Here is a 144,179-nt window from a genome sequence, read left to right on the forward strand (position 1 = left end):
AGATGACAACAACAACAACAACAAGATTCCATTTATAGAGCGCCTTTCACGTCAGGAGGACGTCCCAAGGCGCTGCACAGTTGGGTCATGACCCGAGCAGGGGGGAAATGGTCAGGGTGAGGGGAGGGAAGGGAGGGAGAGAGGAGGGGGAAATGGTCAGGGTGAGGGGAGGGAAGGGAGGGAGCGAGGAGGAGGAAGAGAGTCGAGAGGGGAGCTGAAGGCACGGTCAAAGAGAAAGGTTTTGAGACCGGCCTTGAAGGAGGAAAGGGAGGAAGCAAGGCGAAGGCACTGGGGGATGGAGTTCCAGAGCCTCGGGGCTGAGAGGCTGAAGGCCCGACCACCGATAGTAGGGCGGTTGGGGCGGGGGACGTGGAGCAGACCGGAGCCAGAGGAACGGAGGGTACGGGCAGGTAGGTAGGGGGATAGTAGGTTGGAGAGGTAGGAGGGAGCAAGGCCGTGAATGGCCTTGTAGGTGAGGATGAGGATCTTGAAATCAATCCTCTGGGGGATGGGGAGCCAGTGGAGGCGAGCGAGGGTGGGAGTGATGTGGTCCCGAAGCCTGGTGCGGGACAGTACACGAGCTGCAGAGTTCTGAATGACCTGCAGCTTGTGGAGGGAGGTGGCGGGAAGGCCGGCGAGGAGAGAGTTCCCATAGTCCAGCCTTGAGGTGACAAAGGCGTGAACCAGGGTTTCAGCAGCGTGAGGGGTGAGGTAGTGCCGTAATCTGGCGATATTCCGGAGGTGATGGAAGGCGGTGCCAGTTGTGGTGCGGATGTGAGGGAGAAAGGACAGCTCAGGGTCGAACAAAACGCCGAGGTTCCTGACTGGCTTTGAGAGGTGGAGAGTGCAGCCTTGGATGCTGATGGTGTCAGCGCCTGAGGTGCGGAGGCGCTGACGTGAGCCAATCAGGAGGGCCTCGGTTTTTTGCACGTTGAGCTGAAGAAAGTTGTCTCTCGTCCAGGACTCGATGTCGGACAGGCAGGCTGTCAGGACATCGGTGGTCGTGGAGTTGAGAGTAGAGGAGGAAAGGTAGAGTTGGGTGTCATCCGCATACATGTGGAAGTTAACCCCATGTTTGCGGATGATGTCACCAAGGGGGAGCATATAGAGGGTGAAGAGGAGGGGACCGAGGACAGAGCCCTGAGGGACACCACATGAGACAGTACGGGGGGTGGAGGAGAAGCCATTCGTTGAGACGAAGTGAAGACGGTGAGAAAGGTACGACCTAAACCATTCAAGGACAGTGCCTTGAAAGTTGAGGTGGGAGGACAAGCGGTGGAGTAGGATAGTGTGGTCGACCGTATCGAATGCTGCCGATAGGTCGAGGAGGACGAGGAGACAGAGGGAGCCCTGGTCACAGATGGTCAGGATGTCATTGGTGACCTTGACCAGGGCAGTTTCTGTGCTATGAGCAGCACGGAAACCTGACTGAAGGGGTTCAAAAAGAGAATGGGTGGAGAGGAAAGAGCGCAGTTGGGAGGCGACAACTCTTTCCAAGACCTTGGAGAGAAAGGGGAGGTTGGAGATGGGCCGGTAGCTTGATAGCTGCGACGCATCAAGGGAGGGTTTTTTCAGGGTGGGCGTGATGATGGCAGTTTTTAATGGAATGGGGACAGAGCCAGAGGAGAGGGACAGGTTTATGATGTCAGTGATGTGTGGGACAAGAAAATGGAGCTGGGAGATAAGGAGTGGAGTGGGGATGGGGTCAAGGGAGCAGGTGGTTGGTTTTAGGGATAGGATGAGTTCAGTGACAGAGGGTGGGGAAACGGGTACGAAGGTGTGTAGGGGAGGATGGGTAGGAGTCGGAGTGTGGGAGGGAAGGGGTGGGTGGTGGGTGGAAGTTGGAGGGGAAGTGACCGCGGAGCGGATTCCCTTGATCTTGGATTCAAGGAAATCCAGCATCTCCTCGCAGTGAAGGTTGGAGGAGATGACCTGCGCGGGGTGGCGGGGGGACGGAGGAGTCGGGATGTGGTGGAAAACAGTAGCCTGGGGTTGTTCTTCGCCTCCAGGATTATCCTGGAGTAGAAGGACGACTTGGCCGAGGCTAGAGTGGAGCGGTAAATTTTGAGGAGGTCCAGCCAGATTTGTCGGTGGACCGTTAAGCCGGATTTGACAAAGGTGCGCTCAGCAGCCCGCACCTGGCATTTCAGTGAGCGGAGGTGGGTGGTGTACCAGGGGGAGGAGCGGGAGTAGGAGACAGTGCGGGAAGTGATGGGGGCAAGAGTATTGAGTGTGGAGGAGAGGATATTGTGGAGGAGGGAGAGAGGAGAAGAGGGGTCGGTGAGGGTTGAAGGCCAGAGGGAGAGGAGTTCAGAGGACTCCAAGGCATCGGTTAGGGATTGTGGGGGTAACTTCTTCCAAGTTACCATGTCTGTTACCATGACACCATATCTGTGGATGATGTCATCAAGCGGGAGCATATAGATATTGAAGAGGAGGGAACCAAGGACAGAGCTCTGAGGAATACCACATGAGACGGTGCAGGAGCTAGACGAGAAACTGTTTGTGGAGATAAAGTGGAGACAATGTGAGAGGTAGGATCTGAACCATTCAAGGACAGAACCATGAAGGTTGAAGTGAGAGGAGAGGTGGTAGAGGAGGATAGATTGGTCAATGGTATCGAAGGCAGCAGAGAGGTCAAGGAGGACGAGAAGGCAGAGGGCGCCCTGGTCGCAAATGGACAAAATTTTGTTTGTCACTTTGACCAAAGCTGTTTCTGTGCTGTGGGCAGCATGGAATCCCAATTGGAGGGGATCATAAATGGAGTGGCAGGAGAAGAAAGGAGCAAAGCTTGTAAGCAACAACTCATTCCAAGACATTGGAAAGGAAAGGGAAGTTGGAGATGGGGCGGTAGTTTGAAAGCAGGGTTGGGACCAGGGAGGGATTTTAAGGATAGGAGTGATGACAGCCATTTTCAATTGGATGGGAATGGTGCCAGTAGATGGGGAGAGGTTTATGATATCTGTGAGTAGATGGGCAAGGAGGTGGAGTTTGGAGGTAAGGAGAGGGATAGGGATGGAATCAAGGACATAGTTGATCATTATCATGTAGGTTACGGTGGTGGTGAGAGAGGAGGGTAGATAGGTTTGCAGGTGTGGTGAGCAAGATGGGTAGGGGCCGGCGTGTGAGGGGGAGATGGGGAAGGGGTAGTGGTCAGAAGGGCAAAGGCAGCTGAGCGGATTCCCTTGACTTTGGTTTTGAGAAAGTCCAGCATCTCCTCACAGTTGGCGTTGGAGCAGAGGATGGGCAACGCATAAGAGGGTGGGCGGAGGAGCCAGTTTGTGATGGAGAAGAAGAGTCTGGGGTTTCCTTGGCCTCCAAGATTGTCTTGAAGTAGGAGGATGATTTAGAGGAGGCGAGTGATAGAGGTTAACGATAATATTAATAATCCTTACATTTGATATAGCACCTTTCAAAGAGAAGGATGTCTCAACATGCTTCACAGGATTTTACTATAAAGTATACCATATTTGTAGGCAAATGCAATAGGCAATTTGCATACACCAAGGTCTGTCAAACAGCCATGAATTGCTAGACTGATGATATCTGTGAGCAGGAGAGCGAGAAAGGAAATAGAAGGTGGGAGGGCAGGAGCCATGTAATGATGTGGTCACGGAAGTTTCATGTGGGGGATGAGGGAAGAGATATATGAGGAAGAGACAGAGTCAAACTTATAATAAATAATAATAATCCTTGAATTTGATATAGCGCCTTATCACGTCTTTGAGATGTCGCAAAGCACTTCATAGAATATATTGTAAAGTGAACTGACTGTATATTTTGTGGGCAAAATGGGGCAGCAAACAGTCATGGATTGAGTGACCAATTTTTTTCTAAGGAATTATTACCCCTGGAAAAGCGATCCACCAACCGGTTTCCTACTTACTGCTAGTTTAACAGAGATGTGTGGAATAAGGAAACTTGCCCAACGTTTTGCCCTGCCAGGAATCAAATCCAGGTCTCTCGCTTGCGAGGCGAGTGCTCCAATTACTGAGCTACAGGACTCCTTGTCGAAGGAAGGGTGAGTGGAAGTTGGGGAAAGTGGTGGTGTAGTTGGCAGTGAAGGTGATGGGGGTCAAGGTGGCAAAACAAAACCACTTAATTTTTTTGGCACAAAGAAATATATCACCTCACATTTCAAGTTGGAGGTGAGGATGGAGGGAGCATAAGAGGTTGTGTAGAGAAGGTGGGTGCGGGTGGAAAAGACAAGGTATCTCCAAGAGAAACCTGAATTAGAAGGCTGATTTAGCAGAGGCAAGGGTGGTTCATACATCACAATACAAAGTTACACTCGTAAAGCGCCTTTCGCATCGGGAGGGTGTCCCGAGGCGCTAAACAGTCAGGGATTAGGACCCGAGTGGGGGTGGGGATGGGATCAGTGAGGATGGAGGAAGGTAGGTGGGTGGTCGAAGGCATGGTTGAAAGGCGCTCAATAAATGGAATCTTTCACGTCGGGAGGACGTCCCAAGGCGCTGTACAGTTGGGTCAGGACCCGAGCAGGGGGGAAATGGTCAGGGTGAGGGGAGGGAAGGGAGGGAGCGAGGAGGGGGTAGAGAGTCGAGAGGGGAGCTGAAGGCACGGTCAAAGAGAAGCATTGTATTAATTTCAAATGCAAATATTATCATTCTGCATATGTCATATTTCTTTATATTGATTTGCATGAAAGATTCCCAGGGATACTGCTATGCAGCAGAACTGTTCACAAAGGGCACAAATATACACTGTACATGACAGTTGTTCTCAGATTCAAACAATACAGGAGTTGAACCTGTACGGAACCAAACTGTAATCATCTGTTAAGACAAGACAGATATGATATCATTCTGATCAACAACAACTTGCCATACAGTGCCATTCACATGGGATAGCATTTCGCAGCACTAGGTGTGCTCTGTAAGTATCAATCATTGAATCATTTTAAAACTTGGGAATATAGTAAACAGTGAGGAGGTTGGCAGCAGATTGCAGGAGGGCAGAGACAGGCTGGTGAAATGGGCAGACGCATGTCAGATTAGGTTTAATGCAGCGAAGTGTGAGATGATGCATTTTGGGAGGAAGAATGAAGAGAGCCAATAAGTGGTACAGTTTTAAAAGGAGTTCAGGAGCAGAGAGACCTGAGGATTCACATACACAGGTCTTCGAAGGTGGCAGGACACGTTGATAGAGCTGTTAAAAAAGCATATGTTTAGCATATCTTTAGTTATTAAAGCATATCTTTAGTTATGTGGAGAGACTAGAGAAGCTTGGATTATTCTCCTCAGAGCAGAGAAGGTTAAGGGGAGATTTAATAGAGTTACGAGGAGTTTTGATAGAGTAGCTAGGGAGAAACTGTTTCTACTGGCAGGTGGGTCAGTGTCACTCCCTGGCACCTCCCTACCTCTCCGACCTCCTCACTCCCCAATCCACCATCCGGCGGCTCTGGTCGACTGGCACTGGTCTCCTGCTCATCCCTCACACCCTCCGCCCCACCATTGGAGGTCTTGCTTTCAGCCTCTATGACCCAAAACTTGGAACACTCTCCCTCAATTCTTTCGCCTTGTCCCCTCTCTCCCCTCTTTCAAGTCCCGCCTGAAAATTTTCCTCTTCAACCGTGCCTATGGCTACCTCCACCCACACCATCCCCGGCTTGGAGTCAGGCTACACCACTGTTAAGGACTCTGAGACACTACCCTGTGTGGAGGGTGCTATGTAAGTGCAAGTTGTTGTTGTTGTAACCACTGGATATAGATTCAAGATAATTAGCAAAAGAACCAGAGGGGCGATGAGGAGGATTTTTTTTACACAGAGAGTTGTTATGGTCTGGAATTCAATGCCAGACAGGATGGTGGAAACAGATTGAATTACAACTTTGAAAATGGAATTGGATAGGTACTTGAAAAGAAAAAATGCAAGGATATGGGAAAAGAGCGGGGGAGTGTGGGTATATCTTCCAAGGAGCATACAGTCTCAAAGCGCTTCAAAGAATATACCGTAAAGTGAATTAACTGTATATTTTGTGTGTGAAATGTGGCAACCAATTGCGCACAGCACTATCCTACACACAGTTGTGGATTGATTGACTAAATTTTTTTTTAAATGTCCATGAATGAAACGAAGCAGGGTGATGCTTTTTTAAATTGAAAAGAAGACTATTATCAAAATGTAATCAAAAATCTCAGTAAAAATTATTATGTGTGTTACTTCAAATCCACTGATTCATTTGGCCTCAAATTCCATATGGACTTAATTTATAGGACCATTTAATTTTAAAATTTAAGATTGCACAGAATTGTTTAACATTCTTAAATACTGTGAATTTTATAGGCCGAAAGATGAATTCCAAAACAACTGAATTTTCCACAATTCTGCATAACATAATATTTCATGACAAAACAAGCTAATATAAGATGATATTTCAGGCATATTGTTGACTATTTATAAAATACAAATTCTGAACATTCAAATTCTATTACAATACTGGAAATTTATTGTGTAAATAAATGTTGATGAGTTAATATAACCTTTTCGATGTGATATCTGTCAAATGGGTTAGGAAGTGCCACCAACTTCCCCGCAATATTGCAAAATATTTAACATAATAATTCTTGCATTTGATATGGCTTCCTTCCTGTCTGGAGGGTGTCTCAAAAGGCTTCACAGGATTTATTGTAAAGTTTAGTGATTTTCCAACTCATTGCTGGGTAACCTCATTGGGATTGGGTAATGTTTAATCAGTGGAAAATGTTCAGAAACTACAAAAAGTGACATGTTGCCGGTTGCTTTTGGAGGGGGTGCTGAAATGTAGTGCAGGTGCAGACCTGGTCTACAGAACAGGTCTTTTCAGTAAATTCAGGAAATTGAGGTTCACAAAAGTTACAGTAAAACAAAGAGGAAGATCTCCCTGCTCAGTTTATGTGGGCAGCAAGAATCGAAATGTCTTATGTACGTCTCTTATTTTATGTAATAATAATCCTTGTATTTGATATAGCACCTTATCAAGTCTTCGAGGCATCTCATAATGTTCTGCCATAGCTTTGTCTAACAAAGCATTGTTATTTTTATTTGATTATAAATAATAAAACTTGCATTTGATTTAGCGCCTTATCATGTAATCAAGATGTTTCAAAGCTCTTCACAGGATAATACTGTAAATTGGATTGTCTGTGGATCTTATGGGTGAAATATACCTCATACTGTGCTTACGTGTAAATATTCAAATAAACAAGTGGTCAGAGTGGTTTCTGATAGTTAAATGCTAAAAAAAATTATCATAATAATAGTCATTGAAACGTTCCTTAGATTCTCCCTACCCCCAGATCAAGTTCTAACTGATTCTGTGAAGATCTTTGGAATGTCCTCCTGATGTGAAATAAAAGTAAAATTGTTGTCATTGTTATTATTTGAATGCTGGCATCTTAATAATCTAATGATAGGATCTCTTAAGCAATCATATACTTTTAAATTAACTTGTTAAATTGAATAAAAGTGTTCCACCATCCATTAATAACAATGACAATAGAATTTATAAAGAGCCTTTCACATAGGAAAAAGTATTCAAGTGCATTGCAACGATTGAGCAGAGCCTGAGCAGGGTGGAAGATGTGTGTGTGTTTGGGTAATGGGTGGTGGGGGGATCCAGGGAATGTGTAGGCAGGTAGGAGGGAGGATTGTAGAAGGGTTTTGAAAGCAGATAGGTGGAGGGATTATGGAGAGAGTTCAGAGAGTGGTACAAAGGTAATCTGCCAATGATGAGGCAGAGGGCACAGGGAACGAGAAGCAGACCTCAGTTATTGGGAGTGGTTGGGGGAGGAGGACCGCAGAAGATCACGAAGTCGGGGATGGAGGGTTATAATGGTGCCCATTGAAAGTAAGATTGTGGAATTGAATCCACTGTGAATAGAAAACCAATAGAGCTTGGCAAGGGTGGGAGTGATGAGTTTACAAAGCTTAGTATGGAAAAGATTATGGGCAGCATAGTTCCAGATAATCTGTAACTAGTTGGGAGTTGAGCTGGAAAGGTCAGTGAGATATTAAGTGAGATAAAGGCTTCAATTAGACATTTAGCATTATTGGGAGTGATGTCGGGATGTAGGTGGGCAATATTGTGGCAGAAAGTGAACTTGGTCAGGGTTTAAAGGAATAAGACATAAAGCTAATTTGTTTTTTCCTTGTTCACTGCTCTCTGCTGGGCATTCCTTATCCTTATAATTCTCTGTAAAAACATCCTTCAAATCTCTGTCTTTACTCCTTTGCTTTACAGTAAGTTTAAGAGACATGAGCAAGTCTCTTCAGCTATCTTTTTCCTTTCCTCACAGATTTACATAGAATGTACAGCACAGAAACAGGCTATTCGGTCCAGCTAGTCTCCACCCACTCCTTACTCCCTCCCATACATTTATATTCCTGTCTTTCTCCTGTGTAGATCTAGATTCCTCTTAAATTATCCACACTATCTGATTCAACCACCTCTTTGTGCAGATATTTCTACATTCTCACTATGCTATGGCTTATATGGGTTCCTCCTAAATTCTCTTTCACAAGATTCCAAGATTGGGCAGGATGAAGAAACTTCTTGGCATATCCAATCTCATTTCTCCAACATCCACCCTATCAACCCGCAACATTACATCAAACTGCTTTTTGAATGAGTCCATTGTCCTGGTCTCATCCTAAAGATAGTTATAAGATAATGAATTCTTAAATATGGTGACCTCAATTGCAAGAGTGATTAATAATAATGCAATTGCTGTAGAGTTTTATGTGTTTCATAGATAACGGCCATAATTGTGCAATATTAACTTATAATAATATAATAATAATATACCTTGCATTTGATGTAGCGCCTTATCACATTTTCAAGACGTCTGAAAGTGTTTCACAGAATATAGTATAAAGTGAATTGACCATATATTTTGTGGGCGAAACGCAACAGCCAATTGCACACACCAGAATCCCACAACAGTGACCAATTTTTTTTTGAAGGGATTATTTCCCCTGGAAAAACAATCTGCCAATCGACCAACAACCAGGTTCCTACTTACTGCTAGGTAAACCGAGGCGTGTGGAGTAAGGAAACTTGCTCAACATTTCGCCCTGCCCGGGAATCTAACACGGGTCCTCTTGCTTGCAAGTTGAGTGCTCTAATCACTGAACTACAGGACTCCAAAGTCAAATGCCGACAACAACAATATTACATTATATAGGAATTCCAGAGGGTGGGGGCAGAGTGGCTGAAGGCTCGCCCAGCAATGGTGGAGCAGACGAGGCGGGGGACGTAAAGGAGGCCAGAGCCCGCTGATCGGAGGGAGTCGGCAGGTTGGTAGAGGTTAGGAGGTCGCAGAGGTTGGGAGCAGCAAGGCTATGGAGGGCTTTAAAGGTGAGGACCAGGAGCTTGAACTGTATCCTCTGTGCGATGGGAAGCCAGTGGAGTCAGGCGAGACTGGAGCTGATAGGGTCATGGAGCCCGGTCCTGGAGAGGATTGGGCTGCAGAGTTATGTATGATCTGCAGCCTTTGGAGGGAGGAGTTGGGGAGACCAACAAGCAAGGAGTTTGCATTGTCGAGCCTTAATGTTATGAATGAGTGTGTGAGGGTCTCAGTGACCTGCAGTGTGAGATAATGGCAGAGCCGGGCGATGTTGTGGAGATGGGGGAAGGCAGATTGGGTCATGGCACAGATGTGGGGTAGAAAGGATAGTTGAGGGACAAACAAGACCCCAAGCTTCCAGACTGGCTTAATAAGGTGGAGTGTGCATCCATGGATGATGATGCTGTCAGTGTCTGAGGTGTGGAGGCGCTGACGGAAGCCAATCAGGAGAGCCTCGGTCTTGTTGACGTTCAGCTGTAGAAAGTTAGCTCTCATCCAGGACTTGATGGCTGACAGACATTCTGTTAGGACAGCAGTGGTCTTGGAGTCGAGGGTGGAAGCAGAGAGATAGAATTGGGTGTCATCTGTATCCATGTGGAACCTCATATCTGCGGAAGACGTCATCAAGAGGAGCACATAGATATTGAAGAGGAGGAGACCAAGGACAGAGTTCTGTGGAACGCTGCATAGGACGGTGCGGGGGCCAGAGTAGAAACTTGTGGAGATGAGGTGGAGGCGGTGTGAGAGATAAGATCTGAGCCATTCAAGGATAGAACCATTAAGGTTAAGGTGAGAGGAGAGGCGGTTGAGGAGGAGTATCAATGGTATCAAAGGCAGCAGAGAGGTCAAGGAAGATGAGGCGGCAGAGGGAGCCCTGATCAGAGATGAACAGAATGTTATCTGGCACTTTGACCGAAGCTGTTTCTGTGCTGTGGGCGGCACGGAAACTCGATTGGATGCATTCGTAAAGGGAGTGGTGGGAGAGAAAGGAGCAAACCTGGGAAACAATGACTTGTTCCAGGACCTTGGAAAGGAAAGGGACATTGGAGATGGGGTGCTACTTTGAGAGCAGGGATGGGTCCAAGGACATTTTTTTAAGGATAGGAGTGATGATGGCCATTTTTAAAGGGGTGGGAATGGGGCCAGTGGAAAGGAGAGGTTTATGATGTCTGTGAGTAAAGGAGAAAGGAGGTTGTACAACAATAACAACAACAAAATTACAGCAGGTCAGAGAGGTAGGAGAGGGCAAGGCCATGGATGGCCTTGAAAGTGAGAATGAGGATCTTGAATTTGATCCTCTGAGGGATGGGGAGCCAGTGGAGTCGGGCGAGGGTGGGAGTGATGGGATCACAGAGCCTGGTGTGTGAGAGTACATGAGCTGCAGAGCTTTGCATGATCTGCAGCTTGTGAAGAGAAGAATTGGGAAGGCCGACGAGGAGCGAATTTCCATAATCGAGCCTTGATGTGATGAATGCACGGGTGAGGGTTTTGGCAGCCTGAGGGGTGAGGCAGTGGCAGAGTCTGGCAATGTTGTGGAGGTGGTGGTAGGCAGTGCCGGCCATGGAGTGGGTGTGGGGGAGAAAGAAAAGTTCAGGGTCAAATAAGAACCCAGGTTCCTGACTGGCTTAGTGAGGTTGAGTGTGCAGCCCTGGATGCTGATGCTGCTAGCGCCCGAGGTGCAGAGGTGCTGGCGAGAGCCAATCAGGAGGGCCTCGGTCGTGCTGACATTCAGCTGAAGAAAGTTATCCCTCGTCCAGGACTTGATGTCAGACAGGCAGTCGGTCAGGACGCCAGTAGTCCTGGAGTTGAGGGTGGAGGCAGAGAGATAGAGTTGGATGTCATCTGCATACATGAAGAAATTTACCCCATATCTGCAGATGATGTCACCAAGGGGGAGCATGTAGAGGGTGAAGAGGAGGGGGCCGAGGACAGAGTCCTGAGGAACGCCGCACGAGACGGTGCGGGGACTGGAGGAGAAGCCATTAGCTGAGACGAAGTGGAGGTGGTGTGAAAGATAGGACCTGAACCAGTCAAGGACAGAGCCTTGGAGGTTGAGGTGGGAGGAGAGGCGGTGGAGGAGGATTGAATGGTCCACAGTGTCAAAAGCGGCGGAGAGGTTGAGGAGGACGAGGAGGCAGAGGGACCCCTGGTCACACGTGGTCAGGATGTTATTTGTGACCTTGACCAGAGTGGTTTCCGTGCTGAGGGGCAGCACGGAAACCTGATTGGAGGGGTTCATGGAGGGTTTATACCTTTTGTTGTATGGTTGTACAAAAAAGGAAGTACAACTTCCTTTTGTTGTACAACCATACAACAAAAGGTAGTCAATCAGGTTACGAGAGGAATGTAATGCAAATTCATCAAATCCATTTCCTCCTATTGTTTCTATCTCTTGGTTGTATCTTCATGAACCTGTGTTCTTTTCTGGGAGGATGTGTCCGTACCACTAGAGAAATATCCAGAATATACACTGGGCTGATTGATGTCTAGATCGTCCTCTTTATTCCCTTCAGGTTGAGTGGCGGCTGTGTTTCAAAGCGACTTGTCATCTTGCTTTGTGTCTGTAAGAACTGAGGTGATTTCTGATTGAGATACAATTGAGAGTTTGTCCCAGTGATCTTCGTGCAATTCCTTCTTATCCAGTGCTGCAAATATGGACTGTTGAGACAGCTCAGTCAACTACTCTCGTATGTGCAAAGGGAAACTGTAGGACGGATACATGATGCTTTTGATGGTCCTGTATGCATAAAATACAAAGGCAAAGCACCTTTTTTTTCTTGAGGGATTATAATCAGGCATGTGGAGTAAGGAAACTTGTCCGAAGTTTTGCCCTGCCGGGAATCAAACCCAGGTCCCTTGCTTGCAAGGCAAGTGCTCTAACCACTGAGCCAAAAGATCTCCCTGACTGGAGCTGCTGATCTGTTCTTCTCTGAGAAATTTGCCAAGACTTCTCTTGAATGAGTGAATGGTGTATCCATGGACAGCATCACTTGGGAACCTATTGTAGATAGCCAACACCCTCTGTATGAAAAAAATAGTCCTCATGCCCATTGCCATCCAACCAGAATTTATTTTCTCCGCTTTGAAGATGTAACCTGTAATTCTAGAACACATATTAACAATTTCATGACGTTGATTTCTTGCAGGATCTTGGAGACCTCTACGAGATCAACCCTGAACTTCTTCTGCTCCAGCTTGAATACAACTGTAGTGAGTCTTTGAGGGAAGAAATTCAGCCTGGTAACTTCTCCAGGACCTCACATCCCTCATCAAGTGTGGTGCCCGAGTGCTCACGGTGAGGATACACGAACTATGTATGGTACCAGAATAATCTCCCGTATGTAGTCTACTGTATGTGTTAGCTAAAGCCCCAATGAGCATTATAATCCCAGTTGGACAAGCGACAGGAAAGCTTGCCAGACACTGCTTCCAATGGCAAGCTACTTATTTTTAGTTGATTGAACTAGCAGTACGATAAAGCACACTCTGGAGTCCTCAAGCCTTGGCTCTTGCTGACTTGCACTTCAGAATTAAGTAAGAAGGAAGCAAATCCTCCACGGAGAGAGTGTGCATTCCATTCCAAACATGGGGATTTTCCTCTGTAAGGGAGATGCATGGCACTCCCAGTTTGGTTTGGATACTCTTAAGCATGATGATGGGTTTCCGCATGTGTCAGGCTGATGAAAACAAATGGCCTTTGGGATTTGCTCTGCACATTAATTTTGAGGCTTCAGAACGTAGAAGCTATAAAATAGCCATAACGTAGCAAGACATAATAATAGTTTATCCTTGCATTTGATATAGTGCCTTATCATATCATTGAAATGTCTCAAAGGCTTCACAGAATATACTGTAAAGTGAATTGACTGTATTTTGTGGGTGAAACTTCTATCGCATGTCACTTATCTGTCTGTAGAATAGCATGCATTGCCATTAATTGAGTCACTTAACTATTACACCAATCTATCCTATATTGGTCAGTTCTTTGTCCATTGGCTTTAAAGAAATGCTCATCTCCTTAGAAAGTTAGTGTGACTCACTCTAAGCAACAAAGGGACAAAGCTTGTGATATTTTTACATACTTTGTGCTAGTTTATGGCAGCACAAAATCACAAACTTTACCGTTGTCTGTTAATAGGACTATAAAATACCACTCTACTCCCGCTTTCACAGGTCTGAAGAATTCCTCCCCTAGATGGTTATATGGTTGAATCCTAATACTGAATAGTACTCAGGTTTATTGCATTAGGTGATAATTCACTTGCCAGCATGTAACAACAAAGTAACATCAAACTTCCGTTTCCTAATTTAATAATTATTCCTATTGTGTACTTTGTATTGTAGTTGGACACCAGGACCATGGGTGTGAGGATCATTGTGACTACGGCTTACTGCCTGTTGCTGACACTTTTGAATTCAGAGAGTGAGGCATACAATTACTGCTTGAACCTTTCAACATCAGCATTAACTGTAAGAGATTGTGTTTAATTTAAATGTATTATAATAGTAATAATCCTTTCATTTGATATAGCACCTTATCATGTGTTTGAGACGTCTCAAAGTTCGTCACGGGTTATAGAGTAAAGTGAATTGACTGTGTATTTTGTGGGCGAAATGCGGCAGCAGTTGCGCACAAACAATCGTGAATTGAGTGAACAAATTATTATTATTATTATTTATTTATTTACTTGTTTTGAAGGGATTATTATGCCTCACAAGAGCGATACCCAGATTCCTACTTACTGCTAGGGAATCAAATCCAGATCCTCTCGCTTGCGAGGCGAGTGCTCTGCAGGACTCCACATAATTTAACTATTGTGAGCTTTTCTGGCTAATAGCAATGAGGAAACATGCAAAATATAGAATAGGAACCCACATTCTGTTCACATCAAATTATACAGCAAAGACAGGACACCCATGGAAATGTACTTGGTAAAAGGAGAGGCCAAAGACATTTTTTATTCCAGATAGCTTCAAAATACCTACTGATGCAATGATATTCCTCACTTCGTTAGACTAATTGCAGCTCATTTTTCAGACAACATTTCTGAGCATTTATTTTCTGCAATGTCAGAGAGAAGTTTAACTTATTCATTATCCCAACTTAGTCGATATGAAATATTTTTATGTGATTCCTGAACAACTTGGCACAAATTCTTTGTAAAATTGATGTTGTTACATTGTAACTAGAGCAGCAACAAAATTATTGGAAAATAACAATGCTTTGTTATAAATCAGAACTTAATTTTAAATTTTTTGTCTACATAAGGAAAAACGGAACCATTATCTGATGCCTCGTTTGCAGATCTCCTGTTCACCTTCAGTGGATATTCAACAGTACAAGTACAAGTTAGGATTATATGGTAAGAAAATAAACTGGGCCTGCAAATTTATGTTCAGAAAGTAATCGGTTTCAGTCACTGATATCAATGTGTGATTGGAATGCAGTATGGTAAGCAGCTGCTACAGAAATTTCATACCACAGATGGTTGAATGGATGTAATTGTGTGAGGGCTGTGATCAGGAACCACTATTGAATGGGTAGGGGTGTGTGACAGGGCTGGGATCAGGAAGATGAGCTGAATAGCTCACCAAGAAGCTCACAAGGCATTCCTAGGTATTTGCTATCAGCCTAGAGAAGACTGAAACCTATACTTATCAGATGTCTAACAACCTACTACTGACTATCTGCTTTGTGAGGGGCAGGGAAAGTAGGGTAAGCAGAATTTCTTTGGGGCTTAGTTAGCGATAACGTAACATGCCTGGCATAAAATATTGGAATTGACTTGACCTTCTGTGATGCTGTTGGCAGGCTGTGCAAGGTCTGAAATATTTGAAGGCACTATTGGTGATAGAACAGTCAGTCTGATTTATCAGCAGGTCATGGAGGGACAGAACAGTCATGTATTTAATGTCGCTATATTATGAATCGGAAAATAAAACTGAGCTGCATATATTCCAGACAATTGGCACTTGTCAGTGATTGAGAGAAGTTGGACATCAATTTGCCACTCAAGTACTTGTAATAAGTTTGAAGGAAAGATGAATGTGTGGGTTATGAATTGTCTTCATATAATACTTATAAAATTGGCAATTCATTATTTTGCACACTTTACATTGCAGATACCATCGTTGTACATAAATTGTTTTATGCAGACATGAATCTGGAATCAATTGAAATTGATAGCATCGCTGCTTATTTAAACACAGCAATTTTTCCTGTTTTTATGACTATCGATGGACAACCAACTACATTGAATATCACAAATATTAACATCAGAAAAGGTAGGTTATATTTAGTGTCATTTAAAAGTTCTTTCAAATCTGTTTGGTAAAAATAATTTGCTGTGAAATAGTTAACATTTGTTTGATAATCGCTAAAAATCTACAGTTTGACCCAGTTATGTAACTGCTTGTGAAATTGTGAAAAAATCAGAAGGTCCCTAGTGATTGGATGCCAATTTATAGAGTAATATAAAGTTACATTACAGCATACACACCAACCATTTTCCCAGTCTGTACTGGTGTATAAGAATAAATAATAATAATCCTTGCATTTACTATAATGCCTTATCATGTCTTCGAGACGTCTCAAAGCTCTTCACAGAATATACTGTAAAGTGAATTAACTGTATACTTTGTGAGCAAAACACAGCAGCCAATTGCGTGCAACAGTGTCCCACAAACAGTCATGGATTGAGAGGCAATTTTTTTTAAGGAATTATTACCTACCCGAGAAAATCGATCCGCCAACCGACTAACAACCAAGTTCCTACTTAATTGCTAGGTGAATAGAGGTGTGGAGTAAGGAAACTTCATATGAGCCTTCACTCCCTGATAATTCGCTGTAATTCCTTCTTCCTCATGTATGCAAATTTCTCCTTCTGACTAGTTTGATAAAACACGGATGAGAAATCAGGATAAAATGCCTTAAAATGTGAGAACAAAGATAAGGCAATTTAACTGCATGCAGATGATTATAAGCCTATCCTGCTCAGCTCCCTCAAGTACCGCCTCGCCTCAACGGCTGACCCCCTTGGTTATTCCCTCCAACTCACAGAGGTTGTGCATGTCCTCTGCATTTTGTTCAACCCTTAATTCTCCTTCAAATCTTTCATTTGAACTCTAACTAAGTCTGCTTTCTTCCATCTCCACCATTATCTCCAACCCAATGAAGCTACAACACTGAAACATGCTTCTATCACCCTCAGACTTGACCCCTGTTCCAATGTCCTGCTTTGCTAACCTCCCCAGCTCCACCCTCCACATCCTCCAGATTAGGTAGAACTCTGCAGCACACATTTCCTCCCACACTCCATGATCCCATCACTCCCCATCCTGGGCTGAGTGCACTGGCTCCCTATTTCCCAATGGGTCAATTTCAAGATCCCAGTCCTTACCTTCAAGTACCTCTACAATCTTGAATCACCCAGCTCTGTGATGTCCTGTAACCCTACTCTCCCAGCCACTCTGTCCAGTCCAATTCTGGCTTGCTTCATGCCACTCCGCTTCAGCTCACCATCAGCAAGTGAGCTTTCAGACATTGGTCACCTCAATCCACGACTGCTGTGTGCAATTGGCTGCCGCGTTTTGCCCACAAATATACAGTCAATTCACTTTACAGTCGATTGCAGTCAGAGTAAAGCGCTGTGAGACGCCGTTCGGCGTGGAGGGCGCTATATAAATCCAAGTTGATGTTGTTGTTGTTATTCTGTGAAGCACTTTGAGACATCTAGAAGACATGAAAAGTGCTATATCAAGTGCAAGGATTATTATTATTATTATTCCCATAGCATCTGGAATGCTCATCAAACATCCCTCATCCTTATCCCCTTCCTTTCTGTTTTAAAAGCCTTTCAAAGGACCTATCTCCTTCCTATAGTTTTGGTCACTTCGATGCCCTGTCCCCCTCACATCATCCACTCTATCTTTGACATTTTGTTCCTTCATGAAACAGCAATAGAGCAATACAAGTTGGTGTTGGTGTATGATCGATATTATAATGTCATAAATTATTATTAATAATAATCCATGTATTTGGTATAGCGGCTTATCACATCGTTGAGATGGCTCAAAGCGCTTCACAGAATATACTGTAAAGTGAATTGACTGTATATTTTGTGGGTAAAATTGAATATAATAGAAATTGATACTTCTTTGACATTTATTTTTAAGTGTGATATTAAAACAAAATAAACGTGACATTAGAATCAACTCTCTTTTCAAGGATATTTCAGAATGTTTGTGTTCTAATGAAATGTCACGCTCACATTAATCTCTCTTTTTCGGATGTTGACTGACTCGCTCTGCATTAACAGCAATTTCTGTTTTTATTTCAAATTTCCAGCTTTCATATTGGGTGTTTTTTTTCTGTTCAGCTTTGATAACTGTTACTCTATTTGTTTAGAATGTAAATATGAAGGAAGTTCTGACGTGTCCTGTGACTGCTGGGAGGAGAGTGAAGCAAAATATTTTGGATCCCAACTGTCATCGTGTCAATGCTTCAAAAACAATTCTAAATCAAAAGTAGAATTCAGACCACGCGAGGTCACAACTCTCACAGTCAATGGTAATTTTCTTTATTCAGGGTGGGAGGGAGGTGGGGGTTGGGGGGGCAGTGAGGTCTGGGAACATATTCTGCAAACACAGGTATCAACATATCTGGGAGAGATCCCGTGAGGAAAATAAGGGAAGAAACATTGAGTAGTTAAATCATTTGAAGGAAGAACACAATATCTAGACTCATTTTTAAAAAATGTAACATCCAAGTTTTAAGAGTAGTCTGTTCGTATGCAAAGTTCATCTGACTGGTAGCAAGGTTGTCACCAGCCAGAAATAGTGCATAGTCTTGTGGAAAACAAAATTAGATTGTAATGTTAGTGTCATGCAATCATTTGTATTTTATCAAACCATCTGAGCTCTTGTGGTGGGCTTTTGCTCACCACAATACTACTCCATTTAGTTATTGCTGAATTTTAATAAACCCAGGTGATAGTAACCAGTAACCAAGATGTACTTTTCCTCAGCAATGCAAATTTTTCAAAAATGCAAATAATGCATGACAAGTTAGAAATGTAGCCCAAGTCTGAGTTAAAAGTGAACAAATCCATTCTGATCATGGTTAAATCTTAATATAACTTAAATATTTGCATTGAGAGGTTCCATGTTGTAATATCGACCACTTCATTGAAAACTTTACAAACTCATAATTACAAATTTTCTAATTCAAATTATTGTTATTAATGTGATGTTAATGCTCCTAAAGGACACATATCAGGAAATTGAAATTTCTCATAATGGGAAGCCACAGTTAATGAGAATCTGTTGACAACATGAAGGTGGGTGGTAGGAAAGGTTTTGAATCATTTAGTAAACGGGGAACAAACATTTTGACTGTCAGCATTCTCCTTTTCTCCCCAAATCTGTTCTTTGTGAATTGTTCTGTTTCTATTTTTTCAGTCACATTAGATCACCTTTGAACTTATTCCTTTACATCTAATTTCCCTTGATATTTTGAGTCCTTTCTTCATTGTGTCTTGGTCTCCATCGCCTACAAAATTACACAGTCACTACACTGTGCAGTGTATCATGTGAATCGCTTTGAGATAGATGTCTCAATAACATAATAAGACGCAATATCACATGCAAGGATCATTATCCCCCCCCCCAAATATACAGTGAATTCACTTTACAGTATATTCCGTGAAGCTCTTTGAGACGTCTCAAAGACGCGATAAGGTGCAATCTCAAATGCAAGGATTATTATTTTTATTTTTATTATTTCTTCTTTTTCATTTTGAGAGAGTCCAAATTTGCTAATTGATGCCTGTAACATTTTCAATGAGTCATACGCACCCTCCTGCAGCCAAGAAGAATCTCCTCCAGCCAAAAGTCCACCAATGCTGCTCGTCAGCTGACCACTCAAAACCTCAAGGCTGCGTGGCTCTGTGAGAACATGTTACAATTTTTCCTTTCCTCGAAGGGGAAGTACTAACTACAGACTACCTGAGATAGACTGAGGCGGTTGTTAGCAGAGACTCTGTAGAGTGGAGAGTAAACCTTTATCGCTCCACTTTCTCGCACTGCATCGCTAGTTAAAACTCCAAAAACAACATGTTACTAACTGCATTTTGTTTGAGTTGCCCTTTATTATTTTTTGTCCTAACAAAAGAAATTGATCTGCTGCCTATAGGCAACAAACTTTTAGCACTTCCCAGAAGTAGAGCTTGACTTAAGTTGTAACCTTGTTTGCTAAGAAAAACAGTCACTACACTTGCCAGTAATTACAGGTGAAGCACTTTGCAAAGCCAATTTATTGTTACGCTAACGGAATTTAAGATACAATCCTTAAAAGGATAAAAAATGCTTGCCATACGTGATATGATAACCGTTAACAGTGATAATTATCAATGTTGAGTTAAGCCGGTGTTCCCTGAACTAGCACTAAAGTCTTGGGATCTGCATCATAGTGGAGGATCAAAGACCTGCTCAATAGTTGCAGAAATTCACTTTTAACCAAAACCACTTGAATTAAGTCAGACGTGGTGTCCTCTCACAGTAGGTATCACTTAACGAACTCTAAGAGTAGAATGTCCCATGATTTATACTTATAATTTGTGATCATCATCATATTACACATCAGATTGTTCATTCCATTGTCTCTAAACCACTAGATCTGGTTTTCGATTGCACAACATTTACAGCAACAACTTTCATTTATATAGTAATCCTTCACATGCGCCAGCTCTCGGAGTGATTTAGTGACAGCTCATTGGATCTCAGCTTGGCTCAGCTGGCAACACTCTTGCTTCATAGTCAGAAGGTTGTGGATTCAAGCCCCACTCCCTCTGGGACTCGAGTCTTACATGGCTAACGCTCTACTTCTTGGGAGTGCTATATTGACAAGTGTTCATGTCTTTTGGATGAGGTATTAAACTGTCTGCCTGTTTCAGGCAGTCTTTAAAAATCCCATTACAACAATATTCCTCTAGATTGATTGTTATTCACTTTGTAACTTTTGGGGACCCCTGCTGACTTAAGTTATAGCCTTGTTTGCTAAGAAAAACAGTCACTACACTTGCCAGTAATTACAGGTGAAGCACTTTGAGGCCCCTTGATAAGACAATATAAAATTGAAAGTTTCTTCCTCCTTCCTCTATAAAATGCCTTTAACCTCTGGAACTCCCTGCCTCCATCCCTTCGCCTATTATCTATCTCCTCTCTATCTGACTTCAAATCCCACCTTAAAACCTATGTCCGACTGCATCTGCTTCTCCTTCCCCATTTTCTCTTGCTCCACACCCAATCCTGTCACTGTGAAGCGTTCTAAGATTTTATACTATGTGAAGGCTACATAAGTTGTTAACTGAATTCAATGTTTCAAAACATGAGTCGTCACAGTCAAGCTATATACCAGTTCCTAAATTTCCCTTACAGTTGCTTCAACAGGATCATTTAAACTCAATTTAAACTTCACTGATCAACTGAACGATAAATCATCAAAATCTTACAATGACCTGGCTAAGAGCCTGAGCAACGCGGTATGTATATCTCTACAGCACTTAGTTCTTAATGCTTTGAAAAGTAAGGATGTGAATGTTGTTGACAAACTACTCTATATTATATATATTTTTTAATTGATTTAAAAAGAGTAAAATGTTCACTTGGCCTATCAAGAATCTATTGACGTCAGTTGCACAACTAACTGAGCTACCTCAGAGTGGGGAAAGGGCAGGTGGGTGCAACTAAATGGATTGCTCTTTCAGAGAACCAGCAGAGACACGAAAGACTGACTGGCCAACTTACTTTAGTGTAAAATTCTATGCTCCTCTATGCACTGTATATCGACTCTGCAGGTGAACTACAATAATCAGACTTCACACATCTTTCTTTAAAGTACTTCAAGCCTCAGATACATTCTTGAGGGAACAACTTGTTGGTGAAATGAAATGGGTTAGCACTTTGCCCTATCACTTATTGAGGATATGTCTTCATACCCATCCCAGACTGCTAAAACTATAGGTCACCCTAACTTTTTCCTGTAACATACCTGAGTAAAATATTCCAGTTCCTATTCACTGTTGGTTAATGGCAGTACAGGGTTATACATGACTTATGTATCAATTGGTGGGATTCTGTGCTGCCCAAAAGTCAGAGCATTTGGAGAATTCAGGATATTTCAGAGCAAATCAATTTTTACCAATTAACTTCACCAGAAAAAAAGCTAATTTATGGTGAAAATTATTTGAAATTTTAAATTATGGTGAAAATTGGTAAAAAAAAATTAAAAAACACCCTGGCTTTAAAAGGTCCCTAAAAATAGCGAATCATTCATTCGAAAAGCCCACAGTGCGGTCTGTGGTGTAAGGAACGAAAATGATGCTGACGTACAGAGATACTCTTTTGAGATTGGGGCTGAGACACATTGTTAGGGGAGTTAAATATGCTATAGTTATATATAACCTAGAGTGCTGGGGGGAGGAGGCACCTAGGATAGAAGATTGTTCCATTTCTTATTCTTGTCTTGATGACGTGATAAGGCGCTATATCAAATGCAAGAATTATTATAATATATTTTATTTGGAAAGGGGTTTTATTTTTATTTACATCTTTCAGTCTCTGATACTTCAATTATCCTGAAGTTGATAGAGTTACCGATGAACTTCAGAAAAGCATTCAATTTGTACAAGAGTTGAGCAGCTGGCTTCAAATCAATGGGTTATGGGAATTGCCTAAAGTTTCAACATTTTGTCAATCCAGTTACACCCCTTTGATAGTATCATATTGAATACAATGAAACTATTGAAATTACAGATGAAATATGATCTTATCACTCCCCAACCTGAAATAGGTTTGGTTGCATTTGCGCACTTGGTAGGCACAGTATTAAATCTTCCTCTAATCTTTTTGTTTCACTTACTGTGAAATATTATAACAATAATAATAATCCTTGCATTTGATATAGTGCTTTTCACGTCTATTAGACGTCTCAAAGCGCTTCACAGAATATGCTTTAAAGTAAATTGACTGTATATTTGTGGGCGAAACACAGCAGCCAATTGCACACAGCGGTGTCCCACAAACAGTCGTGGATTGAAAATGACCAATTTATGATTGCTTTTTGTTTTTTGGAGGGATTATTATTAGGCGTGTGTAGTAAGGAAACTTGCCCAAGGTTTCGCCATGCCTGGAATTGAACCCAGGTGTCTCGCTTGCAAAGCGAGTGCTCTAACCACTGAGCTACAGGACTCCAAGTAGAGTTAGGGCGATAAGTAGAATTAGAGAGTCATACCAGTCCACTTTGGTGTTTATACTCCATACAAGCCCCCACTCCCCCCTCGCTCGCATACATAGCAAGTTTTAATAATAATAATAATCCTTGCATTTGATATAGCGCTTTTCACGTCGGGAGGACGTCCCAAAGCGCTTCACAGAACACACTGTAAAGTGAATTGACTGTATATTTGTGGGCGAACGCGGCAGCCAATTGCGCACAGCAATGTCCCACAAACAGTCGTAGATTGAAAATGACCAATTTATTATTGTTTTTGGTTTTGGAGGGATTATTATTAGGCATGTGGAGTAAGGAAACTTGCCCAAGGTTTCGCCCTGCCTGGAATTGAACTCAGGTCTCTCGCTTGCAAAGCGAGTGCTCTAACCACTGAGCTACAGGACTCCACATTTGTCTATTAAATTAACAGTTTTCTATTAAATACTGTACATTGAAGCGATTTACTTCATCCATGAATGCGACACAGACAGAATCCTGTGTGTACCAATGTCTACTTGACGATTTCAGAAAGAATAATATTGACTTGTCGAGTAACACAGGCCGTGAGACAGGCCATTTAATCACAGTGCATTCCATCGAGAGCATCAGAGAGAAAGAATTACACAGCGAGCATCTGACAAAAGCATCAGTCTGTGTGTGCGTGGGGGGGGGGAATGGGGGAAAGGAAGGGCAATGGTCCAGTCACCCAGCTTGGAGCAGAATCCTTCCTGACAAGACAACAGCTGAGGAGCCAGGGTAACCGGATACTGAGCTCTCCATTGGCTTTTTGTTTAATATTGACGAATTCACATGTGGATCTTTCATTGAGATAAGTGAACTCAGTGGGAGTAAGTAGTTGAAGGTTTATTCTTAGTAACTTTATTCTTGGCAACCAAACGTCTCTCAGACCTTCTCTTTTTTTTAAGAACTGCGCTCTTTCCTTTCCACCCATTCTCTTTTCGAACCACTTCAGTCAGGTTTCCGTGCTGCCCATAGCACAGAAACTGCCCTGGTCAAGGTCACCAATGATATCCTGACCATCTGTGACCAGGGCTCCCTCTGTCTCCTCGTCCTCCTCGACCTATCGGCAGCATTCGATACGGTCGACCACGCTATCCTACTCCACCGCTTGTCCTCCCACCTTAACCTTCAAGGCACTGTCCTTGAATGGTTTAGGTCGTACCTTTCTCACCGTCTTCATTTTGTCTCGACGAATGGCTTCTCCTCCACCCCCCGCGCTGTCTCATGTGGTGTCCCTCAGGGCTCTGTCCTTGGTCCCCTCCTCTTCACCCTCTATATGCTCCCCCTTGGTGACATCATCCGCAGACATGGAGTTAACTTCCACATGTATGCGGATGACACCCAACTCTACCTTTCCTCCTCTACTCTCAACTCCACGACCACCGATGTCCTGACAGCCTGCCTGTCCGACATCGAGTCCTGGACGAGAGACAACTTTCTTCAGCTCAACGTGCGAAAAACCGAGGCCCTCCTGATTGGCTCACGTCAGCGCCTCCGCACCTCAGGCGCTGACACCATCAGCATCCAAGGCTGCACTCTCCACCTCTCAAAGCCAGTCAGGAACCTCGGCGTTTTGTTCGACCCTGAGCTGTCCTTTCTCCCTCACATCCGCACCACAACTGGCACCGCCTTCCATCACCTCCGGAACATCGCCAGACTACGGCATTACCTCACCCCTCACGCTGCTGAAACCCTGGTTCACGCCTTTGTCACCTCAAGGCTGGACTATGGGAACTCTCTCCTCGCCGGCCTTCCCGCCACCTCCCTCCACAAGCTGCAGGTCATTCAGAACTCTGCAGCTCGTGTACTGTCCCGCACCAGGCTTCGGGACCACATCACTCCCACCCTCGCTCGCCTCCACTGGCTCCCCATCCCCCAGAGGATTGATTTCAAGATCCTCATCCTCACCTACAAGGCCATTCACGGCCTTGCTCCCTCCTACCTCTCCAACCTACTATCCCCCTACCTACCTGCCCGTACCCTCCGTTCCTCTGGCTCCGGTCTGCTCCACGTCCCCCGCCCCAACCGCCCTACCATCGGTGGTCGGGCCTTCAGCCTCTCAGCCCCCAGGCTCTGGAACTCCATCCCCCAGTGCCTTCGCCGCTTCCTCCCTTTCCTCCTTCAAGGCCGGTCTCAAAACCTTTCTCTTTGACCGAGCCTTCAGCTCCCCTCTCGACTCTCTTCCCCCTCCTCGCTCCCTCCCTTCCCTTCCCTCACCCTGACCATTTCCCCCCTCCTCGCTCCCTCCCTTCCCTCCCTTCACCCTGACCATTTCCCCCCTGCTCGGGTCATGACCCAACTGTGCAGCGCCTTGGGACGTCCTCCTGACGTGAAAGGCGCTTTATAAATGGAATCTTGTTGTTGTTGTCTTGTTGTTGTTAATACGGTGAGTGATGTTGTCCCCACACACCTCACCCATGCCGCATTAGCCCAATCTTATTCCACTCTTATGGAACGTGAGTTGCCCTCTCGTTAACTCGAACTCCTAAACTCAAATCTGGTATTCAAACCGTCAAACAGCAGCATAGTCCCGATACCCCAGTTCACAGCCTAAAGTAAATCAATTGGCCAGATCACAATCTCTGATGGGGAAAACCCCACCTGGCCCTAGAAACTAAGAGTAAGGTAGATTTGGTATCATTTTCTCCTCACCCCTGAATAAACCATATGATTGGATCAAACTGCCCTGATCATGTGTAAATGAGCCCAACCTGATCGAGACACCAAGAGACAATGCATACAGATATCTGTATTTCCATTCTCCACTAATAATCACGAGGTAATCTGATCGGGAGGGGTCTCTGTGATTCTGATCTGTACCATAACATCTGATTGTTCATGAATAGGAACTGTGCTTGCTCCAAGCCAAAGGCTGAGGAGTAACTAATAAGAACACTACATTGATCTTAACCAAAAGGTCGAGAACCAATCTCCCAGACCTCCTTCTGGGTGAACTGAATTTGGTACATTGATTTTTGATATAAATAATGTGAGTTTCCCAATTCACAATTGTTTCACTGTCAGCTCTACCTCCTCAAAAGAGGATTTGGCTAAATGATGTACCGTTACAACTTACAATACAAATTTACGTTTATAGAGTACTTTTCACACTAGGAGGAGTCCCAAAGTGCTTGACAATGTAGGGTGGCCACCTGAGCTGGGGATGGGAGCTGGGTGGGGTGGGAGGGTGGGGAAGGGAAAGGTGACCGAACGCATTGTGTTAACCTTCATGATCAATGCTTTACCATTGGAATTTCTTTATGGTGATATATAACGGCCGTTTGATCAACAAAGAATCCCCAAATAGATGACTTGGAGAATAGGGATTGTACATTTAATTTATCTAAACATATTAGACCTGTTTGATGATAGATTCAAATGATACAATAATATTCAAAGCACATTTAATTGCAATCATTTTCAATTTGTGTCTAAAATAATCTTTATTCGTTATATTTCAGCTTGCAACTACATTCAGTAAGCTACCTGGGTTCCAGTGTGTGAACATACCTTCATTTCGGTAAAAGTTTATTGAAATTAAATTCAAAACTTCTAAATGCTTTTATTGCAGGGTGAAATTTTGGCTGCTGTAATATTTGAGTGTTTTGTGATGCCACAGTCTAATCCTATGATGTAAATGTTGCATGAGCCTCTTTAGACTTGTAGACAACAAGTTGGCATATTTGATGCAGGATTATACCTGAATCACACATGAATATAGAGAATATAGACATTGACCTTATATAGTTTGACTGACAATGAATGCCAACACACAGTGAATGCCAATCTCACAGGCAAACTTCACAATCTGAATGCAAGCTTTCTGAAGCTCTCTGAATTAGCAATTATACAATTTATACAATTTATAAATCGATTGCATTTGTTTGTCAATTACATTATGCTCAGCATAGTTTACACAACTCAAGTAAGAAATCCCAATGATTTAATTGCTTTTGGTTAAAAATACATGTGCATGTTTTATATTTTCATTAAAAAGGAATGGAAGTATTATTGTTGACTATAGCATTAAAATGAATGGAGAATTAAGCACAAAACTTCTCAAGAGTCACATTGAAGAAACAATAGCTCTCATCAACATGACTTGCAAAGTGAATGATGTATCTTGTGGTGTGGTGGCCAATTCCTTTGAAATGAAGACACAAGGTGAGCACATATATATAAATCCAAGTAGTTGTTGTTGTTATTGGACAATTTTGGAGGCTAAGGACAACCCTAGGCTCCTCTTCTCCATCATGAACTGACTCCTCCACCCACTCTCTCACGCCTCACCCATCCGCACCTCAAATGCCAACTGCGAAGTGATGTTGGACTTCCTCAAATCCAAAGTCGAGGAAATCCACTCAGCTGCCTCTACCACTGCAACTACTACCCCCTCCCCATCTCCTCCTCCCACCCCAGCCCCTATCGACACCTCCCTCCACACCTTTGAACCCATCTCCCCTCCTCTTTCATCAGCACCATAACCCGTTTGATACCCACCACCTGCTCCCTGGATCCCATCCCTACCCCCCTCCTTACCTCCCAGCTCCACCTCCTTGCCCCTCTACTCACTGACCTTGTTAACCTCTCCCTGTCCTCTGGTGCTGTTCCCACCCCTTTAAAAAACGCTGTCATCATTCCTATCCTTAAAAAACCCTCCCTGGACCCTTCTCTACTCTCTAACTACTGCCCCATCTCCAACCTACCCTTCCTGTCCAAGGTCCTGGAATGAGCTGTTGCTTCTCAGCTTCGCTCCTTCCTCTCCCGCCACTCCAATCAGGGTTTCTGTGCCACCCACAACACAGAAACCGGCTGGTCAAAGTGACAAATGACATTCTGTCCATCTGCGACCAAGGCTCCCTCTGCCTCCTCATTCTCCTTGACCTCTCTGCTGCTTTCGACACCATCAACCACTCTATCCTCATCCACCACCTCTCCTCTCACCTCAACGGCGCTGTCCTTAATTGGTTCAGATCATACCTCTCACACCACCTCCTCTTCATCTCCTCAAATGGCTTCTCCTCTAGCCCCCAGACCATCTTGTGTGGCGTTCCTCAGGGCTCTTTCCTTGGTCCCCTCCTCTTCGACATCTATATGTTCCCCCTTGGTGACATCATCTGCAGACATGGGGTCAACTTCCACATGTATGCGGATGACACCCAATTCTACCTCTCTACCTCCACCCTTGACTTTAGGACCACTGTTGGGCTGATAGAATGTCTGTCAGACATCAAGTCCTGATGAGAACTGGCTTTCTACAGCTGAACATCCAAGTCCTGGATAAGAGCTAACTTTCTTCAGTTGAACTTCAGCACAACCGAGGCTCTCCTGATTGGCTCCCGTCAGCGCCTCCTCACCTCAGGCATTAACAGTATCACCATCCATTTTTGCACACTCCACCTTGCTAAGCCAGTCTGGAACCTTGGGGTCTTGTTTGACCCTCAACTATCCTTTCTACCCCACATTCGCGCCATGACCCGCTCTGCCTTCCCACACCTCCGCAAGGTCGCCTGGCTCAGACACCGTCTCACACCACAGGACACCGTCTCACACATACATGCCTTCATTACATCGGGGCTCAACTATGCAAACTCACTGCTTGTCAGCCTCCCCAACTCCTCCCTCATCCAGAACTCTGCACCCCGTGTCCTCTCTTGCACTGGGCTCCATGACCCTATCACCCCCATCCTTACCCAACTCCACTGGCTTCCCAGATCCTGGTCCTCACCTTCAAAGTCCTCCATGGTCTTGCTCCCCCCTACCTCTCCGACCACCTAACCTCCTACCATCCTGTTCGCTCCCTTCGCTCAGCGGGTTCTGGCCTGCTTCACGTCCCCCGCCTTGCTCACCCCACTAGCGGCGGGCGGGCCTTCCACCACTCTGCACCCACCCTCTGGGACTTCATAATGCAGTCCCTCCGTTTCGCCCTCCCTCCCTCACCACCTTCAAGACCCACCTCACGACCCTCCTCTGTGATTTTGCTTTTGATTTCCCTGCTTCCCCCCCATTGCCCTCCCCCACCCCGACACTCAGCTTGGGCCCGAAACTCTGTCTGTCCAGTGCCTTGGGATGTCCTCCCGACGTGAAAGGAGCTATGTAAATGTAGTTTTGTTTTTGTTGTTGTTGTTATTGGACTATTGGACTGTAATTGAACAACTCTTCTGCTGGGATGGACTGTATCATGGGATTGAATGGGCAGACCCGTTTCCGTGCTCTATATTCTCTGTAAATCTTTGTAAAATTAATTGCACAAATATTTTTTGATGTGTGCTAGAGGATTCATAATTTTAACAAATGTTGACTTTTCCTTTCAGGGCTTGTGATTATAAATACACCTGAAAAAATTATCTACCAAAAAAGTTTTGAAGTCAAGTGTTCCTTGAAGGAAGAAACCGAATCAGTACACTGGTACATTCAATCAACTGAAAGTATCACAGAAGCAAAGATTGCTAAAACCAAATATAATTTTATATCAAAAGATGGCAATTCTCAGTCTAACCTTACAATATCCAGCGCAGTTAAAATCTGGGCAGGTAATCTCAATAATAATAACTGTACTACAATAAATCAGAATTAACCACAACACTAATATTTTTACAATTTTAGGTATTCATTGCTTATTTACAATCAAAACTTTTAACGCTATACTTGGTGATATCAAGCTCAGCAGTAGCGAATATGAAGTTTGAAGCCTTATTTATATTTCCTGCTCCTCGTCACATCATAGTTTTGTGCATTATTATTGGGTTGTTTTTTAAGCATTTTATAGAGCTTGATGCACAACCAGCTCTTTAATAACATTAAAAACAGCCTGTCTAATGCTCTTGGACATACAGTGAACCACGAACCACTTGAAAACTTTGCCTTCAAAACCTTTCACAGCCTTGCTCCTCCCTACCTCTGTAGCCTGCTAACTCCATATAGACTTGTCTGCTCTCCACGCTCAGCATGCTCCGGCCTGCTCCATATCTCTCGCCCAGCCTGGCCTCCTCACCATCAGCAGTTGAGCCTTCAGGCTGTCTACCTCACCCTTTGGAACTCAATCCCACAGTCCCTTCACCTTGCTCCCTCCCTTGCCTCCTTTAAGGTTCGTCTCAAGACTCACATCTTCGACAGCGCCTTTGGTCACCTTCCTACCCTACCCTCCCTGCCCTCCACCCCTACTGATCTCAACCCCCAGCTCAGGTCCAAATTCCTGACTGTCCAGCATTTTGGGATGTCCTTCCGATGTGAAAGGCGCTATCCATACGTAAATATGCTTATCCAGCACTGTGAATGCTTATCCAGCGCTGTGAATGCATTACACTCTCTCATCTCGGAAGCTAAGCAGAGTCCGGCTTAGCTAGTACTTGGATGGGATTCTCATCTGGAAATTCAGGTGCAGTGTTTAGCATTTATAATCTGTAATAAGTACTCACAAATGCTGGTGTTTTTCTGAGTTAATTTGAGCCTTGATCACACTCCAGTAACCATTCCCTGTGCCCACGTTCCCAGTGTCCTTTTATACGTCTGAACCAGTCTACATTATTTGTTAATTGTTGTTGTTCTTGAAGGGATCTCTCCACAACATCCTCCTAAAGTGAAAGGCGCTATATAAATGCAAATGTTATTGTTTTGTATTCATTCAGGAAGTGTCACTAATAAGTTTTTATTTTGTTTTGTCCAGGCACCTATTATTGTCGTTTCCATTCTCAATCGATAATACACGAAGCCAGTAGCAATTTGTTGTTTTCTGTTTTACCTGAAAAAATTACAACATATCCATCAGTTTACACTGTGAATATGAAAGATGGAAAACCTACATTTTTACCCAGGCTTAAATGTTGCATCAAGGATGATAAAGAAAATTATACTGTAAAATGGACTTCAGATAACTCGATAGAGGAAGGTGCGAATACATACATTTATGTTATTGGAACATCTTTTGCAATAAATAGATAAGTAAATATGTTTAAAAATGTTTTTAAACTCTCAGCTTTACACTGATTTCTCACTTCAAATAGAGTATTGTGTCAAAATGTCTCAATGTTCTTCATTATAATAAGCTACTTTAAGTTTATTGTTATGTTGTCAAACAAGGAAGTTAATCTGAGGTTGCTGATGTTTTGCTCCCTGAACATTTCTTATCCCAGTAAAGGCTCCAATGTCTGACTGCAAATTGACCTTTGTGGCCTTCAGACTTGTGATTTTGGGTGATTTTTTTCATGTGCACAAACTGTTGTGATAAGCAAGGAGTTTTTCTTATAGTGTAGAGTTGTAGACCAGTGTTTGTCAACCTTTTTGATACCAGGAACAGACTTAGTTTCTTCTTAGAAGATGGAAGACCATTAATAAATGGTTATATACATAATAATGGTTGCATAATGTAAATTTGATTGCTTCCTTTCTCCCCAGTTTCAAAGGATTTTTTCCCCACTGCTTTAGATTCCTCCCTCAAATATGTAAGGTGGAGTGTGCAGCCTTGGAGTATTCAGAGTTTATAAGCAAACCTGACAGCCAATTTGCATACAAAAGTGTCTGACAAACAGCCATGAAAGTGAATGACAACCATCGATGGTCGAGCCTTCAGTCTCTCTGCCCCCACCCATGGAACTCCATCCCACATTCCCTTCACCTCACTCTCTCCCTTCCCTCCTGAAAGGCATGTCTCAAGACCCTCTTCTTCAACTGCGCCTTTGGGCACCCTCCTACCCTCCCTGCCCTCCAATCTCCCTGATCCCAACATACTTCCCCTGCTTGAGTCCAAATCCCTGACTGTCCAGCGCCTTGGGACGTCCTCCCGATGTGAAAGGAGCTATTCAATTGTAATTTTGTATTGTAATTTGGTATTAACATCCACCTGAACAGGCAGATAGATCCTTTATTTAATGTCTTATCCAAAGGAAGGTGCCTCTGATAATGCAGCGCTCCTCCAGCACTGCACTAGAGATTTTGGTTTGGTTTTGGTGAGCTAGGTGTCTCATACATGCAGAAACCCATCACCATACATGAAGGGCTGAATTGCCCTATTCTGTCCTGAAAATTTCTGTATACCACTAAAGTGTCAACCAAGATTATGAGCCTGATATGGAGCTTGAACCCACAAACCTCTTACCCAGACATAAGCATGCTACCAACTGAGGCAGACTGAAACCTAGGTTATGATGATACTGTATTATATTAATATTGTTAAGATAATTCCTCTGTGATTTAGAAGCAACTGTATCCTACGAAAATTACCAAAAGTGTTATGAACTCAAAGCCACTTCTGTGAAAATAAGTGGCAATGAAAACACTTATAATTGCACATTTGAAAATGTGCTACATGCCAATAAAGCTCAAAGCATAAGGATCTTCATACTGAAGGGTACGTAATTTTCATATTTTCTCTCAAATAAAATATAGAACAAAACGTACCTGATATAATATATTATCCTTACTTCTACTAGTATGAAGTTGCGTTAAACGTTTCTTGTCTTAACCTCTATGAACGCAATTCATGTAACCCTTACATTAGTGTCATTATAAATAATATTAATAATACAGTAATTTGATTGTGGTGCAAGTGGCTACACTGTCACAAATTCATGAAACACATCACACTGATGTAAGTACATTTGACAATTGCTGTCAAGAGTATTTACACCAATGCGCACATTTGTCGTTTGGTCAACCGAGTGTCTGACATATGCGGAAATCCATTCCCATGCTTAAGAGTATCCAAACCAAGCTGAGAATTCCATGCATCCCAACTACACATGGATTTCCAGAGATAGAATGCACATCAGTTTACACACAGCAAGGTCCCACAGGCATCTCCAGAGTACATGACCATTTAGAAGAAGGATGGTTGGCCAGGACACCAGTACCATAATATAAAAATTTGCTCTCCATTAAAGAAGTAGATATCATTTCTTTAAAAAAATGGTGATTAGAAATATTTTTTGCACAGACATTCTGTTTGGGCATTAATGTTGTATGCAAACAATGATGCTAATATACTGAATGTTCTAACATTGCAGCCACTTTGCTTATCACTATTTAAATACCACCATGGGATCTTTAATATATCACAAGATTAGTTTGGATGAAGAAGGCCTTTTGGCACATCTGATCTCATCCTTACAGAATACTCCAAAATGGAGTCCTACGTTCTCAGTGGCATGCAGTCCTGTAGCTCAGTGGTGAGAGCACTCGCCTTGCAAGTGATAGACCTGGGTTCAATTCCGGGCAGGGCAAAACACTGGGCAAGTTTTGTTACTCCATATGCCTCTGTTTACCTAGTAGTAAGTAGGAACCTGGTTGTTAGTCAATTGGTGGATCGCTTTTCCGAGGGTAATAATTCCTTCAAAATAAAATTGGTTGTTCAATCCACGGCTGTTTTGTGGGACACTGCTATATACAATTGGCTACTGCGTTTCGCCCACAAAACATAGTCCATTAACTTTACAGTATATTCTGTGAAGCACTTTGAGACATCTAGAAGATGTGATAAGGTGCCATATCAAATGCAAGAATTATTATTATTATTTACCTTACTTCCTCCCAATACAGCATTGTGCTTTTTTTGAAACGAATGCAGTGTCCTGGCCAATGTCGTATTGTTCTACCGTCTTGGTGCATCTTAACATTCTGAGTTTATTTTATGTATTGTTCTGGTGTTGTGGGGTTGCTTTTTTGGTGGAAGTATTGTTCTTTTCCAATTCCATTTAACATCTTATATTTCTCAATGAGGTTCCCTTTGAATCATCTGCTCTCAAGACCAAAGAGCCTTAGTCATTGCTCAGAGTTGTAGCTCAACCCTCTATCACCAGGGATCATCCTCCTTGCTCTCCTTTGCACTGCATCTAAGGGTTGGCCTTTGCATGGCAACCAGACTCATATTCTTGGTGTGGCCTGACCAGAGCATGATATAGTTTGAGTAGATTTTCCAGCCATTTGAACTGATTTGACAATAATCCATCATCCTCTTTGCCTTGTTTAACAAACTTATCTTTGGATCCTGCCATTGGGAACTGTGTCACAAAATTGAATTATGAGGCCATATATATTATCTTATTAGGTCATAACATAGCATTTCAAAATTTCTGTGGGGAGCAATTTTATTTGAGTCTAGTTTTACTCCATTTATGTAGCACTTGGTGTCCAGAATTTTCCAAATTGTTGAATTCAGTCTCAAATTTGAAGTTGGGAGTTTTTATAGATCTTAAAAGAAATTTACATCAAACTGGCTTTAAAATTAAGGTGGTGTTTAAGAATATGCCAAATTCTGGCCCTCTAAAATGCTACATAACTGGAATTGAATTTTCACCTCCAACACCACCCCACCCACCACCCACATAATTTCTTCCCTGTCGCTCATCTTAATTTACCCATAGAATATGGTGAAGCCAAAATGGAGTGTGGAGAAATAAATAACATTTTTGGTAAAATCTGAATATTGTGAAAATTGAATAAATATTCTTTGATTATTTAATACCGTGTTTCTGCACTTTGATTCGTATACAGAAGATGATCCAGGCTGCCCTCCTGAAGAAGAAACTGAAATGAAATGGAATAAGACAAAATCTAATTACTCTGCAGAATATTTAGGATTCTGTACAAATGATAAAATTGGAAAAATAACAAGATTTTGTAAGTCCAATTTCATGTGGGATCTAGTGAATTTCAATTGTTCAAGTAAAGACCTATTGGAACTACTGGAGATTACTTTGGTATGTATCATTTTAATATTGCCTTACAAGGAGCATAGGAATGTATAGACCAAAAAAAAATCATCTGACCAGGAGATATGAAGTAGGTTGGGTAGCTAATATGCAGTAAAACACCAGTGCAAATCCATCTTAGTCAAGATTTCCTCTATTAACATAGCACATCAGAGTGTGCAAAATGTCATAAATTCTGGATGCTTTGAAATGCTACATTAATAAAATAGATCCTGGTGAAATTTATGCTTATTGGTTGAAAGACCTGTTTCTGTTCTGTTCATATTCTCTGAATTCTCCTGAGCGAGTGTGGGGAGGTGGGGGGGGAGGCTTGTGGATATAAGGGAGAGGTCTGAGGTGACATGCTCGACATGGAATATCAGGATTGAGTGAATTCTCTGTGGCAGTCTTGGTAGTCTGGCTCCCGAGTCAGGGAAGTCTGCAGTATTCCAGGGAATTGTTGCCCAGCCTTCCTGGTTCACAAGCAGGACTGCAGGGTAGTCCTAGCTGGACAAGCAGTGAGAATCTTGTCATTCGGTGCCTCAATGGCAAGCTGTGTCGTTTTAGAATCCAGCATCACCCCAGGGCTTTTTGTAATGTTTTTCCAGAGACCTGAAAGAATCCCCATTTTTCATGAGTCAGATTCCTTATCAAAAAATGACATTAAGAAATACCGTAAATTAGAAGCAACAAAAAAAAAGTCTGTGTTAATTGCTTGCATAACATTGTCTTTCAGGAACTAGAAGAGGGAAGAGGAGATCAGAGGGTATTAATTCCCCATATAGTAAAGAATCTAAGCATATTCGTCAATGTAAATGAAAAAAATCTTACAAAAGCAGAAATCATTAATTCAATTACCATTTTGGATGTACTAAAACAAACAGCGATTTCATTACAGCTGACATTTAATGTTTCAGTTGTCTCAGTAAGTAATTTTCCCTTATTCAAATATCTCTATAGATGTTGGAGTATTGATCATTTTTGATTTGACACTGTGGTAGAATAAAACAAAAAGTTTAGTTATCATACTGTAATGAAAATTCTTCTTGAGACTACATCAAACAGTAATGTTAGATGAGATGTGAAAGGACTATATAAATGTAAATTACAATTGTAGTGAGATGAACAATGTTTGGTATATGGATTACTTATAAATATACAAATGTGAGTGGAGTGTCAAATGAGATGTTGAACCAAGGCCTCATCGGCCTGTTCTGGAGGACGTTAAAGATACTATGGCACTATTCGAAAACGGAAGGGAGTCATTAGTGAAATTAGTCACTCACTTCATGGGTGCTTATAGGACATTGCTGCACTCAAATTGATTGCCCCATTTACCTACAAAACACAGTCATTACACTTTACACTAAAATCCTATGAAGCCCGTTGAGACTTTCAAATCCTCCCGACATGAAAGGTGCTACATGAAATGAAAAGATTGTTATTATTAAAGCATGGGACTGTCTAGTGCCAAAGTAGCAATCTTTTGGTTGAGATAAAGGACTGTGGAAAATACCTTATAAATACTTTGGCTTTTACAAAGGAAGGTGAGAGTGAGACTGTGAACAAAAACAACTTGCACTTATATAACGCTTTCCACACAGGGTAGCATCTCAGAGCGCTTAAAAAGTAAAAGTAGCAGAGGAGAATTTAAAAGAGCTTTTTTTATGTATCCTAAAATATTGACAGGGGACAGGGAAGAAATAGCAGATGCAATGATCCCAAACTTCCAAACCTTTTTGGAAATGGGAATCATGTCAAAGGATGGCCTTATTGGCAAATGTTACACTTCTGTTTAAAATAACAATTAGTCCACAGTTGTGGGTAAATGTTTAGAGACCATAATATTGGATTTCATAGTACAATAGAATTTTTTAATCATTCCTATGCCAGTTGTCCTTAAGAGCTATCTATTTAATTGACTCCTCTGTTTGTTCCTTTCATATTTATTTCTTTTTTTTTAACTCTGTTTGTTCCTTTCATATTTATTTCTTTTTTTTAAAATTTCAATGAGCAAGTGGTAAATCTACCGAGCAGGCTCTCTATGGAGATGGTGAAAGCCGAAAGTGTTGATTCTTTCAAATGCAAATTAGATAGATTTCTTTTAGGAAATAATATTTTGGGATACAGTGTATCAGTAGTTCAGGACATGACACGTGCATGCGACTGGAAGGATGGGTGGTGGAAGGAGAACTGGATGGACCTCTGTCTTTTATCGTCTAGCATTTCCTAAATGCAAGTTGTTATGGTTGATAAGCTATTTTGTTTGGGGGACACTTGGCCAACACACTGGGTGAACCTCACTTCTCCTTTTGAACAGCACCATGGGATTGTTAACATGCAGACAGTTTAACATCTCATCCAAAGGATAACGCTTGCAACAATATAGCACACCTCCAGCACTGCAATAGAATGTCAGCCATAGGTAGCAACTGAAAATATTCTTTGCGGGGTGTGGGGGGACAGTAACTCAGTTAAAGTGCCCCATTTAAGACAAACAAGCTGTTGGCTTGACCGACAGGTCCAGCAGCCCAATCAGAGGTGAGGTCGCTCCAACGAGCAGCCCGCCGGACTGGAAATGGGCAAACACAATGGACGAATTGAAAGAGAAGCAAGATTGGACCCATGGGGTGCTACAGTTTGGGGCTGCTCGAAGGACTGGGTGTGGTCCTCTTCAGGGCTCTCCCAGAGCTCTCCCCTCCCAGCTCCCCATAAAGAGGTGAACTGTGGATAGATTTGGGAGGTAAGGAGCTGGAGCCCCCTGTAGTCCTAACCACCCACGTATCTGGTGTTACCTCGATTATATGGGTTCCAAGTGCTGATATGAGCCTTGAACACACAACCTTCTGATTCATACGTGAGATTACTACCAACTGAGCCAAGCTCTTAAGGATACCATTAAGAACTACTGCATTTTGTTTCGCATTCTAATTTATCAATCTACCTCTACTGCGGTAAAGACTGGTCTATATTACTCTTATTTTGTGTATACTTTTTTTTTGCAGGATTTCCTTAATGTGACAAGCATTCTAACTGGAAAGGCAAACAATAATTTTAATGATGATGAAAAAGGTTTGTCATATGCCAGTCAATTAATGAATTCAGTTGAAGACTTCAGACAGTTATTAAAGCCTGGTAAGAAAACAATCAGTATAACGTTACCAAACATTCAACTGAAGGGAGAAGAGTTTGATGGAAACAACATCAACAGCAACTATACACAGAATTTTTCAGGAAATTTTTCATCCACAATATATATAAATCCAAAAACTTTGGAGAACTTTCAGGGTCTAAATTTTACAGTATCAACCATTGCTTATACTGAGCTACATCACCTTTTACCGAAGAGACTTGAATCGGGAGAAACAGACCTATACTTTATAAACAGTGTTATTCAATCAACAGCAGTGACCTTGACGAGTAAAAGTTCAGCCAAAATAGATAACGTTAGCATGAACTTCAGTGCAAATAGGATAAATGGCGATTTCAATACTGCAAAGTGCGTATTTTGGGATAAGGCCCTCTTCAATAAAAAAGGTGGCTGGTCAACTAAAGGTTGTACAACTGGATGGAGTGAGAATGAAATAACATGTCAATGTGGACACTTGACATCTTTTGCTGTGCTTATGTTACCAAATGCACCAGATTTCTCATTTTCTACTGAAATAACTTTCGTAGGGCTAGGCATGTCCATTGGATCACTGGCGATTTATCTCATGATAGAAGTAATGGTGTGGGATTCAGTTGTCAAAACCACCATTGGATATTTGCGACATATTGTGCTGGTCAACATTGCTATCTCTTTGTTACTTGGTCAGTGTGCATTTCTAATAGGTTCTGTTTCTTATGTTAAAGAAAAGAAAAACTACTGTAAAATTGTTACCGGTTTTACACATTTCTTTTTCCTTTCCACGTTCTTTTGGATGTTTTGTCACAGCTCAATGCTTTTTTACCATCTTAATTTTGTTTTTCATCATATAAGGAAGTCAATCTATATGTTGATTTTGTTTGTCATTGGTTATTTCATTCCACTGCTAATCGTGATTAGTGCATTTGCAATGTTTGGCGACAAATATAAAGGGAAATATTGTTGGTTAAACCCTGAGCCCATCGGCAAATTCAGTGCCTTTTATACATTTATTATACCAGTCGGATGTATCATTAGCATCGACATCATGATTCTGGTTCTGGTCATTGTAAAACTGATGAGACCATCTGTCTCAGATGGGGGTAAATCAGAAGACAAAGAAACAATCATGAAAATCTTCAAAGTCATCCTTCTGCTGACTCCAATTTTTGGACTGACCTGGATTATTGGATTCGCTGAAATCATTATGAGTAAATCTGCTGTCGTTCACTATATGTTTATTATCTTAAACTCATTGCAGGTACAGTAAACCTATTGTTTCTGATCTTAAGAATTGTTTTCGCTATTGCCTTATATAACTTGTATAAATTAATAATAATCATAATGTATTCATTTTTTTCAAGGGATTCTTTATTTTAATAACAAGTTTCTCAGAGAGAAAGGTGAAGAAATTTCATTTTTTTCTTACAAAATCAATTTAATTTGTTTTAGAATTTTGATTTCTTTAATTGAATATGACATTTTAATTCAAATCTTTTTCACATCTTAGATTCGAGACGCTTTAAGAAAGCATGTTCAATCATCGGTAAGTCTCATTGCAGAACTTTCAATCAATTTAGATCTTGGATTAGCAAAAGAGCAGTACTGTTTGGCTATTTTAATAAATTCCTTGATCCCTGCAGATTTGTATGCATCAACAATTTATGTAAAGCGGTTAAAGAGGAAATGCGAGCCTGGCACCACAGTGAATGTGTCAGAAGGTTGTGGTTCAAGCCCCACACAGGGGCTTTGAGCTCACAGTCTAGGCTGAAACCATTCATTGTGGAATTGTGATGCTTCATGAACTATTATTCAAATGGCCAAAAAAGGCCTCCATCCGTTTATATGCTTACCAATTTGTTAGCAAATGCCATCATTTCAATCACAAACCATTAGAGCCTTGTAGCTCAGAGGATGGAGCACTCACCTTGCAAGGGATAGGACCTGGATTTGATTCCTGGGCGGGGAGAAACTTTAGACAAGTTTCCTTGCTCCTCACGCCTCTGTTTACTGAGCAGTGAGTAGGAACTTGATTGTTAGTCGATTGGCAGATCGCTTTTTCGAGGGTAATAATTCCTTCAAAAATAAATAATAATGGTAAATTGGTCACTCAATCCATGACTGTGTGTGGGGCGCTGCTGTATGCAATTGGCTGCCACGTTTCGCCCACAAAATATACAGTCAATTCACTTTACAGTATATTCTGTGAAGCGTTTTGAGATGTCTCGAAGACGTGATAAGGCGCTATATCAAATGCAAGGATTATTATTTACCAACCATTAGACAAACTATGGCTCTTCAATCTTGAGAGAAGACATCTCATAGGAGACTTTATAGAGATGTTCTATATACAATTTTAAATGGGATTGAAAAAGTAAATTCAGAATAATCCTTTAGGATGCCCAAAGAGAATAGAGCCAAGAGGACATAGGTTTAGAGTAACTTGAGCAATTTGAGGACAGACACCAGATCATTGAGTCCAGGATATTGGATTACTTTAAAAAGCAGCTTGATGTAATGAGAAGATGGTAGGATGGTTCTAAATACTAATCCTTAATAATTTATTGGATTTGGTACACCACCTTTCATATCGGGAGGACTTCTTAAAGCAGTTCATAGGATTTACCATGAAGTAGAGTGACTGTGCAATGTAGGCAACCATAGCAGCCCATTTGCACATAGCTATGTCTCACGAATGGTCATGAAACAAATGACCAATTTTATTTGGGAATGTTAACCAGGACCCTGGGAGAAACTCCATTCTGGAAGGAAGAGATCTGAAGAAGATCCTTCTTCATTTGAACCAATTTTGTGAACTTGTGAAGGCACAATTAGCACAGTAACTTCTAGTTTGTGAAAAGCACATTTCACAACTTCTAGTTTGTGAAAAGCACCTTGTTGCTGAAATTAATGAACAGAAAAATATGAACCCATTATGTTGTATTTCAAATATAGTATTGGGATAAGGTGGGGCAGTGGGATTGAATTGATCTCCTCGCTCTGTGCAGACTTGATAAATCAGATAGCCTCCTCCTGCACTATAGATTTCTATGTTTAAGTAATGTTAACATGTACTTACATTTTTTTCAGACCTCACTAACCAGGTTGGAACAAATCTATTCCAAATCTCAAGAAAACTCAATGGGTAAATAAGGTAAGTGAATACTCTAGGATGGGATAAATCCCTTTTTAACCTGCTTGTCGGCCTTCCCAACTCCTCCCTCCACAGGCTGCAGATAATCCAGAACTCTGCAGCCCGTGTCCTCTTCTGCACCAAACTGCGTGACCCCATCTCCTGCATTTTCATCCAACTCCATTGGCTCCCTATCCTTCACAGGATCCAGTTCAAGATCCTGGTCCTCACGTACAAAGCCCTCCATGGCCTCGCCCCACCATACTTATGCGATTTCCTAACCCCCTCCCAACCCCCCGCTCCCTCCGCTCAGCCGGCTCCAGCCTGCTCCACGTCCCCCGACCCACCCGCCCCAACATTGGCAGGAGAGCCTTCAGCCACTCTGCCCCCAACCTCTGGAATTCCATCCCCCAGTCACTCCGCCTCGCCCCCTCCTTAGCTTTCTTCAAGTCCCGCCTCAAAACCCTCCTCTTTCACCATGCCATCGGTCAACCCCTTTCCCCCTCACCTCCCTTCTACCCCCCCCACCCCCCCGACCCCAGCTCCGGCCTAAATGCTGTACACTGTCCAGCGCCTTGGGACATCCTCCCGACGTGAAAGGCGCTATACAAATGTAATCTTGTTGCTGTTGTTGTTGTTGGATCTTAAAATATCAATTTGCTAATAATACCGTACCCATCTATATTAAGAGAATTAAATGCATTTATTCAGGTGATTGACAATATTCAGTGGAAGATGGATTTGTTGCATTTGTTGGAATTTCCATATGTGGGAGAGGTGCATGGAACGATGTTTGTTTTGGATACTCTTAAGCATGATGATGGGTTTCCTCATGTGTCAGACACCTGGTTAGCCCCCCAAAAAATATATGCAGATGACACCCAACTCTATCTCCCTGCTATCACCCTCTACTCCAGGACCACTGCTGCCTTGATGAATTGTCTGTCAGATATTAAATCCTGGATAAGAGCCATCTTTCTCCAGTTGAATGCTGACAAGACAGAGGCCCTGCTTATTGGCTCCCATCAGTGCTTCCTCATCTCAGGCGCTGACAGCATCACCATTCATGGATTCACACATCACGAGCCAGTACAAGAATCTTGTTTGACCCTCGTCTGTCCTTTAAACCCCACATCTGTGCCATGATCTGTTCTGCCTTACCCCACCGCCGCAACATTGCTTGCCTCCTCCACTACCTCTCCCCTCGAGCTGCCGAGTCCCTCATCTACGCTTTCATCATGTCCAGGCTTGACTATGCTAATTCCCTCCTCACCAGGACTTCCCTACTATCCTCTCCACAAGCTGCAGATTATTCAGAACTCTGCAGCTCATATGTAGATAAATCATAGAACATCTCTCTTTAAAAACTACTCAATTTAGTTTAGAAATCAAAAGCATGAAAATATCAAGACTTTAAGTAGTCTAGAGAATAAAGTTTTAAATATATTCAGTATAAAATGTGTGTCTGGTACTATTTATACAACAATTGTACAACAATCTGCTTAGAATGCAATTGGGTTTGTGATATATAACACTGTAAACCACACTGTAATAGCTTATAATTTTGTGATTTATTTTTATGTTGTGCACGTAAAATAAAACTTTGAAAATGGTTACTAGTAAATATATTCATTGCTCAGTTCTTCCAACAAACATCATCTTGAGTACCTTTCAATATCTACTACAGACTATTAGCACCAAGGCTGCCTATTATTCAGATTGGGTGACCAAATTATTATTATTCTTTATTTTTGTTTGAAGGAATTATTACCCCGGAAAAGCAATCCACCAATCGACTAACAACCATGTCCCTACTTGGTTACTCTGCTCCAGCCTGGGAATCCTCTGCCAGGCTCATCGTGGCACTCGGCGCTGGCTGTCCAGCAGCAGCAAGACCGACTGCCCCATTCCCTACTTCTGCCGCAAGCCACGCCGGACCCTGACCCTGGAGGCTAACCTCTCCCTCATCTGCATCCCCACCCTCCCTCTCAACCATTCCTCTACCCCCTCCCATCCCACACATCCCCCTGCCAATTGTCCGCATTGGACTTCAAAATGTCCACTCCATCTCCAACAAGACCCTGGCCATTAATGAACTCATCCTTGATGAGAACATTGACATTATGGCCCTCACAGAAACCTGGATCACCCCAAGTGACACCTTTCCCCTCACTGAGGCCACACCACCTGGCTACACCTACCACCATGCCCTACGCACCAACCGTTGTCATGGTGATGTGGCCCTCATATCTAGGGTGTCACTTGCCCTATACCCCTACTCCACCAGCTCATTCCCCTCCTTCGAACACCTCACCCTCTGCCATCCCTCCCACCTCCCTCTGAAAATTTTCTTACTTTACCCCAAATCCTCTCCCACCTTCATCTCTGACATCTCCACCCTCTTTGCTTCCCTCTGCTCCGACCGCCATCATCGTAGGCGATATCAACCTCTACTTCACTCTCCTGTTCCATCTCCTCAGACTTTTCCTCTCTCCTCTCCTCTCTCAACCTCTCCCTCCACATCCACTCTGCTACCCACATCCACAGTCACCCGCTCGACCTGGTGATCACCCGGGGCCTCAGCATCTCGGATGTGGAGTCCTGTAGCTCAGTGGTTAGAGCACTCACTTTGCAAGCGAGAGACCTGAGTTCAATTCCAGGCAGAGGGCGAAACCTTGGGCAAGTTTCCTTACTCCACACGCCTAATAATAATCCCTCCAAAACAAAACAATAATAAATTGGTCATTTTCAATCTACGACTGTTTGTGGGACATTGCTGTGCGCAATTGGCTGCCGCGTTCGCCCACAAATATACAGTCAATTCACTTTACAGTGTGTTCTGTGAAGCGCTTTGGGACGTCCTCCCGACGTGAAAAGCGCTATATCAAATGCAAGGATTATTATTATTATTATTATTATTATGTCACCATCACTGACAAGGCCATCTCTGACTACCATTTCATCTCCCTCAACTCCCATATCTTTCGCCCCACTGCCCCCAAACCTACCACCATCTTCTACCACCCGTGGAAGAAGATCTCCCCGTAATCCCTCTCCGCTGCCCTGGAGTCCTCTGATCTCCTCCCCCTCTGGCCCACCTCTCGCAACAACCCACTCACTGCACTCACTTTTCTCCACAGCACCCTCTCCACCACACTCGACGTCCTTGCCCCCTTCACCTCCCGAACTGCCACCTATTCCCGATCCTCACTCTGGTTCACCAGCCACCTCCGCTTGCTTAAGGGCCAGGTGCGGTCTGTCGAAAGCACTTGGCTCAAATCCGGCCTAATGGTCCACTGCTACATCTGGCTGGACCTCATCAAGAACTACCGGTCCGCTCTCGGCTCAGCCAAATCAGCCTTCTATTCCAGGTTAATCCTGGATGTGAAAGGCAATCCCAGGTTCCTGTTCTACACGACCAACCGTCTCCTCCGCCCTCCCCGCCACGCCTCGCAGATACTTTCCTCTGACTCTCACTGTGAGAAAATGCTGGACTTCCTCGAGTCCAAAATTGAGGGAATCCACTCAGCTGCTACTGCCCTCCCAACTTCCAACCCCTCCCTACCCCCACCCCACACAATTACCCATCCGACAATTACCCATACCTCCTTCCACACCTTTGAACCTGTCACCCCCTCCTCTGTCTTCAACACGGTAACCTCCATGAAATCCACCACCTGCTCCCTCGACACCATCCTTACCCCTCTCCTTAAATCTTAGCTCCACCTCCTTGCCCCACTACTCGCAGACATCATTAATCTCTCCCTGTCATCTGGCACTGTTCCTTCCCCACTCAAAACAGCCACCATCACCCCCACCCTGAAGAAACCGTCCCTTGACCCGTCACAGCTATCTAGCTACTTGCCCATCTCAAATCTACCCTTTCTATTCAAGGTCCTTGAGAGAGCCATCGCCTCCCAGCTTCGCTCTTTCCTCTCCTCTCGCTCCCTCCATGAGACCCTCCAGTCAGGTTTCCGTGCTGCCTACAGCACAGAAACTGCTCTGGTCAAGGTCACAAATGCCATCCTGACCATGTGTGACCAGGGCTCCCTCTGCTTCCTCGTCCTCCTTGACCTCTCCACCGCCTTTGACACTGTGGACCACTCAATCCTCCTTCACTGCCTCTCCTCCCACCTCAACCTTCAAGGCTCTGTCCTTGACTGGTTCAGGTCCTAACTTTCACACACGTCGCGGCAAACGGCTTCTCCTCCAGACCCCGCACTATCTCGTGCAGTGTTTCTCAGGGCTTTGTCCTCAGTCCCCTCCTCTTCATCCTATACATGCTCCCCCTTGGTGATGTCATCCGTAGACATGGGGTAAATTTCCACATGTATGCGGATGACACCCAACTCTACCTCTGTGCTTCCACCCTGAACTCCAGGACTACTGGCGTCCTGCCCGACTGCCTGTCCGACATCAAGTCCTGGATGAGGGACAACTTTCTCCAACTCAACGTCAGCAAGACCGAGGCCCTCCTGATTGGCTCGCCCCAACGCCTCCGCACCTCAAGCACTGGCAGCATCAGCCTCCATGGCTGCAAACTCAACCTCACTAAGCCAGTCAGGAACCTGGGTATCTTGTTTAACCCTGAACTGTCCTTTCTCCCCCACATCCGAGCCATGACTGGCACTGCCTACCACCACCTCCGCAATATTGCCAGACTCCGCCACTGCCTCACCCCTCAGGCTGCCGAAACCCTCACCCATGCATTCGTCACCTCAAGGCTTGATTACGGGAACTCCCTCCTCATCGGCCTTCCCAACTCTTCCCTTCACAAGCTGCAGATCATCCAAAACTCTGCAGCTCGTGTACTCTCACGCAACAGGCTCCGTGACCCCATCACTCCCACCCTCACCTGACTCCACTGGCTCCCCATCCCCCAGAGGATCGAGTTCAAGATCCTCGTCTTCAACTTTAAGGCCATCCATGGCCTTGCCCCATCCTACCTCTCTGACCTGCTGACTCCTATGAGCCTGCCCGCTCTCTCCGTTCATCAGGCTCCGGCCTGCTCCATGTCTCCCGCCCAACCCGCTCTACCATCGGTGGCCAGGCTTTCAGCCTCTCTGCCCCCACCCTCTGGAACTCCATCCCACAGTCCCTTCGACTCGTTTCCTCCCTCGCATCCTTCAAGGTCGGTCTCAAGACCTTTCTCATCAACCGTGCCTTTGGTCTCCCTCCCATCTCTCTGCCTTCCCTAACACCTACACTACCCCTCCCCCATGCTCGGACCCCGACACCTGACAGTTCATGGCTTTGGGACGTCCTCCTGACATAAGAACATAAGAATTAGGAGCAGGAGTAGGCCATTCGGCCCCTCGAGCCTGCCCCGCCATTCGATAAGATCATGACTGATCTTCAGACCTAACTCTAATTACCTGCCCTATCCCCATATCCCCTAATCCTTCTGTTTTTTTAAAAATCTATCAGTCTCAGCCTTGAAGATGTTCAAGGACTGAGCATCTACAGCCTTCTGGGGTAGTGAATTCCATAAATTCACTACTTTCTGAGTGAAGAAATGTTTCCTCAACTCTGTTCTAAAAAGCTGACCCTTAATTTTAAGACTGTGACCCTGGTTATAGATTCTCCTACCAGGGGAAACAGACCCTCAGTGTCTACTTTATCAGCCCTTTAAGAATTTTATATGTTTCAATAAAATCTCCCCTAATTCTTCTGTACTCTAGAGAATATAGCCCTAGTTTATTCAGCCTATCTTCATAGGTCAGTCCCCTCATCCCAGGAACTAACCGAGTGAATCTACGCTGCACCCCCTCTAGGGCAAGTATGTCCTTTTTTAAATAAGGAGACCAAAACTGCACACAATACTCCAGGTGCAGTCTCACCAAGGCCCTACACAGTTGCAGCAAGACTTCCCTACTCTTGTACTCTAAACCTTTTGCAATGAACGCTAACATGCCGTTCGCCTTCTTAGTTGCTTGCTGCACCTGCAAACTAACTTTTTGAGACTGGTGTACAAGAACACCCAAATCCCTCTGCACACTAACACTATCTAATCTCTCCCCCTCTAGAAAATAATCTGTTTTTCTATTTTTTCTACCTATAACTTCACACTTCCCCACATTAAATTCCATCTGCCACTTACTCACCGACTCCCCTAACCTATCTATATCCCGTTGCAATCTTTTTACATCATCCTCAGAGCTTACTCTCCCACCTAGTTTAGTGTCATCCGCGAATTTAAGTACGTTACATTCAATGTCCTCGTCTAGATCATTGATGTAAATTGTAAGTAGCTGAGGCCCAAGCACTGATCCTTGTGGCACTCCACTAGTCACATCCTGCCAATTCGAGAATGACCCGTTTATCCCTACTCTCTGTTTTTTACCCGTTAGCCACTCTTCAATCCATGCTAATATGTTCCCATTAATCCCATGGGCCTTAACCTTGTGCAATAGCCTTTTGTGTAGCACTTTGTCAAATGCCTTTATAAAATCTAAATATACTACATCTACTGGTTCCCCCCTATCTAACCTGCTAGATACATCTTCAAAAACTCTAAAAGATTAGTTAAGCATGACATGAAAGGCGCTCTGTAAATGTAACTTTGTTGTTGTTTTCGTTGTTGGACTTACTGCTCGGTAAACAGAGGAGGGTGGAGTAGGGAAACTTACCCAACATTTCACCCTGCCCGGGAATCAAACCCGAGTCTCTCGCTTGGGAGACAAGCGCTCTAACCACTGAGCTACAAGAGATGGTTCAAAGCACTTCACAGGATATACTGTAAAATGGATTGACCGGACAAAAGCAAGGACACCGGGAAAAACTCCCTTCTCTTTTCGAGTGCCTTAACATCCACCTGCAAGGGCAGATAAGACCTTGGTTTAATGTCTGATCCGAAGGATGCATTTTTGTTGGGTGACCAAATTATTATTATTTTTTATTTTAGTTTGAAGAAATTATTACCCCGGAAAAGCAATCCACCAATCAACTAGCAACCATGTCCCTACTTACTGCTCCATAATGCATTAAACAACAAAATTACATTTGTATAGCGCCTTCCACATCGGAAGGATGTCCCAAGGCACTGCATAATAAGTGTTTCTTTAATCCTTTTAAATTAAAGATTTATAATTATATTGGAGTATTCAGGTTGGTAATAAAATGATCATCAGAGGCTTCAAAAATATACTCTTTACCTAAATAAAAATGAAACAGCCGTAATCAGAAATGGGCAGTGTTGAAGGACAAGATTAGCTTATCTCTGCTGTTCAAACCTCTATGGTTTTCAACCTACAGATATGCTTCAGCCAGCATCATAAATACTTCAACTGTATATACGGTATTAAACCAATGGTCTGTCATTTATACATAGTCTAGGGTCAACTAATTTGTCAAGGTACTTCTGACATGTAATAGAGTTGGATCACACTGTATCAGCATTCAGAGTAAAGTTTGTGGTGTATTAAAATATTACTTGTGAAAAATTACACCAATAAAGACCACGAGGTGGCACTGCACCTCTCTTGGGAACTGGTCTCTTCCTTTCAAACCTCATCAATGACACTTGTGGGAATCGTGCTTTGGGTATTCCAGAGTTTCTTCTGGTGTCCTAGCCAGTCGTTTCCCGGATAAAATTGTTCATTCACCTCATAGCAGTTTGTGGGACAATGCTGTGCACAAATTGGCTGTTCACTTGCCTACAAAGTACATAGATAATCCTGCGAAGCGGGTTGAGACGATCTCCTGATGTGGAGAGTGCTTCGTCAAATGTCTATCAAATTATTATTTTTAGTATTATACACCTGGATTGACAGCATTCAACTTTCCCTTGAGGCAAGTTGATTATTGTAATAAATGATAATGATGATAATTATTATATTATTTTAATAATATCGATATCATTAATATAATTCTAATAAATATATTACTAATCATATCAATATTATTCTAAAACTAATCCTATTAATTATATTATTATTAATAATATTATTGTAAGGTGTTACAAGAAGTCTCCAAACAGACTTGTAACCTATTTTGCTTGTTGAATATTTGGTTTCCAGAATCTTCTGAGGAGCAGCAAAAATCCTTGCTCACCACAACGCCTTTCGAGGTCTTTTATATTCAATATTAATTTATTGAGGCTCAAGGTGTCTCCTAACGGCCTTATATATAATTAAATTCATATTTAATGTTTCATTAATCAATTAAAATTCACTTGTACAAACTAAGCTCACCCTCTTTTGTGGTTAATTTGCCATGTTTTTCGTCCACAAAATATACAGTCAATCCACTTTATAGTATATCCTGTGAAGCCCTTTGAGTCATCCCGATAACATGATAAGATGCTATATCTAATGCAAGGATTACAATTATTATTAATTCCAGACCTTGCCCATTTAGCACGGTATGTCAGGCTGAAACTGACTTGCTTACCTGATCAAAGAGTAGAGTAGATAGTGGGAGATTGTTTCCCCTGGTTGGAGAAACTAAAACCAGGGGTCACAACCTTAAAATCAGAGGCCAACCCTTTCGCACTGAGTTGAGGAAGAACTTCTTCACTCAAAGGGTGGTGAGTGTATGGAACTCGCTACCCCAAAGGGATATTGACGCTCAGTCCTTGAACATATTCAAGACTGAGATAGATATATTTCTTATTGCAAAAGGGATTAAGGAATATGAGGATAAGGCAGGGTTAGGTTATTAGCTGGAGTTAGATTAGAAGATCAGCCATGATTGAATGGCGGGGCAGGCTCGAAGGGCCAAATGGCCTACTCCTGCTCCTACGTGTTATGTTATGTTAAGATCTTTCTGAGACTGCCAAGGCAGGTTTATCCCTTGTTTGACCAAGAAGAATCAATGACTTAACCAGACACAATTAATCTGCTGAACTAAGTTAATTTTATTCATTCCAGATTTAGGTAGACAGTTGCAATTGACAGATAATGACATGGTTATTCATGTGGTGTCACAGCAACTAGCTGGGCTGAGTATTGTCAGAACAGCCAAGGAATTTTAGTTGTAAAGTTCAAGTCTCCAGATAATTAAATAAAAGGCCATTCTGATGGATTTGTGCATTAACTTAAAAAGGCAAGAGTAGTGCAATACAACCTTTGTTAGAAGTCCCTCATCTTGTCTCTCACATTGACTTGTATGGTTAACAAGCTGGTATTTGTTCTCTCTCTGATTCCTTGGCATCATCTCTTTGGCCTTGATCGGTTTACAGGTATTATAGTTTAACTTTGATAATAGAGTCTGCAGGCTTTTATTTCTTTATAATGGAGCCCTTTAACAGCCTTCCTTTCATTAGTCTCTCAAACTTTCTCCTGCTCTCTGTAGCAGAACTGTAGTTTATTTTTCCTTTTGATCAAAATCCACTTAATCCAGATCTCCACTACCACATACTCACCCACACTACAACAACAACAACTTGCACTAATATAGTGCCCTCCACGCAGGGTAGCATCTCAGAGCGCTTAACAGTGGCAGAACCTGACTCCGAGCCGTGGGGAGGTGGCTGTAAACACGGTCGAAGAGGAGAGTTTTCAGGGGGGACTTGAAAAAGGGGAGAGAGGGGGCAAGGCAGAGAGATTGAAGGAGAGTTTCGGGGTGTAGTGGCTGAAAGCGTGACCTCCGATGTTGGGGTAGAGGTGCAAGGGACGAGCAGGAGGCCGGTGCCAGTCGAGTGGAGGTGCCGGGTGGTGGAGTGGGGAGTGAGGAAGTCAGAGAGGTAGGGAGGTGAGAGAAAGTGAAGGGGTTTGAACACGCGTATGAGGATCTTGAAATTGATCCATTCGGTGATGGGGAGCCAATGGAGCCCGGCCAGAGCTGGTGAGATGTGGGTACGGAGTTTGATCCGGGTCAGTATGTGGGCGGCAGAGTTCTGAATGAGCTGGATCTTTTGAATAGTGGAGCTGGGGAGACCGGCGAGGAGTGCGTTAGAGTAATCCAGGCCGGAGGTGACAAACACACGCACGAGGGTTTTGGCTGCATTTGGGGTAAGGTACAGTCGGAGGCGGGCAATGGAGGTGGAAGAAGGTGGTCCTGGTCAGGGACCGAATGTGGGGGATAAAGAACATTGAGCTGCAGGAAGTTTACATTCATCCAGGCCCTGATGTCTACCAGATAAGCTGGAGTTAGTACCGGAGGAGGCAAAATAGATTTGTGTGTCATCCGCATACAAGCTTCCTGCTTGTCCCTCGTGCCTTCCGTTCCACAATCAGCGGCTGCGCTTTCCAGTATCCTGGCCTCAATCACCTCTTCCTGGTAACCTGGTGCAGTCATCAGTTACCTAGTCAAAGTGGGTTTATCTATTTCTCTCTGTTGCTACTAACTCAGGTGTCTGAGTCCATCTTTGTTTTGTTGTTAATTATCTTCTTTTTGGTTTTGTTGAATATTCTTTTACTAGTTTCCAGCTAATAAACACTGCTATAGAAGGACTTCAAAGGTGAAGGTATCTAGCTCAGAGTAGTTAGTGAATGTGAACGGGAAGAATCACAAAACTGTACAGCACCCTCTACTTATCCAATTTCTGTTGACTGCTGTACTTTGTGTGATATTGTGGACTGTAAGTACTGTTTGTGCTGAAAAGAAAATTACTGCAGCTAGTTTCAATACAAAAGTGGGGGTGTGGCAAGTTAGTCTGCACTGAATCAGGCCCCTCTGTTACACTTGTAATATTATAGACTTGGGATCTTTCAATTCCAATTATGCAACATACAATGCAGCAAAGATCAACAATCACCAGTAATATCTAATCACCACAAAGCATCCGTGATTTCTATAGATACATTGGGTGGGTAACCAGATCCAAGACAGATCAGTGTCATACTGAATAGCATATTCACCACAATGATAAATATCATTCAAGTGAACTGCTGTACTATTATTATTAATCGAACTTATTAAGTGAATCATTGATTCACTCTAGCATAAACTATCGTTTTATGTAGCTTCAGATTTTCACTGAACTAAATTTTAGATAGATTGGATCTTGTAGTGGGTTTGGTTTTTCCTTTATTCCAAACACTGCTCACATTTGAATACTTTCCTTTCTGTACCTCTTTGTTAGACCTCATTGTATGGGAGGAATCCCTCTTACACTGACGTACTCCCTGTGCACTAGTGTTCTCACTCTCGATAGTCTCCCTTCTTTTTGCCAACTCTCTCTCCTTCTGCTCTTCCCACTCTTCATCAGTATCATCTAGCAGAATTCCATTTTGCTCGGCAACCCTCCTATATTCAGCACACTCCAGCTCTGCTCTGAAAAGAGAAACAAATGAGATTAAAAATCAGTTTTAATTCCTATATATTGGAAAACAATATGTTCCCCTTGACTCCCCCTCCACCAATCCCCCCACACCCCACCACAGTTAATGTGTTCAGAGACCAGGAGGCAGTGGAGGCTGGCGAGGATTGGGGTGATGGATGTCTGGAGTTTAGTGTGTTTAAGGATGTGGGTGGCAGAATTTTAGATGAGCTGGACCTTGTGGACGGTGGAACTGGGGAGAGCAGCAAGGAGTGCGTCTGAGAAGTAAAGACAACAGTCCAATCCTCAATAACAGTTCAGTGAACATTGGGTGAACTCAATTATTAACATGTTACTTCACTCACTTCTTTCTCCAAAAAATTAAAGCTTCACGATTATTGCCTTTTTTCACTCTTTTGAAATTGTTGGACATAGCAATGATGTTCTTGTTATCTGCTGAAAAGTAAAAAGGTAATAAAAGCTAACAACATATCGGATTGGTGAAATGTCTAATATCTTAGCACTGGAGAGAGTACAGACATCGGACAGCTAAACTGATAGTTGTAATTAGACATTTCAGACACAAGAGGCTGCAGACTGAACCTGGAAATGTTCACATGAAAAAGAAGTTTGTTTTCCACAGTGTAGCATTTATCAGGCTCAGCTCACACAAAAGGGAAGTTCAGGGAGATCTCATTGATGTATTTAAGATTCTCAGTACAGTATAGATAATATACAATATAAAATTACAATGTAAAATTTCATTTGTAAAGCACCTTTCATGTCGGGAGGACATTCCAAGGTGCTGAACACTCAGGGTCATTAGGACCAGTGTTATTACAGCAACATGAGACCTAGTCAAACATGTTTAACATGTTAAAGAAAAACTCAAGTGGGTACCGATTGCCACAGTGAATGGCAATGCTATGGAATAAATAACACAATTTATTACGTATTATTTCCATTGGGACTGGCCAGATGGACCATATTGGTCTTTTCCAGTCAATGTACACGTTCCTATTGTTACAAACATATTGACATGAACTTTGGATGTCCTCCCAATGTGAAAGGTGCAATATAAATGCAATTTACTGTTGTTGTTTGTGACACTTTGCCATTACTTACTTTTCTAGAAATGCGACACAATCTGTTTGCCCATATATTTCTGCAATTCTTTTGGGGGTGTGCCCATAAAGATCCCCTTTGTCAACAGGAGCATGGAGTAAATGCAACGCTCGAAGGACAGACAACTTTCCATACTCTGCAGCAAAATGTGCTGCAGTCCAACCCGTGTCGGTTCCTAGGCAAGGTCGAGCTCCATTCTGTACGAGGAGCCTCACCATCTCCCCCTGCCCTAGAAGAACAGAACAAAGAAACTATGACAAAGAAACAACACTAGCCAAACTTTGTACAGCAACATGAGACCTAGTCAGATGTGTAGATTTGTGAATTCTGTTCAGATATTAAAACTGAAAAACAGAATTGTGTTGAATTAAACATTTTACATTGACAGTACAATTATTTTGATAGATACTGTATTTGAAACTTTTTTTGCAAACTCTTTTGGTATTTTAATAATTAAAAGACTGATATTTATTTTTGATTTGAAAGGGGCTTGCCTTCGTGAAATTGGTTCAGCAATCCTTTACTTGTGCAGAAGTGTATGTCGTTTTAAATGACCAGACTCCTGCGTGATCCACAAGCAGCATGGCTGACAAATATTGATAAATAAGGCTGCTATGTCAGCCTGTTGGACAATCTACTGGCAAACTTAATCTGGTGAGTCAGTGAGCATGAGAGGAAAAGCTATTGTCATTGGAATGAGCTATTGTTATGGAAACTGGAATGGTTTAACAATTAAGGTATCCTGCAATCTCTAGAGAATTAAAACAAGAGCAGGGATTCCAAGCAACAACACAATACAAATTGACACTTATATAGTATAGTGTTTTTCATGTCAGGAGGAATTCCCAATGCACTTAAGCGTCTTCGCTTGTCGCCTGAGCTGGGGTGGGAGCCAAGGGAATTGGGAAAGAGAAAGATGACTGAAGGTGCAATCAAAGCGGTAGGTCTGGTTCAACTCACTAGTAATGATAGCCTTATAGTTTCTTTTAAAAAGGTAACCGAGACTGGAAGAGTGCTGGAAAAGTATAGGATGTTGTTGATCAGTATGCAGTGAGTTGCATCCAGTTTTCCCTCTGAGTTTCATTGGTAATTGAGCACCAGTAGATGGCACTCTGACAGTGTATGATGTTTCCAATTGCTTGTGTTGTGATTTATCAGTGGAGGAACAGGATTTCCTGTTAGATTGAGAGCATTCTCCTTTCCACTGGACTCTTTGTAATTCTGACTGGTCTGTTTTTACAAAATTTGTTTAAAATGTACAAGATTCTTGTTTAAAAGTGGCCAGTACAAATCATCAAAGCTGCATATTTAACCAAAACATTTGAGCATAATTCAGAGGCGCTCAAACTAAAAAAAAAATGAGACTATGGTATATTTTCAGTAAGACTGTGAACTGTCCTCACGGAAAGTCCTGCCATGGCTGTGGGTTCTCTGGATCATCAGAAGCCAGGTATTTGTCGTTATTCTCAATCTTGCAAATCCCCAGTCTCAGTTGAGTAATTTGGGACAAGGCCAAGTTTAATTTATGATTTAATATTTGTTTAAGGTTTGAAGCAACATTTGATACACATGACACACATGATGACATCTATTGGCGTAATGAAGGCTGACATCCAGTGATTTCTCAGATGTTTCTTCAGCTCTCTTCCCACTGTTGGACAGCATCAGCATCCAAGGCTGCACTCTCCACCTCTCAAAGTCAGTCAGGAACCTCGGTGTTCTGTTCGACCCTGAGCTGTCCTTTCTCCCTCATATGCGCGCCACAACTGGCACCGCCTTCCATCACCTCCGGAATATCGCCAGACTACGGCACTACCTCACCTCTCACGCTGCTGAAACCCTGGTCCACGCCTTTATCACCTCAAGGCTGGACTATGGGAACTCTCTCCTCGTCGGCCTTCCCGGCACCTCCCTCCACAAGCTGCAGATCATTCAGAACTCTGCAGCTCGTGTACTGTCCCGCACCAGGCTTCGGGACCACATCACTTCCACCCTCGCTCGCCTCCACTGGCTCCCCATCCCCCAGAGGATCGAATTCAAAATCCTCATCCTCACCTACAAGGCCATTCACGGCCTCGCTCCCTGCTACCTCTCTGACCTACTATCCCCCTACCTACCTGCCCATACCCTCCGTTCCTCTGGCTCCGGTCTGCTCCACATCCCCTGCCCTAACCACCCTACCATCGGTGGTCGGGCCTTCAGCTTCTCAGCCCCTAGGCTCTGGAACTCCATCCCCCAGTGCCTTCGCCGCCTCCTCCCTTTCCTCCTTCAAGGCCGGTCTCAAGACCTTTCTCTTTGACCGAGCCTTCAGCTCCCCTCTCGACTCTCTACCCCCTCCTCGCTCCCTCCCTTCCCTCCCCTCACCCTGACCATTTCCCCCCTGCTCGGGTCCTGACCCAACTGTCCAGCGCCTTGGGACGTCCTCCCGACGTGAAAGGCGCTCTGTAAATGAAATCTTGTTGTTGTTGCTCAACAAATAGAATGTTCAGAATACCAAACAGAAAGGCAGCACCAAAATGAATAGATCAGCTTCACTCTGCTTTTCTACTCGTTCTTCAGTATTCACAAAATCAGATGAAATCAAGCGTGAAATGGGAAAAGACCATCAAAGCACAAGCCTATTACTTCAACAGACTTATTTGCTTACTGATTTAACGAGCTAAGAGGCATTTCTGAACACCTGAATAGTCAAGCAACCACACAATATTTATCTACACTCACAATTCTCCTATTCAAACCTGACTGAGAACATTATCAGCACAGAAACTATCATGTGGTGGTTTTACTCAGATCTCCCTGTAAACTGCAGTCCCAGGTGCTTATTCTTTTCTTTTTTTTTACAGAGTTGATCAATGTTGCATTGAGTACTTTATTCAACTGCTTCTGCTGGACATATGTATCAAAGAGGCTGTCAAGGATAAATGTGGGTCCGCTACAGGCAGAGACGGGGGGAATTATGGTAGGGGACAAAGACATGGCAGAGTCATTAAACAAGTACTTTGCTACTGTCTTCACCTGAGAAGACACTGAAAACCTACCAAGAATAGAGGGGAGCCAAGAAGAAAACGTTAGCAAGTAACGGGTAAATAAATGGTTTTAGGTAAATTATCAGGTCTTAAAACTGATAATAATAATAATAATAATAATCCTTGCATTTGATATAGCGCTTTTCACGTCGGGAGGACGTCCCAAAGCGCTTCACAGAACACACTGTAAAGTGAATTTACTGTATATTTGTGGGCGAACGCAGCAGCCAATTGCGCACAGCAATGTCCCACAAACAGTCGTAGATTGAAAGTGACCAATTTATTATTGGGTTTTTTTGGTTTTGGAGGGATTATTATTAGGCGTGTGGAGTAAGGAAACTTGCCCAAGGTTTCGCCCTCCGCCTGGAATTGAACTCAGGTCTCTCACTTGCAAAGCGAGTGCTCTAACCACTGAGCTACAGGACTCCACAGTGGACCTGATGGCCTACGTCCTAGGGTTTTAAAAGTGGTGGCTACTGAGATAGTGGATGGCTTGCCTTTGATCTTCCAAAATTCTCTGGATTCCAGAACGGTTCCCATTGATTGGAAGATTGCAAACATTACACCACTATTTAACAAGGGTGGGAAAGAAAAGATGGGGGACTATAGACCAGTTAGTCTGATTTCAGTGGTAGGGAAAATTCTTGAGTCCTTAATTAGAGGTGTCGTTATGGGTTTCCTGAAAGACCATAACATGATTAGGCAGAGTCAACATGGCTTTACAAAAGGGAAGTCATGCTTAACTAATCTTTTAGAGTTTTTGAAGATGTATCTAGCAGGTTAGATAGGGGGAACCAGTAGATGTATTATATTTAGATTTTAAAAAGGCATTTGACAAAGTGCCACACAAAAGGCTATTGCACAAGGTTAAGGCCCATGGGATTAATGGGAACATATTAGCATGGATTGAAGAGTGGTTAACGGGTAGAAAACAGAGAGTAGGGATAAACGGGTCATTCTCGAATTGGCAGGATGTGACTAGTGGAGTGCCACAAGGATCAGTGCTTGGACCTCAGCTACTTACAATTTACATCAATGATCTAGACGAGGACATTGAATGTAACGTATCTAAATTCGCGGATGACACTAAACTAGGTGGGAGAGTAAGCTCTGAGGATGATGCAAAAAGATTGCAACGGGATATAGATAGGCTAGGGGAGTGGGCGAGTAGGTGGCAGATGGAATTTAATGTGGGGAAGTGTGAAGTTATTCACCTTGGTAGAAAAAATAGAAAAACAGATTATTTTCTAGAGAGGGAGAGATTAGATAGTGTTAGTGTGCAGACGGATTTGCGTGTTCTTGTACACCAGTCTCAAAACGTTAGTGTGCAGGTGCAGCAAGCAACTAGGAAGGCGAACGGCATGTTAGCGTTCATTGCAAAAGGTTTAGAGTACAAGAGTAGGGAAATCTTGCTGCAACTGTGTAGGGCCTTGGTGAGACTGCACCTGGAGTATTGTGTGCAGTTTTGGTCTCCTTATTTAAAAAAGGACATACTTGCCCTAGAGGGGGTGCAGTGTAGATTCACTCGGTTAGTTCCTGGGATGAGGGGACTGACCTATGAAGATAGGCTGAATAAACTAGGGCTATATTCTCTAGAGTACAGAAGAATTAGGGGAGATCTTATTGAAACATATAAGATTCTTAAAGGGCTGAATAAAGTAGACACTGAGGGTCTGTTTCCCCTGGTAGGAGAATCTACAACCAGGGGTCACAGTCTTAAAATTAAGGATCAGCCTTTTAGAACAGAGTTGAGGAAACATTTCTTCACTGAGGGTAGTGAATTTATGGAACTCACTACCCCAGAAGGCTGTAGATGCTCAGTCCTTGAATATCTTCAAGGCTGAGACTGATAGATTTTTAAAAAACAGAGGGATTAGGGGATATGGGGATAGGGCAGATAATTAGAGTTAGGTCTGAAGATCAGCCATGACCTTATCCAATGGCGGGGCAGGCTCGAGGGGCCGAATGGCCTACTCCTGCTCCTAATTCTTATGACGCTGCTGTGCGCAATTCGCTGCCGCATTCGCCCACAAATATACAGTCAATTCACTCTACAGTCTATTCTGTGAAGTGCTTTGGGACATCTAGAAGACGTGAAAAGCGCTATATCAGATGCAAGGATTATTATTATTACTATGTTCTTATGTTCTTATACAGTATCTGCTCCCCTTTGGGGAAAAAATAACTTTTTTTTTTTGACACAATCCATCATCATGCTTATCCAAACTGAGAGTTTCATACACGTATGTCACCTACACTTGCAAATTTCTCTATGTCTGGGATGTAATGTGTGTTCTTATCAAAGGGACACACCTTGCTTACCTAATATCAGAGAGTATTAGTCACAGGTTGGCAAGAAACAAGGCTTGGGGCCCCAGAATGTTTTGGGATAGTGCTAAGTACAACCAGATAAAACCACATAGCTTACCAATGAGAGCATAGTTTGGTAAGCTTTCTGCTGCTTATCCAGTTAGGACCACCCTACCTGTTGAGGTTTTGGAATGAGGGTTAACAGCAGCTGAGTGGGAACAATTATTTTCGCTAGCCTGCCTCTCCAAATCCTGCTGATGAACCTGGCAGGCTGGTCTGTGATCAGCGGTGCCCTGGAGTAATGTCAGGAACTGGTTCAGAAACCGCCACAGAGGGTTGACTCGATTCCGACATTCTGTTGCTAAGCATGTCACCTTGGATCCAGTTCAGCTCCAAGGAGAGCCCACTTACCACCGCTTTCCCTTCACCCATCACAAATGATCATTTGACATCCAACAAGCAACATAGCCCTAACTCGGTGGATAGCAGGTATCAGGAATTTTCTGTGGGCTTGCTGGTGAACTGATAAACTCAGCGTAAAACTAGTGAGAGCAAGAATTTCAAGTTTTACAAATGTTTTTAATGTTAAATCTGTAGCTGCTTGTTCCGGACTCAAGAGTCAAATAATCTGCTTTCATCCACATTATTTATGCTTGTCAACATTTTTAAACATCAGTAGCGTGAACACCAAGACCACAAGAAATTAGGAAGTTTCTTGGAGAAAAACAGAACCAAAAATTACAAGCATATTTCAATAATAAAATGCTAGTTTTGTTTTACATGGAAAGAGAATGCAATTTTCTATATTATAAAACAATAAAAGTCAACAATCACTGCAATGAGATTTCCCCAAGTATCCCACCTTTGATTGCCGCCCAGTGAAGTGGAGTCCTGTCATTCCAATCAGGATCTTTAAGGTTGGGGTCGCAAGAACGCTTCTTCAAAATCTCCTCCACCTCTTCAGAGTCAGCAGAAGCTGCTGCTTCGTGCAGTTCTGTCATTTCACTGGAACAGACGGATAGACAGGTCACTTGATCTGCCCCACAAACTGAACCGCAAGTGGAAGGGCAGGGAAGGGAATTGCAGCTACAGCACAGTTTGTTTTTGGTCAGCCTGGTGTCTGACGCATTTAGAAACCCATCACCATCCAAACAAAACTGAGATTGTTGGGATGGAATGTGCACTCTCTTCCTGGAGGGACACATCCTGCTTACCTAATTCCGGAAAGTATTAAGGGTAGGTTGGCAAGAGCCAAGGCTTGGGGACCCCAGAGTGTGCGTTGGGGTACTGCTGGAGTCTAACCAGCTGAAACCGTATAGCTTATCATTGATATCGCTATCTGACAAGCTTTTCCAGCTAGGACCACCCTACCCATTAGAGCTTTGGCTTGCAAGAGTTAACAGGAGCTGAGCGAGACATCTCCCTGCCCCCAGTGACTGGTCTACCCTTCCAGGTCCTGCTGATGAGCTGGGCTGTGCTGTCATCAGCAGTGGCCTGGAATACTGCGGACCCACCTGGCTCAGAAACCGGACTGGAGACCATCACAGAGATCTGGCTCGATTCCGATTGGAGTCAGTTCAGATCCCCACTTACCTTCCCCCCCCCCTCCCCGCGCCCCCAGGAGGAGACTCACCACAAACTGTGCCAGCAGTGCGGGGGCTGGGGCTGAGGCTGGGCTGTGAGCAGTGAGAGTGTAGCTGCTCAGCTCTGTGTTTACCGGTTGCTATGGCAGGAGTGTGGGCGGGTTGGACGATTTCACGCCTGATTGGGCGGGTTTTGGTGGTTTTTCGTGTAAAAAATAGTCTTTGGGCGAGTGCCTAATTTTTTTTTAAAAAAAAGTTAAATCTGCAAAACGTTTCTCTCCACCCCAACCCCACACCCCTTTTTAAAAAGACCCTTTGTTACACAATTTCAAATGCACTAAACCTAAATCGGCCACTGGCTACACACGTTATTTTTATTTCTGGCAAAATCCTGGTCACCAGCAGCAAGTAGACCAGCACCCAGCACCTCAAATATTGGAGCAACATCCTGGCTCCCAGTTTGTGCCCTGGAGAATGAACCTGATTTGTGTGAGAGCTGATGTGGCCACTGCTCGCACTCACGCTTATAATGCAGCGAGTGGTTCTTGAAGCTACGCTGTGCTGGGAATTCAATGGACATGTCTGCCTGTCCCAGTGACCCTGTCTATTTCCACGGGGTGAGGGAGACAGCAATAACAACAATAACTTGCATTTTATTTATTATTAATAATATTATTGGATGATACAACAAAATTACAGTGGAATGGGAATAGAGTAGGATTGGGAGATCTAGCACTGGTAGAATCTACAATTGAGAGACCTGGGCTCAATTCCCGGCAGGGTGAAACCTTGAGGCAAGTTTCCTAATTCCACACGCCTGATAATAATCCCTCAAAAAAAATAATAAATTGGTCATTTCAATCCACGACTGTTTGCGAGACGCTGCTGTGCGCAATTGGCTGCCGCATTTCGCCCACAAATATACAGTCAATTCACTTTACAGTCTATTCTGTGAAGCGCTTTGAGATGTCGAGAAGGTGTTAAAAGCGCTATATCAAATGCAAGGATTACTATTATTATTATTTATTTAGAGCCCTCGGCAGAGTCTCGGTACGCTAAACAGTGGTGGAGCATGACACCCAGTTGGGGGGAGGGAGGAGGTGACCATAAGCACGGACGAAGAGGAAGATCTTCAGTCATGATCTAAAAGAGGGGAAGTAGGGGGTGAGGAGGAGGGTTTGGGGTGTAGTGGCTGAAAGCGCAGCTGCCGATGGTGGAGCGGAGGGGACAAGGGACAAACAGGAGGTCAGAGTCAGCCGAGCCGTGGTAGTGGGACAGAAAGGTAGGCAGGTGCCAAGGCATGAAAGGATTTGTAGACAAGTGAGAGGATCTTGAAATCAATCTGTTCGGTGAGAGGGAGCCAGTGAAGCCTGGCGAGGATTTGTGTGATGGGGTACAGAGTTTAGTGTGGGTGAGAGTACAGGCGGCAGAGTCAAAATTTATCTCACAAAGGAGAATTACTAACTTTAAACAACTTTTGTTGAACGCTACTGAATGGAGCTAAGTGGATGAGCTAAGGATGTGTACCGTGGCTACCAACAACAACTTGCATTTATATAGCGACCTTCATGCAGGGTAACTTTATTCGTTGTGACTGTATCTCAAGACCCCAGATTCAAGAGGCTAGGAGAAACTTTAATGCTGTATGACATAGTGTACCTCGACTTCCAAAGTCAACCAGAAGAATCGTGTCACAGGATTTTAAACATCCACTCGAACAGACAAGAACTCAGACCTTCAAAACCTTTATGTACAAGACAGCGCTCCCAGACTTAAGTGTCATGTTAGACTGAGTTCAAGTCCCAATATTGTCCTTGAATCTCCAACATTGTGATCCAGAGGTAAAAGTGTTACCAATTGAGCCAATTTGATACACCTGTTGGATTGTAAACAGGGCCTTGCAAATTGTGTCACTGATCACAAGAGAGGCTCAGTCTAGCAAAGTACTTTTTTTTTAAAAAGTCACTGCACTCATGACTAATGAGTCAAGTGTCAGCACCAACACTTGAGGGTTGCTCATTTTACAGCTAGTGTTGGTATTACGGTGAACCTCCAAAATAGAAAACTGTTGTATTAATGATCAGACTCCTCACTGGAAGCAGAAATTCTTCCCACTCAGCTCCTGTCAATGCTGCAAGCTAAAGCCCTAAGTAGCAGAAAGCTTACCAGCCAGTGCTCTCAGTGGCTTTGTGGTTTTAGCTGGTTAACGTCAGCTGTAACCCAATTTACACACCTAAGGTTCCAAGCTTTGGCTCTTGTCAGCCTGCACCTAATACAATCTGGAGGTGGCAGGACAGGTAGATAAAGCTGTTAAAAAAGCATACGGTTTTATAAGTAGGGGCATAGAATTCAAAAGTCAGGAGCTTTGTTGAATATTTATAAAATGCTGGTTAGGCCTCAGCTGGAGTACTGTGTTCACTTCTGGGCACTGTACTTTAGGAAAGATGTTAGGGCATCGGAGAGGGTGCAAAGGACATTTACCAGGATGGTACCAGGAATGAAGGACCTTAGTTATGAGGAGAGGTTAGGGAAACTCGGATTATTCTCCCTAGAGCAGAGAAGATTAAGTGGGGATTTAATAGAGGTTTTCAAGATCATGAGAGGATTTGATAGGTTGAACCGGGAAAAACTGTTCCCACTGGCATGTAGGTAGGTCAGTAACCCGAGGACACCGATTTAAGATAGTTGTTAAAAGAAAGAGGGGAGATTAGGAAAAATGTTTTCACCCGGCAAGTTGTTGAGATCTGGTATGCATTACCTGAAAGGGTAGTGGAAGCCGATTCAATAACAACTTTTAAGAGAGAAGTAGATGGGTATTTGGGGAGGACAGGATTGCAGGGCTGTGGAGAGAAAGCAGGCCAGTGGGATTGAGTTGGATTGCTCTTTTAGGAGCTGGTCCAGACGCGATGGGCCAAATGGCCTCTTTCTGTGCTGTATGATTCTATGAATTAGGTAGGCATTTGGTTCATCCTTCCAGACAGAGAGTGTGCTCCAGGTACAGGGAAAATTCCATATGTAGGTGGCATACATATAGTACAGCTCTTAGTCTGGCTTGAATACTCCTATAATAATAATCCTTCCATTTGTTAATGTCTTAATATGTCTTCGAGATGTCTCAAAGCGATTCACAGATTATACTGTTAAGTGAATTGACTGTAATATTTTGTGGGTGTAAAGCTGCAGCCAAAAGCTTACAGCAGTGTCCCACACCTGTCATGAATTGAGTGACCAAGTTATTATTTTTAAAAATTGGAAGAGATTATTTAGCCCTGGAAAACGAATCCACCAATCGACTAACAACCGGGTTCCTACTGCTCGGTAAACCGAAGCATGTGGAGTAAGGAAACTTACCTAACATTTTGCCCTGCCTGGGAATCAAACCCAGGTCTGTTTGCTTGCAAGGCGAGTGCTCTAACCCATATTCTATATGACTCCAATAGGCTACAGGACTTAAGCACGATGATGGTTTGACTGGAGTCCTGTAGCTCAGTGGTTAGAGCACTCGCTTTGCAAGTGAGAGACCTGAGTTCAATTCCAGGCAGGACGAAACCTTGGGCAAGTTTCCTTACTCCACACGCCTAATAATAATCCCTCCAAAAACCAAAACCAATAATAAATTGGTAATTTTCAATCTACGACTGTTTGTGGGACATTGCTGTGTGCAATTGGCTACCGCGTTCGCCCACAAATATACAGTCAATTCATTTTACAGTGTGTTCTGTGAAGCGCTTTGGGATGTCCTCCTGACATGAAAAGCTCTATATCAAATGCAAGGATTATTAGTATTATTATTATGGTTTTCCGAGTGTGTCAGATACCGACTGATCAAAAAAAGAAACTATACTGTTTAGATAGATTCAACTTGTTTCACAGGTTGTTGTGAAGTATACAATCAGATACGCATTGTTATCCTAATCAAGTTTGTTTGGGGGATTCATCTTTAATTCCCGGAAAGGCACCGCAACTATTCTTGTACTTTATTTGAAGTGTTTCAATGTTAAAATTGGTCCGAGCTTCGCTAGTTGATCTGAGTGCATAACTGCATCACTTGACCACTTCACTGCGTGTACCTTTGTTCTGAAATCCAAACGTGACCAAATAGCAAGTGTGGCTCTTTAACAATTACAGTGCTCATCAGCATCAATGCACAATACAATGCACAAAGCTCACCCATAGAATATATTGCTGGTGTGCACAGCTGGCTTGTACAATACCGAGTTGGTGTGTCGAATACAGGGATAACATCTACAAAACAGAACTTGCCTGTACAATAGAATCAACACACTCAAACGCATAGCCAGCCTACACTCTTTGCAGAGGTGGTCTTGCACACTTAGCCTCCACAAGTGCAGAGTTTGCCTATACATTACAGATGTAGCCTATATATTGCAGCACTGGTTCTTATAGCTCAGGTGGTGAGTAGAAATAAATGGTGGTGCGTGTGTGAAACACACAGCTCTGGCGCAACTTGCAATGGACATGTTGTGTCTGCTGGTATTTAAATGGCTTAAATGGCATTGCTGCACAGCGCCTTTAATGCTTCGGATTAATAGCGTCGGATTGAACGGGGAGGGTTTCCTGCACATACACACACACACATATGCATACATACCACACACCACCCACACACCACCAGCAGCAGCAGCAGAGTGTGCAGCAAAACATCTGATGGAAGAGAAAGCAGTGTCCTGAAGTGGGAAGAATGTGTGAGGGTGCAGCCCTCCCTCCCCCCCAGCCCGGGCCAGGACAGATCTCAACCCGGGAGTGTTGCTGACGGGGTAGATATCGAGCACAGTCAGGGCAGGTCGGGACTGGGGCTTTTCCGAGAGCTCAAGAGGATCTAAAGGAGAGAGAAAAAAAAAAGAGGGTAAGAAACTCTTCCATTTGTTTGGGATTTCGCAGCTGCTTTACCCCCCACCCACCACCCACCCACCCACCCCACCACCCACCGAGACCACCCAAGTTACCACGTTAGACCTTTCATTTGCAGCAGAAAGTGTTCAAAGCCAAGACCACCTCTGGTCTGTTTTATGCAGCAAAGGCATCGAGAGGGAGGAGGGAGGGAGGGAAGGAAGGAGGGAGGGAGGGAATGGGATGGGATGAATAAAGGGAATACAGGAATGCATCGGTCACTGGGTTTTTACCTCCTGTTCAGTTTAAAGATGTATTGCTTTTCTTTTTTAAAAAAAAACACACACACATAATGCTTATTGCTCGGGGCTACCAAATACTCTTCTGTCTGTGTTTCTTTCTTTCTTTCTTTCTTTCTTTCTCTCTCTCCACGTCCACTTTGCAAAGCTGTGTTGTGACCCTGGGTTGTGTGGGTGGTTTGTTTAAATGCAATCAATCAATCAATCAATCAATCAATCAATCAATCAATCAATCAATCAATCAATCATTTAGTAAATCAATCAATCAATCAATCAATAAAGGGCACCTTCAGGCTGTGTGTTTGTACTGGGAAATGGTAACTTCAACAACAACAACAACAACCAGCGACTGAGACAGAAAGAAAAGAGAGAGAGAGAGAGAAAGGGCTGCATTGCTATTACACAGCGAGGAACACTGCACTGACATGTACAAACCTCTGTGTCTCACTGACCAGACAGACAGACAGACAGACAGACAGACAGCAAACACCTCTGACGTGTCTGGACCTTATGTTCGGTTGGTTTAACCTGGAATCATTTTGGGTTTAAGGCAGATTAGTAAACACTGGGATCGAGAGGCTGTGGGAAATAACCTTCCCAGTCCACCCCCCCCACTGCCCACTCCCACCCCCCTGGTTTGCAGTGAGCAGCAATCTGTCTGGATGGGACTGTGCAACATTTTGAAACAATTAGTGTTGGCAGCTCAGTGCCCAGTCGGTCTCCCGTGTCTGCGCCGTTGTTCCACTTGCAAGACGTAAGGCTTTATCATTCATATATAATAATAATCTTTGCGTTTGATACAGCGCCTTATCACGTCTTTGACACGTCTCAAAGCGCTTGGCAGAAAAATACCGTTGAGTGAATTGACCGGGTATTTCGTGGGCGAGGCGGAGCAGCGAATAGCGCTCAGCGACGTCCCACAAACAGTCGTGGATTGAGTGACCAAATTATTATTTTTTTGTCATTAATTTTTGAATGTTTTAAGATTATATTTAGACGGTGAATGCACTATTATTTTTTGCAGTGGCTCTTATGATTTGGAGGGGTACCATTCTTGTTGCTTTGTGCTACTCACTGTACTGTATGTTTCGTCTTGCTTTGCGATAAAATTTGGATCTAAAATTAGAGAAAGAATGAAAGGAGGGGAATGAACAAAGAGAAATACCACAAAAGTGGATTGGTCAATTTAAGATAAATCATGTGTAGAACTGGGGCTCCATATATCACAATATATATACTGTGCCACATGTATAGATGAGATAATCTGAACAAGAATGAAAAAGTGCATCTTACATGTAAATGTGTTGAAGTGATAAATCTTGCGATCTGTCCATCAGGGCAAACAGTTTATTTTAGGTTTTACAGAAACACATAGTTTTAGACGTTAGCAATGTATATTTATTTAAATGTTTATCTTTTATGTAAAAGGATGAGTGTCACAAAATTCTTCAACTTAGGTTTCAGCCTTGCTCAGTTGATAACACTCGCCTTTAAGTTAGAAGGCTGTGTGGGTTCCAAGTCCCAAGTTAGGGCTTTAATATGATATACCTACGCCTAATAATAATACCTCCAAAACCAAAAACAATAATAAATTGGTCATTTTCAATCTACGACTGTTTGTGGGACATTGCTGTGCGCAATTGGCTGCTGCGTTCACCCACAAATATACAGTCAATTCACTTTACAGTGTGTTCTGTGAAGCGCTTTGGGACGTCCTCCCGACGTGAAAAGCGCTATATCAAATGCAAGGATTATTATTATTATACTGTAGCACGTTTCATGTCAGGAGGATGTCGCAAAGTATTTCAATGGATTTATTGTAAAGTGAGGCGACTGTATTTTATAAATGAACACACAGCAATTCAGCACTATTTGTGGGACATTGCTGTGTTCAAATTGGCTGCTGCGTTCGCTAACTAAATATACAGTCACAGTAAATCATGTGATGCTCTTTGAGATGTCCTCCAGACATGAAGGTCCTATATCAAATGTAAGGATGATTATTGTGACCTTTGAAGAAAAATTTAAACAATTCTGATTCATAAAGTTAGGGTTCCAATCACATGTAGAGCAACAGTTACTGTAGCACAGCCAACAGTTCAGGCCTGAACTCAGAACTCCAATTTTAGCACCTCTGGTCAGCTATAGCAATTGCCTGTACACAAAATCCTCTTCTAATAACTCAGATTTTCCTGCTCAGTGTACAATACGATTTACATTTGAACAGCGCCTTTCATGTCAGGAGGACGTCTTAAAGAGCTTGACGATGCTGACTGGTAACCTGAGCTGGGGTGGCCTTTATCTGAAGCATCTTGACGTCCTTACTTGTCTTCCATCCTTGTAGTACATGAGAATTGGCAACATTTTCCAAGAAGAGGCAAACTACTACTTCCTGCAGTGCAATTCAATACAAAAATGATTTCAACATTGCTAAAACACATTACACACACATCCCCAAAATATTTACAGTACTTAAAGAACCACACCTTACCTCCTGGCACTTTAAATGAGGGGGAAAAAACTGTTGACATACAAATCAAGCAGAATACTGTGAAGTTCAAACCTGCCTGAATGTCAAAAGCGTTGATAAAAGGAGGTCAAAAGGATCTTATCATGTCTGTGCTGGTACTGGCTCCCCTACTCTTTTCCCAGACCATTTAATATTTTTATGCCAGTATTTCGTCAGTTCCCTTAAATGTTGTTATGAACCTGTCTTTCAATAGTCATTTGTGGAAAGTAAGTCTACATTCTTATCACTCTCTTGGAGAAGATAATGGACTTTGCCTACAGTGGAAAATCTCATTGTAATCAATTTCTTTCTTCATGTACACATCAGCTTTCCTTTTGAAAAAGTTGATGCTTTCTGCTTCAACCTCAATTTCTCACAGTGAGAATGTGGAACTAACTCACGGGTCCGAAACTCTGTCTGGTGTCAGTATAAAAAATGGTATTATTACTCATCGAGTCAGTGAGAAGCAAGATTCTTTTTAATAATTTTGAAGCATCGTTCTAAGTACATTACTTAAAGGAATAGTACATTGTATTTGATGTGGGAAAGAGATGCTAATATTGTGATTCTAATGCCAAGAATCTGCAAGGGAACAAAGAAAGCAAATAAAGAACAGAGTAGGTAGGGTTGGGTCTACAGGTTTTAAATGCCAGTAGATTGTAGGAGGGGAAAAAAGATTGAGAGAGGTTAGAAGTTCCATAGTTTTAAGGTCCTGGGAAAGAGTGTTGAATAAATAAGAGGCTATGTGATGAATTTTAAGTAAGAGAGTTGAGCGGAGGCAGAGCACAAACTACTTGAAACTTGAGGGGCACAAATGAGGGAAGTTTGGAATAAAATTAAAATAGAGTATCAGGAGCAATATTGATAGAAATAGAATTAAGGAAAGTAATATAGAGATGGCGCAGTCCAGGAACCGGTCCCACACTATTAACCTGAATCATGGGATTTTGAGTGATGTTTTTGACTTAAAAAGCCAGCATCCCACTAACTGGCATAAAGGTGTGATCCACAAGCCTGGCCTCACTGTTGTTCACAGTCCTGGATGAGAGCTAACTTTCTACAGTTGAATGTCAATAAGACTGAGGCCCTCCTGATAGGCTCCTGTCAGCGCCTCCACACCTCAGGCACTGAAAGCATCACCATCCAAGGATGCACACTCCACCTTACTGAGCCAGTCCAGAACCTTGGTGTCTTGTTTGACCCTCACCTGTCCTTTCGACCCCACACCCGTGCCACGACCCACTCTGCCATCCCCCATCTCTGCAAAATTGCCCGGCTCAGTTACTGCCTCATCTCTCAGACCCCCGAAACCCTCATTCACTTGTTCATCACATCTAGGCTCGACTATGCCAACTCCCTTCTTGTCAGCCTTCCTAACTCTTCTCCACAAGCTGCAGATCATCCAGACCTCTGCAGCTCATGTCCTCTCCTGCACCAGACTTCATGACCCCATCAAATCCACCCTCACCTGGCTCCACTGGCTCCCCATCACCCAGAGGATAGAGTTCAAAATCCTCATTCTCGCCTTCAAGGCCCTCCACAGCTTTGTCCCTTCCTACCTCCGTGACCTGCAAACCCTGTATCAACCTGTCTGCTCCCTCCCCTTTGCAGAGTCTGGCCTGCTCCACATCCCTTGGCCGTCGGTGGTTGGGCCTTCAGTCTCTCTGCCCCCACCCTATGGAACACCATCCCACATTCCCTTCTCTTCGCTCCCCTCTCTTGTCTTCCTTCAAGGCATGTCTCAAGACCCTCCTCTTCTACCGGGCCTTCGGCCACCCTCCTACCCTCCAGCCTACCTGATCCCAATGCCCCCCAATCGGGTCCAAATCCCTGACTGTCCAACGCCTTGGGACGTTCTCTCAACATGAAAGGCACTATACAAATGTAATTTTCTATTGTTTTGTGTAATATTGTTAGGGTCAACCTGGTGCAGTTGGTAGCACTCCCGCTTCTTGCGATTTAAAGGAACTCACGTAGGAACTTGGAACTCAAATAATCTAAGCTGATGTTTAATGCAGTATCAAGAGGGGAGTGGGGGTTTTGGATTGCTAGAGCTGCTGTCCTTTGGATGAGACATTAAACTGAGGTCTGTCTTCCTGTTCAAGTAGGTATTAAAGATTACTTGATACTTTTCGAAAGAGAAGGGAATTTCTCCCGGGACCTGGGGTTAATCCCTCAAGTAAAATTGGTCATTCAATTTATGACTGTTTGTGGGACTTTGCTTTATGCAAATTGGCTGTCATATTCACCACAAAACACACAGTCATTGTATTTTGCAGTATGTCCTATGAAGTGCTTTAGGACATGAAAGGTGGTTTCCTGACCTGAAAGGCACAAATGTAAGGATTATTATTCAAAAGACCACAAAATGACCTCTCGGAGTGCTTATGGTATATTTGTTATTGCATCCTTGGAGCAAGGAACTGGTTTGAGGAATAGTGTGCCCAAGCAGAAAAACTTGGATGCAGATTGCATTGAAGGAGATTTCCGAAGGTCCTTCTGTGACTCCAGGTCCGTTGATGTTCTGTCAGCTTGTCTGTCAGACTTCAAAGCCTGGATGAGCTCAAACTTCCAGCAGCTGAATGTCGACAAAACTGGAAACCAAACTCCTTGGCTCGTGTCAACGTCTTCTCTCCTAACGTTTTGACCTCCTCAACCTCCTGGCCTATCCCTAAGAGTTATCAAATGTGTACATAATCTAGACACCAGATTCAATCCCCGGCCGTCCTTCCTTCCCCACATTCAGTCGCCAACCAAGACCGCTTCCCTCCACCTCCATCACATTGCCTGCCTCCCACCGTACCTCACACCCAGCGCAGCCAAAACCCACATCCGCGCTTTCATCACTTCCCGCCTTGACTATTCCAATGCTCTACTCACCAGTCTCCCCAGCTCCACTATCCACAAAATCCAACTAATTCAAAATTCTGCCGCCCGTAGACTCACCCACTCTAAACTCCATATTGCCATCACACAAGTCCTCGCCAGGTTCCACTGGCTCCCTATCACAGAACAGATCGACTTCAAGATCCTCACACTCGTCTACAAACCTCTTCATTCCCTGCCATCTCTTTACCTCTCCGATCTGCTTACTCCCCACTCCATCACCCGCGCCTCTGCTCAGCTGGCCCCTGCCTCCTGCTTATCCCTCATCCCGCTGCTCACCCATCGGTGGCCTTGCTTTCAGCCACGATGCCCCGAAACTTTGGAATTCTCTCCCTCAATTCCTCTGCCTTGTTCCCTCCTTCCCATTTTCGATCACGCCTCAAGAAGTTCCTCTTCGACCATGGTTACAGTCACCGCCCACCTTCTCCCCCCCCACCTCCCCTAGCTTGGTATCAGGCTGCGCCACTGTTAATTGCTCTTAGATAAGTAAAGGGCACTATAAATGCATTTGTTTCAAAAGCTCCAGAAAACTTGTCACTGCTTGCATAAGGGTTTCTTTGTATTTATTGTGAACTTTGTACTTACTTTACCTGCATAGGTAGTTGTGAAATAAATACAAAGTACAAATGCTCTCATGCCAGGATCGCTGGTATTGTTGTAAAACTATATTAACTCCAACTGCAGACTGGAGAGAACTAGGCAGCAAAAAGATTTTTGAGAAACATTGTTCAAGTAAATGTTTAACATTTAAGTGTTTTAAATCTTCCCTTGTAATTTCATCAGCAATAGTTACAGAAATAAGTCAGTCCATCTATGTTTTTTGTAGCTTTGATTATTTCAATTATTAATTTTCCATTTGGTGGATTTTCTAACCGTTCACTAATGAAAGTTTCACTGTCTCCATCCTTCTCCACCATCGCCATCCTTTCCCAAAGTCTCTCTTCTCTGCTTCACCTTCATGACTCTCCTTTTCTGGTTTCACTTTTATCTATCCTAGATTTTACATTTGGCCCCTCCCAAAGACTTCCCCTCCCACCCCCTTGGAGTCACATGCAGTGATTTTCAGGGCTCTTCCTTGGTCCTCTTGTTTTTACCATCCCTTGGTGACATCATTCGTAAACCATTGTGTACAGGTATGATTGAAGAGGAAGTCGAAGGCATGATCGAAGAGGAAGGTCTTCAGACGGGACTTGGAAGGAGGGAAGAGAGGGGGTGAGGTGGAGGGATTGCAGGATAGAGTTCTAGAGTGTGAGGCAGAGATGCTAAATACCTGACCGCCAATGATGGAGCAGGAAGTGCGGGGGACCTGAAGCAGGCTGGTGTCCACCGAGCGGAGGGAGCAGACAGGCCGGTATAGGGTTATGAGGACGGAGAGATAGGGGGGAGAAAGACCATGGAGATTGAACGTAAGAACGAGGATTTTGAACTTGATTCTCTGAGGAATTAGGAGCCAGTGAAGCTGGGCAACAATGAGGCTGATGCGTTCCTGGAGCCTGGTGCGGGAGAGGACATAAGCTGCAGAGTTCTGAATAATCTGCAGCTTGTGGAGGAAAGAGTTGGAAAGTCCAGTGAGTAGGCAGTTGGCGAAGTCAAGCCGGGACATAATGAAAGCGTGAATCAGGGTAGTTGGAGAGATGGATCAATGGAAAGTTTTTTGAGTGGAGGGTTGATGACGGCTGTCTTTAGGGGGATTGGTACGGTGCCAGTGGACAGGAGAGGTTAACAAGGTTTGTTAGTTGGGGAGCAAGGACGTGTAGCTGAGAGGTGAGGAGAGTGGAAGGAATGTCGTCAAGGGAGCAGGTGGTGGGTTTCATATGGGAAATGATGGAGGTGAGCAAAGAGTGGGAGACCAGGTCAAAAGTGTGGAGGGAGAGATGGAGGGGGGCTGGAAGGGGAGTTCAGATGCATCCAGGGCAGCGGAGAGGGCATGGGGGGATTTTTTCTCCAGGGTTGATAGGAGATGCACATGGGGTGGGTGGCAGAGAGGGGGATGGAGGTGTTAAGGGAAATAGTGATCTGAAGCATCACCCTGATTCACTGCCCTCCCTACCATCAGTGGACAAGCCATTCTGCCTCTACACTTTGGAACTCCATCCCAGAGTCCTAGGATCGTATCCATCCCATTCCTCACTTTAAGACCTATCTCTTCTATTTCTCATACTCTGCTCCTCCTTCAGCTTGGTCTTCCAGTTAGTTGTATGAAGCGATTTGAGATGTCACCTCAACATAAAAGGCGATAAATAAATGTAATTTGTTGATAGTAGTGATGGTTAATAATAATAATAATAATCCTTGCATTTGATGTAGCGCTTTTCACGTCAGGAGGACATCCCAAAGCGTTTCACAGAACACACTGTAAAGTGAATTGACTGTATATTTGTGGGCAAACGCAGCAGCCAATTGCGCACAGCAATGTCCCACAAACAGTCGTAGATTGAAAATGACCAATTTTTTTATTATTGTTTTTGGTTTTGGCGGGATTATTATTAGGCTCTGTGTGGAGTAAGGAAACTTCCCAAGGTTTCGCGCTGCCTGGAATTGAACTCAGGTCTCTCGCTTGCAAAGCGAGTGCTCTAACCACTGAGCTACAGGTTGTTATTAGTCGAGACTTATCGTAAATCTAGGCAATGAAATTAGTTGAATCATAGAATTATACAGCACAGAAGGAGGCCATTCAGCCCATCGTATCTGAGCCGACTTTTTTTAAAAGAGCTATCCAAATCAATCACACCTCCCCGCACTCTCCCCCTAGCCCTGTAAACCTGTCCTCCCTAAATAATTATCTACTTCCCTCTTAAAAGTTGTTATCGAATTGGCTTCCACCACTCTTTCAGACAATGCATCCAGATCCGAACAACACGATGTGTGAGAAAGTTTTTTCTCCCCTCTGTTTCTTTTAACAACTATTTTAAATCGATGTCCTCGGGTTACTGACCCACCCGCCAGTGGAAATGGTTTCTTCTTGTTCACCCTATCGAATCGCTTCATAATTTTGAAAACTTCTATTAAGTCTACACTTAATCTTCTCTGCTCCAAGGAGAATAATCCTAGCTTCTCTAGCCTCACATGATAATTGGTACCATCCTGGTAAATCTCTTTTGCACCCTCTCCAATACCTTGACATCCTTCCTAAATTGTGATGCCCAGAACTGAACACAGTTGAGACTTAACCAGTGTTTTATAAAGGTTCATCATAACTTACGGACTTTTGTATTCTATGTTCCTAGCTATAAAGCGTAGTATCCCGTATGCTTTTTTAACAGCTTTATCTCCCTGTCCTGCCACCTTCAAAGATTTACTTATACGAACCCCCAGGTCTCTCTGTTCCTTCACCCCTTATAAGATTGTACCATCAGCTTATATTGTCTCTCCTCATTCTTCCTCCCAAAATTCATCACTTCGCATTTCTCCACATTAAACGTCATCTGCCACAGACATTTTACCAGTCTGTCTATGTTCTCTTGCAGTTTGCTCCTATCCTCCTCACCATTTACTACTTTTCCTAGCTTAGTATCATCTGCAAACTTGGAAATTGTACTCCCTATATCCATCCGTTCACCATAACTGTCTGCAGTTCTGTATCCATGCTGCCACTCACTGTTCCTTTAATACCGTGGACCTCTATTTTGCTTACAAGTCTCTTATGTGGCACTTTATCAAACATCCATATAAACTATATCAACTGAACTACCTTCATCCACCCTCTCCATTACTTCATCAAAAAACTATCAGGTTTGTTAGACATGATTTGCCTTTAACAAATCCATGTTGGCTGTCCTTTATTAATCCTTATATTTCTAAATGAAAATTAATTTTGTCCCAGATTATAATCTTTAGAAGTTTCCCCTCTACTGACGTTAGGCTGACTGACCTGTAGTTCCTGGGTTTATCCTTCTGCCCTTTTTTGTACAGGGGAGTAGCATTTGCAACCCTGCAGTCCTCTGGCACCACCCAGATGTCCAAGGAGGATTGAAAGTCTGTGGTCAGAGCTTCCACCATTACTTCCCTCAGTAAACTAGGATGCATACCATCTGGACTGGGTGACTTATCTACTTGGCACAGTCAAACGTTTTAGTACTTCCTCTCTGTTTATTCTTATCCTATCCAGTTTCTCTACCCTCTACTCCGATACTGTGGCATTGACTGCATTCTCTTCTTTTGTGAAGACAGATGCAAAGTACTCATTTAGTACGTCAGCCATGCCCTCTGCCTCCACAAGAAGATTTCCTCTTTGGTCCCTAATTGGCCCCACCCTACCTTTGACTAACCTTTTATTCTTTATATGCTTATAAAATACCTTAGGGTTCCCTTTTAGGTTACCTGCTAATCTTTTCTCATACAATCTCTTTGCTCCTGTTATTTTATTTTTCAGTTCTCCTCTGTACTTTCTATATTCTATTTGATTATCTTCTGTATTTTGGACCTGACATTTGTCATAAGACTCCTTTTCCTGTTTTATTTGAATCCCAATTTCCTTAGTCATCCAGGGAGGTTTGGATGCCATACCTTTCCCCTTTGTGGGAATGTATTTGTTCTGTCCCTGAACTATCTCCTCCTGGAAAGCTTCCGATTGCTCATTAACTGTTTTACCTGCCAATCTTTCTTTCCAGTCCACCTTGGCTAGGTCCCTTTTTAACTCACTGAAATTAGCCCTCTTCCAGTTAAGTATCTTCACCTTTGATTGTTCCTCGTCCATTTCCATAAGTACCCTAAACCTAATGATGTGTGATCACTGTTGTCCAGATGCTTTCCTACTGAAACTAAAGATTGCTAACTGTAGATAAAGTTCAAAAACAACATGTGGACTGGCAGAGGTTTGATGCGCTATCAGATAGCAGTGGAGCCCAAACCGTAAACATTCAACTTGATCTTCAATCAAACGTACAGTGAGCACATGCCTTAAGGTACATCATGTACTTCAAGTTGAATTCATTCATTTTCTGTCCAATGGTAAATATGCAAACAGTGCAAGGGAGTGATAAAAATGTGTTAAGCCTGTATAGTGTCATCCTGGCTCAGTCAGTAGGACTCTCGCCTCTAAGTCAGAAAGTTATGGATTGAAGCCCTGTGTTAAACCAACATCCCATCTACCAGTTCAAGTGGACATTAAAGATTTATTGGCACTATTTAAAAAGAGAAGGAAGTTTCTCCTAGTGTCCTAGCCAAGCATTCCCTAGATTTAAAAAGTGATCATTAACCTTCTGGTTTGTTGTGCGCAAATTGGCTGCTGCAATTTCCTACAAATACCCAGTAAACCCAGGAGATGTTTTGACATGTGATAAGTAACTCTGTCAAAATGCAATAATTATTTTTAAAAAAAGATGGGGACTACATTGCTAAATCATTTTGGTTCAGTTCCCCTGCTCGATCTATATAGTGCTATGTACAGGCACTGTTTGCAGTGCTGTCCTTATAACCTCACAAGGGGCTGCCCAGGATCCAGTACCAGTGGACAGTGTTAGAGGATTGAGTTATGAAAAATGACTATATAACTGGGAATCTTAAGCATGAAAAGAGATGTCTTCAAGGAGCTCTTTATAAAGGTAATATTAAAACATGTGCAAGCGCAGGCTGTTGGACACAGGATTTTACTTTTGATCTGAATAGCTGCCACCCATAATGCTTTTACTGAATTTCTATGAATTTTTTTAATGCGGCTTGTGTGGGGTCTGACAGGAAACTGCTTCAGAATTGATATGTGTTGTGTCTCAGGCACACTCAGACACAGAAAATGTGGTCATCTAACTTTGTGGCTTATTGGAAATGACAGACTGACAGAACAAGCATAATTGCAAATCTCAGATACTAAAACAAATGGAATATTTGTCTTATCTTATTGTACACAGTATTAAGTGGCAGCCTGGCCCAGTTGATAGCACTGCCTCTGTGTCAGAAGGTTGGGGGTTAAAGCCCACGTCTTTAAGGTCTTTAAGTTTGCAGTCTTAGTTGATACCCCAATGTAGACGGGGAAAGTGTTGACTGTTTGAGGTACTGTCCTTTGGATGACATTAAGCTGAGGTCATATCTGCTTGTTCAAATGGCTCAATTTGAAAATAGAAAGCATTTCACACAGTACAAATGGTCATCCACTTCACGATTGTTTTCGGGACGTTGCTCTGCATAAAATAGCTACTGTGTTCACCAACACTAAACTCTATAATAAAAACTGTGAAGAGCTGTGAGACATCCTCCAGACATGAAAGGTGCGATTTAAAATTTGATGATTATTATTGCTATTATTATTATTAATATTATTATTCCAAACAGACTCATTCCAACACAGACTTCTCAAACTGCCTTGCTCTCCCAGACGATCTCTACCTCAAGCAGGTATCTCAATTCTCTTCCTCCTCCTCTCACTACATCCTGTTTAGTTACTTTACCCCTCTTCTTTGAACCTTTGCCTATATTGAGAAATAATCACAGCTGAGAGGGGTGATACATCCTGACAGACAAACTATCTGATTTATACTCTTTCAGAGAAAGGTCAGACATTACTTCCTACTTGATATATTCAATATGTCAGACAGAGAAATGTGGTCAACCAACTCTTGACTAATTGGAAATAACAGACTAAGATAGTCAGCATTATTGCAAATCTCAGATACTAAACCAGACTGACTTATTCCAAGTTTGAAATTTTACAGACTTATCTTAATGTTCAATTATTACCTGGAAAGCAAGGGATCTTCTTCCAAAATGGCATAGCAGACATTGTTTCCCAAGAGCAGTATTCGTACCTCTGCCGACCAGCTGGAGACTATAATCTTAGAGACAAAGAGAAGGAGAAAGGATCCCTTTGATGTGTGGCTCATTTGTTGGAATTATTGCTTAAATCTGTTGCGTTACAATGGAAATAATTGCATAACCTGGCTCTGCTAACAGTTACCAGCCTTCCCATGCTACATCCATAAGAAAAAATATGAAATTATCATAGAGGTGTATAAGCAAACACAGGATAATGTTTTCAGATACTCCAAGGTACAGAACAAGAGGTCACTGATTCAAAGTTATGAGTAGAAATTTTAGGATTCACAGAAGGAAGTATTTTTCTTGCACAAAAGAGGACAGTTAGTAGTTGGTTAATGGATTACAGGAAAGGGTAGTTGAGCTAGGATAGTGCACTCCTTTTAGAAACAGTCGCTGCTGTAATTGGAAAATGGTTAGGTGGGTAATCTAGGAAGATCAGAGAAATTGGACATGGATGTTTGGATCATTTTTCAGATCTGTGTGCAATTGTTTCGCCCACAAAATTATGAAGTCAATTCACTTTACAGTATATTCTGTGAAGTGCTTTGAGACGTCTTGAAAACGTGATAAGGTGCTATATCAAATGAAAGAATTATTATTATTATCTTGAAAAGATAAAACCTAAATAATGACTGAATATAGTGAAACACAGCTTTCTGAGTGGAGGTGAAAAAGGCCTTATTGGAAATGTAATAAATTCTGGTGAGCTACATGCTGTACCTGGATTACGTTGAAGCACTTTGAGACAATGTCCCAATATGAAATTGTAAATTATATTGTACATAGTGTAATAAAAGCAGGTGAGCTACAGGCTATGTAAGGATTACACAGTGTAATAAAATTGGATGTGCTGCAGGCAATATTACATAGTGTAATGTATGTTGATTAAATCTTTGCTAACAGTTATTGATTGGGAAAGCGCTGTACAGCCAGTTAGTGAGATAACCAGTGCATGAATTCATGGTACGTTCACTTAGCACTTGAAACCTTTTAATGTTATTACAGGTGTCTGGATAAAGAGAGAATGGGAAGCAGCAGTAGTCGGACTATTGAAATCCCTCCTGGGAAGGGACCAAATCTTGTTGGATGTATAGACCTGATGGTTGATCACACAATTCAGGTGAGGTGCTAACCTCTCTACATTTTATTTGGGATCCATAAAGAAACACAATGCTACAATAAATAAAAGGGTGTGGGAGGAATTAAAGAGTGGGGGGAAACTTGTGAGAGTATAAACACCTTCACAAATAAGTTGGGCCGAATGGCTTGTTTCCACACAGTGCAATCAGTGTAAATAATAGGCAACAGATAACCATTGTGAACCTACGTATGTTCTGATTAACATGGGATTTTAATATATTTTGTAAAAAAAATCAATGGCTTTCAAAAAAGCTTTATAATTACATAAACTTTACAAGACAGTCTTGCCTTCAAGCAACTTTCTTCTATGGCTTCTTACGGAATCAACATCCTCCTTGTTTGTCAAATTCTAGAAACTGAAGTATTGTCATTAGAGTAATATAAATGTTTTTTTATGTTCCTATAAATGCTTTTTTGCAAACCCTACTTCACATCTACTCCTTCATGAGCACATTGAATTCTGTGTCGAGGAAGATCTAATGAGTAATGAACAGCGACACACAGAACTCACTTTTGACTAAGGCAGATACATTTATGACAGAAAGCAGAATTAGTTGAAAAGAAAGTGTAAGTTAAAGGAACATGTTCCCCTGTGTACCTACTGACTTCATAATTTTAGTAGGATTTTAGCACGGGTTGCTGTATTTTACATACCAAATTCCATCATAATACCACACATGTTTGACTGGTAATTTTCCACTGTTGAGTTCTTATACAGTAGCTTGTAGCATGCTTATAATAATCCTTGCATTTGATAAAGTGCCTTCTCACATCTCCAGAATGCCTCAAAGTGCTTCACAAAATACACTGTAAAGTGAATTGACTGTATATTTTGTGGGCGAAATGTGGTAGCCAGTTGCACACAGCAGTGTTCCACATAGTCGTCGATTGAGTGACCCAATTGTTTTTATTGTTTATTTTTTGAAGGGATTGTTATCCCTGAAAAAACAATCAACTAACAACCAAGTTTCTACTTACTGCTGGATAAACAGAGCAGTGTGGAGTAAGGAAACTTACCTAATGATTCGCCCTGCCGGGAATCGAACCCCAGTCCTCTTGCTTGCGAGGCGAGTGCTCTAACTACTAAGCTATAGGACTCCACAATAGAGAGAGAAAGTCAGAAAGAAAGAAATAGAGAAAACATTGGCACAGTGTAGTACCACAGTGACAGCATAACTCTTATAGGATTTTTTTAAAGTTAGTGAGCCATTTTGTAGTTTGTGTGTTGACCCATTATTTGCACTGTTTGCTTATCCGCAATGGGGTGGGTCCCAATAGGGGCTGATAATCATCACTCTATTGAACAGTGACTCAATATTTGGAAAGGGATAAGCAGTTAGCTGGAAAAATTCCAACCTTTCCTCGTACGTTTCCTTCCCACCAGTCAAACTGCAAGTCAGTCTGAGATGTCACAGTGATTCAGTCACCAGGTATTGAAGTCCAGGTCAAACGGTGCTTGTCCTTCGAATGGGTGTAAAACTGTCACAACTAAAGGGACGTCCCACGAGTTTCCTCCTAATCCTTCATTCCCAGATGATTGTGTTCACTGTGGCCTGGAAGTAGGTTTCCGTGGTTCTCCAGCCTTTGGTTGCATTCTGGATATGTTTTTGATTTTGTTTCGCTGTTCAGCGATTTGGTAATGCTCACTAAAAGAGACCAATATTTCATAGCGTTCTTGAGCTACAGATGGTAGTTCCAAGTCTCCAAACAAAATTGCACATACTCGAATCCCCTGGCAATAAAACTTCCCATTGGTTTCCGCCCTTTCAATCAAACATGACCCTTCTAAAGATATTCCAGCGAATCAGCCATGTGACCTGCAGTATGTGTGCACTGCAGCTGTACTGTGCAGAGCAACATATTTGCCTCCATGTTTCTGCCCAAGGTCCTGATTGCAACAGTGAAATCTCCACCGAGTATGAGATTGCCTCCTTTAGCAAAGGCCTCAACTGCACGCTTGTGATTCAGAATTATCACAAAATCAGACACCTCAATTCCAATCCCAACATCACCAACCACCGAGACCCGCAATGCCTATTGCAGAGGGAGTAGATCATCTTCCATCTGGCAGATGACCCACTAGAATTCCACTGCCCCCAGAGCAGTAACTAAGAACCCAGCTTTAATCACTGACCTCTGGAATTCCATCCCCAATCACTCTGCCTCACCCCCTCCTTAGCCTCTTCAAGTCCCGCCTCAAAACCCTCTTCTTCGACCATGCCATCGGTCACCCCCCATTCCCCTCCCCTCCCTTCTCCCCCCCTGATCCCAGCTCAGGTCTGAAATGCTGTATGCTGTCCAGCACCTTGGGACGTCCTCCCGACGTGAAAGGTGCAATACAAATGTAATCTTGTTGTTGTTGTTGACAGGATAGCAAGCCCTTGTGCTTTAGCTATGACATGAGCTGGAATGATTTTATCAGGTCCATTTCTTGATGTTATTTCTGTAAACTCTCTCAAAATGTTTGCAGCCTTCTTGGATTCAGACTTGAGGTTGGAGGGAATTGGATTCATTTTACAAAGGCAGGAATGATCTTGAATTGGCTGTTGAGAGTCCTGCTGTTAGTATAATGTTTTTCACCTGGTACCTACCTCTCTCTCATCTTCTTTCTCACCTGTTTTCTTTCTCTCTCTCACCTGCCCAGCCTCTTATGCCCGCACTTGAGAACTGTAAATCAGCTGTGGCCTTAAAGCAGTCCAAAACAATACAGTTTCAGAACAAACAAACCCCCATCTGTGCTTCACATGTTATTGGTGCCCAGTTTACAGTGATAATGTGAAGTTTTTAACACAGGGAAAGAAATAACTAGTCATTTTAGCATGATTTGCTGTGCTTTACACACCAACTTCCATCATTAATACCACAAATGGTTTTATCGGTAATTTTCCCCTCTAACGCTTCAATATTTTACTGCAAGACAAACCTAGCAGTTCCAGTTGAGATACTTAAAAGCAAAATTTGTGCTGGAGACTAACTGTGGATGTCACGTTGAGGCAGTAACATTGCCACACCATCAGTTTCCATCACTAGATATAAATATAGGCAATGAATCAATGCAACCTACTAGACAAAAACAGCTCCTTAATAAGACTTTATGTATTAGATCACATAAATGGCTCATAACCTAATGTCTGTTAGCAGAACTTGACTTATTAACTTAATGTTGCATGCGCCAAGCTCCGTTTGCATACCAGAACCATTGGGAGCAGGAATATAAATTCAGTTTCCGCTCCAAACAGCTGTACTGCTGGAAGCAATTTTGCTTTGCTTTTGGTAGTATAAACTTTGCATGTTCCAGACTGTGCTGGTCATAATCTTATCAAATGTTTTATTCCAATGCCTGGACTGGAGAAACACTGCTGTTCTTTCCACACTCCCTCAAGAATCATACCATGTGATCTATTCTAACTAACGTATTGCTCAGTTAACCTCTGCAGAATAATCATCATACTGTATGAATCATACCACATTTGGTAACATTTCTGGACCCTTTTTTTTATTTTAATCTTTGGCACTTTTTGATTGAAATATTTTTTCTAGACCAAGTGAAAGACCTTTAAGTAAGGATTTCACTAAAGAGAAAATTAGAATTTTAAAGGGTTAAGTACTTGTCCCTCTTAGCTTTGTTATTCTTCTTGAAGGAGGCATTATCTATGAAACCAAGTACTTGCTCCCTAAAGTATTCCGTTTTCTTCAAACATTGTTTTCAGTTGCCGGAGTCTCTATTTCTACATTATTATTTACAGTTGAATAACTGATATGAGTTGTTTTCTATAAATAAATATCATATGGGATAATGATTTTAACAAATTAATGATTTTATAAATTATGAGAGTCTTTAAAATTGCATACTCACAAAATATATTCACTGGTGTCTCTCTCATCCAGATAATTTGATCGATTTTCTATTTCAAAAGTTAAATGTAATAGTTTGGTCACCCAATCCACAACTGTTCGTGGGACACTGCTGTGCGCAATTGGCTGCCGCATTTCTCCCACAAAATATAGCCAATTCACTTTGCAGTATATTCTGTGAAGCACTTTGAGATGTCTCAACGAAGTGATAAGGTGCTATATCAAATGCAAGGATTATTATTTTTACAAAACACAAATGTCTGTCTTCAACAGGGAAGTTTCATCCGCCTATATTACCCATGTGAGTCAGGTGGGGATTATGAGAAACCATTGTGGATTCCCCGACAGGAATATTATTCTGGACTTGCTAATTTTCTTCAGTACAATCGAAGGCTTGTTGATTATTTTTTACAGCACTTGTATGGTAAGGAATTGACTGCTGTTCTAACATTCTTGCTTTGATGTCTATGTTTTTGTTATTAGTTTTGTTTGAGAGGATGTGAGTTTGCTACTGAATCTTTAGCTGAGGCGGGCATTAATTTATAATAATAATCCTAAAAAATAATTTCACATCAAATTAACAAAATTCATGGCTGTAGATCTCCTTTGGTGAAATAAATGTACCTGAAATTTTTTTGGGTGTAAAGGCTCCTGCAGAAGAATTTGCAAAAGGTTCAAGATTTATTTATTTGTTTGTTCATTCAAAAGTTTAACACACCAAGATCCCCATCATCACTACACTTAAAAGTCTCCAAACCAAACTACTGGGAGTTCCATACGTGTATGGTTACTGTTGATCTGGAATGGAATGAACATTCTCTCTATAGAGGAACGCAAACATTGGGAATCTACTCATTGGTTGTCCAGTTTAGACCACCCTTCACTGTGTGGGAGTAGAGAATTATTCATCCTTATGGATCATGGATGTTAAACTGAGGTCCTATCTGTTTATTATGCATGCCTTCAGGTTGATGTCAAACACCCCATGGCACTATTTGAAAAGAGAAGTAATTCCCAGTGCCTTGGCCATCAGATAAAATTGGTCTTTTCATTTCTCGGCTGTTTATGGGACCTTGCTGTTTGCAAATTGACTGCCCCATTTGCCCATAACTATACGGTCACTATATTTGACAGCAGTTGCCTGTGAAGCACTTTGATAGATTTTGACATTATAGGCACGGTATCAAATGCAAACATTATTATTATTATTAATACACTGTGACCTTTAAAAAACACAGTACATCTCATAATACTTTTACTGTTCAATAATGCCAATTGGAGGTTCCTGCACTTCCCTACCAGTGCAAGTCTGATCCCATCAGTTTGGCAAATCAGACAACAGCAGATAAACAGGTTGCTATATTTTAATATCCTATTTTACAAAAATGTTCAGAGCACCAGTGACTAGGCACATTCCTGAGCCATGTATGCATGTGTCTCCATATGTACAATGACACTCCTAGTTTAGAGAGGAAGCCAATGTGGTCTGCAGACTGCCTGGTACAACTAAAGCAATGTTACTCCACAGACTTTTAAGAGCCAGGATGTGAGAGTTTAATTATAGAATTGGTAGATGCATATATTCTTTTATCTGTCTAGCTTCCCACTGGAGCTATCTACTCATCCATTTCTTTGGTTTTATTATGCCTGTTTTCATTTGCCCTGATTTCCTAATTAACTGGACTTCAATAGACACTTGGGGTAATGTGTTCCACATCCCAATAATCTTTTGTAACACTTCTGTACAGACATGCTTTCTTTGAAACATTTCATTACCAATAAGGCGGTGAGATGATTGAAAACAATTTGTTTTAAGGAGTCTTTCTTAGCTCCTCAATCCTACGCCCTGCCACCCAACCCACTTCCATCTCCTTCCATGAAGTTCACATAGTCCTGTTTAGGCCGTATTATAAGAAATCTGCCAATGAAAGTGAGGTACATTCAATAATTTTGCCTCAGTTATTCACCAGTTTATTCTGGGTGTTCACAATTAGAGACTCTAGCTTTACATTCAAAATAATAACAATAATAATAATATTACCTCTATAGTTTTTGCCTTCAATTTGCATTGATGAGTGGGAAGCGTAAATTTTAATGTGCATTGTAACAGTATGATGTGTATTGTATTTTGGACCATAGTTCTCCCCTAGTTTTAGTACATAGGAAGAGGTGCAGTCCCTTAAATTGGCTCTATCTTTTTATTAGATTATGTATTAATATTATTAATAACAATAAAAATCCTTTCATTTGGTACGGTGCCTTTCACGTCAGAAGAATGACTCAAAGCACTTCACAGGATATTCAGTAAAGTGCCGTAACTGTGTTGTGGACGAACTGAGTATTCAAGCCCTCTTGAGATAAAGACCAAATTCCCAACAACCTTTTGATATTTTTGTAACTGTGAACTATCTTTTAATGACCGGTGATCCTGGACATCTAAATCCCTTTGCTCATGCACTATTCCTGGTCTTTCTCCATTAAGAAGATTGCAATTTGTCTTTCTTGGATCCAGAGTAGACTATCAAACAATTTATCATGTTGATCTACATCTGCCTTAGTTCTGCCTGCTCATTTAATCTGTCTGTGCCCCTTTGCAATTTCCTGCTGCTACCTTCACAACTTGCTATGCCACCTAGATGAGTGTCATCCACTGACATAGGCATACTCTCCTTTAATCCTTCATTCCAGATCATTAATGTATATGGTGAAAAGTGGTGGTCCTAAAGCAGAGCACTGGGGGACACTAGTTTTACATTGGAAGAAATATTTGTTCATGAGTAATTTGAATAAGAAATATTTTAGGGGTTTAAAACTGAGAAGGGTCACTCTATATCCTACCTTTAACAGCATGCTTAATATTAGAACAATTGTTCTTCTGGTATATTTGTTTGGGTATGTGGATTATTTATGTGATGTATGAATATTAGAAAACCAATTTCTCCCCTGGTCTCTTTCCATGTCAGGATCATTTAAAATTCCTGTTGAATGGAATGCCCCATTTAAAGCTGATGGAAAATATCCTCTGATTATTTTCTCCCATGGCCTTGGAGCTTTCAGGTAAAACTATTGTATTTTTTAAATATTTTCACTTTTACAGGGTTTATTTTCTTTAGCGAGCTTCATCCAAGTGTTTGTGGCATTGAGATTCACACAGATGTTGAAACATTGGAGCTGCAGACTCAACACTAACCTAAACATTACTCACAAGATTTGTATGGCATTCCTAATCTGCACTGAGCGAATTGCACTACTTGGAGCAAATTATTGAGGACAAACTGCGAAATAAAACTTGAGAATTGGTCTCACTGACAGTTTAGTGCTACAAAGATGACAACATTTCCTCTAAGCACCTCTGAACTTTCCATCTCTGCCAGGAAAAGGAGACGAGATCTATATGTTTAATAATATGTAAATTATTAGTCATCAGGTCTTACAGTCAATCTCATTATCTAGGTCAGCAATTCATCAGAATATCTATTAAGAAATTGTATACCTGAGCTAAAAAGGTCATAGGATAGAAATTTCAGGGCAAAAATAAGTCATTCAGTCCATGGTACTTCTACCTTCAGTCCTATTCTCCTGCTCATACCTCCTCGTCCATCTCGGGCCTGCTGAACATTCCTCAATGTTCCATGCCATTTCTGCAAAGTATTTGTGGAGAGATTTTCCTAAGTCAAAGGCAGCATATATTCTTTGATCTGTCTAGCTTCCCACTGGAGCTATCTACTCATCTCATTTCTTTGGTTTTATTATGCCTGTTTTCCTAATTAACTGGACCTCAATAGACACTTGGCGTAATGTGTTCCACATCCCAATAATCCTTTGTAACACTTCTGTACAGACATGCTTTCTTTGAAACACTTCATTACCAATAAGGCGGTGAGGTGATTGAAAACAATTTGTTTTAAAGAGTCTTTCTTAGCTCCTCAATCCTACGCCCTGCCACCCAACCCACTTCCATCTCCTTCCACCCATGGAAAAAAATTACTCCCGCACTCCGTCTTTGCTGCCCTTTAGTCATCTGAACTGCTCCTCTGGCACTCTTCCCGCAACGACCTTACCTCATTGATCACCTTTCTTCATAACTCCCTCACTAATATCACTGACATGCCCCCACATAACCTCCTACTCCCACAAGTCCTCCTGGTACACCAGCCAGCTCCGCTATCTCAAGAATCAAGTGTGTTGCATTGAACGCACCTGACACAAATCCAACCTAACAGTTGTGCCACCTAGCCATTTTTTAACTGGTTTAACTAGAGGTGTTACATGGTGTCCAAAGGCCGCAATAGTTTTGTCGAGGAGGTGCTTTTCAAGTCCGTGACCATTTTTTTGTGTCCCAGAGGTGGCAACTTTACCTGCCTGCTTCACCATAAGCAATCATGCTTTCAGCCTATCAGTCTCCTCTCTGGAACTCCATCCTGGAGTTCCTTCACTTCACCCCTTTCCTTGCCTCATTCAAGGTCCATCTCGAGACCTTCCTCTTTATTTGTGCCTTCGGTCATCTACCCAACCCACCCCCCGGAAATTCCCAAATCCAACCCCCAGCTCAGGTGAAAATCCTCGACTGACCAGCACCATGGGTTGTCTTCCCAATTTGAAAAGCTCTACATAGATGGAATTTGTTATTGTTGTGTTGAATACAGTGAAGCAATGCTGACCTGCAACTTCACTGTGCAAACTGCATACAATCAGAGAACGTGGGTCATGCACCTTGTTATGAGACATCTCTTTCTGTGGTTCATCCAGATAACTGAGTCTTTCATGCTTCTGTCGACAACAAAAATGTGCAGATGCTAAAGCACTTCAACATTACCCAAGTAACCCAAAACTGGTGAGAAAGCAGTTTTTGCCACAACCACAATTTAACATTGCTGGCGATTACTTGGTATGATAAGATGCATTCACTGACACAGGAAGAATGAGTCACAACCTAAAGTAAAACCCATATTTTGTGCTGAATAGATTCCACTTTGACTATTTATTTACTCCATTTCACACTGTATATGAAGACTGTCAGCATGTAAAATCATTACCACCCCTGTAACGCCAAGCTCTTTAGCTAAATAATGGCATTTCTGGCTTTAACAAATGGCTACCTTGTAAACTGTGAGGTTCAGACTAAGAATTATATGTAGATGGATGAAATGCAATTAGGAAAACTCCACCCATCGAGAATTAAAATATCTTGAGGATTCTCAATAGCTGATCAGTTTTTATCCAAATGTTCCTGTATGGCTTTAAACGTCTTCATGTACATTTTCCCTTTGTCTTGTTACAAAGTAAAATTCATGGGAAGGAATTCCACTTGGGTCTAGATTTACTTCTAGATTTAATGAAGTAATATTACTTCATTATTACTTTATTTCTGTAGTGTTTTAGTATGTACAGAATTTCGCAAATTATTGAATTCATTTTTAAAACAACTTACAGAAAATGGGCTACAGAATGATTGACCTATTTAAAAATTTCTTTGAATTCTTCTGCTAATAAGATGCTATATAAATAGAGTAAATCTACACATAAATTAAATTTCATCACAGCAAAATGTAAGCAATGTTTCTTTATCTTAACAGAACGCTGTATTCAGCAATATGCATAGAAGTGGCTTCACAAGGATTTATAGTTGCTGCTGTGGAACACAGGTAAGAAATATCATTTTAATTCTGGAAAACATAAAGGGAAATCCTCACTGACATGTACATAGGTACTTGTACAAAATATTCTTGGTATTAAATATTATATATCTTTCCTGCTTTCCTGAGGCCCTCCAGCTTGGCTCTAGTCAACGCTTCCATGTATTAGGCGCTGACAGCATCACCTTCATGGATGCACTCTACACCTCACGGAACCAGTACAGAACCTCGGCATCCTGTTCGACCCTCAAACTGTCCTTCATCCCCCACATCCGTATCATGATCCGTTTCACCTTTCTCCGCTTCCGCAACATTGTCCGGCTCTGCCACTGTCTTTCACCGAGGGCCGCCGAGACCCTCATTCAAGCATTCATTAAATCCTGGCTTGACTACGCAAACTCCCTGCTTGCCAGCCGCCCCAACTCTTCCCTCCACAGGCTGCAGATCATCACTCAGAGAATACAGTTCAATATCCTGGTCCTCACCTTCAAAGTCCTCCACAGCCTTGCTCCTTCCTATTTCTGTGATCTCCTAGCCCCCTAGTAACCTGTACGCTCCCTCCCCTCAGTGGGCTCCAGCCTGCTTCACGTCCCCTGCCTTGCCCGCCCCACCATTGGAGAGCGGGCCTTCAGCCTCTCTGCCCCCACCCTCTAGAACTCCATCCCACAGTTCCTCCGCCTCACCCCCTCCCTTGCCTATTTCAAGACCCTCTTTGACTGTGCTTTCAGTCACCCTCCTACCCTTACCCTTCCCACCCTCCATCCTTCCTGATCCCAACTACTAGCTTGGATGTGGATCCCGGATTGTTCAGGGCCTTGAGACGTCCTACTGACATGAAAGGCATTATACAAATGTAACTTGTTGTTGTTGTTGATAGTCAATATACAATGGTGGATGTTTCAATCCTATTTGGATCCATAAAATTCCAACCTACTTTATAGCGAGGTCTGCTTGGGTGGGGTGGGGAGGAGAGAGGATTTGCTCTGTGTAGCCAACCGATTCGCTTCTTTGCATGCAGGCTTGTTTTCATGCTAAAGAAAAAAATATCTTGACTTTTAGGTCACCACCGATGTAATTTCCTTTATCCGCAAACTAGGAAGTTACATTGTTAGTGACCAAGTGAATTGGAGGTTAGCCATTTTTCAGTGCAGGAAGCTAAAAATTGCAGAATTTCTGGTTGTTCTGGCCAACAATCCCCCAGCATAAAATTGTTGTGGGTCTGTTTGTGGGACACTACTGAGTGCAATTGGGCTGCCACGTTCACCTACAAATACACAGTGACTCCTCTTCACAATAAATCCTGTCAAGCTTTTGGGGACGTCCTCTTGATGTGAGAGGCGCTATGTCAAATGTAAGGATTATTTAGTATTTGACATTGCACTTGAATGTTGAATTCTAGATCCCAACTCTCATTCACAGTCCTTTCTCTGACCACTTTAACGTCACCCACCTCCATCACTACCTCTCTCTAGGGTATCGAGACTCTCATATACACCTTCCATTACCTCAAAGTTCTGTTATTCCAGCACCCTTCTCACTGGATTCCCAAGCTTCTTCTTACACAGGCCACAGACTATCCAGAACTCTCTCCTCCACCGGCCTCCTTAAGCCCATCACCCTTATCCTGGCCCAGCTCCATTGGCTTCCAATCCCCCAATAAATCAAATTCAAGATTGTCATCCTCACTTTCAAATTGCTCCATGATCTTGCCCCATCCTACCTCTGCAATCTTTATTCCAAAATTTTTAGAATGCGCTGAGTTGTTCAAGGGTTACCACACAAAACAATTGGAAAATGGCCACTAACTATTTGTTAACTAGAATCACATGAGGTGCACTTGTATCATCTGTATGAAGTGCATTTCAGCGCTCTCTGCTACACATCCCCCGCCCATCAACGAGTGAACTTTCAGATATTCTGCCCCTAGTCTCTGGAGCCCCACATGGAGTTCCTCCAATTTGCCTCCTCCCTACCAGCCCTCAAACTTTCATTAAGACTAATCTCTTTGATAATGATTTCAGTCATCTTTCCCCCCTCCTTCCCCCCACCCCTAGCTCGAGCTCTCGGCCTTTGATGAAGCATTTTGATACATCCTCCTGACGACTTAGTATATATTTGTAAATTGTTTCTGCAAGAGTTTTCCGTGAGAGTTTTGATTTTGAGCTAAAATAATTCAGAGGAAAATGAGGCTGTGTAAAGGTGGAAGCCAGTTAAAGTATTGTTTCAATGATATGATACAGAAGAGCTGATTCTGTTTGAGAGTGACACTGGAATGTGTCTGTGGGTGGGTGGATGGGTGGGTGTGTGTGTGGTGGGAAATGGTGGAGAGAGCAGTATTTGAGCTGTTAAACAAGTACTGGAAAAAAATGCATTTCATACAGATGATACAAAGTGTGATAACCCTTGAATGACTAAATGCATTCCAAAAATGTTATTTTGGCAATTCTAAGTTTAATATGCCAACATTTTTTTAAAAAAAAAATTGGATTGCAGAATACTGCTTCTTGGTGTCCCCATCTCTCACAGATCCACTGTTAACTTGCTTTTCAAAGAAAAAAAATGTGTTTGTCTACCAGATATCTACTTTCAGATCTCTTCAGAGACACACGAACTTTAGTCAGTTTATTGCAAGATTTAAAAAAAAATAAAAACTGTCCGTGTTCCAAAAGGGTGTTTAAAATAATTTTTAACAGCAGGGTCATGTTTTCAGTCTAGACGAAGACATCAGAATCAGTAGGGGATCAAACAAGAGTAGTGTGGGTCCGTGTTGAGTTGTGTGTTCACTTGACATCTGTTAAAGCAGAGGAAAAACAACACTTACTTTCAAAACCTGTAAAGAATAGTATTTCTTTCCTCCCCCACCCCCATTCATTTAGACTCCACACACAATCACGAATTCTCTATTTCCTTACAAAAGAAAAACAATTACCTCAGAATGATCTCCTGGGATTGGATGACTTTTGCCCCATTTGCACTGCACAGTTTCACTTGGAGCCAGGTCCTCAGTTTATTTTTCTGTCAATGAGTTGGTGACCCAGAATACCTTTGAGAAGAGAGTTGATTGTAAAGTGGTTTTAAAAATAGATCAGATTCATGGCACAAACCAGAAGCTTCCGGAATTCTCTTCCTATTTGAGGAACGACAGATTGGGTAGTCCTTTCAATGTCTTAAGCAGACCTGCTTGTCTTGAATATCAACAGAATGTTTATCCAGAGTGCTGCACAGAGACGACACTCCCTGTGAGAAATATCTGACCTATATTTCATATCTTTCCATGATAGCGCAACCCAGAGAAACTCACAATTGTGGGGAAGCTTGTGCAAGGAATTCATTTCCTTTCTCTCTTGCCCTTGAACCGCATTATAATACTCTTTGATATAAGCTATAATGCTGTAATGCTTTGGACCCAAACTAACTGGACGCTCAGTACATCTGGCTTCCGGCACTGATGAGCAGAACTCCTGTGCTACTGACATTACTTGCTGCGTGTGTGTCAGCAGCACCCCATAGAATGGCATAGCACTCCCTACTCCCTGACCAGGACCAACTTCCTTCACCTCCGAATGTGTGTGAGACGTCTGTCTGTGTGTGTGTGTCTGCGTGTGGGTGTGAGAGACGTCTGTGTGTGCGTGTGTGAGTCTGGGTCTCTGCGGGCGTGTTACAGAATGTGTGTGTGTGTGTGTGTATGTTCCGTCCCTATCTTCAAATGTTGCTGAAATTCTCATTCATGCTTTTGTCACCACCCACCTTGATTTTTTTTCACCCACAAATACGCAGTCAATTCACTTTGCAATATATTCTGAGCAATTCATTGAGACGTCTCAATGACGTGATGAGACACAATATCAAAATGCAAGGATTATTAGTATATGTTTCGAATGCACCCTGCTTCCTAGCTCCGCTACCCAGATACCTGTTTAGTGTCTTTATAGAATATAATTGTGCATGAAATTCAACTGTATAAAAGTTTCATGGAGCATTGTCTTTATGTGAATTTGCTGTTGTCCAAAACCATTTTGTCTGTGACCCCCACCCCCCCCAAATGAAGTAAATGTATTGTGGTGTTTTTGTGATATTATTATGATGAAATTAGCACGTGGGAGGGACCTCTGGCCTAGACAAAACATGAGTTTGTCAATTGCTTTTTCACAAAGGCCAAGTCCCTTTAAAATGCATGTTTTCCATGAGAACACCTCCTGTGGTCAGCATTTCTCTTGTTCCAGTCAACGCCCTTGATATAAAAAAAACATTGTCTGCTCTGACAGGAAGAGAACAATCAAAATCCAGCTGTAAACTGGAGACTCTCTAATCTTCTTAAACTAGGACTTGTCAGAACATCCTTCTTGTTATGACCGACATTGTCAAAACACAGTTGTTTGTCAGGCTTCTGCATATCATTCATTGTGTTTACAAAAAGAACCAATGAGCTGTTGTTAAATATTATAAAGAATTCTGAGGTAGGCAGCCTCCGTGCCTCACAGCAGAAATAACTTGCTGACGTTCAAATGTGCTTTTGTCTGTGAAAGGAACCAAATTTCACGGGTCACTCGCCAAACTAAATATTAGACACATGATTGTGCCTCAAATATTTGTCTTACGGTATGTTTCTAGTTCTAGAATAATCAATACCAAGTAAATATGGACAATGTTAGAACTGTAAGGTTGCAGAAGTGACCCAGTATAGGAATGGAATGCAGAGTTGACGAATTTTGGGCTGTGAATGGAACATGTAACATGAAATAGGAACTATGTTTAAATGGGTTGAACTCTCACATCGGGACTTGAAATCACACAGTCTACCCTGCACTCCAATGCAGTGCTGGGGGGGGGTGTTGCATTGTCGAGGAGAGGCCCTTTGGGTGATCCATTAAACCAATGTCCCGTTTGCCTGTCCAGGTGGATGGTAAAGATCCCATAGCACTATTTGAGACGAGAAGGGATTTCTCCCAATGGCTTAGACAACAAATCCTTCACTCCATGATTGTTTGTGGGACAATAATTAAAATAATAATCCTTGCATTTAATATAGCGCCTTATCACATATTCAAGATGTCTCAAAGCGCTTCACAAAAAATATTATAAAGTGAGTTGACTGTATGTTTTGTGGGCGAAACTTGGCAGCCAATTGCACACAGTAGTGTCTCACAAACAGTCGTGGATTGAGTGATCAAATTATTATTTAAAAACAAATTGGGGGAAGAATTATTACCCCCAGAATCTGCCAATTAACTAACAACCTTGTTCCTACTTACTGACAGGTAAAAAGAGGAGGATTGAGTAAGAAAACATGCCTAAGGTTTCATCCTGCCCGGGAATCGAACCCGGGTCCGCTTGCTTGTGAGGCGAGTGCGCTAACTAATAAGCAACAGGACTCCAATGCTGTACGCAAACTGGCTGCTGCATTTCACTCACAAAATACACAGTCAATCCACTTTACAGTATTCCCTGTGAAGCCCTTTGAGATATCTCAATGACATGATATGGTGCTATATCAAATGCAAGGATTTTTTTTGTAATCTTCGAATTATAATTTGGGTATTCAACAGCGAGTTAGATACCTATTTGGGGAATAAATCAATCTGAAGGGTATAAAAAAATGAGTGGGGTATAAATTGTTTTTGTTTTTTATTACGAGTTGGCCAGATGGACAACAGTTATTTTTTTTAATCCTCTCTATCCTCTCTATTCCTATGTGAACACAATTAAAGTAACATTGTGGCCAACTGTGATGCATCACACATCCATGTCCCACTGAGATTGACCAAGTAAGCACAGTAAATAATTATCCTTGCATTTGATATAGTACTTTTCATATCAAGAGGAAGTCTTGAAGCATTTACAGGAATTACTGTCAAGTGTAGTGAGTGTATTTTGTAAGCAGAAAGGGTGGTCAATTTGCTCACAGTCGTGTCCCACAAACAGCCATGCAGCCAATGACCAACTTATATAGAAGATTGGTGGCCAGGATACGGGAGAAACTCACCTCGCTTTTCAATTAACACCACGGGATTTTTAACATCTACTCGGGCAGGCAGACGTTTCATGTCTCATCCAAAGGACACTGCAGCGCTCCCCCAGAGTGTCAGATTAGACTGTGAGTTCAAGGATCCTTTGGGAATGATGCACTACATTAAAATAGTTTCTGGAGAAAAAAATCTTTGACGTATGTACTTTTAATTTTGTGTTGAAGCAACTGAATTATAAGTTTCATTATTCTTTTTTAGTGGAGATTCTTCAACAGTCAGTACGATTATGGGCGTCGCTAATGTAAACATGATTATTATTGGTTATGGTTCTGAGACGAGAGATATGTGCATATGACAACATTTCCTATTTTAATCTCAGTCTGCCACAGTCTATAATTCAGGAACAAGGACTCCAATTACTGTCAAATTGACAGATTAGCAGTGAGTCAGACAGAAAATTATACAAAGGAGGAAAAAAACAACTCAAAATCATGACATTAGGCTGTTCAGCAACAGGAAAGAAAGACATTTTTAAACTTTCAGTAAAATGTTTGATTCAGATTATTTTTTGATATACAAATCCTCCCTCACCCTGGCTCAGCATCTGCCACTATTAAGGGCTCTGAGACATTACGTGAAGGGTGCTATACAATGAAACTAGACCAGTCAGCCGGGTGTTTAAGGGTAACCAAGATGATTGTTGGAATGGAATACTCACTCTCTCCCTGGAGGGATGCATCCTGCTTACCTAATTCCGGTAAAGTATTAGGCGCAGATTGGCAAAAGCCAAGGCTTGGGGACTCCAGAACGTGCGATGGAGACTCCAGAGTGTATGCTGGAGTCTAACCAACTAAAACTGCATAGCTTACCATTGATATTGCTGTTTGACTGCTTGTCCAGTTCGGACCACCCTACCTGTTAGGGCTTTGGCTTACAGGGTTAACAGGAGCTGAGTGGGATGACTCGCTGCCCTTCCAGGTCCTACAGATGAACTAGGCTGGCTGTGATGTGATCAGCAGTGTACTGGACCTGCCTGGCTCAGGAAACTGACTACTGAGACCGCTACAGAAGTCTGGCTTGATTCTGACATTCCCTTGCCAGGCATGTCACCTTGGAGCCAGGAGTACCCCGTTTATATAGTGCTATATAAGTGCAAGTTGTTGTTGATAAATGGGGACCAGTCAGTAATTGCAGATGTAATAAAACAAGCCTCACTGAGCTGAGATATCATGATTGGCTGGCTGTTGTTTTTTTTCTTTTTGACTGTCAATGTCTCATTTTAGTAACATTCCCTGATTTACAGAAAGGTTTGTTGAACCTAGAAAGGGTTTGCCATAACAAAAGGTCAATTTGAACACATTGGGGAGAAATAACACCTGGGTCTAGACTGACTTCTTGTTTCTTTGCATTTCAGAGCATTGCAGATTTTGATAATTTCTTAAACACAGTTTTAAGACGAAACCGTTTTCCTGTAGGTTCCACACAAGACAGGTTTTGAAATTAAGGCTGAATTTAAGAATTTTCCAAATTTTGCGCATTGTGAAATGCTAAGAAAATAGAATATCAGGCTAAATAAACCTTGATGGAATTTCTTCCCCATTCAACAACAGCAAATTACATTGTATAGCGCCTTTCTCATAGGGGGGACGTCCCAAGGCACTGGACAGTCAGGGATTTGGACCCGAGCAAGGGGTTGGGATCAGGAGGGGTGGAGGGCAGGGAGCATAGGAGTAGGAGTGCGGCCGAATGCACAGTCGAAGAGGAGTGTCTGGAGACGTGGCTTAAAGGAGGCAAGGGAGGGAGCAACGCAAAAGCAATGTGGGGTGGAGTTCCAAAGAGTGGGGGCAGAGAGACTGAAGGTTCGCCCACTAATGGTGGGGCGGCCGGAGCAGGGGACGTTGAGCAGGCAGGAGCCTGCTGAGCAGAGGGAGCGAACAGATCGATATGGTGTTAGTAGGTCACAGAGGTAGGCAGGAGCAATGAAGTGTTCTTTTATGATGGCATGATTGCTGAATGGTATTATTTGTTATTTTCAGAGATGAATCTGCTTCTGCTACATATTACTATGAAGAGAAATCCATCAATGAGGTGCAGCAACAGAGTTCGTCCACAAGTGCACTGCCAACTTTGGATCAATTGGAGGAGAGGTGGATTGACTACAAGCCACATAAGTTAGGAACACAAGAATTCCCCTTCCGGAATCATCAGGTACAGCAGCAGGAAGTTGCTCTGGACTACCAAACCAGATAGATTTTATTTTAATTGGTTCCGTCAATAACACAGTCGCAAAATATTGCTCGAGGGTCATTCCGAACAATTGTTTGAAAAAGAGAAAGATTTTGAAGAACGCAATCCTAACATCCACGTAAAAATGACGCAAATCTGCACTTGACTAATGTCCAATGACCAATTAGTGAATATTCTTCTTTGAAGATGGGAGGGTGGGAGGTAAGTAGGGTCTCTTTGGGGCTGAGTTGTCTCCAACTCAAAGGTAATGTGCCTGGCTATGGAATGGTGGAAGTGAGTCAATCCTCAGAGATGGTTGCAGTCATCCAGTACCAAAGCTGCAAGTCCCAGTTGATGAATAGACCAGTTATCCGGTTCATTAATAGGACTTAAAGAGCAGACCAGTTACTTGTGGCAGAGATTTCTCCTATTCAGCACCTGGTAACCCTGTCCCAACATGTGCATAGGAGTATAGGAACAGAGGAACATAGGCCATTCAGCCCCTCAAGCCTGTTTTTTTATAAGATCATGACTGATCTGTACCTCAACTCCAATTACCTGCCCTTACCCCAAAAGGGTGTGTAATTGGAGGGAGTTCCTAGCTGGATATGCGTACCAATGTTCATATTTGTAAGATGTATAGTTTAAGATGGTTAAATTGAGTTACCTCCAATTGCACACTCTGGGGTTCTCAAGCGTTGGCTATTGCCAACCTGTGTCTAAACTCTCCAGGATTAGTTAAACAGGGCACATTAAACACAGTGTGCACTCCATACCAGACAAATAGAAACCATACAAATGTGGAACTCTTGGTGGTTTAGCTTAGAGACTTAAGCATGGTGCTGGGTTTCCACGTGTGTCAGACACCTAGCTGATCCAAAAGAAAGTGAATGCAGTTGCTGCGTAAAATCCATATTATTATAGATAAAAATCATTATTATGAATAATCTTCTCATTAAATAACAGTTTATTATTATGGATAATCTTCTCATTAAATAACAGTTTAATTTTCCAAACCCTTTCAAATCTCCAAAGGACTGGCTTATATTTGCGATTTTCAGGTGCATCAAAGGGCAGAAGAGTGCATCAGGGCCTTAGATCTGATGACTGATATAGACACAGGAAAATCAATCCATAATGTCCTGGAAGTAGATTTTGACTTCACAAAAATGAAGGTAAGGCCACCTTTTAGTCTTAATTCTAAACATCCTTTGTATTGTATATTTTGCATATCTTACTTGATACTGCTGGTTGGAATCTCAGAAAGAGTAAAGAAATACAGATTTAATAATAAATAATCCTTGCATTTTATATACAGTAGGTTTCATGAAGTTAGATTATCTCAAAGTGCTTCAGATGTAGTTGCTAATAAGTGTAGTGACTGGGTATTTGTAATCAAATTTAGCAACTCTTTTGCATACAACAATGTCCCATGAACAACCATGAAGTGAATGAGCAATTTATACACGTGAAGCTGTTCACACTGGAGAAGAGAAGGTTAAGGGGCGATATGATTACAATCTTTATGATTCTGCAGGGAATAGATAACGTAAACCATGATAAGCTGTTTTATCTTGTACTGAACAGTAGAACCAGAGGACACGGCCTACGATTGAAGGGGGGTAAATTCAGAACAAATCTGCGGAAACACTAGTTCAGTGAGAGAGGAGTAAACTTATGGAACAGGCTCTCGAGGGAGATGGTGGAAGCAGAAAATGTCATTTGTTTCAAGAACAAATTAGATAGATTTCGGCGAGAAAATAATATCTCAGGATACAGTGTATAATTTGGGACATGATATATGCCAAGATGGTCGAAGGTGAACTAGATGGACCTTGGTCTTCTTTCGCCTAGCAAATTTTTATGTTCTTATAAGATGCCCTTTACAGTTATATTGCAACTCACATCTCAGTTAGCAAAGTAGATATCTGATTCATATGATATCATAGAACCACAGAATGTTACAGCACATTTGACCACATTAGCAACCTACGCCTCACTCTTCTACTCACTCCCCATAACCTTAAATAGTCATATTTTTCAATCATCTGTCTAATTCCCTTTTGAAAGAATTTAAGGTCTTGGCAACAAAAAGTCTGCGACAAAGAATCCATACTCCAGCCTCCCGCTGTGTACAGATTTGTTTTGTAATCTCCCTTTAATTCCTTTTGTGATTTTCTTGCATTTGTTTTCAATACTCCAATTTATCTTAAATTTGACAATTGTGTTCTGGAGGAAAGCTGACAAGGAAACAGTTTACTGTGCATTGCATAACTACAGACTTCTGGCATTTATGACCATTGTTTTTGTTCTCCGAAATAAACCCAAGGCCAAGTTTAAACAATACCAAAGTAGATCTGAAATTCCGATAATCTGAATCTAATTATTTTATCTATGGAATGCAACTGATTAAAGCTGAGTATTTTGAGAGCTTTTTTTGTGGTGACTTAATATAATAATAATCCTTGCATTTGATATAGTGCTTTTCACATCTTCTAGACATCTCAAAGCGCTTCACAGAATATACTGTAAAGTGAATTGACTGTATATTTGTGGGAGAAACGCGGCAGCCAATTGCGCACAGCAGTGTCCTACAAACAGTCGTGGATTGAAGTGACCAATTTATAAATTTTTTTTCTTTTGAGTGATTATTATCAGCCGTGTGAAGTAAGGAAACTTGCTGAAGGTTTCGCCCTGCCGGGAATCAAACCCACGACTCTAACCACTGAGCTACAGGACTCCACATTATCTAATATCCTGTTAGATAAAGTAGCACTATTATTGGAACAAAGACTATGTAGCAGCCTATAGACATTTATAAGCAGATAAAGTACCATCTTTCTTCTTTTCTTCCAATTATCTCCACTCTTTTTCTTCCCTCCTCTTTTGAAGGCGCTGGTTCTTGCGGAGGTATGGTTTCACAGGCATCAGCCACCCTCCGCTATTACAGCTAAATGGCTATTCTTCATGTATGAACCAAGCTAATGACTGTCAGAAGGGTATTCAGGTATTGGGGTAATCATCGTTAAGCTCTCTCCTCACCCAATTGCCTACATTCACCCAATTTCCACCAGAAAATTGCAGGATAGCAATTGAAAGCAGGAACCTTAACTAATTTTCTCTTTCTTCAAAGATGTTCTTCAGGAAAGCAGTAAAGTTACTAAACAAGCTCTTTCCTGCAAGGGCAACTCCAGAAAGTCACATTGGCCATGACACCTCAGTTGTGAGACAATCTTAGATTGGGACCCTTTTAAATTTTGTGCTAGTGTCCAGAGACAAATTGATGGGCAGATGTTGAGCAGCTAGATTTGAACTGGGTCCTTGTAACTTTCTAAAATAATTGAATTATTTGCTTTATTCCAGCAAAATGAAACTTAGTTATGTTTTGAGCATTTGAAATGTAATTCAATCTGTTTTGTTTCTTTATAGGATGCAATTGATCTATGTAAAGTAGCTATTATGGGTCATTCATTCGGTGGTGCCACTGCGATCGAGACCCTCGGTAAAGATCAGAGGTTTAAGTAAGTTTTAATCAGTTTGGGTCAGTAAATACGGTACGCCATTATTCATTATGTAAAGCACTTTTCTATTTATTTTCAAATTCATGTTTCTATCTAAGTCAGTGTTTATTTCAGTTAATTTGCCATTAATTCCAAAGAGCCTTAGCATCCGTAAAGTGTTTTAATGTGTTAACTTTATTCCCCAAATCCAATTATGTTGGATTACATTAACTGGATAACCTGCTTGCACCCATGTGGTGCTGTTTGATTCAAACTAGTCACAATATCTATCAAAAATAATTTTAAAATGTGCTTTTCTTGGACTGCCTGGTGTTCACATTATTCATAAATTATTAGGAGAATACTTATTAGAATTTTGTGTGATTTGCTTATGATACTAGATTATGTGGCTAGATGACTCCCAACAGTGAGGAGGTTTGGTTGCATTGAGTGGACTGGAAGATAGTATGTGCTAGAACAGGAAAGGACAAATGTTTAGAAGATTGTCCTCTAAACGTGACTCAAATAGAGTATAGTATATCTTATTTTTCTGTTCGTGAAAATTCCATATTCATTGATGAATGAATCAAACAAAAAATAATAAATACATAAATAATAATAATTTGGTCACTCAATCCACAACTGCTTTTGGGACATCGCAGTGCGCAATTGGCTGTCACATATCGCCTACAAAATATACAGTCAATTCACTTAGTATATTCAGAGAAGCGCTTTGAGACGTTTAGAAGACGTGATAAATCGCTGTATCAAATGCAAGGATTCTTATAAAAAAATGTGCACTAAGAACTATCTACAGCTTACATTTATATTGTACCCTTCATTTGGTATATTGCTTCATAGGGATGGTGTCCGCCCCTGAGCAAGGGAGAAATGGGGAGGTGACTGTAGGCAACTTCGAAAAGATTGGTTTGTAGCTGGTTTTGGTCAAGGACTGAATTTGAGGATGGAAGGAGAGATGAGGATCGAACCAAAAATCAAGGTTGCAAATTGGTTTAGCGAGTTTCAGAGAAGCCATGGAGGTTGAAGAGATTACAACAACAACAAAAATTACATTTATAGAGCGCCTTTCACGTCGGGAGGACATCCCAAGGCTTCTGAGCTTAGTGCAGATATCTCTACCTGTAAAAGGAAGGGATAATACCTGCAAGTTATTGTTTAAGAGGAAAAAAGCTTTTATTTGTAAAATGTCTGTAGATTGTGTGGAGTTCTGTCCAAGCATTACAATTACACAACACAACAGCACATTAAGATAAGTACATTTGAAAACTATCAGAGTAAATATGAAATGGAAGATGATTTTTCAACAACATGTAAACATGAGACTAACCCGAGTTTATCCAGAATTTCATTTAACAGGTTAATGGTTTGTAACATGAGTTGGAGAGTTCAGTAACCTAAAATGTATTCTACTGTTGTTTTTGACAGATGTGGAGTAGCATTGGATGCGTGGATGTTCCCACTGGATGATGAGACTTATCGAAATGTACAGAAGCCAATATTGTTCATCAACTCTGAAAAATTCCAATGGCCTGTGAATATCCTTAATATGAAAAAACTTGACTCAAATACTATACAGAGAAAGATGATAACAATCATGTAAGTAGAGAAAGTGTAAAAAAGGTAAATGGGAAAATATTGAGTCCCACTGTACAGTTTGTCACATAATGAAAATAAATGATTGTTTTTGCTTTTGTATTAAATACAAGGCTTATTATTATCCATCGTCACGTGACCCCAGTTATTTTATTTCAGACTTGAATAAAGTATAGCCATGTGTTTAGGTGCTTTGAATCGCTGGCCTGAGTGAAGGGCACGATGTAAATACAAGTTGTTGTTGTTAAGACAGTGGCCTGGTAATCATTGTAGTTCTTAAAAGAACCTACAGAAAACAGGCTTCAAAATTAAGATTGCATTTGAGAATTTGCCAAATCCTGCACACTCTGAAATTGCTACACAAATACGTGTTGGACCCAGTTGGAATTACTCTCCCCCTAGCGGCAGAAAATTAAGATTGCAAGAAACATTTAAAACATTTCACTCTTTTAAAAAAAATTTCCATCATTTTTCTCTAACAATTAAATTTAACTTTAATTCAGCTCCATTGTAGCATTTGTCAGCAACTTTCTCACCTGTGAGGGCAGGTTGATCATGCCCCACTGATCCTTTTGCTGCTAGTCCTGGAGTAAGTCATCTGGCTGCTGCCTCTGACCTGAGCTGCCCCTCCCAAAATGAGCCCAGTTCTACTCCCCATACCTCACTTCTCCTACTTTTCTCTCCTACCACCTCCCTGCCTTCTCTCCCACCTGGACCATTCCACAGCCTCCCTGCAGACTGGGCATCCTCTACCAGAGTCACTGGGCCACTCGCTCCAGAGCAGCCACCCTGACTGAAATAACCTCCAGTCTCTCTACAAGGTTCGCCTATCCTCCTGGGAACAAACTCATCCCCATCCTTACCTTCCTGACTCTCCTCCACTTGCCCCTCCTCGCACAAACTCCATGGTTGCCTGCCCCCACCCCACCAAAAACTTCTCCTCTCTGCCTCCCTCAAACTCCCGCTGTTCGCATCACCCTTGAAAATGTCAGCTCCTTCTAAGCTAAAGCTCTCAGCGTACACAACAACAAATTGTACTTATACAGCGTCTTTCACATCAGGAGGACATAAACTTTGCGGAGAGAATGATGAGTGCCTGGACAAGTGCATTGAACTCCTTGGATTCATTGAAAGTTAGCTGTCCTCTAGAGACCCCTCCCCCTCATCAAAGCCTTCCCACCTGGAGTGCTGCCCTTCAGATGAGGTTAAACCCAGGTCTTATTTGCCTGTTCAGGTGGATGTTAAAAGATCCCATGGCACTATTCAAAACAAAAAGGGAGTTTCAGATATCCAGGCTAGATAAAATTTTCATTCACTTCATGGCTGGTTGTGGGACATTGCTGCGCACAAATTGTGATCGCTCACAAAAAATACATAATTACCCCACTTAGAGTAAATCCTGGGCAGGGTTTTGAGACTCCCCTCTCCCCCCGATGTGAAAGGTGCTACTTCATACGTAAGGATTATTATTACAATTGTGTTTTAGTCTTAAATTTGTAAACAATGGCAAATACTAATTTGTAGATTTTTTTATCTGCAAAAGAACTTGTACAGGGTGACCAAAAAGTTGTGATACCATTACAGTATCTAAGAAGTCTTAAAGAAATGATTTTTTTAGTTAATAGGGTAGACTTGTATAGTCATTTGTGAACTGAGCTACGTTCTTAAAGCTAACTTAATTTCTACACAAGCTATGATAAAGAGTAATTGAATTCAGTGTATATTAATTTCTTTCTAGGGGAACAGTACATCAAAGCTTCCCTGATTTCACTTTTTTGACTGGTTCCTTCCTTGGAAAGTTATTTGGATTAAAGGGAACAACAGATCCTGAAATGGCTGTAGACATTAGTGACAAAGCTTCTTTAGCATTCCTGCAGAGGCACTTGGGTAAGTTGATTAAAAGTGCATTTGTTATTGGAATGTAACCCCTGAATTTAGTCATTTTTAATTCCTTTGCTAATTCCATGGGCCAAAAATAATGGACTGAAGTTATCTAGTGGGGAGATAGTGAATGATGATGGTCAGATGGGTTCATTCAGGATGCTAAATGTAATACAGACCTACAGTAAACTCCTGATAACTCGTCACTCCAAAGGAAAGGGGCTCAGCGACTAGTTAAGTGGTAGTTAGGCAAAGATCCTCCTGGGCCACAGGCAGCTATGACTGGTGGGGTGCACTTGGCGGATGTTCGGTGGTCATTCTCAGATGTATTGCAGAGGCCTCTGGTCTATTGGAGGGCCATGCCATGGCCTCACGCCCTATCCTGTCACAAAGGCCTCTGGTCTATTGGAGAGCTGCGCCATGGCCTCACACCCTATCTTGTCACAGGACAGGGCAGGAAGCAGGCAGGCGGGAAGCCACGGCATGGCCTCCAATAAACCAGAGGCCTTTGCGATGCATCTGAACATGAGCTCCCGACGTCCTCCGAACGCCCGCACTAGGCACAGCAGAGGGCAGGAGGCCACTGCGATGCAAGACACCATCTTGTAGAATTAGTTATCCGATGAATGTCACATTGTAAGTACTTTCTAGTACATGACTAGCTACATGTTAAGCGGAGTGACAGTAAGACGAGTGCCCTTATGAACATTTTACATGGGAAGTGGCTGGGATATTGACAACATGGCTACTTAAGTGGTGGTGACTAGCCAGTGTCTTGCCCCTTCTCTTTCTGTCCCGTCTCAAATCCTGCCTCTTGGAACTTGCCTATGACCACCTCCCTCTCTCCCTTGCTCAGTGTCCAACCTGGTCCCTGTAAGCAGCTCCAAGACGTTGTGAAGAGCACTATTTAAATACATGTTACATTTCACCAGGAGGGATGCAAGGGAAGAAAGAAAAGCTAGCTGAAGTAATATTTGCTTTGATATTTAACTATAAAATGTTATTTTTCAGGTCTTGAAAAAAGTTTTGACCAGTGGGACCCTCTCATTGATGGGATAGGAGACCATGTGATACCAGGCACAAATCTTCCTTTGCTTCCATTGAGCAAACACTGACCATATGGTACTAACCACATACTATTGTTTAGCATAGCCTAAACTTTTAACTCTCCGTAATTCTAAAAAGCACACAAATAAAATCAGCCATACGCACACATTACCTCCATAATCATTCTTGTTCCATTTTATGTTTCCTGTATGTAAATTCATATATCTTTTTAGATGAATACTGATATCCAAGTTATAGATACAACATGCTTCTAAACATGGGTTTTAAATAAGTGAACTCCAAGATGGGTAGCCTTAATTAAAATTTGTATTTTTCTAAACAAAACATTAACAATATTATGCAATAATTCATATAGTGTTTAACATTGACTAGTTAAATATTGGAATGGATATTTTGCCATTACACAAATGTTCAAAGATACAACAATAAGATCTTATACTTGTCTTTTTATTAGGTTTTCACTTTGTAGCCAGACTGCAACCAGAATATGTCCTCACTACTGTTGCAATTTAGAATATAAATTCATTCTTAATTGAAGGGTTTTTGTGTATTGAGAAAGAAGTCTGGAGACAGAAATAGGATATACAGTAATTTGAGTTGTATGGACATATTAGATGATTCTGTTTTGCAAACAACTTAATTTGTATTACTCCCATTTGGTTACTCTCATTCTGAACTCATTGTCCTACCTGTGGCAGAGAATGCAACCCTCATCATACTGCTCCATCACAAAGGGATAAACAAATGTGCAAGGTCTTTTTTTATGAAAATTAAAAACAATTCACTGATTTATTAAAGCGTGTACTCAGGAACTACAAAGGCAAAATAATAGTTAGTGAACTTTCAGAAATAATATTAATCCTTGTATTTGATATAGAACCTTATCATGTCTTCTAGATGTCTCGAAGCACTTCACAGAATATACTGTAAAGTGAATTAACTATATTTTGTGGGTGAAATTTGAGGTCACTTGCAATGTTCAACACTTTTTTTTGTAATACTCCAAAACAGCTTAACAATATAACCTCTGGCTGAGTGAATTAGACACTACTAAATCTTCACTTCCACACAAAATATTGTGGAATCTTGTACCTCAGTGGTTAGAGCACCTGGGTTCGATTCCTGGCAGGGCGAAGCCTTGGGCAAGTTTCCTTATACTGCACGCCTGATAATAAGTATATTCTGTGAAGTGCTTTGAGACTCTTGAAGACGTGAAAAGCGCTATACCAAATGCAAAGATGATTATTATTATTAAAAATATTATGCATTACGTACACACATCAACCTTATCACACTTCTGAGCGCAATGAGGTTGATCAGACTCCATGTTGTGTAGTCTCTAGATGATGTACTGGAGCAAACAACACTTGAATGCACCCTCAGATTTTCAATTCCAGAAGGTGTGGGACAAAGTAAGATTCCAGAGGAACATGTAAATTGTGTTAGTCTAGGAATTTTGTGCTGGCTGGATTTATGCTGAAGAGAGTGAATTAAATGCCAGTTGCCAGTGTGACAACCATGTAAGTTTAGCAAATAAGTTTGAATACCAAGCAGAAGTCATGGGGAACGATCAACAGGTCAGGCAGCATCTACAGAGAAAGGAAAGTGAGTTCTGATGAAGGGTCGTGGACCCGAAACATTGACTCACTTTCCTTTCTCCATACATGCTGCCTGACCTGCTGAGTGTTCCCAGTGACTTCTGTTTTTGTTTTCAGATTTCCAACATCTGCAGAATTTTGCTTTTAGCAAATAAGTTTGTCTATTAGAATTGACTGATCCGAATATTTTCATCTAATTAGTTTAATATAACTTTCAAAAGATTTGAGGAGCTGCAGTTATGCTGCATATGTGAGCAGTGATCTACAGTATCATGCAGTGTTCAGCTGATGGATAATGCTTGGATACTGACAGGACCTTAAGCTCTTTTCCATCATTAGTATTGAGTGATGGTATGTAGGCCATTTAACTTTATAAAATTTTAAAACAGTTTAAAAATGACCTAATCTACGAGCTGCAGAAATATGCAGTGCCAACTTTTTTTAAGCAGTGCCCCCAATGTTAAGTTGTTCAGGATACCAGCTTACACTAGTTAGACTATGCACCTTGAATCAGTGGAACATAAAAGCTCTCGATGCACATTATAAAATGTGGCAGCCTTTCAATTAATGGTTCAAAGGTTTAAACAGGAATCTGAAAAATTCAGCCATTACAAAATTTGCTGTTTATTTAGATACAGAGTATCAACTTAATATTTCACTCATAAGTTTTCAAAGTGTAGTGTTTGGGTGCTTTGTTCAATTAAACATTTTTTCTTCTGAATGTGTAGAATGCTTTTTTTTTGTCACATATAAAAAGTTATTGATATCTCAACATACGATCACCTCGATAGTTTGAAATCTGTTTTAGTTTTTCCACCAATTCTCCAATTTTTCATCCCTGCTCTTCCTGAAGACATTTATTTTAACTTCCCATGGATGGCAGGTGCTCAGTTCATGTTAGGCTTGAGAGGCAGCAAGCCGTTTGACCAGAGTGAGCACTAGTCAAGCCTATTCCTGTGCACGTTCAACATTGGCAGAAACCTGATTTATTTTATATATGCCTCGTCTGTCGAAGGCAATAATAATGAATAACAATCCTTGCATTTAGTGTAGAATTTGGTGTGCATTTCATGTCAGCAGGATGTCCCAGAGCACTTGTAAAGTACAGTAACTGTGTTTTCGGGCAAAGGTGGCAGCGAATTTTGCAAACAGCCATTGAAATGAATAATCATATTTATCTGGGGATTGTCGTTCACGACACCAGAAGAAACTTCCTTTTTTGAAAATATGCCAAAGGATCTCCAGCTTTCTTCACGTCCCCGCCTTGCCCGCCCCACCATTAGCGGGTGGCCCTTCAGCCTCTACATCTGCACCCTCTGGAACTCCATCCCACAGTCCCTCCGCCTTGCCCCCTCCGTTGCCTCCTTCAAGACCCTCCTCTTCGACCGTGCCTTTGGTCACCCTCCTACCCCTACCCTCCATCCCTCCTGATCCCAACCACCAGCCTGGGTGCGGATCCCTGATTGTTCAGGGCTTTGGGCGTCCTCCTTATGTGAAAGGCTCTATACAAATGTAATTTGTTGTTTAAGGTCCACCTCAACAGATAAGTGGAGCCTCAGTTTACCAACTCATCCAAAAGACAGCACCTGCAATAGTAGGCTACTAACTGCTAGACCATTTGACAGTAGCTAGCTAACAAACTTGTTAGCATTTCATCTGCAAGCCTTAGTGTTACACAAATGTTAAGTGTTGAACCTTTACCCACTGGGTCAGCTGCTGGGGTATCTAAACATTGAAGAGATATATTGATAGGAAAATTCCATTAAAATCAGTGCACCAACAGGAGAAAAAGCAATACTAGACACAAAGTTGCACAAGTGTAGTGTGGAAGCTTTATTTTTAAAAGGGTTTCTCCAGTAACAGTCTCATGTCTGGCTGCAGGTGCATCCTGACCTTGGAGATGGCAGGTGACGCTGGTTAGCAACCTGTATGTATATATCTCCCCATTATCCTTTTTGTAAAGTGATTATGATGGTCAGCGTTTTTTTACAAAAATAAATCCTAGATTAATAATAATCCTTGCATTTGATATAACATCTTATCACGTTGTCAAGACGTCTCAAAGCGCTTCACAGAATATAGCGTAAAGTGAATTGACTATTTTGTGGGTGAAACATGGCAGCCAATTACGCATAGCAGTACCCTACAGTCATGGAGTGACCAAATTATTAAATTATCCCCAACCAGTGAACATCCTATTTATGTTAACCGTATTGAACCCTTTTATAATTTCAAACAACTCTTAGGTCCCCTCTTAAACATCTCTTGCAAAAAAGGCCCAACCTATCCTGATAAAACTCCATTGACTTTTTAAAAAAATATATTTTATCAACCATGAAGTAACTTTTAGAAATTTTGGATCTAAATCCCCAGCTCTCTCTCTTGCTCTATGGTTCCTACCATCTTTCTTAGCAGCTCTTGTAACAGTAATCCTAAGGATTGGAAAGCCTGCTTGTGTACATTCTGTGGTAATTTCTTTGCCAAACTCTGAATCACTTGACTTGTGTATTATTCAAAGGTTGGAAAATAGGGTTACGTTTGTATATGGAATTAATCCCTAAAATAACACGTTGAGGATTTATATTGGATTCCATTCAGGTGAAATTCCAGCGCTTTATAAATGTTGCAAGCTTTCAATAGTATTATAATCAAACCTTGCCAAACTTGGAAACTAGCTAGGAGTAAAAATATTCACTTTAGTCCTGTTTGTTTAGTGGAAGATATTTAAGTGTTGTAGGTCGTCTGCTCATTTGTTATACAACCCCTTCACAGAATATATAGTAGTTAATCGACACTATACTTTGTGGCAAAACACAGCCAATTACGCACAGCAGTGTCCCACAAACAGTCGTGGATTGAGTGACCAATTTTGTTTTGAGATTATTACCCTGGAAAAGCGATCTGCCAATCAACTAACAGGGTTCCTACTTACTGCTCTGTAAACAGAGGCCCGTGGAGTAAGGAAACTTTCCCAACGTTTCACCCTACCTGGGAATCAACCCAGATCCTCTCGCTTATGAGGCAAGTGCTTTACCACTAAGCTATGGGACTCCATTCATTATTATTCCTAGCATGAAATAAACCCAGTATCGTTACAATTGAATTTCTGCATACTGTGAGATTTTATTTCACTATTTTGAAGCACATGGGGATGGGGCGGTGGGGAGTGTAGAAAGAGTTAATAGAATACCCAGACTTGTACATATATGGTGTGAATCTTGCATTTCATTGGTCTACACAAATCAGTGTTCTGCGTAAAGAGGCTTTTATTTGTCATTTTAATAAATGAACAATCATGTTTGGCAATACATTTTCATTGTACATAGAAAGCTAATGCTTTTGAGGACAATCCGCCACTTGGTTCTGGTATATAGCAGTTGTTTAAGACTTGCAGTACAATCCATCATTTAAATACTTTGTGAAGAAAGGATTTTCCAGGAATCACAAATTAACTGTCATGCATGCAGAAAATTCAAGGTATTTGCATTCTTGCATAGTGATCAGGTTTCACTCACGTTCAAAGTTTGTTTCTTAAGAGGTTTGTTTATCAATTTTTATAAACTTATGAGCATCTATGCTCATCCTTAGATGAAATATTGTCATTTCAAACTATTTAGCACAAACAGAAACTTTTCAATTCTATGTAGTAGGCCTTGAATCCTTTTTAAAAGTGTTTTTCCCCTGATGAATGTACCTTCATGACAGCAGTAAAAAAAGAAAGCAATCTTGCTTTCCAATATGCATCTTAAATTCTTTGGTACATCAAACAGGTTACTAAATCTTAGCCTTAAAAACTCCCTTAGGCTGAAATGCTGCAGATACCCCAAATTAAAATCAGGTGTTGCAACTCTTTCCTTGGCACCTGGTTAATATCAAGAGTATATGGGGACTAATTGAAGCGGTTATTTCCTAGTCTGGGCAATATTTTGTATGCATAATACTATTACACAAGATCTCAGGATCAGGAATAGCTACCTGTAGGTCTTCCTTTAAAATTAGAATTTTGCTGACCTTAATCCTGCAAGGGATTCACAGGTTCCACTGGAATTGAATCTTCTACTGCAACCTCAATATTAACATGTACATTTTTATTGGCTGACACACTTCCAGAATCACTCACTTTGTCTGGTGTTGAAAATGTATACAGGGTTTTCAACTGATTTTTCTCTGCAACATTTTCTGAAGTGGTAGACAGAAATAGTTTATCACAGATCACTTCGCTGGCATCAGAGCTGAACTGTTGAAAATGTGTTTCATCACCAGCAACAGTGTTGGCAGCATCTGAACACAGCACCAAGCTGCCTCCTTGGTCACCCTGAACTTCATGGCTAATAATTTTCTTCATGGAGTCATCAAAAGTAGCATTTGTATAGCTTGAATTAGTGGTGTGCTGATTATTTTCTTCGTCAACTTCCACACAAGTTGAATCTAAATCAAACTTGTTATGTACCAACAGTGTTCCTATTAAAAAATTGCAAGTATAGGTTATTGAAAAATAATCTAAAATTTCAACACCAAGATACAATTCCATTTGAAAACCTTTGAATATGCACTAGTCCCTGGGAGGGAAGTGGCCAGGATTAATTCCAAAGCTACTACCAATACAATTTTGTATTATATAGCACCTTTCGCTTTGCAAAGAGACCCCAAAGCACTCAACAATAACTGCTTAGCACCAGAGTTAAAGATGGGTAGAGGAACGATAACCAAAAGTGTGCTCCAAGAGATCAGTCTTGAGATGGACTTTGAACAATGTGAATGAGGGAGAAACTCAGAGGGACTCTGGGATTGAATTCCAGAGATAGTGGGCAGGGGCATGAAGTAGGCTGGTGCCTGCTGAGCAAAAGGGGGGCGGAGCGCAACTCGGTAGGGTTTGAGGAGATCGCAGAGGTATGACAGGGAGGAGGGATTTAAAGGTGAGAATAAGGATCTTGAACTTGATCCACCGGGGATGGGAGCAAATAGAGGCAGACAAGTATAGCGATAGGCTCACAGTCTGGTGTAGGAAAGAACATAACCTGTAGAGTCCTGAATAATCTGCAGCGTGTGTAAGGCAGAGTTGGGTAATCTCCGAGCAGAGTTTTGCAGCGTTAAGGCTGGATGTGATGCATGGATGAGGGTCTCAGTGAATATCAATACTGATATCAATAGAAACACTAAGGTAATCTGGAGACAAATCAATAGGGCACAAAATAATTTAGGGTGCCCCAGTAGCCATTTGAATTTGATAGAATTCTAAAATGGACAAATTTCGACAGTGTGAATCATTCAATTCAGGAACCTAAGCTAAGTGCACTCAAAAATCTGGTCAGCAAACTGGTAGAAAGAGATTATCTTTAGTGAACTGCTTCCTGAACAATAGCTGGGTCGGGACAGAGCAGGATATGTCTGCACTTGACTGTAAATTATTCAGTTACAACCAGGTCTGTACTGCAACAAATTACTGTATGGACAATGATCAGAAACAATGTTCCTAGGATTCAGGCAACAGTAACTTTAGTGTTCTCCAAGGACTGCATCACAGGAGCCCTGCAAATGTTCTTCAACTCAACGTCGACAAGACGGAAGCCAAACTCTTTGGCTCTCGTCTACGTCTCAAATCCCACGGCTCTCACCTCCTCCACCTACCCGACCTCCTCCTAAAACTCTCCGAACCAGTACGCAACCTTGGCGTCAGGTTCAACCCCCAATAGTCCTTCCTCCCCCACATCCAGTCCCTCACCAGCACCACCTTCTTCCACCTCCATCGCATGCCCATCTCCGCAAATACCTCTCTCCGAAAGCCGCTGAAGCCCTGGTCTATGTCTGTCACCTCTCGGCTGGACTATTCCAACGCCCTCCTCGCCGGTCTCCCATCCACCACCATCCATAAAATCCAAATCATCCAAAACTCTGCCGCCTCCATTCTCACCAGCACCAAACTCTGCTCCCCGATCACCCCAGTCCTTGCCAGACTGCACTGGCTGTCTATCCCAGAGAGGATCGATTTCAAGATCCTCACCCTTGTATTCAAATCCCTCCACGCCTCTGCACCTCCCTACCTCTCTGACCTCCTCTCTCCTCAAAACAGTACCCGTTGCCTTCGATCCTCCGGGTCTGGCCTCCTCCTCATCCCGAGTCCTCCGCTCCACCCTCGGCAGCCGTGCCTTCAGCCACTATGCCCCGAGGCTCTGGAATTCCTTTCCTCACTCCCTTCACCTCACCCCCTCTCTTCCTACTTTCAGGTCCCTCCTGAAGACCTTTCTTTTTGACCGTGCCTTTGGTCACCTTCCTCCCGCTGGCTCGGCCCCAGGATTCCTTACTGTGAAGCGCTCTGAGATGCCGTCTGACATGGAGGGTGCTATATAAATCCAAGTTGTTGTTGTTGCTTAGCAGGCTCAGAGAATTACATTATCGGTTTGAAGAACACCCAACACCACAAGACCCTTGAATCCAAGGAAGATTTACTCAATGCCAGAATCCATCCAACACACAAAGGCATACACTTATAATAGATATGCAGCTCTTAGGCAAGTCATAAAAACTTCAAAAGGACAAGTTAATTTGTAAGTAAGTGTCACCCACTTTCCATGTCTACAGAAGCTATGAGCAGGTTAACCATTCTAGAACCATACCCTTCATTATTTTAAGGCTTGAAATATAAGAATGGTTGAAAACCTATGGTGAGGATCAGAAGGCAACAACAGCAACCTGCTCATCTCCACAAATTTAATACGTTATAAATAGACAAAACTATTCAATGAAAATCAGCTTAACATAGTGCTAATTATCAAGAAAGGGTTTCAGTCAAAGCGCCTTAATTTGTCAAGTGCAAATCTTACCTTATAGCCAAGAGATGCAGCACACAACCAATAAAGAACATATGTAGTTTGTAATGTTGAGCTACAAGGAACACAGAATATTGCCGTGGCAGAAAATTAGTTTTCATACCTTCTTCCATGCCAGTGTTAACTGAAGTAATTAATGAGGATTCTACAGGAATGCAATCTTCTTTCTCAGCATCATCCTTCTCAGTTACAACTAATTGTTCTGTAAAGGAAAAAACATCAGAAGTATTACTTGTCATTTATAGTTCAGGGCCAAATAATGCAAATTGCATGTAGATTATCCTTCAAGTAGATCTCACCCATTTTCATTATTGCAATATTCAGGTACACACTTTTCATTTAAAGGTACCAAAACATTTCAAGGTGATTGGGAACAGCAAAGCATACGTTCAAACTCAGTATATAATAAATCAATGGTAGGATGCTTTCTTCAATACCAAAGAGGAAGGAGGGAGGGAGGCAGGCAGGCAAGCAGTTATTCACATCCATTACATCCAGGCTGGACTATGCTAATGTCCTGCTTGACAATGCTGCAAACTCCTTGCTTGTCAGCCTTCCCAACTCTTCCCTCCGCAGGCTGCAAATCATCAAGAACTTAGCTCATGTCCTTTCCCGCACCAGGCTCCGTGACCCCCATCACACCCACCCTCGATGTTACATTTCAGAGAAAATATTCCATATTCTCAACCTTAATGCGGTCAAATTATCTGTAATAGTCATCATACCTGTTCAGGTCTTCATTATAATTAGAACCCATATGAGCATTTAAGGTATGTTTTGGGAAACCTCACAAAATGTTTGTCTATGGTAATGACATCCAGGAAATTGCTATGAAGCACTATCAAATACATTTTTAGAGTCAAAAATGCTATCAATTTGTAAACAACCTTTTACTACAGCTGAACAAAAAAGTCACACTTGTTATTTTAACAACATTGTTAAAACACCCAAGATGAAGCTGCTGCAGTAAGTCCTGCATGAAACTTAAACCGTATTGTTACAATTCTGTGGCAAAGCTGGTAGAAAATAGGGTTAAATAGGAAAATATGCTACAGGACTCTTTAATTAAAAAAAACTCCACTCTACCCAGATGCAACCATCCTTTATCCAAAAGCTTTTAAAGTTATTAACATTGCTGATTTACTCGCCTGTCTCAAAGTGCTCTGTTTCACTGCCGACCATCTGAGTTTCTGGTAAATTTTGATCTTCAGAATCTTCATCTTGGGAGATGAGAAGGCGAGTCATAGAATCATCACCAGTATCTTCCATAAAAGGTTGGTCATTTTGGCATTTAAAAATCTCTTCGTATAGATCAATAGTTTGACTAGAATCCTCTAAATTGTCACGCATTTTGTGTTTCACTGGTTGCAAAGAGAAGTTTGCATTTTCAAGGTCTGCATCTTTAGTCTGACTGCTTGACAAGCATTGATCCATATATGCCTGCATAGTAGGTATCCAATCATTTGGGCATGAAGATGAAGCAGGACCTTCAAGCTGGTCAATCACAGTCATCTCAAGATTGTCAGCAATAAGAAATGAACCAGGCACAGAAGAGCTATGGCTCTCTGAGAGCTTTAGTATTTGTACTTCATTATCTGTTTCATCTCCAAGTTTTTGAAATTGAAGATCAACTTCAGATTCACTATTCTCTTGGGCTTCAACTTTCTCTTCAACCAAATATGTTGCAGGACTATTACCATCCATCTCTTCACCATGGTCATCCATTCGAAACTGTACTAACTCTTCTGCATTCAGCCTTTCAGGGCAAGCTGCATTTGGAATTATATCCTCCATCAATTTAGCTTCTAGGTTTTTGTCATTATGGAGACTTTGCAAAGAGAGAGATTGATCAGCCGGCAACTTCTTTTCATCACATAAATTGCTGTTGTTATGTTTATCAGTATGGGGCTTCCACAGGGTTTTCACTGTATCATTAATTATACCACTACTACTCTCAATTTGGACATGAAGCACAAATGGTACGTTGCCTTTTCCACACTCATTTTTTAGTGCTGTAATTTTCAATAGCTGGTCTGAAAGAAGATGAAGGAAATCACCCACTGCACCATCTTTCCAAGAACCTTCAGACAAATCATACCCAGAAAGGCAGCAAGGAAAGGCCTGAACAGGAATTTTTAGTAACTCCTCAGGCAGTTTTCTAACTTGTTCTCTTTCAACATCTTCTTCATTCCCATAATCAACATAGTTCAGGGAAAGAATGTTGCTATTTGTCTTTTTTACTTCAGCTCTATAAAACTGTTCATCTTCAGAGTACTTGCAAAAACAGCTGTCACCAACTGAAATTGATGACAATTTTGTTCCAGTGTCTTCACGTTTTCCTAGTTCTTGCATTTTTTCAGCCAACATTTGAATTTCAGAAGCTGAATACTGACACCAGAAATAGCTAGGACTTTCTGCTGCAGTAACATACCCTTCAATCGTTTGTCCCACTAAAGGGATTTTCCTGATATATCGCCCATATGTTGTTGTATTACTCTCGTCCTTCTCAACAGCTAATTCTGAAGCAGTTAATTGGTCTCTGACAGCATTATCCAAGTTCACATAAATATCCACCTCCAATATATTTGGCTTTGACATATTAATCACTTTTATTAGTACTCTTTTATACAAAACTAAGGTTTTAAAGAATTCAATGGCCTTTTGAGACCAATTACTTCCATTAAAAGGAAACAATCTGTGCAACTTGCATTCATAGGTTAGTGCAAACGCAGGAGTTACTTCTTTTACATCTTCTGGGTTTACCAATTCCTTGCTGTCCTCCTTCATAAATACTACCTCAATACCTCCATTGCATATATCAACAATTTCACATGTTGCCCAATTAAGAAAACCTTTACTTTTCACCATACATACATTTCCAACCTTAAGATCCATAATATCTTCAGACCTCATTTTACAGCGCTCACCTTTAGCTTTCTGAAGGGATTCAATGAAAATACCATCAGCTGTAGTCATAAACTGGCACCAGAACTGATTAGGAGATTTTATAGCAAAGACATATGCATTAAGCTTTGAACCAGGCCTTATATCAGTTATAGAACATCCACTTTCCTGCTGCGAATTTAGTGTGTATTGTTCACACAAGGTATCCTCTAATAGGTTTGCTACTGTACCCTGGTCATCACAAAGTTGAACCTCCCATAACTGTCCATGTAGTTTAATAAATTCACACATTATTCCATTCGCTCTCTTTTTGAAGGCAGAAACAAGTTCAATACTGTAACCTGTTGAAAGTGTGTCCTGAACACCACTAATGAAGCATGGTACACTGAGCCGCTGTACCTCCATAGCCTCTTTAGAAAGACGATGGATTTTTGATGGTTGTACGTTAACTGTGTTCCCATAGTCTATGAATTCCACACCAACTAAATTATTGGCAATTTTTNGAGTTACCACAGACCTATAATGAGAACCATCTTCAGGAGATTCTGCACAGACCATATCACCTAACTGCAAACTTTCATATTGAAAGCATTCAACTTCTGTATCATTAGCCCAAGATGCATTCAATTTTTCTTCCATCATAGTTACTTTATCATCATGTTGGGAAAGATGAACAAAGAAATGTGATGGACTAACAACATGTGAAATGCGTGCCTCACATTTAAATCCAGGCTTTAATGTTATCAGAGGAATATCAATCTCTTTAGGCAAAGGTAATTTTGAAGTATCAAACCCTAATTTACTAAAACTTGTTTTTTCAACATTACTTTTCACAGATTTGTTGTTCCTCGTTTCCACATTAGATTTTACATCGGAAAATTCTTTCACATTCTTTAAGTCCATGTTGGGAGCACACTTCAACTCAGCCTCAACATTCTCAACAATAAAAATCTCGGTTCTATTTTTCCATCTATCTTGCGTGTGGCTAGATACGGCTGCCTTTTCAGCTTCATGCACCTCATCTTGATCCTCAATAATCCGTCTTTTAAGAAGGGATGGTTCATGGTCACTCTTCACCATAAAAGTGGAGCATAACTTTTCACTTTTAATCTTTTGTCTCCCTGAATTTCCATTCATTGTTTTTGCTTCACTGGTTCCCTGCAAGTATAGCTGCTCTTTAATCTTTGCATTAATTTGCACATTCCCATCGTAAAGCTCAACAATCAGTTTTCCATCAGACTCTTTTGCTACTACCACAGCTTTTAAAGGTTTATCAGTCACAGCTTTTCTAAACCAGGTATTAATGTCAAGGGACAGCTCAGCTGGAATATCTGACAGACCACACTTAATTGCTTGCATTGGTAAAAATTTAACATCTCTTGCACTATCAGGAATAGGAAGCAAGTCATCTTTGTCAACATCCAGCTTATTTCCATAATCTACAAAAGAGACTCGAATGCGGTCCTGTATGGGCCATGCCAAAGCTCGATACCATTGATTATCAGTATACTTTGCAAGACAGATGGGATCTACACCCTGGGAAAACTTGTAATCTGGCAATTTACAAGACAACTTATTAACCTTATCTGCAAGTTTATCTACAATATCTAGATTTCTACTCAGTAAACAGTAGAATTTTGTTGGGCTTGTCACATGACTGACATACATTTCTTCTTCACTGCCAATTTTCACATCATGAGTTGAATAGTAATAGGTATAAAGGTTTACTGATGGAGCAAGAACACTAGGTGATCCTACAAATTTGGCTAATCCTCTCTCAATAAGTAATTGGCAAGCACTCTGAAAAGGAGTATTCAAATCCACAACATTACATAGCCCTTTACCATCCACAATAGTCAGTGCATAGACTGTGCATTTGAGCTCCATATACAAACTAAGGGCACTATCAATAAACTCCTGGAAGGCAGCAACTGAATCTACATTCCACATGAATGGATCAGAACCCATAGGCTGGATTATATTATAAAGACTACATCTAAATGCCTGCCCTTTTAAAAGAAGAAATTCTGGCCTTATTGCACACAAGTCACTGAAAGACACTCTCTCTCTATTCCCATAATCAACATACAAAACATCAACTTCTAGTGCTGACACTTTTCCAAGGATCAGAGCTCTGTACCATTTCCCATCTTCAGAGTACTTTGCAATGCAAGCAGATTGACAAGGCTGAGAATGATCTGCATGTGTATTATAATATTCCTGGATTTTACTCATGAGCATTTTTAGTTCATGTGCGTTTTTAGTCAGTTGACACCAAAAGTCACCAGGTTCATCAATGTAGGAAACCTGTACATCTACTGTGCTTCCAACTTTAAGGTACTCTTGTTTATATGGAGACTCTGTGATTGCAGAGTCCATCACAGCAATATTTTGTGTTCTAGTATCTCCAGTTTCAATTTCTCCATGACTGGAAATTTTATATGGCATATTAGAAAGTACTGTGGCTAGACAATCATTAGAGTCCTCTGTTGAACAGGGATATTCCATGCATGGTGCAAACTTTTCAGGCGTTATTGGTCTTTCCTCAAATCTTGTTTTTTTGCTTCTGCCATAAGTGTGAGCAATTTCTTCAGAAGACGGATTTGAAATATGTATGTGGTCCAATGAAAACAAGGTCTTTGAACTGAAATGAGAGACTTTTAAAGCTTTTTGATCAGCATAACCTTCCTGCAACATTATCTTGTTCACACTAGGTTCTCCCTCATCTTCCACATCAAGCAGTTCAATCAAGTATTTATCCATTTCTTTGTCTAAAACATGGACAACAAGGTGTTTTTCAAACACCACCTTCTCAAAGTAGGCAATAGCTTCTTTACTCCACGTTGCTTCTTTGGGAACAAGGTCAGCAAGACAACACTTCACAGCCAAAGCAGGAAGCTTTCGATATTCAGGAAGCAGTGCCTTAACATCATGCCAATCCACTAGTTCCAGGTTTCCATAATCAATGAAAAATACCCTGAACTGGCCATCAAGTATCTCAGTAATAACAGCCCTATAATATAAATGATCAGCTTTAAATTTTGCACAACATAACAATCCTGGTTCAGGTTTCTTTACCAGTCCTTCATTTCGGCCCAAAGGTCCATACTTCTTGGCAATGCTGTTCATTAGTTTTTCAAACTCACTGGCTGTGTCCATGGTCCTAATCCAAAATTCTGTAGGATCTTTTACAAACTCAACCAGGGCATCATAGAAGGCATTGAGTTTCAGGTTTGCATTCTTCAGCAGACTCGCCCCCAACAGCATACTGAGATAGGAGATACGGTCTTTAGTTTTGGAGAGGCCTTCAGTCCTTCGGTCCCCAGTGAAGTAGTCTCCACTGCAGTGAAGAGCGTTTATTTTCTGATACTCTCCCCGAAGCTCGTTATCCTCGCAGTATCCAATCACTCGCTCGTAATTTACACTCTCCACCTGGGCATTGAAGGCTGCGTTGATGGTGGAGCCATCTTCTCGGTATAAAGTTACATAATAGACATTTTCCACCGAGTTGTAGAACTCGATCTTGGCCTGGAGAACTTTGTTAATGATCAGCGTGTGCAGCAGCTCAATCTGTTTGGCGGACCAACCCCTGCCGTAGTCGGAAGCTTCGCGCAAAGCGAACGGGTAAGTCACGACGGGCATCTTGAAGTAGCCGGGGCTGAGCTTCCTGATGCTGCAGGAGGATACCACCTCCTTGTTGCCGTAGTCCACCAAGAAGACCTCGACCCCGCGATCGGACAGGGTCTGCTGGACCACGGCTCGGTACCACCGGCCGTCCAGGCTCTTGGCCGCGCAGGGGGAACCCAGCTTCCTGGGCGCTGTGCCGGTGCCGCTGACCCGGCTGCTCTCGTAGTAACGATGCATGCTGAGGTGCAGCCGCTCCAGCTCGGGGCAGTGGCAGCGGAGCTGGCAGAAGAAGCGGTCCGGGTAGCGCACGTGGGTCACCCGCACGGTCACCGTCACGGTCTCATCCACCTGCAGCAGCGGGTAGAAGTAGTTGAGGCTGTAACTGGCGTCGCTAGGGGGCGCTGGCGGTGGAGGAGGAGGAGGAGGAGGAGGCGGCAAAGCCAGTGGCCCCGGCCGGTGCCCGCCGCACCTGCCCCGATCTCAGCCCCGCCGCCACCACCCGCCGCCGCCGCCGCCAGCAGGAGCCGACTCTCCCTCCGGCCCACGGTGGCCGGTCTGGACGTGGACATCTCCACCAACAGACGGAAAGCCGTGCGGCCGATCACCTTGGCCAAGCCCGACTCGCACAGCTGCCGGGACACCCGGGGCACGTCGAGCAGCACCAGGCGATTGGGCAGCACCGCGTCCACGTAACCGTCCAGCTCGCGTCCCTGCAGCGAGCGGAGGAAGGACAAGGCGCTCGGGGGCCAACAGGTCGGCTTGGCCCCGCTCCCTTCTTCATCCTCGTCCTCCTCCGGTTGCCCGTCCACCGCCCCGGGCACCGCCTCTTCCTCCTCCCCCTCGGGCGGCTTCGGCTTCGGCTTCTCCTTCTCGGCGCCCCCCGGCGGCACCAGGTTGGCCAGGATACAGCAGACCGCCTCGGGGGGCAGCTGGAAAAAGTCCTTCTTACCTCGCTCCAGGCCGCGGCCTCGCACCGCCGTCGCCCTCCCTTCGTCCAGCGTGAAAACTGTGTAGTCGTCGCCGGCGCGGCTCACCACCCGCGCCCGGTGCCACTCGCCGTTCATCTCGGCCAGGCAGCGCTCGTTGGTTTCCAAGGGAGGGGTCGGGGGGTCGCGCCCGGCAGCCGCCGCCGCCCCTCCTGCTCCGCCGTCACCAACGCCCTTCACCCAGTTCTGAATCTCGTCGTGGAGCCGCTGGTACTCGAGCTGCCTTTCCCGGTGGAAGCGGCCCCACAGCCGCACCAGTACCGAGCCCTGGCGGGCAGGGTCCACCCGGGTCACCTGGAAGGGCATGCGGACGCCCGAGGGAGGCAACCCGCCGCCGCCGCCCGTCGAGCTCATCGCTGCCGCGGCTGATGCCGGTCGTGTCCTTTTTATGATTGTCGGTGTCGGTTCGTCAACGGAGCCCACGCCATGCGCGCGGAGTGACCGTTACCGTTTGAAGCGCGCGCGCGCTCGCTCCGACGACGCCGCCGCCGCCTTTCGAAAGCCGCGATCGAACACGCGACCGTTAAACCGCCCTCCCTCTCTTTTATATAGCGGCCGCCCCTGCGCGTGCGCCGTTTCGGGCCAGTCCAATTGTCTCCGCGCGCAATGGCAGTGGACGGGAGGGGGGGGTTTGCGGTGCGATTGACGAATTTACACCTCTTTTCGGAGCGCTTCGATCGATCTCAACACGCGCGAAAGTATTCGTCGCTTGAGGTAATGTTCGGCCAACGCTGCCTTTGCTGCTCCCTTCACGTGAACGGCCGCCGCGTGGACAGATGCGCCACTTTTCAAACACGGGACACCCCTCGCTGGAGAGGGGGGAGTGGACGGTGCGGGCCTGGCGAGGCCGACGCATGCGTAGGAAAGGATCATTAAAGTACCTGGATTTTCACTTAAAGGGGAATGTTATTTTTGTCCGCCGACAGTCACTGACGTGGGTTTGAGGCGAATGTGGACGGTTTGTTTCGATACTCGCCGCAAAGTGCCATTTTGTGCCCCGGTTTTATTTCATTCGTTGCCGTGTCGTGGGCAGATTTTGCTGTTCGCGGTGGGGGGGGTTGGACGCCGCCGCCGCCGCGTTCAAACGCGGACGTCGTCGCCTTTTCACAACTGAAAAACCTAAGTAATATTCCCGACGTTTGAACGGGAGCGCCTTTCAAACCAGGAGGAGATCTCGCGCCACTTCACGTGGATTACTGTCAGGCGTAGTGACTGTGTTCCGTCGGTGAAGGTGGCAGTGCCGTGGGATCTTTACCATCCACCCGAACAGGCAGATCGAACCTCGGGTTAAAGTTTCATCTGAACTGCAGCACATCGGACAACGCCTCACGCCACTGGATTATAAGACTGGACCAGTGATGGCCAATCCATGCCCCGCGGCTGGAAGTGGACCGTGGCACCATCAAGCAGTGACCCCACTAAACATTCAACCCACCACTGTTTGCGGGACACTGCTGTGCGCAATTGGCTGCCGCGTTTCGCCCACAAATATACAGTCAATTCACTTTACAGTCTATTCTGTGAAGCGCTTTGAGACGCCTCGAAGACGTGAAAAAGCACTATATCAAATGCAAGGATTGTTACTATTATTATTACCATTCCACGCGAGTCCATTCCAAATCAATGCCTCGGTTCCAGTCACTACCGAGCAGCGATTCCCACAGCGCTGCCATAAACAAAGAAATATTCAAGCAAGAAAATGTAATTTTGTTGGCCGACCAAAAAGGTTGGACAACACTGACCCGGACTACAAGCCTAAAAGTAATGTTTTGTTCAAGTAAATTGAGATAATGCAATGTGATTAATCAGATTATTACAGATTGATTCCTTTTTCACATGAATCATTAAAACTAAGCTCTCATTGGTCTTATGATTCAGATAGGTTTTGAAAGATAGCGTGCTGCTATTTCAAAGCTGAGTAGAGAATTGGTCATATTCATAGCTTCAACATCGTGAAGAGCAATTTTAGAACAGACATTAGGTGACATCTTAGCACAGAGGGTAATTAACAGGTGTAACAGTGGTGGTTAAAGGTTTTAAATGTAATTTGCTTCTCCATTCCAGGTGCCACTCATTCCCTTAATACCTCCTTGAATTAGGAACTGGAATTGTATTTTAGCACAGACTTCTTAGCAAATGCAATGCATATCACTCTGTTAGTGGGAGAGCCACAGAAGGATTCAACTTGGAAAGTCAAGTCCTGGCATTGATAATGCATATATTACACAAAGTGAAAACAGGCCATTCAGTTCAACCAGTCTGTGCTGGTGTTTATACTCCACACAAGCCCCTCCCATATTATGCCCTTCTCTCTCACATAGGCATTGAAGATTTCCCTTAAATTTGACAACATACCAAATGCAAGAATTATTATTAATATCACATTTCACATCAGGAGGACATTCCAGAGCACTTCATAGGATTTACTGTGAAGTAGTGTCTGTACGTGTGGGTGATTGTGGCAGCAAATTTGCACACAGCAATGTCCCACAAACAGCCACAAAGTAAATGACCAATTTTATTCTGGGGATTGTTAGCCAGGACACCAGGAGAGAGAAACCCCATTTTCTATTTGAACACTGATAATTTGTCTCCAAGACAAGAAAAAAATTCAACAGCATTTACTTGGTGCAGGTACACTTTTATTATGAAATAATTGACTAAATATACTTCAGTTCTTGGTTCAATGTTAGACTGATGATACAGGAGCTCTAATTTTTCATAAGAGCCTTTTGTTTAATGCCAAAGAATTTATGCACTTTAAGATTTTCAACTCTATTGAGCACACCATTAAAAAAATTACATGTAATTAAATGGGCCAACAACTAACTAATTAATACATTGAAAACTGCAACCCATAAACATTTAACTACAAAGTGCAGGCAGTCTAAAGTAAAAAATACCAAAAGCAAACTAAACTGGGCATAGGTAGCAGTTTGGTTGGTAGATATCATTAATATCACAAAGGTCTTAATATCAGATAACTCTGATCCGACAGAGATCAATCCATAGTGTTGAAACTCAGGAACTCTGCATCATTTCTTTAAAGAGAGAGAAAAAAAATTCAGCAAAATTATAAATCGATAATTCTTGTGCATGGACTTCATATAAATCCTTTCACGCCCTAACACAACACAGCTAATAGAGAGGAAAACAACCACAGGTCTAATGCACATCCCCCACCACAATTACCAGCTATGCCTTCAGTCATTATGCTGCCAATCTCGAGAACACCAGAGTCACACAAACAATTGTGGATTGAATGACCCAATCTTTTTTTAAGCAATTATTATCTCCATAGAGTGATCAGCCAATTGACTAACAACCAGGTTCCTACTTACTGCTAGGTAAACAGAGGTGTGTGGTGTAAAGAAACTTGCCTAAGGTTTTGTCGCGCCCGGGAATCAAACACGGGTCCACTTGTGAGGCAAGCACACTAACCACTACAGGAGTAATGATCCTTGCCTTTGATACAGCATTTATCACATAGCCGAGACCTCTCAAAGTGCCTCATAGGGGATAGTGTAAAGTGGTGTGACCGTATTGGTTGTAGCCAATTTGGGCAAAGCAATATCCCACAAACAGCCATGAAGTGAATAACCAATTTTATTTTGGGGATTGTTGGCCAGGGCACTGTGTATACATAAATTATAATTGTATAAATATATAAAGGTATAAAACATCTATTTTGAAAATCAATTAAATTATGATTTTCCCCCTACAGAAAGCAGCAAGCTTTTGTACCTTGTAGTGCCTTCATTACTTTAACTGTAATAACTCCACATCAAAGATCAGGGTGGCATTGGGTGGAATGATATTAGGATAGCCTTTTATACCATATGCCACATCAGAAGTACAGGTCAGCTTGGCTCTTTGCCCCACACTCATCTGTGATTACAAAAACATATTCATGTAGGATTTTTGATATACTTTTTTCGAAAGCTTTTTTTAATATAACAAGCAAACAAACAAATATGCATACATACAACTATATATGTAACTAAATGGAGAACAACAAAAACTATTTTGTATGGAATTAAACCCTACAAAAACAGGATGCAATGATAAATGTCTTACAGAAAATTGTACATCTATCAGGTCCCTAACTCACATAGGGGCACTGAACTCAACACTTTCTTTAAAACACAGGTAAAAGCAAAAAAAAATGTATTAAAATCTAGCAGTTGCAAATAACAATTGTAAATGAAAATACAATTATTTTATCTTTTATCTGATAGAAAATAATTTTTTATCATCTCTTGATAATATCAGTTTATTGTACTGTGTGAAAGTCTAGCTCAGTTTGTAGCAATTCTGCCTCAGAGTCAGTTTAAGCCTCATGTCAGGACTGGGAAATCATATGATCTATGCTGATAATCCAACGCATTGCTGGGGTGGTGCTACACTGTTGCAGGTGCCGTCCTTCAAATGAGATGTTTCACTCACAAAATATACAGTCAATTCTCTTTACAGTATATTCTGTGAAGCACTTTGAGATGTCTCAAAGACTTGAGAAGGCACTATATCAAATGCAAGGATTATTATTATAAACTAAGGTCACGTCTGCCTGGTCATGTGGACATTATAGATCTCCTAGCACGATTCAAAATGAGAAGGGAATTTCTCCAGGTGTCCTGGCCACCGATCATATGAAGAAGAGGAGAATCTATTAAAAAAAATTCTTCCAATTTTTTTGTATTAATTGGCCACAGGGTAGGGGGGTATTGGAAAAAGTTTGAATCTGATTGAAATACTTGTAGCAAGTTTTGAGTTCAACAGCATTTACCAAAGTACTTTATACCGAAATATTATTTTTAGTTTCCATTTTTGCAAATTGAAAAAATGGTTCTTACCCTGAAAATAAAACATTAGTCACAAAATAATGTTTTAAAACAAGTTAAAATCGGTTAAAAAGATAAAAGTTCAATTGTAGAAACAATCGGTGAAGTAATTACCTGTGCTATGCCTATATCCCAGCCTTTAATGACATCTTGTTTGCCAATCTTGAACTCAAAAGGTCTGCCCTTGTCTCTGGAGCTATCAAACTTAGTTCCATTCTGTAGTGTTCCTGCAAACAAGATAGAAACCTAACACATTGACATCATAGAAACGTGACAAATAGTTAAGGATCATTAGTTATTTTCCACCAATAATTTTTTTGGGTGACAATTAAATTGGTAAAACACTTCTTTCTCCCAAATTTGATATTAAAAAAAATCAAACCCACATTTTTTCGGTGGTTGGTGCTCCTGCAGGAATCTGAAGCACAATTGGATTTCTTTTACTGGCAAGTCTTTAATTCTAACTTTTGTACGGTGTAATAGAAATTCTTGTACTTTATATAGAAACTTATCACATTATTGAGACATCTAAAAGCGCTTTGGAGAATATACTGTAAATATTTTATGTAATATAGAGATAGAGAATTAGATTCAGAGAAACAGATGTTCCAGGGGGCCAGAGAAAGGGAATCAGAGGCAGACACAGAAAAAGAGAAGCAGAGAGAGAGAGAAGCAGAGAGTCCAGTAGAACAAAGTGGAATGAGAGAATTTTCCCCCCCCAACCCCTGATTTTCTCCTTTTTTCACACAAACCCCAGCGTTTTATTTCATAGAATCATAAAATTATGCAGCACAGGAGGCCATTCAGCCCATCGTGTCTGTACCAGCTCTTTGAAAAGAGCTACCCAAATCAATCCCATTCCCCCAATCTCTCCCCATAGCCCTGCAAACACACAGGGTCGCATCTCAGAGCACTTCACAGTGGCAGAGCTCACCTCCAGGCCACGGGGAGGGGCGAGGGGCCGTAAGCAGGGTCAAAAAGGAAAGTTTTCAGGCGGAACTTGAAAGAGGGGAGAGAAAGAGCAAGACGGAAGGATTGAGGAAGAGCGTTTCTGAGTTTTGGGGAGTAGTGACTGAAAGCACGACCTCCGGTGGTGGGACGGAAGGTGCAAGGGACGAACAGGATGCCTGTGCCAGTTGAGCAGAGGTGCAGGGTGGTGGACTAGGGAGTGAGGAGGTCGGAGAGGTAGGGAAGTGCCAGGGAGTGAATGGATTTAAACATGAGAGTGAGGATCTTAAACATCTTTAAGGTTCTTGCAAAACTGTCCACAACTGCTATTTTTTCTCACTCGATTGTATCTTGAATATCAAAATGCCACACAACTACTGAAGCGAACAAGTTTTTTTTTAAATATATGTTTTAGATTTTAAAATATTTAAAAATCTTTTTAACAGTTTGCTCATCCACACAAACTAGTTGATATTGCAGATTTATTCGGATCGGTTTGTTTTTCTGCCCAAGTAATAATTTTTCACTTCCCAGGAATCCTGAGCTTCTTTAAACCTTTCAGATTTCATAATTCTATACTCAAAAGTGGTGAAATGCAGTAGTGAGGAAGTGTGGCATTATCAGCGGTCCCATCCTTCAAAGGAGGTGTTAAATTGAAATCCTGTCTGCCTGTTCAGGTGAATGTTAAAAGTTCCTGCACACTATTTGAAAAGAGAACAGTTTCTCTTTTCAAATTCACTTATTATTACTCCTGGTGTCCAGGCCAACAATCCTCCAAATAGGTTTTCAAGTTCACTTACAAAATAACCTTGGAGTATGCCTTCTAGGGATCTGAACTCAACTGAATTGGAAATATAGCCCAGCATCCTGTTTACCTTGTTTATTGTTGCTTCACACTGTTTTGATGTGGTGAGTGATGAATAGTCAATTAACACTTCTGGATCTTTCAGCTTTCTCCATTGCAAGCTCAACAACAACAAAATTACATTTGAATAGTGCCTTTCGCATCGAGAGGACATCCCAAGGCACTGGACAATCAGTGTTTCACTCCCGAGTTGGGGCTCAGGATCGGGGAGGGTGGAGGGCAGGGGGGTAACAACAACAACAAGATTCCATTTATAGAGCGCCTTTCACGTCGGGAGGACGTCCCAAGGCGCTGCACAGTTGGGTCAGACCCGAGCAAGGGGGAAATGGTCAGGGTGAGGGGAGGGAAGGGAGGGAGCGAGGAGGGGGGAAATGGTCAGGGTGAGGGGAGGGAAGGGAGGGAGTGCGGAGGGGGTAGAGAGTTGAGAGGGGAGCTCAAGGCAACGTCAAAGAGAAAGGTCTTGAGACCGGCCTTGAAGGAGGAGAGGGAGGAGGCAAGGCGAAGGAACTGGGGGATGGAGTTCCAGAGCCTCGGGGCTGAGAGGCTGAAGGCCCGGCCACCGATGGTAGGGTGGTTGGGGCGGGGGATGTGGAGCAGACCGGAGCCAGAGGAACGGAGGGTATGGGCAGGTAGGTAGGGGGATAGTAGGTTGGAGAGGTTGGAGGGAGCAAGGCCGTGAATGGCCTTGTAGGTGAGGATGAGGATCTTGAAATCAATCCTCTGGGGGATGGGGAGCCAGTGGAGGGGAGCGAGGGTGGGAGTGATGTGGTCGCGAAGCCTGGTGCGGGACAGTACACGAGCTGCAGAGTTCTGAATGACATGCAGCTTGTGGAGGGAGATGCCGGGAAGGTCGGCGCGGAGAGAGTTCCCATAGTCCAGCCTTGAAGTGATAAAGGCGTGGACCAGAGTTTCAGCAGCGTGAGGGGTGAGGTAGTGCCGTAGTCTGGCGATGTTCCGGAGGTGATGGAAGGCGGTGCCAGTTGTGGCGCGGATATGAGGGAGAAAGGACGGCTCAGGGTCGAACAGAACCCCGAGGTTCCTGACTGGCTTTGAGAGGTGGAGAGTGCAGCCTTGGATGCTGATGCTGTCAGCGCCTGAGGTGCGGAGGCGCTGACGTGAGCCAATCAGGAGGGCCTCAGTTTTGCGCACGTTGAGCTGGAGAAAGTTATCTCTCGTCCAGGACTCGATGTCGGACAGGCAGGCTGTCAGGACATCGGTGGTCATGGAGTTGAGGGTAGAGGAGGAAAGGTAGAGTTGGGTGTCATCCGCATACATGTGGAAGTTAACCCCATGTCTGCAGATGATGTCACCAAGGGGGGAGCATATAGAGGGTGAAGAGGAGGGGACCGAGGACAGAGCCTTGAGGGACACCGCACAAGACAGTGCGGGGGCCGGAGGAAAAAACATTTGTGGAGACATAGTGAAGACGGTGGGAGAGGTATGACCTATACCACTCAAGGACAGAGCCTTGAAGGTTTAGGAGGGAGGACAAGCGGTGGAGAAGGATAGCATGGTCGACCTTATCGAATGCTGCTGATAGGTCGAGGAGGCAGAGGGAGCCCTGGTCACAGATGGTCAGGATGTCATTGGTGACCTTGACCAGAGCAGTTTCTGTGCTATGGGCAGCACGGAAACCCGACTGAAGGGGTTCAAATAGTGAATGGTTGGAGAGGAAAGAGCGCAGCTGGGAGGCGACAACTCGTTCCAGGACCTTGGACAGGAAGGGGAGGTTGGAGATGGGCCGGTAGCTTGATAGCTGCGACGCATCAAGGGAGGGTTTTTTAAGGTGGGAGTGATGGTGGCAGTTTTTAAGGGAATGGGAATAGAGCCAGAGGAGAGGGACAGGTTGACGATGTCTGTGATATGTGGGGCAAGGAGGTGGAGCTGGGAAATAAGGAGTGGAGTGGGGATGGGGTCAAGGGAGCACCCTTAGAATCACAGACTGTTAAGTCAGAAAGTTTACAGTTCAAAAATAAGTCATTTGGCTTGTATCCTCTCCCACACCAGGGTCCCAACCTATCTCCACTGGCTCCCCATTCCCCAGAGGATAGAGTTCAAAACCCTCGGCCTCATGGCCCTGCCCCTCCCTACCTCTGCGACCTGCTGACCCGATATCAACTTGTCTGCTCTCTCCACTCAGCAGGGTCTGGCTTGCTCCATGTCCCTCACCCAGCCCACTCCACCATCAGCGGTCGGGCCTTCAGCCTCTGCCCCCATCCCTTGGAACTCCATCCCACATTCCCTTCACCTCGCTCCTTCCCTGGCCTCCTTCAAGGCGTGTCTCAAAACTCTCCTCTTCGACCGGGCCTTCGACCACCCTCCTACCCTCCACCCTCCCTGATCCCAAACCCCAACTTGGGTACAAATGCTTGACTGTCCAGGGTCTTGGGACATGCTCCCGACTTGAAAGGCACTCTACAAATGTAATTTATATTGTATAATATGTTCTGTGCTGATGCTAAATTCCTCACTCTTCCCCACCCTAGAAAATTCCTCCGCTCTCAAAGATTAATTTTCCTCAAATGTTTATCAATTCCATGTTAAATGTTTATTGACTCAGCCTCAACAACCATTTATGGTAATATTCCATATTCGATAGTCTTTGTATATGCAACAACTATAATAATAATAATAATCCTTGCATTTGATATAGCGCTTTTCACATCGGGAGGACGTCCCAAAGCGCTTCACAGAACACACTGTAAAGTGAATTGACTGTATATTTGTGGGCGAACGCGGCAGCCAATTGCGCACAGCAATGTCCCACAAACAGTCGTAGATTGAAAATGACCAATTTATTATTGTTTTTGGTTTTGGAGGGATTATTATTAGGTGTGTGGAGTAAGGAAATTTGCCCAAGGTTTTGCCCTCTGCCTGGAAATGAACTCAGGTCTCTCGCTTGCAAAGCGAGTGCTCTAACCACTGAGCTACAGGACTCCACTAATTCTTCTAACTTTATTTTTTTCTGGTGCTAATCTTCATTGTAAAACATCAATCAATGGAGATTATCTAACAAAACCATTGGTAAATATGAAAACCTTTTAGATTGGTATCATCCTGGGGCATGGAGAGGTGGGGGGTGTCTCATTGGAGATGAACATCCTCCATAGTAACAGGCTTGGCAATAGTATGTTGCGATCAAGTCAATTCTCTGGCATCTCAGTAGTCTGGTTCCTGCAGTACTTGAAGGCATTGCTGATCACAGACCAACCAGCCTGGTTTGTTGGAGGATTTGTAAGGCAGACCAGTCACTGGGAGCTGGGATTCTTCTTATTAACCCTGTGAGTCAAAGCCCCAATGGGTAAGGTGGTCCTAGAGTGATAAGCAGCAGGAAGCTTGCCAGCCAGTGCTTTCAATGACAAACTAAACTCTAGCAGTACTGCAACACACACATATACACTCTGAGCCTTGGCTCTTGCCATCCTGTGCCTATTACTCTCCGAAGGTAGGTAAGCAGGGTATATCCTTCCAGGGAGAGGTGCATATTCTACATTCTAAACACGAGAATTTCCATGTATAGCTGGCATTCCTGGATCGGTTTGGTTACTCTTAAGCATGATGCTGGGTTTCCACATGTGTCAAGTATCCAGCTGACCAAAACAATATTGATTAGATTGACCCTTAATCATCTCTGCGCCAGTGAATACTGTCCTAGCTTTTCAAGTCTCTCTCTCTATGGAACCATAATCTCTCATCTCAAGAATGATTCTGGTTAATCTTCATTGTACCCTCTTCATGGCTGTGATATCCATTCAATTAACTTTCAGTGGATTGACTGAATATTTGACTGTCATAAGATAGACGTACATGCAGAGAACTCACTTTTAGCCCAGAGTTGTAAATTAGCAGTGGTAAATATAAGTCAGGTTTCTATTCCTGACCACTTGTTGCTGGAAGTGAAATTGATAGATCCCCAAATAAACAGAACAATTGTTTATGTTGGTACAATTTCCTGCTTTTAGTGAATCATCAGCCCAGCCTCTCTGAATTTGCTCAGACTCTTATAGCTGAAATCAGGAACTCAGTGACAGTGCACCAGGCAGGCAGCCATGAACAAACACCATCTTATAGCTGAAATGACCAATGAAAGTTAGTAGGACTTAATAAATGAGTTGAAATTAGCAGGGCATCTTACCTGTGTAGTGAACAACACACGTATCTCCTGGCTTTGGAAATGTTTCACCTAAACAAAATACAGTATACAGAATTATGAAAAATAAGATACAACCATCCTCTAAAGGCTGGTGTAGGTTAAGTTGGCACTCCAATGCTGTACTGCAGGAGTATTGGATTGTCTGACATGCTATTTGGATGCAATGTTCAATTGAGGTCAACTTGTTTCATAAAAACATTAAATACCTCATTGACTATTCAAAAGTGTTTTCTCAAATGGTTTGCATTGGCCAACATTTCTCCAGATTTATTGTTTATTTATCTCAATGACTGGCAACTTTCTAACCCAAATAGCTACTGTATTTTCTACAGAAACTCAACAATAAATAGATTTGAATCATTTTGAGACATTTCAATTTTTTTTATATAAACATACTTGCATTTGATATAGTGCCTCATCACATTATTGAGACTCTCAAAGCGTTTCACAAAATATATTGTAAAGTGAATTCATAGAATCATAGAATTGTACAGCACAAAAAGAGGTCATTCAGCCCATCGAGTCTGTGCTGGCTCTTTGAATAGAGCAATTAATGTCAATCCTACTTCCCAGCCCTTTCCCCATAACCCTGCAAACCCGTCCTCCTCAAATACCCATCCACCGCATTTTTAAAAGTAGTTATCGAATTGACCTCGACCACCCTTTCAGGCAATGCGTTCCAGATTCGAACAACTTGCTGCGTGAAAAAAGTTCTTCTCATCTCCCCTCTGCTTCTTTTAGAGACTATTTTGAATCTGTGACCTCGAGTCACCGACACACCCACCAGTGGAAACAGTATTTCCCTTTATAACCTACCAAATCCCCTCATGATTTTGAAGACCTCTATTAGGTCTCCTTGTAACCTTCTCTGCTCCAATGAGAATAATCCCGGCCTCTCTAGCCTTTCCTCATAATCAAGGTCCCTCATTCCTGGTACCATTCTCGTAAATCTCCTCTGCAGCCTTTCCAATGCCTTAACATCCTTCCTATAGTGTGGTGCCCAGAACTGGGCGCAGTACTCTAACTGAGGTCTAACCAGTGTTTTATATAGGTTAATCATAACCTCCTGACTCTTGTACTCTTATGCCCCTATTTATAAAGCCTAGAATCCCATTTGCCCTTTTTACAGCCTTATCTGCCTGTCCTGCCACCTTCAAGGATTAATTTACCTGCACCCCAGGTCTCTCTGTTCTTTTACCCCCCTTAAAATTGTATTACCAGCCTGTATTGCCTCCCCTCATTCTTTCTACCAAAATGCATTACTTCGCATTTCACTACATTGAAACTCATCTGCCATGTGTCTGCCCATTTTACCATTCTGTCTATGTCTTCCTGCAGTTGACTCCTATCCTTCTCACTGTTTACCACCCTACCTAACTTTGTTTCGTCCGCAAACTTGGAAATGCTGCTTGCTATGCCCAAGTCCAGATCATTTATGTATATTAAGAAGAGCAGTGGTCCTAATACCGATCCCTGGGGGACGCCACTGTACACTTCCCTCCAGTCAGAAAAGCAGCCATTCACCACAACTCTGCTTTCTGTCTTCCAACCAGTTCTGGATCCATGCTGCCACTGTCCCTTTTATACCATGAGTTTCTATCTTTCTTACAAGTCTATCATGTGGCACTTTGTCAAATGCCTTTTGAAAGTTCATATAAACTACATCGACTGCATTACCTTTATCCACCCTCTCCGTTACCTCATCGAAAAATTCTATTAGATTTGTTAGACAAGATTTGCCTTTAATAAACCCATGCTGGCTGTCCCTAATTAACCCATATTCTTCTAAGTGAAGATTTATTCTGTCCCGGATTATAGTCTCCAGGAGTTTCCCCACTACTGATGTTAGGCTGACTGGCCTGTAGTTCCCAGGTTTGTCGTTCTGTCCCTTTTTGTACAGAGGAGTCACATTAGCCACTCTCCAGTCCTCTGGCACCACTCCTGTGTCCAACGAAGATTTAAAAATTGTAGCCAAAGCCAGCGCTATTTGTACCCGTGCCTTCCATAGTACCCTTGGTTGCATCCCGTCCAGACCAGGCAACTTATCTACCTTCAGCGCAGTCAACCATTTCAGTACTTCCTCTTTGTTTATACTTATCCTATCCATTTCCTCTATCCCCTCCTCCGATACTGTGGCATTTAGTGCAACTACTTCTTTTGTGAAGACAGCTGCAAAGTACTCATTCAGCACATCAGCCATGCCATGCCCTCTGCCTCCACAATAAGATTTCCCCCTTGGTCCTTAATTGGCCCCACCCTACCTTTGACTAGCCTTTTTTCCTTGATATGTTCGTAAAATATTTTAGAATTCCCTTTAATTTTACCCGCTAACCTTTTTTCGTATAATCTTTTTGTCCCTCTTATTTCCTTTTTCAAACCTCTTCTGCACTTCCTATATTCGATTTGGTTGTCTTCTGTCTCTTGGGTTTGACATTTGTCAAACGCCTCCTTTTTCTGCTTCATTTTAGATACAATTACCTTCGTCATCCACGGAGGTTTGGAAGCCCTACTTTTCCCTTTGTGGGAATGTATTTATTTTGTCCCCGAGCTATCTCATCCTTGAAGACTTCCCACTGCTCTTTAGTTGTTTTACCTGCCAATCTTTCTTTCCAGTCCACCCTGGCTAGGTCCCTTTTTAGCTCACTGAAATTTGCCCTCTTCCAGTTAAGTATCTTTACCTTAGATGGATCCTTGTCTCTTTCCATATGCACTTTGAATCTAATGATGTTATGATCACTATTACCCAGATGCTCTCCCACTGAAACCTGCTCCACTTGTCCTACTTCATTCCCCAGAACTGCTTCCTTCCTTGATGGGCTGGAAACGTACTGATCAAGAAAATTGACTGTATTTTCTGCCAAAACACAGCAAGCAGTTGCACACAGCAATACCCTACAAACATTGTTTATGCATTTGAATATTGAATACAACAGTACAAGTATCGGGGAAAAATTCCACTCATACAGCAAGAAAATTAAATTGTCCTGAGTCTTTCAAGGACAATCTAAGATGCTATCTTGGGTGGACGGCACTGTATAAATGCAAGGTGTTGTTGTTAGAAAGGAGAAAACTGGCCAGCGTACCAGTTACTAGTTTCTCTGTAGAACCCTCTAAGGTTCTGTGCTTGTTTGGCAACTGAGCCAGGAAAGGTGAGGCTCAGCTGTCACACCCTCTGCAGTGATATTGGTCTGTTTATACTTGCTGTCAAGGCTCACACATAAACAATTCACACTTGGGTGTGGTACCAGAGAGCAGATAGTCAGTAGTACTGAACCCCAGTTAGAGGAGGCCACACCAGGAACAGAGGGAACAGCATTAGAAAAACAAATTGATCCTTTTTTTTTTAAAAAATTGTCTTTGCGGGACTTGGAACTTTATGGCCTAATTTCAAAAGGAAATTTTAGCTTTAGGCTTTAAATCTTGAAAGCTTAGAATACCCACAGTCAGAAATAAAATGTATCTTAAATAAAATTTCTGACAACATTTTGTTTTTTCAGAACATGTGATCGTAGAATTCAGAACAGATGAACATTTTTAGTCATTGTATAAATGACTGAACTAGTCACAAGGTAAATTATACAATAAAAAAAACAGTGGCAGCAAGAGGTCATTTTAAAAACCCACAATGCTGAATTGCTACTTTATTTGTTACTTACCATCTCCTGGAGTTATTGTCTCAATTTCAACACCCATTGTGAGTTGGGCAATTTAAAAGTAAATCTTAAAATGATCTCTCCTGCTCAGGAAAGTGTTGCAGTTTAATCAATACCACAAGCTGAAACAGGTTCCGGTCTCTCCTTCCTCACTCACACACCTTAACTAGAGCGACGAGATGCCTAGCCAATGAGTGGCAATTGACATCACTGCTAGGTGTTCATACCACAGGTCACACCTCTCCCTCATCACACAATTGGATGACTGACTAAACCAGTCCATGCGTGCTCGCAAGTTTAAGTTGTCCTTTCAGCTCATGCCAGCACAGGTAACAATTCCAGCCTGCCAGGTTTGTCTACAAATATATTGTGAAGTCTTAATAGGGTGCTATATCAAATGCAAGGATTATTAGTATTATTATTATTATTACCCTACATGACACAAAGAGAATAAAAGACTAAATAAATGTCTGGCTGATTTATATAAGTTCATGAGAATTTTCCTTATGAGCGCTCAAAGTCATAGCTGCAATGTGAGCTTAGGATGTGTGTTTTGAAATGAAGAGTAGGCATGGTAATTGCTATTACTGACATGTTGTGCATGGAAAAAAATCCTGCTTCTGCTAAATTACAGTTCCTCCTGACCATTTCTGTTGAAATCACAGCTGATGACTTAAATCTAATAGGTATTGATCCACCTGCTATTCTTTTCCAAAATGTTCTATTTTTATCAACGCTTGGTCTTGTTTCCTGGGGTTGGTTTGACCTTTTCCAGCACTATCAGTATGAGATTAGCAACCAGGAGGGCAAAAAGATAATGAATCCTCTTGAACAGTGGTTGTTAGGAAATAGCAGTTCAACAGTTCTCTGCAGATAGAGCAGAAAACTGTGAATTGGATTCTCCTCAGTACTGAACAGCTGGTGCCAGACAGTGTGGTCAGATATTGCAACAATTAGTGAGATAGCCCTTCACACCATGAAGAAACCATAAGGTGCTTAACAGTGAAGATATAATATCCTAAATTGGATTCCCATTATGTTGTTGCTACTTTTGTTTATGACTAACTTGCCGTTCTCTATAACTTGTTTGATAGGTTTCCCTGGGCTCCTTACGTCTCCACCTTTGCTATAAGCATATAATGTTCCTTCACTTAAGAAAGTATGTGAACTTTGCACAAATCTTTTTAAAATAATTATTTATACTAAGCGGATGCTTGGTACTGAGTACTACCTGCATGCTTCCTGGTGGGCAAGACAGCTCAGCATGAAACGTATGAGATATGGACTGTACTAAACGTGAGGGAGTTGAATAAACTCATAAAATGTGCCAACATAACTTCGGTGAGAGCGTTGTCTGGAAATTTTACAAATGTTTTGTAATTATATAGGTAATTGAAAACTATTACATCTTAAATATAATAACTGAAACATTTTGCCAGTAGTGCCTTTTGTCATAAAATATCCAGGATATTAAAACTGTTGAGGTTGCCCAATGCGTGGGTTTGATTTATTACACAACATTGTTATTCTTTATACAACTTGTATGTATCCCTCAGGCAAAATTGAAGGTCAGTAAAGAGGGAAGGGTGGGAATTGGTGAAAGAACATTCCCAGTGAATGAGCACATTCCACCACAGGAGAATATTGTGCAATCATTCATGAGAGCAGGATGATTTTGACTTCTTAGAAGGAAGTAGGCCTGGAAATAAGTACAATAATACAATTACAATATTAGGGTGGGAAAATTTGCTCCATTTATACAAACACAAGCCTGTGCTCAGTTATTTGTTACTCTCATGCCTTGCGACTTTGATCCAAATGTCAGTTAGTGGTACTCCTGCCTCTGAGTCACAAGGTTGTGGGTTCAAGCTCCACTCTAGGTCTTTAAGATCATGGTCTTAGACCAGTGTTGTCGAACCCAGATTTGTACTGAACCACATCTGTGAGTATCCAATTCTGTACAATGTGAATCAAAGACATACTTTTCGCCCACAAATATATGGTCAACTCACTTTACAGCATATTCTGTGAAGCGCGTTGAGACGTCTAGAAAACGTGAAAAGCACTATATCAAATGCAAGGATTTTTATTATTATTACACGCAGCAACAGGGTAGTCGTAGTGGAATCACTACAACAATGACATTATAAACACGTATATATGTACATCAAACACTGGACATTTTTAATTATTCCACATCAATTTAAACTTGTGACAATTACACAGGTAATGTAACTTTGGAAACAATCCATTGATGCCTGTACAGTTGCATGTGCAAGTTGCTGGTATTTAACTGACAAATATTTACATACAAAGGGAAAGAGACATCATGAGTTGCATGTTATATTCATTTAAATACATGAAAACAGTTCATGAGAATTATGTGTTCAATATACAAATCTATATCATTGTATTGTCCCTCAAAAGACATGTATCAAATGAGTATATTTGTTTTGGATTATTCAGATGAGTATTATTTTAGATAACTTTCTACTGAATATTCGGAAAGACTGACTGGAGACATTTTTAACCTATAAATATAAAGACTTTAAAAAGCCATGCACATGTCTCTGTGAGCAAATTGTCAGCAGGAATTATCTTATCTGTGTTTATTACAGCTGCAACTTTTGTGTTAGTTGTTGATACAACAGTCCTGTATAGTTTTAATCAAAATCAGCTCATGGACTCGGTACTGTACCCAAGGACGGTTCTAGCTTGTTTAAACCAGGCTGAAAACAATTATCAGGTGGGTGAGCACTTGTGAGGACGTGTAGATTCACATGGACCATCTATCTTGGTGTTAAAAATGGACAATGATAAGAGAGATATAGCTAAGCTATACTTTGTGCGAGCAGAATTGGTCATCATGGTGTTCAGACTGAGTTGATGAGAGCGAGTGCATCCTTCGCTTGCTCTGACTCAAGCCATTCGGCCTCGACTGTTCCAGTGATTTCAGCAACAACAGAAGAAAGCTGAAAAATAATACAGGATTCCAGCTGAAACACAATTGATAGAGACAAGGATTTTTGGTTCCTTAATTCGATGCTATTATCAGTGTGTCAGTTCCAGAGACAAAACTTGCTAGTTCCAGAAATGAGACAGAAGAGATTTTGAGATTTTCACCTTCTGCCAATGTACTTATGAACTTTGATATTGTCATTACAGTAACATTGCTATACATGAAAGAATGACATTGTCCCCTCATCTAGGAAAAGTAGTCAACAGTGAGGAGGATAGTAGCACTGCAAATGGACACAGACAGACTGGTAAAATGGGCCGACACGTGGCAGATAAAGTTTAATGTGGATCAATGCAAAGTGATGCATTTATGGGAAGAAGAATGAGGAGAGGCAATATAAGTTGATGGTACAATCTTAAAGGGGGTGAAAGGACAGAGAGACCTGGGGGTTCATATAAGTAAATCTTTGAAGGTGGCAGAACAGGGAGATAAAGCTGTTAAAAAAGTATACGGGACACTGGGCTTTATAAATAGGGGCGTAGAATACAAAAGTCAGGAAGTTATGATGAACCTTTATAAAACACTGGTTAGACCTCAGCTGGAGTACTGTGTTCAGTTCTGGGCACCACACTTTAGGAAGGATGTCAAGGCTTTGGAGAGGGTGAAAGGAGATTTACCAGGATGGTACCAGGAATGAGGGACTTCAGTTATCAGGAGAGGCTGGAGAAGCCAGGATGATTCTCCTTGGAGCAGAGAAAGTTAAGAGGAGACTTAATAGAAGTTTTCAAAGTTATAAGGTGGTTCGATAGGGTGAACAAGGAGAAACTATTTCCATTGGAGGGTGGGTCAGTAACCCGAGGACACCGATTTTAAAATAATTGTTTTAAAAAAAACAGAGTGTAGGTGAGGAGAAATTTTTTCACACAGCAAGTTGTTTGGATCTGGAATGCATTGCGTATATTTAACTTATATTTAAATAAAAAAAATAATAATTTGTTCACTCAATCCACGACTGTTTGTGGGATATTATTGTGCACAAATGACTGCCGCACTTCACCCATAAAATATACAGTCGCTACACCTGTAAAGCACTTTAAGATGTCCACCCAATTTGAAAGGCGCCATATCAATTGTAAGGATTATTTTAAAAAATTATTACATTTTAATTTATTTTGCATTATTTACACACCAGGCTCCCTGCCCCTATCATCGCTCATCCTCGCCTGACTCCACTGGTTTTGCCTTCAGCCTCTCTGCCCCCACCCTTTGGAACTCGATCCTACATTCCCTTTGCGTTGCTCCTTGCCTTGCCTCCTTCAATAATAATCATAATCCTTGCATTTGATATAGCGCCTTATTACATTTTCGAGATGTCTCAAAGCGCTTCACAGAATATACTGTAAAGTGAATTGACTGTATATTTTGTGGGCGAACCCTGGTCCTTACGTTTGCGAGGCGAGTGCTTTAACTGATACGCTACAGGACTTCATGAAGGTATTATGTACATACGTTTAAGGTAACTTGTAGTGCCATGTAACACGTTAGTAGATGCTTATTGTTCCCTGCATGGTTAACAGATGCTTATTATTCACTGTATCGTTCATTGGACAGACAGAATGAACACAACAGAGAGGAATCTCCATCGATGTTATGGCGAACACTGCCATCTACAGGTAATGATTGAATTCTCCTCACAGCTTTGAGTGAGTCAGTATTGGAGAAAAATGAATATAACTAATAATAATGCTTACATTTGATATAGCGCCTTATCGTGTCTTCGAAACATCTCAAAGCGCTTCACAGAACATACTGTAAAGTGAATTGGCTGTATATTTTGTGGCCGAAATGAGGCATGTTATTATAGAATGTTATAGCATGGAAATGGGGCATTCAATCCAACTAGTCTGTGCCTCTGCTTATACTTCATATGAGCCGCCACCACTCCTAATCCCCTCTCCAACACCCTCTATTTGCTTCTCTCCATATATGCCTGTTGAAAAACTAAATAAAGATCAGTGGTTCCCAGTAGTAATAACCAGACAAGAATAATAATAATAATGATAATCCATACATTTGATGTAGCAATCTGAGATTTCCATACATCCGACCTACACATTGAAATTCCAGAGATAGAATGGAATGCACATTCTCTCCCTGGAGGGACATATCCTGCTTATCTAATTCTGGGAAGTATTAGGCGCAGGTTGGCAAGAGCCAAGGATTTTGAACACCAGAGTGTGCATTGGGGTATTGCTGGAGCCTAACCAGCTAAAACCACATAACTTGCCATTGATATTGCTTTCCTGCTGCTTGTCCAGCTAGGACCACCCTTCCCTTAGGGTTTTGGCTTGCAGGCTTAATAGGAGCTGAGTGGGATTATTTCCTGCTATGATGTGATTGATATCCATTGATATTCTCCCACTCAGCAGATTGAATTGGAGATTTCCTGCAAGTTGCTTCATGTACAGTACTTCCCTTGTTCCCTTAATAATAATAACAATAATCCTTGCATTTGATATAGTGCTTTTCACGTTGGGAGGACATCCCAAAGCGCTTCACAGAACACACTGTAAAGTGAATTGACTGTATATTTGTGGGCGAACGCGGCAGCCAATTGCGCACAGCAATGTCCCACAAACAGTCGTGGATTGAAAATTACCAATTTATTATCGTTTTGGAGGGATTATTATTAGACGTGTGGAGTAAGGAAACTTGCCCAAGGTTTCGCCCTGCCTGGAATTGAACTCGGGTCTCTCGCTTGCAAAGCGAGTGCTCTAACCACTGAGCTACAGGACTCCACGCCCGGTATCCAACCAATTCCCGTAAAGCACACTGAGACATAACCTTACATGAAGGGCAATATATAAATCCAAGTTGTTGTTGTTAAAGAATCCCATTTGAAATCTCCACGTTTTAAGATTTCATCTTGCGATTATTACTACTGCTGGGAACTATAGATCAACTTACTTGGCTTTCACTAGTATATTCTCACCTCTGACTACGACTGTATCAACCTCTCCAGTTGTTCACTCTAGCTCATGGAGCCAGTGTGCAATGTTGGCATTTTGTTTGACCCTCAGCTTTCCTTTAAACCTTTCATCTGGTCTTTGCCATCACCTCCACGATATCACTCGCCTTTGTTCTTACCTCACCCCCAAAGCAACCAAAACTCCCAATTCTGTAATTTCCTGCAATCCCACTCTTTCCACATTGCTAACTCAGACCTGCTGCAAGTGTTCCATCCCCTTCCGCCCACCATTGACAGAGCTTTCAGCCTCTTTGCAGCTTCTTTCTTGAACTCCAAAACCTCTCCATGAGGCACTGATCACGTTGATGCATATAAACCAGTATTTCCAAGGCAGAGTAAATATTTATTTGTAGGAGAAAATGTCATTTCCTTGGCCACAGAAGCAGTCCCTTGAACCAAATGGAAAAATAGTAACAGGAAATAAGCCTCTGATTGAATTCAAAATTGTCAGTGAGTTGTGCTGCTATTGGAATTGTCATATGAACTGAATCATATTCTGATTGTAATGATCAAAACATTGGCTTTCTTTGAGAACCTAAATTAAACACTGTCTAAATTAAACCCTTCAATTCGGGTTTCCGTGCTGCCCATAGCACAGAAACTGCCCTGGTCAAGGTCACCAATGACATCCTGACCATCTGTGACCAGGGCTCCCTCTGCCTCCTCGTCCTTCTCGACCTATCGGCAGCATTCGATACGGACGACCATGCTATCCTCCTCCACCGCTTGTCCTCCCACCTAAACCTTCAAGGCCCTGTCCTTGAGTGGTTTAGGTTGTACCTCTCCCACCGTCTTTACTTTGTCTCCACGAATGGTTTTTCCTCCGGCCCCCGCACTGTCTCGTGCGGTGTCCCTCAAGGCTCTGTCCTCGATCCCCCCCTCTTCACCCTCTATATGCTCTCCCTTGGTGACATCATCTGCAGACATGGGGTCGACTTCCACATGTACGAAGATGACACCCAACTCTACCTTTCCTCCTCTACCCTCAACTCCACGACCACCGATGTCCTGACAGCCTGCCTGTCCGACATCGAGTCCTGGACGAGAGACAACTTTCTTCAGCTCAACGTGCGTAAAACTCCCTGCCCTCCTGATTGGCTCACGTCAGCGCCTCCGCACCTCAGGCGCTGACACCATCAGCATCCAAGGCTGCACTCTCCACCTCTCAAAGCCAGTCAGGAACCTCGGGGTTCTGTTCGATCCTGAGCTGTCCTTTCTCCCTCATATCCGCGCCACAACTGGCACCGCCTTCCATCACCTCCGGAATATCGCCAGACTACGGCACTACCTCACCCCTCACGCTGCTGAAACTCTGGTCCACGCCTTTATCACCTCAAGGCTGGACTATGGGAACTCTCTCCTCGCCGGCCTTCCCGCCACCTCCCTCCACAAACTGCAGGTCATTCAGAACTCTGCAGCTCGTGTACTGTCCCGCACCAGGCTTCGCGACCACATCACTCCCACCCTCGCTCGCCTCCACTGGCTCCCCATCCCCCAGAGGATCGATTTCAAGATCCTCATCCTCACCTACAAGACTATTCACGGCCTTGCTCCCTCCTACCTCTCCGACCTACTATCCCCCTACCTATCTGCCCGTACCCTCCGTTCTTCTGGCTCCAGTCTGCTCCACATCCCCCGCCCCAACCACCCTACCATCGGTGGCCGGGCCTTCAGCCTCTCAGCCCCTAGGCTCTGGAACTCTATCCCCCAGTGCCTTCGCCTTGCCTCCTCCCTTTCCTCCTTCAAGGCCGGTCTCAAGACCTTTCTCTTTGACCGTGCCTTCAGCTCCCCTCTCGACTCTCTACCCCCTCCTCGCTCCCTCCCTTCCCTCCCCTCCCCTCACCCTGACCATTTCCCCCCTTCTCGGGTCCTGACCCAACTGTACAGCGCCTTGGGACGTCCTCCCGATGTGAAAGGCGCTCTATAAATGGAATCTTGTTGTTGTCTTTGTATAGTACTGTGAAGCATTATCCTGCAAATATATGCGTTGTGTGAATCCAAGTTGCTTAAATAATTATACATGGCACAAACCTTCTGCCTCATTTACAAAGACAACTTGCACTTATATAGCGCCCTCCTTGCAGGATAGTGTCTCAGAGCACTTACCAGTGATGGAACCTGAGACCGAGCTGGGGCTGGGGAGATGACTGTAAGCGCAGTTGAAAAGGAAGGTTTTCAGTTGGGACTTGAAAAAGGGGCGAGAGGGGGCAAGGCGGAAGGATTGTGGGAATGTGTTCCAGAATTTCGGGGCGGAGTGACTGAATGCGCGACCTCCAATGGTGGGGCAGCGGGTGTGAGGGACAAGCAGGAGGCAAATCGAGCAGAGGCACTGGTTGGTGGATTGGGGAGGGAGGAGGTTGGAGAGTTAGGGAGGTGCCAGGGAGTGGAGGGATTTGAACATGAGTGTGAGGATCTTGAAGTCGATCCGTTTGGTAATGGTGAGTTAGTGAAGCCTGGCTAGAACTGGTGAGATGGGAGTTTGCAGTTTGATCTGGGTCAGCATGTGGGCCGCAGAGTTCTGAATGAGGTTTATTTTTTGAATAGTGGAGCTGGGGAGATTGGCGAGGAGTGCGTTGGAGTAATCCAGGCGGGAGGTGACAAACATATGCACGAGGCTTTCGGCTACATTTGGGGTAAGATATAGTCGGAGGCGGGCAATGTGGCAGAGGTGAAGGAAGGCAGTCTAGGTCAGGGACCAGATGTGGGGGAGAAAAGACAGCTGGGGGTCGAACTGGATGCCAAGATTGCGCACTGGTTCGTTGAGTCTGAGGGAGAGCCCAGGGAGGTTGAGTTCAGATCTGCAGGAGTGAAGATGTTGACGAGAACCAAGGAGTATGGCTTCTGTCTTGTCCACATTCATCTGCAGGATGTTTACACTTATCCCAGCCCTGATGTCTGCCAGACAAGCTGATAGAACATTGGCGGACCTGGAGTCGATACTTGAGGAGGCAAAGTAGATTTGTGTGTCATCCGCATACATGTGGAGGTTTACCCCGTGTCTGCGAATGACATCGCCCACGTAGATGAGGAAGAGGGCCAAGGATGGAGCCCTAAGGTACCCTGCAGGTGACCAGGCGGGAGCAGGAGGAGAAACCATCTGCCAAGATAGTTGATTAAGTAGGACTCGAACCATGCAAGTGCTGTTGTCCCACTACGGTGGATGAGGGAGGAGAGGCGGTGGAGGATGGCATGATCGACTGTGTCGAATGCGGCAGAGAGATCCAGGAAAACGAGGAGGCAGAGGGAGCCCTGGTCACAGATAGAGAGGACATTGTTTGTGAGTTTGACAAGTGCTGTCTCTGTGTTGTAGGCAGAGCGAAAACGAATACTGCAGGGGCTTGAGGAGGGAGAGGTGTGACCAAAGTTGACCTGCAACAATGCATTTCCGGACTTTGGCAAGGAAGGGCAGGTTGGAAATGGGACAGTAGTATGAGAGGTTAGAGGGATCCAGGCTCTGTTTTTTGAGGAGGGGTGTGATAACGCCCATTGATTTACACCAATTCAAATAAAAATTAGCAGCAGTTAAAAAATGTTTTATCTCAAAAATAATGAATGTAGGCAAAGATCCTAAATAACTATCAAAAATGTATTTTAACAAGTTAGTCTTGGTTAAATCCAACTCTTTAATTTTTTTTAAAACTAAGCTGATTCAATAATTAAAAAAATGTTAGCATCAAATTGGTATTTTGTGCAAAAACAAATTATGAAGCAAAATTGGTTTTCAATCTGATTCTATGAAAAAGCAGCAATAACTCAGGAAATAAGATGAGAATTCTTTCAGTC

At 42.5% G+C, this 144,179-nt stretch overlaps 5 protein-coding genes, 1 long non-coding RNA gene and 1 pseudogene across 9 annotated transcripts; 3 read left to right on the forward strand and 4 right to left on the reverse strand.

Annotated features, from left to right (window-relative positions):
* The first annotated feature begins 37,720 nt into the window (after positions 1 to 37,720).
* Positions 37,721 to 38,804, forward strand: LOC121848035 (adhesion G-protein coupled receptor F1-like). The gene has a single exon (XM_042333470.1). The coding sequence runs from the start codon at positions 37,772 to 37,774 to the stop codon at positions 38,714 to 38,716; it is 945 nt and encodes a 314-aa protein (XP_042189404.1). The 5' UTR covers positions 37,721 to 37,771; the 3' UTR covers positions 38,717 to 38,804.
* A 155-nt stretch (positions 38,805 to 38,959) lies between these two features.
* Positions 38,960 to 41,417, forward strand: LOC103180928. The gene is made up of 3 exons (XR_006084948.1): positions 38,960 to 38,992; positions 40,537 to 40,600; positions 41,291 to 41,417. It is a non-coding gene; the product is annotated as an uncharacterized LOC103180928 (long non-coding RNA).
* A 10,030-nt stretch (positions 41,418 to 51,447) lies between these two features.
* LOC103180926 (ankyrin repeat domain-containing protein 66) lies at positions 51,448 to 64,452 on the reverse strand. Of its 2 annotated transcripts, none has more exons than XM_007897038.2 (4): positions 64,439 to 64,452; positions 59,106 to 59,248; positions 52,908 to 53,136; positions 51,448 to 51,796 (listed from the first exon to the last, which is right to left on the reverse strand). In XM_007897038.2, the coding sequence occupies exons 2-4, from the start codon at positions 59,242 to 59,244 to the stop codon at positions 51,505 to 51,507; spliced, it is 660 nt and encodes a 219-aa protein (XP_007895229.2). In that variant the 5' UTR covers positions 59,245 to 59,248; positions 64,439 to 64,452; the 3' UTR covers positions 51,448 to 51,504. The 2 variants fall into 2 exon arrangements, with proteins under 2 accessions (XP_007895229.2, XP_007895230.2); XM_007897039.2 differs by lacking the exon at positions 64,439 to 64,452 and adding an exon at positions 59,877 to 59,925.
* A 34-nt stretch (positions 64,453 to 64,486) lies between these two features.
* On the forward strand, positions 64,487 to 104,166 carry pla2g7 (phospholipase A2, group VII (platelet-activating factor acetylhydrolase, plasma)). 3 transcript variants are annotated; one of them, XM_007897043.2, is made up of 12 exons: positions 64,487 to 64,693; positions 76,639 to 76,701; positions 78,127 to 78,241; positions 82,390 to 82,540; positions 85,080 to 85,173; positions 87,693 to 87,761; positions 95,755 to 95,926; positions 97,006 to 97,119; positions 99,374 to 99,465; positions 100,891 to 101,061; positions 102,797 to 102,945; positions 103,951 to 104,166. In XM_007897043.2, exons 3-12 carry the CDS (start codon positions 78,146 to 78,148, stop codon positions 104,052 to 104,054), a joined length of 1,212 nt encoding a protein of 403 aa, XP_007895234.1. In that variant the 5' UTR covers positions 64,487 to 64,693; positions 76,639 to 76,701; positions 78,127 to 78,145; the 3' UTR covers positions 104,055 to 104,166. The 3 variants fall into 3 exon arrangements, with proteins under 3 accessions (XP_007895234.1, XP_007895233.1, XP_007895232.1); XM_007897041.2 differs by lacking the exon at positions 64,487 to 64,693 and adding an exon at positions 65,616 to 65,730; XM_007897042.2 differs by lacking the exon at positions 76,639 to 76,701 and having other exon boundaries at positions 64,488 to 64,693.
* On the reverse strand, positions 79,573 to 81,461 carry LOC103180952 (annotated as a pseudogene).
* Positions 104,167 to 108,851: 4,685 nt separating the features above from the next.
* On the reverse strand, positions 108,852 to 120,303 carry LOC103180957 (tudor domain-containing protein 6). The gene is given in 6 exon segments (XM_042332784.1): positions 108,852 to 110,066; positions 112,536 to 112,634; positions 113,581 to 119,381; positions 119,383 to 119,442; positions 119,525 to 119,738; positions 119,841 to 120,303. Coding segments are annotated over 6 exon segments (7,086 nt in total). The 3' UTR covers positions 108,852 to 109,617.
* Positions 120,304 to 122,576: 2,273 nt separating this feature from the next.
* On the reverse strand, positions 122,577 to 134,570 carry LOC103180925 (peptidyl-prolyl cis-trans isomerase FKBP1B-like). Its single transcript, NM_001292548.1, is given in 5 exon segments — positions 122,577 to 122,990; positions 123,694 to 123,837; positions 124,905 to 125,017; positions 130,739 to 130,786; positions 134,413 to 134,570. Coding segments are annotated over 4 exon segments (327 nt in total). The 5' UTR covers positions 134,450 to 134,570; the 3' UTR covers positions 122,577 to 122,990; positions 123,694 to 123,708.
* Positions 134,571 to 144,179: the final 9,609 nt, after the last annotated feature.

This window comes from Callorhinchus milii, unplaced genomic scaffold (genome assembly GCF_018977255.1).
Source record: "Callorhinchus milii isolate IMCB2004 unplaced genomic scaffold, IMCB_Cmil_1.0 Scaffold3, whole genome shotgun sequence".
Lineage (NCBI taxonomy): Eukaryota > Metazoa > Chordata > Chondrichthyes > Chimaeriformes > Callorhinchidae > Callorhinchus > Callorhinchus milii.

What these genes read in the sequence shown, in the direction of transcription:
- LOC121848035 (XM_042333470.1), top strand. Translation starts at nt 37,772, where the DNA reads ATGAACTTCAGTGCAAATAGGATAAATGGCGATTTCAATACTGCAAAG.
- pla2g7 (XM_007897041.2), top strand. Translation starts at nt 65,639, where the DNA reads ATGGGACTGTGCAACATTTTGAAACAATTAGTGTTGGCAGCTCAGTGC. An exon ending in TTGACTTCACAAAAATGAAG is followed by an intron (nt 97,120 to 99,373) that starts GTAAGGCCACCT and finishes GTTTCTTTATAG; the next exon opens with GATGCAATTGATCTATGTAA. An exon ending in ATTCCTGCAGAGGCACTTGG is followed by an intron (nt 102,946 to 103,950) that starts GTAAGTTGATTA and finishes GTTATTTTTCAG; the next exon opens with GTCTTGAAAAAAGTTTTGAC.
- LOC103180926 (XM_007897038.2), bottom strand. Translation starts at nt 59,244, where the DNA reads ATGACAGAACTGCACGAAGCAGCAGCTTCTGCTGACTCTGAAGAGGTG. An exon ending in TCACTGGGCGGCAATCAAAG is followed by an intron (nt 53,137 to 59,105) that starts GTGGGATACTTG and finishes CTGTTCTTCTAG; the next exon opens with GGCAGGGGGAGATGGTGAGG. An exon ending in TGTGTCGCATTTCTAGAAAA is followed by an intron (nt 51,797 to 52,907) that starts GTAAGTAATGGC and finishes TTCTCTTTTCAG; the next exon opens with AGCAGAGCTGGAGTGTGCTG.